Genomic DNA, 144,179 nt, shown 5'->3' with positions numbered 1-144,179 from the left:
GCTGCTTTGGCAATTGGACTGTATGGCGAAGTCCCTCCCCTCCCCCAATCCCGCCTTTCTCAGGCCCTGCCCCCAAAACCTCCCACCGGTGGCAAAGAGGGACCTGGCAACCCTAGCATAGTTCCAACACCGTAGCGTCACTTCCTGGGTCTTAAAGTGACATCCCCGTGTCAGAGTGATATTCTAGGATTCCCTGAAACTCTACAGTTTTACCATAGAGTTTCTGTGGAATCCTAAAGCAATGGTCCAACATGATGACATCACTTCCAGGTTTGCACCAGAACTGACACTGTGGCATTGGAGTGACACCAATTTCCTCCACCAACCCTCCCTACTGCCCTACCAAACAGCGGTAGGGAGTGGAGGCTGCCATGCCAGAGGTCTCTTGCCAGAGTGGGAGGCTTGGCAGACCTTCCTGTTAAGGAGGCAGCGTCTAAGGCCCTGTGCAGGGAGGGAGGGTGTTTATTCCCTGAAGCTAGGCAGTAGCGAGGCTGCTTTTGGAGGGAGCTCATCCCTCACCCCAGGGTGGGGTTGAGGCTGACCTAATGGGGGTTCAGATATTGATATAGAGTTAAGAATCAAGTAAGACAGTCGTGTTAGTGAACTTTATTGTTTTCCATCTGGCTTCTTTTTCCTGGTGTGTACCTGTGTTCTTCGGTCGATTTTGTAACTGGGGTTGCCAACCTCCAGGTTCTAGCTGGAAATCTCCTGCTATTACAACTGATCTCCAGCCGATAGAGATAATTTCACCTGGAGAAAATGGCTGCTTTGGCAATTGGACTCTATGGCATTGAAGTCCCTTCCCAAACCCCGCCCTCCTCAGGCTCCGCCCCAAAAACCTCCTGCCGGTGGTGAAGAGGAACCTGGCAACCCTATTTGTAACAGTTCTCTTATGTAATTAGTGGTTAAAGTATTTAATAAATTAGTCTTTTTGTTTACTATGCCTGGGACCGTCACACCTCATATTTTTAGCCAAACAGCAGGGCATTCCCTGACCAAAGTGGGAGTTGCGTGGAGGGCAGTAGATTGCTCTGAGTCCTCCCCATTCGAGCCCTAGAACCAGAATAGCGGCAATCAGTTTAGGCTTTTGCCTGTTACACAGCTGAAGGGGGCAGGAGAGAAGGAGAGCATGCGCAAGGCTGGAGGGATCCTCAACATACCCTCGTAAGGCCCTGCTCCTTCCCTTTGCACCCATATTGAAATACAAAATAGATAAATGGGGGAATAGAGGAAAAGAGAGAATAACATATTGTGGCTCTTTAAAGAGGAGTACACAGCCCTATTCCTGAACTATTAATTAATACATTGCTATTTATAAATATGTTAAGAAATATGTTGCTTTCTTAACGACATATTTTTCAGGTTGTTTCAAACAAACAAAAAAAATTTCTATGTAAAGCAGAGCAGAGAATGTAGGGTATCCTCACATGACTTCATTTAATATGAACATCCTTGTAGATAAGAAAAGACAGAAGCTGAGAGGAAGATATTGCCGTACATAGAATGTGTGTGAATAATACCGGAGAAATGCACTTGTTTCTAAATAAACCAATAATATATTCACAAGCCTAACAGTATGATTCTCTGCATGTTGACTCAGAAGCAAATCTCACAAAGTCCAATGAGTGTTTCTACTAAATAGTTTTGCATATTGTAGCCTTCTGCATAAAGAGAGTCTGCCTTTGTTCTTATTCTTTTGAAGTGAGTGCACACAAACGTTATAGTTACACAGATCTCTTCACTTTATAGAGGACAAGACCTCTTCTCTGACACCCCTGTACTAGTCAAGTTATGGTCAAATTAGACTAGGAAAATAAAATTGCCAAGACCTCATGTGGGCAAAAGGAAGAAAGAATATTCCTCTTTCCATTGTCAGAGCCTAAGCATGTGAAGAGTTCCAAAACATCTAGGCAGTATCGAAGGATTCCTGTGCACGTTTTGCTTTCTTCTATGAATGGAAGCATTCTGTGTGCACACATGAATGCATGAACACATAAAGCAGTGGCCTTACTACTGATTGCTTGATCTATCAAAGTATTGTCTACTCTGACCAGCAGCAGCTCTCCAAGGCCTCAGGTAGAAATCGTTTGTGTGACCCACTTTCCAGTACTTTTAACTGGGGATGCCAGGGACTAAACCGGGGGCCTTCTGCATACAAAGCAGATGCTCTTCTACTGAACTATAGCCCCCCCCCCCGGCCACATGTTTTTGCTTATAAAAGAGTTTAGTGACGTACCACTCCCAGAGCCAATAAATCAGGGACAGCCTCTGCTGTTATATTTCACTATAAACATTATATATGTTAAATAAATTGATTTTATATCTAATCCAATATGCTGAAACGTCTGTAAAGGAAAACCTAATGTTAGCATCTCCTTCACTGTAAAATGGCAGTGCTATTTAATAGCAAAGCATTCTTTCAGTATCCTTCAGCGTGTGTCATGGTTCTGGCCACTGGAATCCACCCAGTGATTCTGGCCAATGAAAACTATCTGAAACATGTATTTTGAGGATTTGTCCTTCCAGCCTTGAAGCATGATCCTTTCATGTATGGCTAGCAAAAACCATTCTGATTCCACAGTCGCTTATCTATAAGGTAAGAAAGTCCTTTCATTAAGCTCTTATCTATCAATGCCACAGACCTTGTTTAAGCCAGAAGGTTCCACTTACACCTATATAGTAAGCATATCTAAAACTTGCAAGAAAAAGAAGCCACCATATAGCATTACACTTGAATATGAATTATGAATGCATTTATTATTACCCCTTTCCCACCTCCATGTACTTCATTCTGTTCTAGCTTGCTCATCTGGGACCCAGTGCTGCACGCAGCAGCTGTTGCAAAATAGTCCCAGTTCCTTCTGGCCTATTTAATTTGAGCATTTTAGAATGTTTTCTCTGTGCCTTTCTGTGGCACCTTATGAATTGTCTTGCTTTAAAAAAACAAAAAACTTGTTTTGTCCAAAGATGACAGATCTAACTTCAAACACAAGATATCTGATTAAATACACGTAAAGGAAACAGCAGCATTTTTTGCCTGTTAAGGCTGCATTCCTGAAGGTGGGGGGGGGGGGCTGAAGGTCTTCAGGAGCAGGCATGACCCCGCACTGGCATAGGTGCCACCTTGTCATGGAATAAAGTGGTACCTATGCTGGCGAGGGGGCAAACACGCCGGTGCCCGGAAGCCATGACAGTGCGCGGGGCTCCAAAGCTGCTTTACAGGGTGGACCATATGGAATTGTACCTGCTGAGGTCCCTCCCCTCCCCAGTCCTTCCCCTTCCCAGGCCCCTACCACAAAATCTCCAGGTATTTCCGAACCCAGTGCTGTCCAGGACCTAGGCATCGAGTCATATGCAAAATGATTCTGAACTGAATGTTGAACAAAGTAATCTGTTTAATCCAGATAATTTCCAGAGCGGTCTGCATATTATTCATTGTAATGTTATAATATTTTTTAAAATGAACACTAAAATTGAAAGAAAAAAGATACCAAAAAGTTGACATGTTGAGTACTGAATGCCATATGCAGTGTATGCTCATTGTTTATTCATGGTTAAATTTGTGCCATGAATCATGATTTATAAATTAGGTTAAATCATTTTGATTTGTCAGCCAGCCGAAAAAGTAAAGAAAGAATATACTTTTGAACTCTCCTTACAAAGCAAGTTCATTCCTCCTTGTTGCATTTATTTAAAAGACTTCTATCTTGCTTCTCTCATGATCACTGGTACCCAGTGTGGCTTACATCACCGAAAGAAGCTAAAGTCTCCATTCACAAAAACACGATAACATAAAAATAAAAAAAGTAAACCATTATCAAATTTTCACTGATCCACTAACAGAGCACTAGAAAAGCTCCACTTCACAAAACCTCCAGAATCTTTTGGGGCTTGCCTGACACTTACTTTACTTTCTTTTAGGCACCAGGCTAAAACATTCATTTTTACCTAGGCATTTAGCTAAGGGTTTTTTTTATTATTTTTTAAACATTTATGCTGTTTTTGACCCAAGGATCATTTTATTTACTTCAGTTTATGCCTTAATTACCTCATTTTATGCCGTTGTTGCCTTGTATATTTTATGCCTTGTATAGTTTATGCCGTTGTTATGCCCAGGGGCCAGAGGTGGCATGGCAGTGATGTCATGCACCACTGTGGGGCTCTAGCAATTGCAAGAATGTATGATGTCACTTCCAGTTATGCAGCCAGAAGTGATGTGGCATTGCTGAGATGCACTTTTCACCCCACTCCCCAATTTTCTCCCACAGCTGCACTGGGTGGCAGCAGGGGGGCAGAGGCAGAGGGTGAGAGGTCTTCCACTACAGCAGGAGACCTAGTCCCCCTAACAAAGAGCATAGAGAGGCAATGTACATATTTTATAAATAAATAAATAAATAAATAAAACATTAAGCTTCTTGTGTGGAGGGATTTGTTTTGTAGGAAAAAAGAGGGGAATAAGACCCAACCTAAAAACAGAAGCTGAGTACCCGAGGTTGGGTAAAAGGAATACATATATATATATGTATAAATACTGTAAATATAATTTATTGGAAGCGCTATGTAAAGGTTAAAATATTTTAAAAACATTAAAATAGCACAATGGCATTTCCTAAGGTTGACATCTGTAACCACAACCAAACGCGTTTTAGCCTAATGGGCCTTCATCCGTGGTTAATTAAAACCCATGTTAAACCTGCACACATTTACAGAAATAAATACATACATACATATACAAACAGTTCAAACCCAACCAGGCATGTGTATAGGTTGTAAAATCTATTGCCAATTACTCAAACATCTGGTCAGATTGGTTTTAGTTGTAATATTGGTTAGTATATGTCTCTCATATACTATGTGTGCAGGTTAGTAGAGTACACATAGTATATGAGAGACACATATATATATTTTTTTCCTTTTACCCAACCTCGGGTACCCAGCGGGATTTGTTTTGTATACAGGAGCACCAAATCATGTGAGCTCCCATCAGTAATCTGAAGTGGTACACCTTAGTTATAGATTTACTACCTCAGTAGGAATAAGGCTTAAGACCCAGATAGGACTCCTGTAACAACAAAACAAAAGTTTTCACACAATGTTATGCTGATGATGTGGTTAAAGTTGCTCTATTTCTTGTGTCCTCATTTCTCAAAATATCTAGACAGCTTTACAATGTGCTTATTTGTTCCATTTTGTGACTTAACAAAGGATCATCCTAGAAATATGCCCTTCTCCATATTTATGCTGGCTTGGTTATTAATGTAAGCAAATCTACAAAAGTAGTCCCTCTTATCTGCTGGGATATAACCAAACCTAGAATGTTTCCTCATCTCAGTCTTCTGCATCTAATATATCATATATTCTAACTGTGAAGTTTGCCAAATGTTTGGATACTTAAATCTGGTGACTGGAGCTATGAATGGACAAGACAGATCTTTTTACAAAAATGAAAAGGGCCCCAGGTTTGCAGAAAAATCTGAAAACGGAAAAAAAAACCATTTGGGGGGTTTAAAAACCCCAACATATTCAAAGGAGTGCCTGTAGCTTTAAGCAACGGATTCCTTCAGTGGCTGTTGCTAGGCTCCAACAGCATTCCAGGATTCAGTTTCTGTAAGTAAAAGTTAGGGGCAGAGGGCCCTTTCCATGCCTATTATGGCCTTTGAGGGACTAGGACTAGGGTTGCCAGCTGCAGGTTAGAAAATTCCTGGAGATTTTGTGGTGAAGTCTGAGGAGGGAAAGGTTTGGGGAGGGAAGAGGCCTCAGCATACAGTCCACCCTCCAAAGCAACCATTTTCTCCAGGGGGACAGATCTCTGTTGTCTGGAGTTCAGTTTTAATCCTGGGGATCGTCAGGTCCCACCTGGAGATTGGCAACCCTAGGCCTGGCAGCAACCCTTGGGTGACTTGATACCACCTGACTTGCATGACTCAACTAGGCCTGGCTGCTTGCTACTGTTAAACAGCCGCCACCCTATGAAAGACAGTGTGGTGTAGAGGTCAGAGCTCCAGTGCAGGGTCTGTGAGCCCCCAGCTTCATTTTGCTGTGGAAGCTCACTGGGTGATTTTGGGCCCAGATTTTGGGGGTTGAGGAGGGGAGGAACCTCAGAAGGGTATAATGCCATAGACTCCACCCTCCAAAGCAGCCATTTCATGCATTGGAACCTCCAGGTGAGGGCTGGAGACCACGCAGAATTTCAACTGATCTCCAGATGACAGAGATCAGTTCCTCTGGAGGAAATGGCTGCTTTGGGGTCACCCAATAAAACTGATAGCAAGTAGAACAAATGGATCTATTATTCTCAAAATGAATGGGTATCTTCGGTAATTCACTGTTATGGGACATGGTAACTTCCACTATTTAGATCGCTTTTTAAAAGATCATGGAATATAGGTCAATAATTATTATCAGTGATGGTGGCTAACTGGAGCCTCCATATTCAGAAACATGTTCTCTATACCTAGTGCTAGAGACACTCAAAGAGGGATGGCTGTTGCCACTCTTAAAACTAAAAAAATAAGCCCCCATGCAGAGTTCTGAGAATTCAGATGGGAGAAATGTGCATCTAGAGAGTGGCAAATCCAAGGCAAAACCTCCCGTGCATAAATGGCCATTATGTTGTGTGTGCTTGCTCACTTCTGGTGGGAAATGAATGCTGGACTACAGGGATCTTTTTCTGGATCACCAGAATTCTTCTTATGTACAGTTCTATTCAAGGAGTGATATTTCGTTCAACACAGCTTCCAACCCCTTACCTTACCGAGCGCTTCTCTACCTGTTTCTACCTTCCTATTCTTCTTTCCCAGTTTATAATGCCCCAAAGCAACAAATAAATTCCAAACTCTGCAAATCAGAAAAAATAAAAATAAACCATACAAAAGGCATACATTTATGCAAGTTTCCCCATTTTTAAAAAATCCCATTAATCTGAGTTTTCTGATTATAGAATCCAGATAAATTGCTATTTCTCCCAGAAAAGCTAAATGTTAAATATTGTTATAACATTTTGAAATAATTCATACTATATTTAAACTGATTGATGCATCCTTGCATTTCAGAACCTTTCAGAATCATAGTGTCATCTATGTATGGATTTTGTGAATCAGAGCATTCCAGAGCTGCTGCTTTCTGTGAATTTAGAGTTGGGGAAATAGTGTCCCAGTTTCATTCTACAGTCTGGGACATGTAACAGAGAGGCCAATTAATCACTTTTGTTCTCCAAAACATTCTTACCTTATTTTGTCTTTGAACTGACTTACATGCAAAACTGGGTCATAATCATACCTGCAACAGCAGGTGCATCTATTACATCCTTAAATAGCTGTTACACATACCAAAGAGGTAGTCAGAATAAATGGATGGAGGTTTGACAGCCTTCCTGTAGTAGCAAACTGTATTCCCCGTTACAGAGAATGTAATCTGCCGAGGGAAAGGTATTTTCATACAAAAAACAGTTGTGCCTACTAATGTCTTCTGCACAGACTTCCTTACTTGAAGTCTGACAACTTGTTTGCATCCACATCTCAGTATGGAAGCTGGAGCACAAGTTTGTGCAATGAGCATTCAGTAACAAAGCCAAAGCTTGTATCCAAAGTAGGGTTGCCAACCTCCAGGTACTGGCTGGAGATCTCCTGCTATTACAACTGATCTCCAGCCGATAGAGATCAGTTCACCTGGAGAAAATGGCCGCTTTGCCAATTGGACTCTATGGCATTGAAGTCCCTCCCCTCCCCGAACCCTGCCCTCCTCAGGCTCCGCCCCAAAAACCTCCTGCCGGTGGTGAAGAGGGACCTGGCAACCCTAATTAGGGCTGTCGATTCGGTTCGGCCCGAACCGAAAAACAGCCAAATTTCCCCTGATTCGGCGGTTTTTAGTTCGGGACAAACCGAACTCAAAAATGGCGGGAAAACAGGGGAGCCGAATTTAGCGAGTTCGGGAGTTCACAAATAAATTCGGCAAATTTGGGGCGCAGCAGCATAACGTCCGAAAGCAGCATTCTCCCCCGGACAATCGGTGGCCAAGCTGGATCTTCTTCTGGCCAATCAGTCAGGATTGAGTACTGGAGGAATCAGCTGCTGTGCGGCCTGGCTAGGGAGAGAAGAGGAGAGAAATCCTCGTGGGGGGGTGCTTGTGCACATTCGCTCCTTTCCGTGGCTGCAGGGGGCACATTTTTGGGGGTAGAGACCCCAAACTTTCAGCAGAGCCTAAGACGAGCCTTCTTAAGAGACCCCCCAAGTTTTGTAAACATTGGGTCAGGGGGTCCCGAGATATGGGCTCCACCCCTTTCCCCTCCCCCATGTCCATTTCCGTGGCTGCAGGGGGTGCTTTTTTGGGAGTGCAGCCCCCAAACTTTCAGCATAGCTTCAGACGAGTCTTATTAAGAGACCCCCTCAAGTTTTGTAAAGATGAGTTCAGTGGGGGCAGAAATATGGGCTCCCCCTTTTCTCTTTCCGTGTCTGCAGGGGGCGATTTTTTGGGGGTGCAGCCCCCAAACTTTCAGCATAGCTTCACACAAGCCTTCTTAAGAGACCCTAAAAGTTTTGTAAACATTGGGTCAGGGGGTCCCGAGATAAGGGCTTCACCCCTTTTCCCTCCCCCTTTTCCATTTCTGTGGCTGCAGGGGACACTTTTTTGGGGCTGCAGCCCCCAAACTTTCAGCATAGCTTCAGACGAGCCTTCTTAAGAGACCCCCCAAGTTTTGTAAACATTGGGTCAGGGGGTCCCGAGATATGGGCTCCACCCCTTTTCCCTCCCCTCCTTTTCCGTTTCTGTGGCTGCAGGGGACACTTTTTGGGGGTGCAGCCCCCAAACCTTCAGCATAGCTTCAGACGAGCCTTCTTAAGAGACCCCCCAGGTTTTGTAAAGATGGGTTCAGTGGGGGCAGAAATATGGGCTCCCCCCTTTTCTCTTTCCGTGGCTGCAGGGGGTGCATTTTTGGGGGTGCAGCCCCCAAACATTCAGCATAGCTTCAGATGAGCCTTCTTAAGAGACCCCCCAAGTTTTGTAAACATTGGGTCAGGGGGTCCCGAGATATGGGCTTTCCCCTTTTCCCTATTGGGATGAATGGATCACCCGATCCTGTATGCATCTCCAGAGCGGCAAATCCAAGGCAAAATCTCCCGTGCTTAAATAGTATCGTATTGGATTACCCACTTGTCCCAGCCCCTCCTGATGGAACAGAAGATAGCCACAGTAAGACCCCTTTGGGGGCTTTAATCTATAATTTTTCTCCTGTGTGTGGGGGGGGGAGCAGAGTCTGTGTGTGTGTGGGGAGGGAGCAGTTTCTGTGGGTGGGGGGGAAGCCAAAGGGGGCTTTCACCCATTCTGCCTGGGGTGTGTGTTCCCCCTCGAGTCTCTCTCTCCCTGGTTTGAGGGGGGGCTTCAGTTGTGTGTCCTCAGTTTTTCCCTCATTCATAAGATCGGTTAGGTCTATTTTGATTCTTGCTCAAAACTGGTTTTCAAATGGTGACTTAAAGAATGCATTTGCCTGGTCCTGAGTCCGATGCAAAAGGAGAAATTCCACCCCCTCCTGCTCATTATGCATAGCTAGCTGCCTCTGTCCCTTTCCATGGTTTGCAAACTCCCAGGTGTCAGGTGTTGCTTTGCATGGTTGCAAACGTGTTGCTTTGCATGGTTGTGTTGCTTTGCATGGTTGTGTTGCTTTGCAAACTTCTTCGCACCTGTCCCGCCCTTGCTCCCTGCAGCTCAGCTGTTTGTCGGGGCTGGGAGCTTTGTGCATGGGCGGCAAGCTCTGCTCAGAGATGCACATTAAGGGGGGACACCTTTCGGGGCCCATATCTCAGCCCCCCTGACCCAATCTTTACAAAACTTGGGGGGTCTTGCAAGAAGGGTCCTTTGAAGCTCCGCTGAAAGTTTGGGACCTCTACCCCCCCCCAAAATGCCCCCCTGGAAAGGCACAGTTGTGTTTTTAATGGCTTTATTTGGCCGAATTTTTTCCCGAACTTTGAATTTGCGCCGAATTGCATGGACCCGAAGCAGGGGAGTTCAGACTTCAGCATATCCCGAATCCAGACAGGCCGAATCCGGCCGAATCCGAACTATACCGAATTTTTTTAATTGTTTTAATTTAATTTTTTAATTGTTTTAATTTAATTTAATTTAATTTTTTTAATTTTTTTAATTTCAACAGCCCTGTCCAAAACTCTGTGCATAGAGTTCCACTAACACAATACAGCTTTTCCTAACTCACTACAGTCCCTTGTGCCTGCTGAAAATCATTTTGGGGAGGAGGAGGCAAGGGAGACTTTCAGAATGAAATGCAATGTGGATATAACTGAAAACTTGGAGCCCCCCTCCCAAGACTTCTACAAATGGGTGAACCTTTTGTTCATGTTAAGGGCCCCTTGTCAATATGTGTGCAAACTTGTGGTTTCAGAAATCTGGTATCAAGGTGGAAGAGTTTTTAAAAATCACTAAATTACTACCGAGAAAGAACAATAGACTGATACAAATTAACACTGTCCCCAGACCCAACATGAAATGGATTGACTCAATAAAGGAAGCCACAGCTTTCAGTTTGCAAGACCTGAACAAAGCTGTTAATGATAGGGCAAAATGGAGGTTATGAATTCATAGGCTCACCAAAAGTTCGAAGGGACATGATGGAAAATAACACATACACTCAGCTATCATATGTACATATCTGTACATTAGGAGAACAAAGAAGTGGAATGTAAGGCAGGTATTTACAAGCATGATTATTATAATTGGAAATAAGCTCAAAAGTAGGGTTGCCAACATCCAGGTGGCACCTGGAGATCTCCCGCTATTTCAACTGATCTCCAGGAGATCAAGATCAGTTCCCCTGGATAAAATGGCTGCTTTGGAGTGTAGACTCTATGGCATTATACCCTGCTGAGGTCCCTCCCCTTCCAACCCCCCCCAAGTTCCACCCCCAAAATCTCCAAATATTTCCCAGCCTGGAGCTGGCAATCCTACTCAAAAGTCTTCTCTATTCAACTTCTCCATGTAATAGGTGCAGTATGGGCCTGTGGAAAATGTCCACAAACTTTAAGTGGTTTGCATTTTGTTAGCCCAATTATTAATGGTATTTGCCACAAAGAACATATTGTTACTGTTTATGACATTGGCTCTGAGTGACTTTGTTTGCTGAAACTGGGGAAGGGAGCCACTTGTAAAAGGGCTTCTTCAGACGCAGCACCTTCACTGTGGCCATTTGCATGTGGGTTAACTGGGTGGGTTCAATGCTTTTGGGAAGTGTTTTTGTTTTCCTGCATTATGGTATATTTATGGTATATTCCCAGGGTTTCCCCAGCTTTTCTCTGAACTATCTCAAACCTGGCTTGCTCCCAAGTTTTGGGAAAGGTTACTCCATCAATAAAGTAAAGACCACAGAGGGTTCAAAAGCAATTGCTGCATCGTACAATCACGATTGTACAGGCTGATGAAGCTTCAGCAAAACGTGTTTCTGTTATCTGGAGAGCACATACCATGCTATCATTTATCAAGCCTATGATGACCTTCAAGACTCTGATGCAAGGCTCAGTGTTTCTTGTGTTATTTACAAGCTGAGTTCATCGGACACAGCTGAGTGATTTCGGACTATTTTGTGGACTGCTTCCGATTGCTCCTGTTGCACTTTACCTGTTCACCTGCTGGATGTTTCATATTTGTGGCACTTAGTATAGAGTTTCTGTTAGTAGTTTGGTTGTATAGGTATTTGTGTCATTACACGTTTGGTACTGAGCCTTCGTGCTGTTTTTGTTTGTTTGTTTGTTTGTTTAGCCTCCACGTGGTGGCTGGAGATCTCCTGGGATTACAACTGATTTCCAGGCAACAGAGATCAGTTCACCTGGAGAAACTTGCTTTGGCAATTGGACTCTATGGCATTATACCAATTGAAATCCAAAATCTCCCAAACCTCACACTCCTCAGGCTCTACCCCCAAAATCTCAGTATTTCCCAACCCAGAGCTGGCAACCCTACAAGTCAACCATGTACAGTGTATTCTGCATTTATCTCTGTACAGTACATAATAAAGATAGTCCTCTGTGCAAGCACCAGGTCATTACTGACCCATGGGGTGACGTCACATCCTGACGTTTACTAGGCAGAATTTGTTTATGAGGGGGTTTGCAATCAGTTTTAATCTATTAATCCCTATTCACCCACAGTGGCTTTACGTTCTGTACAAAACAGTTATTACAGAGAAATAGAATGATTGATACCAGTGATTATTAACAATAAGAATGATAAATGAAGCATCAGAACTAACTTCATTTGAAATCTAAGGACAACTTATTCTGAATATACATTTAAAAAAAGAACTGAAGAATCTTTAGCAACAAAACATTCTGGCAATCCTATTAAATGCATTATATAGTAACATACTATTCAGCCTCAGAAAATTATTTGTAAAAAGTAAATGTTTACACTGGGGAAATATATGTTCACATATTATTTTAGTTCTTTAATATTGCTTTGTATGTATTGGGGCTTTCTGCTAAAGAACAATAGCAAACTATTACCTATTAATGGAGTCACGCCAGGTCTTATTAAGGATCTGTTGAAGAAAAATAAATAAAGAGAGGCTATTTAGAACACATTGCAAGGAAGAACAACCATTATTAGCAGCACTATCCTAAGTATAGTTGCACCCTTCTAACTCCACTGAAGTCAATCGGCTAAGAAGGGTGTAACTCTGTTTAGGATGGCATTGCAAGAATTAACAGGGCAGGGCAGGGCAGGGCAGTGCAATGGCTGAATAAAAAGATGCCACATAAGAAGTCCAGGATCCACTTGGTAGTTCTTTGCAAAATACCATGGGTCTGCAGGGAACTAAATGGATAAACAACATTAGAAGTCTTGAAATTAATCAGCATAAGCATTAAGCAAGCATGGTTAATTAATTAGCTAGCGTCTGTTTTTATTAATGAAAAACTCTGTGTAAGTGCTTGATATTATTAGGAAGTAGAGAAGCCTATGCATTTCCATTTCAATTAGATCAAGATTCTTGAAAAAAGATGTTGAATGCGGACAAAAGAATTCTATGAACAAAGAGGGAAAGATTGATAGGTAGGGTTGCCAGCCTCCAGGAAGTAGCTGGAGATCTCCTGTATTACAAGTGATCTCCAGCCGATAGAGATAAGTTCACCTGGAGAAAATGGCGGCTTTGGCAATTGGATTGTATGGCATTGAAGTCCCTCCCCTCCCCAAACCCCGTCCTCCTCAGGCTCCACCCCAAAAACCTCCCGCCGGTGGCGAAGAGGGACCTGGCAACCCTATTGATAAATAATATTGTTGCCAAGTCCATAATAAAGCAATTGCTAAGGGGTTGTTTTCAGAGTTTTCTTGTCTGTCTTTATTTGTTTTATATTTGGTTGTATGTTATTTACAGGTTTCATCAACTGCATTTGTTTGCTATTATAGCAAAGGTATGCCATTATTAAAATGCCAAGAAACAGATTATTTGTGTTGCAAACCTTCCAGTTCAGATAACAGGGGTTGACAGAACTCATCATCTAGCAGGTGCTGGTTCAAAATTTGATGAAGTCTCCTTAAACAAAAAGCAACTGTAGTATTTTCATGTAACCAGCTATCACAAGTCCTTGAAGCATAAGAATGCTCACATGCAGTTACTTCCTCCTGCAAATGATGGATGAGACAGCTTAATCATGTGAGTTACAGTACTCTAGCAGCAGATACAATCTGAAGTTTCAGTGTAAAGGGGGGGATATTGTTACATGACCTTAGTCACACCACTGGTATTCTCCCATGTTGCAGTGGTACAGTAATGCCATATGAGGAAGAATTTGCATTATTGATTGGCAAGAACCTTTTGCTGAGCACCTCTTCCAAATAGAAGGCATTTCCCAGTAGAACATTACTGGCGCATTTGCATTACGGGCAAATCGGCTTAGAAGCCGACATGACCCCAAGCTGGCGTAAGTGCCCATTTATCCTGTGATAATGGGCAGATACACCGGCACGGGGGGGGGGGCATTTCTGCTGGTGCCTTGGTGCTGTGGACCTGCATCGGCCTCCACCGCCGGCTCAGCCTCCTGTCGGTGTCCACCTGGCACACGTCCCCATGTCGGCATCTTTGGAGATGTTCCTGGGGTGTTCCCAGGGGCGGAGCTGCCTTTGGACAGCTTCCTAGCCCCTTTCACCCCGGGAACACCCCCTTTTGCAGTGGTGTGGCCACACTACCTTTTCAGGAAGCATAGCCCTGCTTTCCCCATGGGACTTTTTAGCATTATTTTGTTTTTTACCCCCCACACACACACACATCATTTCTTTCCCTCTGTGGCAGCTGGGAAGCCTCTTAGGACGTGTCACGGCTCTGCTGCTCCTGGACACCGTGGAAATAACAACCCCCCCCCCCCCGAAATGATCTGCCCAACTGCATGTGTGCACGCACACACAGATACACTATTTTGTACCTCTTCAGAAAATTCCAGTGCCTAACCTAGTTCACAAGTCACACTCAGCATTAGCAAAGCTGCTAAACCTTGGGAACAAGGGAGTTGTGCAATCCCTGAGATTGTTTTACTAATCTTGGGAACATTTGATTATTTAAATGAACTAAGGCAGAATCCCTTTGCATACCTATAGTGGTGGTGAAAGGTGCCATCAAGTTACAGCTGATTTATGGCTCTGTAGGATTTTCAAGGCAAGAGATGTTCCAAGGTGGTTTGCCATTGCCTGCCTCCCATGGGCTGAGAGAGTTCTAAGAGAACTGTGACTGGCCCAAGGTCACCCAGCAGACTTCATGTGGAAGAGTGGGGAATCAAACTTGGTTCTTCATTTTAGAATCCACCACTCTTAACAACTACACCATGCTGGCTCTCTATGCCTATAGCCAGCCCTTCCAAAGCCCATGTGAGTCTCACCTTAGTGCTAGCCACTGTCAGATGGGGTGAGGTGAGGTTGAGCTCACAAGACCATACAAATGGCTTCTGCTAATTTGGGTACTGATGATAGGGTTGCCAACCTCCAAATATTAGCTGAAGATCTTCTGCTACTACAACTGATCTCCAGCCAATAGAGATCAATTTACCTGGAGAAAATGGCTGCTTTGCCAATTGGACTCTATGGCATTGAAGTCCCTCCCCTCCCCAAACCACGCCCTCCTCAGGCTCTGCCCCAAAAACCTCCCGCCGGTGATGAAGAAGGACCTGGCAACGCTAACTGATGATCATCAGAGTAGGTCAAGCAAATTTGGGGATAACACAGCTCCTTTATTCCCAAGATTTAAGAGCCTCCCACTGGCCCCGCCTCTGAATTATATGCATTCAGCTGAAAGAGGGCATAGAGCCTTACATGCATAATTGCATAGGCCTATACTCACAATTGGTGATGCTGCTCATGATTGCATGGAAGAGCCAATGTGTATGCACTTATATGTGCATACAGTTCTATACACATGTAACAAAGAGTTAATCTTTGAGAGAAGCTCAGAGAAAGAGAGTGGGCAGAGCTAAGGAACTCTCTCTGTTCTGAAGAAAGGAATTGGATTCTGATTTTGGTAACCTGTGCGTTCAGTAGCTGTGAGAGCCAGCGTGGTGTAGTGGTTAAGAGTGGTGGTTTGGAGTGAGTCAGAACCGAGTTTGATTCCCCACTCCTCCACATGAGTGGCGGAGGCTAATCCGGTGAACTGGATTTGTTTCCCCACTCCTACACATGAAGCCAGCTGGGTGACCTTGGGCTAGTCATACTCTCTCAGCCCCACCTACCTCACAGGATGTCTGTTGTGGGGAGCGGAAGGGAAGGTGATTGTAAGACTGTTTGAGTCTTCCTTAAGTGGAAGAGAAAGTCAACATATAAAAACCAACTCTTCTTCTTCTTCGTTTGACTCTGGGAACCTGAGGATTCAGATTTGCTTAAACTGGTGTAAAACAAATCCTGTGGAGTGACAGGCAGAGACTGGGAGGAAAGGGACCCTTTCTCAGATCACTGGAAGGGAATAGGCTCTGGGAAGGAGATATTCCAAATACAGGGTGTTGTTTAGGAGTTACTGCCACAAAAGTGGGGTATATCTACAGTGAGAACAGGAAGAGACATTTGAGGAGAAATCTCCATACTTCTGTGTTTCTCTGGGGAAGTGAGATTGTATGATCTCCAACTCCCTGTTAGCTAGGCAGCAGAGTCTGTATAGAAACATCTATAAGAAGTTCTGGGAGCTGAACTGAAACTGTGAACTTAAGTTAAGAACTGTGCCAACTAAGCCATCTAAGATCTATGCCTTCTCTGAAGTGAAACTTATAAAACAGTGCTGGTTCTATGCTTCTCCTAATCACAGTTTCCCCTCCGAATACATCCCTTGTATAGTGTTTAATAAATCTCTGTTAACTTGAAAAGCCTCTGGTGTCTCATTTCTTCTGAAGTAAAATAAGTAAAAGGGAACTAAGGAGAAAAATTAAAACTCCAAATACACATTCTGGCAGACAAACAAGCAAGCTCTCTCCCCCAGTGTACCCAAGAGGGATCACAATAACACATGTGCAGCTAAACAGTCAGGGGTGGGGCCAGAGGATACTCTATATTTACATGGGTTCAACATATGCATGACTGGATCTCTGAAAATAGTTTCAGAGGGTAGCTGTTTTGGTCTGCAGTAAAACAGATTTGAGTACAGTAGCACCTTAGAGACGAACAAGCACCTTAGAGATGAACAAGACTTCGGAGTATGAACTTTTGAGAATCAAAGCTCCTGAGGGTCTCTAAGGTGCTACTGGGCTCGAATCTAGATGAGTATCTGAAGAAGCTTACTGCCTAACAATAACAGAAAGGCTAATGATCGTCATGCAGCCTGATGCCCTGCAGATTTACTCAGAAGTAGTCCCACTTAGTTCATTTATGTTTTACTTCCAAGTAAATATGCACAGGACTGCAGCAGTTTGCATTCGCTGAAGTGAGTGGTTTTATGGGATGTAGCAACAGACACTCAAGAAAACAGAACCTTAAAAGAACTGAAACCAAAGAGGATAAAGAAGAAGAGATACATTTTACATACAGGGATTTATACTTTAAAATACTCGGTGAATTTTAATGGAGTAAGACAACTGTCACAAAAACCACACGAATGGGTGCACTTTAAAAGCAGGTAGGGGTAAGTGATGTTGAATAATTGAAAGCTATGGATCTCCTTAAAGGAAACACTTGTTAATTTAAAAAAAATGGCAAATTAATATTTAACAGAGCTCAGATTGCAGTTTGGCACTTCTTGGTTACTCCTCTATTAAAGGAACCCTGCAACAACTCAGCCTGCACAGGCATTTTGCTTCCTGTTCCAGAGAGTCATAGTAGGGTTGCTAGCTCTGAGTTGGGAAATATCTGGAGATTTAGGGGATGGAGCCTAGGGTTGCCACCCTCCAGGTACTAACTGGAGATCTCCTGCTATTACAACTGATCTCCAGCCGATAGAGATCAGTTCACCTGGAGAAAATGGCTGCCTTGGCAATTGGACTCTATGGCATTGAAGTCCCTCCCCTCCCCAAACCCCACCCTCCTCAGGCTCCACCCTAAAAACCTCACCGGTGGCGAAGAGGGACCTGACAACCCTAGATGGAGCCTGATGAGGGAGTTGTTTGGGGAGGTGAGGGGAGGGACTATAATGGGGTAGAATGTCATAGAGTCCACCTTGCAAAGCAGCTATTTTCTCCAGGCGAACTGATCTTTGTCACCTGGAGATCAGTTGTAATAGCAGTAGATCTCCAGCCACCACCTGGAATCCACGTTCCTCTGGGCTATCATCTGACATTGGATTCTCCTTCTTGTTGCTTTCAAGACTTTCTCCCAAGCCAGACTTCACTTTTACTTTTCCTACAAGCATGCCTTTTCCAGATACACCTACCCCCAGCCAGTCCCCCAGATGGCTCCTCTGCTAGCGGCCCAACCTCCTTGTCCCTGCAGGGCCCATATTTTTATCAGGTTCTGTCTTTGGAAAGGGGATGGCAGTCTACCCACTGGAGTCTGGCCACCCTAGTCATGAGGGTGCCACACTTGTTGCTTCTCTGCTCAAAGGTTCCCCCCTACCTGTCTAGATTGGGAGGGGTGAAATAATGCATGCACCATTTTTCCCTTCCCGTTTGTTCAGCAACAGAAGGGGGGTGGGCTTTGTGAGTCAGTGCTAGTGTTCTTCAGGTCTCTTGGATCTTCTTCCCACATTTTTCCCCCTGATGGGCTTTGGATACATTTTAGAAAGACATCACTATCTAATAATACAGTTATCTCTATAGTAATCATGAAAACAGCAAAATGGGGTCTTACCACAGTTAAGGCAGGCAGTCTGTCTATATACTGGGCATCCCTAGATATGACTTTGTGAATTAACAAAAAAGGAAAAAGAGATACCCTGCCCCCAGAGTAGGGGTGGTGGCTCAGTGGTAGAACATCTGCTTGGCATGTAGAAGGTCCCAGGTTCAATCTCCACCACCTCCACTTTAAAAAGGATCAGGTACTAGGTCAGTGATGGCGAACCTTTTAGAGACCGAGTGCCCAAACTGCAATCCAAAACCCACTTATTTATTTCAAAGTGCCAACACGGCAATTTAACCTGAATACTGAGGTTTTAGTTTAGAAAAAACAACTTCCCTGGACTCCCAGCTGGGTGGCGGGGAGTCCAGGGAAGGGGGCGGGGCCTTTGAACTGCTCCGCTCTGCCTGCAAAAACTGCATTAGAACAAAAACTGCATTAGAACTAATATAGCTGGGAACCAGACATCCATAGTGGTACCTTCACATTCAGAGGCAGTCTACCAGTTGTGGGAGGGCTGTACTCTCCATTTTTGAGCAAGTCCTGGAGAGACCTAGCAGGCATTTGCTGGAATCAGGAAAGTTTTCAGGGAGGTAAGGAAGGAAGGGGGCTTCTGGGCTGGTGAGCGAGGTGGCAGCCACCTCGCGTGCCAAGGAAAGGGGTTTTTGGTGGGGAAGGGGGCTTCTGGGCCAGCATGAGAGGCAGCTGCAGCCTCGCAAGCTGAGGAAAGGGGCTTCTGGCGGGGGGGGAGAGAATGGGGCTTCTGGGTCGGTGCGCTGCTACCTCGCGCGCCCAGGAAAGGGGTTTTGGAGGGAGAGGGGAAAGGTGGCTGCAGGGCAGCCACCTCAAGCACGCAGGAAAGGGGTTGTTGGCTAAGAAAGGCACGGAGGGAAAGGGGGCTGCAGGGCAGCCGCCTTGCGCGCCCAGGAAAAGGGTTTTTGCCCACGGAAGGCACGGAGGGAGAAAAGGAAGGGGGTTGGAGGGCCACGTGCGCCCCGCAAAGGGGTTTTTGGCCGGGGAGGGGGGAGGGAGAGGGAGAAGGGGGCTGGAGGGCGGCAGCCACCTCGTGCGCCCCGCAAAGGGTTTTTTGGCCGGGGAGGGGAGAGGGAAAGGGGAAAGGCTGGGCGGCAGGGAGTCCAGGGAAGGGGGCGGGGCCTTTGAACTGCTCCGCACTGCCTGAGCAGGTTAAAGCCGGCGGCGGGGAGTCCAGGGAAAGGGGCGGGGGCCCTGTCACCCAGCTGAGCCGCACGTGCCGGCAGAGAGGGCTACGTGTGCCGGAGTCGGCATGCGTGCCATAGGTTCGCCAACACGGTACTAGGTGATGTGAAAGACCTCTCCTTGTGACTCTGGAGAAATGCAGCCAGTCAGACAATACTGACCAATAGTCTGACTCAGTATAAAGCAGTGTCATGTATTCAAATCAAACAGGTGGAATATGTTCCAGGAACTAGGAATGTTGAGAGCAGTTGAGTGAAATGGAGGTGGAGGTGTGGGTGGGGGGTGTGAAGGACAGGGAAGTAAGGAACAGTTTAGCCTAGTCAAGCCCCTGAGACCATATAAAATTTTCAACCTGATTCCCCGTCCCAGAATTCCTCATACAATCTTGAATTTGCAAGTGTTTATTGCAGAAGCTAAAAATAACAGACAAACACAAGAAATAACAGGGAAGGGAGGTTTTGTTGTTGTTGTTAAAAGGAAGTTCTTAGAGTAGGTCTAGATGACATGAGACTTATTTCATCCTTTGTTTTTAAATGTCTAGTGCTCTGATGAACTTCCCTCCGGAGGGACTTCCCTAGGAAGGATGCTGCTCTGGAGAAAGCCCTGCAGCAGAATGCAGTTTGGAGGTTACTCGGGCGCCTGGTCCATAGTCACCCACATACTTATTTAACCAATTAGTTTAAAACATTTCTATCACATCTTATCACTTTGGACTCAAGGCGGCAAACAATTCACCAACTAAGTTCCAAGGATATAAATCACGGTCCAATTAATAAAAATAAAGTAAACAAGTTACCAAGTTAAACGCATTCAGATTTTTAAAAAGCAACAATTAAAGCACCTAAAATCATAAGAACATAAGAAAAGCCCTGCTGGATCAGACCAAGGCCCATCAAGTCCAGCAGTCTGTTCACACAGTGGCTAACCAGCAAACTCACAGCCAAATCTGCTAGAAAAAAAATCACCCTCCATCAAATGCTCTCTAGAAGAAGACTGCCTTAAAGTCCTGCCTTCTCTGACCTGGATGATCCAAGCTAGCGTGATCTCGTCAGACCTCAGAAGTCAAACAGGTTGGCCCTGGTTAGTACTTGGGTGGAAAACCACCTAGAAAGACCAGGGATTCTACACAGAGGCGGGCAATGGCAAACTATCTCTGTTAATCTCTTGTCTTGGCAACCCAATGGGGTAGCCAAATGTTGGTTGCGGCTTTCCCAACCCAGTATTTCCCAACCCAGACCTGGCAACCCTACTTGGAGGCCAATCACTAACCATATTTTGTTCGTCCAGATGGCATCTCAAAAGATGATGATTCCATTCCACACTTTTTAAAAAAATACCTATATCCTTGAATGAATATGTGGAGCCTGAAAATCCAACAATCAAAAATGTGTTTAAAGAGATTTAAGCAAAAACATATAACTAATTACTTTGCAATGAAATTCCACATGTCAGTTCTGAAATATGCATGTTATCCCTAAGCATATAGGGTCATCAAGCAATGGGCAATTAGCTAAGGAAAATGAAAAGTTTTTGTATAGATGGTTATCTATGAAAGGAGACAATGGAAAGAGCCATTTCCTGTTCTGCCAACTTTGTGTAAGTCTGACACCTACTGGTACATGGAAAGAACTAATGGTTACTGAGCAAAACAGTGAAGTAAAATCAGAGCTTCAGTAACGACACTGCTGTAAAATAATATTAATACTTTACGTCATTTTCTGAAATAATTAAACTATCTAAGCAGCTAGTTTGGCAGTTTCCTCTATAAACTAAATAATTTTATGTAATTTACATGACATTATGGCATGGGCAGAATAAGCTTGATAATTGAAAATGTAGCATGAATAGGCCATAAATTCCTTTTTGGTAGCAATTTGAAACCTATGTTCATTGCAACTCTGGGGCAAGAATTTGAAATGGTGGAAAGGGGTATTCTTTGTCTGCAAGGCCAGCATCTGCATGAAGCAAAGTGAGGCAGTCACTTCAAGCAGCAAATCCAGGATGAGGTGCAAATAAATAACATGTCTCTTCTCTTCTTGCAGAATCCCAGTATTTTCCTTGACTCAGATTCAGGCCATCATCATCACCATGGAAAGATTTCTTACAAGGAAGCAGGAAAACTACTGAGGATGATGTTGCTGGTGAAAGCACACTGAATACTTCATCCTTAAGTCTTGACTGCAGGGGAAGGTTCCACTGGGAATATAACTAACAAGTGGGGACCTGCAAGAAACTTGCAGGAACAGCTATTCCATTCTCCTCACCTTTGCTTCCTTCCCTCTCCCCCTCCTTTTCTCAATCTCTCACTCTTTCTTCCTCCTGCCACCTCTTTTCATATTCTCTCTTCTCCTCCATGCCTGTCACGTTCTCTCTCTTTCTGCCCCATCACTCGTTCTCTCTGTTTCTGCCCCCATCACCCTCCTAACCACCCACCTGCTTCCTTCCCCCACAGCAGCAGTAGCGGCAGCAGCTCTCCCAGGAACCCCAATGGATCTCCCAACTACAGAGATCAGTTCCCCTTAGGGTTGCCAGCTCTCCCCGATTCCTGAAGATTTGGGGTGGAGCCTTGGGAGGCTGGGGTTTGGGGAGGGAAGCAACCTCAGCAGGGTATAATGCCATAGACTCCACTCTCCAAAGCATTCATTTTCTCCAGGGGGACACATCTATCCAAATCTAACCAAAGATTTGTCAACTTCAGTATTAGATATATAGATACTAGTTACCCTACTAGGAAGTTAACCAAGGAAAAAGAGACCAAAAATGCATGGTCCCTTAACCCACTTTATTCCCCGTTTCAGCCAGGATCAACTTTACCTGGGCTGGGGGGGAAACTGTACGCATTACCTTGAAAAGCAGGGATGAAACTGTGCCAATCGATCCATGTAAACAGAAAGTGCGGGAGACATGAAGTTCCTGTTTCGTTTGGCACACACCCCAGGCCTCCGGTGATTGGTAATTTCAAATTGATCAATGAGGGCCTTCCCTGCCCCGGGAAACGACCAATCACCGGGGGCGGGGGTGTTGCAAGCTAAACAGGAACTGTGCACGTCTCCCGCACTTTCTGTTTACATGGATGGATTTGCACACAGTTTCGTCCCTGCTTTTCAAGGTAATGTGTACAGTTTCCCCCCAGCCCGGGTCAATTTGATCCTGGCTGAAACGGGGAATAAAGTGGGTTAAGAGACCATGCATTTTTGGCCAGAGTCTTCAAAGATCAGTGCTCCTGACTTGCAAGGAAAGTCAGGGCATCAGTTCAAGGATACTGGGGAAGAAACCTACAAATGCCTCTCCTATGATGGGGAAACTGACAAAACATATTTTAGCATCTGTTGCTCTGCAAATGTAATAGATGCTCCTCTTTTTCAGAGTTATACAAAAAGGACTCAGCAACAGAAGAAGGAATAGAGGAGCATATAAAAAGAATACATACGAGAAATTCACACCTGAACATAGGGATATATTGAATCAAACTATTACCATTCAAGAAATATCACAAGCTATAAAGAAAATGGAAAAAAAAGTCAGTATGTCTAGGAAATTTCTGGAAGAAATAGCTGACCTGATCTCCTTTGTGAAAACTTCACCCAAACATCTTGCTTCATTTGAACATTTTCAACAAGGGGAGTGCCATGGGGCAGTCCCTGAAGAATGGGTCCTCCTCAGAGGAGGAACTCTACCAGGAGAATTCAGCCCCAATGGAGCTGCCTCGGACCTCACGGCCTGAAGTGGGGCCTGATTCAACACAGCCTGGCGAGGAGGCTGACAGCCCTGATGCCGGTGATTCTCCAGAGCAGGCACGAGACTTACAGTCAGAAGTCATGGCAGAACCAACCCCATCCTGCTCAGAGCCTGGGCCCAGTGACCCAGCTGTAAGCCCTCAAGCTACTAAGGCAGCAAAGGCTGACAGGTGGAGGCAGCAGCAGAGAAAGGCACTGGTGGCTAAAAGACATAGTGCCCAGCTGGAAGCCTACAGGTGTGCTGGGACAGCAGCAGAACAGTGAGTCCTTGCAGGAGGAGGACTGACAAGAGAAGTCAGATGCCAGAAAAGCCTCAGCTGAACAGCCCCAGGTTGAGGAAGCAATTCAGTGCATATCTGAGCAACCTGCTGCCTCCCATGCCGAAACAACTCTGTGCCTTTAGACCTTGGACTGGCTGATTGGACCTCTGACTCTCCATGACCCTCGACCTTGGACCGGCTACCTGGACTATGAACTGTAACTCTGATTTGGCAAGAACTGGACTCTGATTTCTGGCTTTGACAAATGGACTTGTTCTTTGGACTCTGCTTTACCCTCTCCCTGCTGTTGCCAACCGCCTGGAACAGTATCTCAGAGACGCTGCAAGTGGAGACCTGAGCATTGGCAGCTAGCCAGCACAGGAAGGAGAACATAAATGTGAAGTAATCCTCCCGCCCCGTGGACTGTTCAGGAAGCTTCCTTGCAGACATTTGGTTCTAATTATAAGGAATTGATGGAGTTCCTTGAGGATTTGTCATCTGAAGAGAGAGGAAATACTGAGGACAAAGCAGATGGATATGTGCAAAACTTGCAGAGATTTCCATCCTTTCTTATGCTGCAGTTATTGCTGTTTGTGTTTAGCTGTTCAGACATGCTAAATATAGCTCTTCAACAAAAACCAACACTACAGTTCTATCAAACAGAACTTCTTTTTCTTTCTGCCGAGGAGAGGGTAAAGTGATTGTGGAACAACTTATAGCTAATGACTTCATCAAGAGAGCACCAATTAGAAAAAATATATTCAGTATTGAATCATCCTAGCAATAGATGTAGAAACTGTATTTTGTCTGATTAGTACTTTGTTGCCCTGACCTGGATGCCCCAAGCTAGCCCAGTCTCATTAGACCTTGGAAGGTAAGCAGGGTCAGTCCTGGTTAGTTTTTGGGTAGGAAGACTACCAAGGAATTCCAGGATTACTATGCAGAGGCGGTCAACGGCAAACCACCTTTGAACGTCTCTTGCCTTGAAAACCCCATAGGGTAACCATAAATTGGGTGTGACTTGACAACACTTGACATCTCATATATAGCACTTTAGTCACCTGTAGTATGTTGATTTTTACACAATAAAGATCATTTTACATAATTTATTTTAGGTGTCTTTTTGAATGTTGATCTATGCCCACCCCCCACCCCGATTCCAGATTTTCTACCTCCTCCATGAAATTGAGAAGTGTATGCCCCTGGTGTGAGCTCCATAAATGCTTCAACTGTATTCAAGGAATTACTGACTGTTTTGTCTCCTTCCCTCCCCTTTGGGGAGAATATCTTGTTGGGGTGGTCTTCAGGCTAGAGGGCCTGATCAACCTTTTCCCTTACTCACCCTAGCCTCAGGCTTATTTGTGCCTAACGGGAATGGCACAAATGAGGGGGAAAGGCACCAGTTGTGAGAGCGGAGTTGCAAAAATTCACACCTTCCTGACTACGCTTCGCTTTCCCCAAACTTGTTTTGGGTACAATCTTCCTAGAAAAATTGTTTCCAATCATGTCTTGAGAAACCCGCAGCAGGGGCAGCTAAAACCCAGAAAGTGGGGGAAAGTACAGCAACACCATGTAGAAGTCCAATTTTTTGTTAAGTTGCCATTTGAGAAAGGATACAAAGCAAAAATTCTGTATTGTAGCTTGAGACCTGGGGGGGTTACCGCATTATGTATTCCCAGCGATGTATTAAGAGTTTGAAAATGTTATAAAAAATACTGTTCGCATTTTCTATTAATTCCCACCAATGTATTAAGAGTTTGAAACTGTTATAAAAAAATACTGTTCGTACTTTGTTTGGCCCCTTTAGCTGTGAAGATGTCTTCCAACTATTTTTTAGCCGTGGCATCCAAAAGCCCTTTTTAAGCGATGTTTTTTATAACATTTTCAAACTCTAAATATATTGCTGGGAATACATAATGTGGTAACCCCCCTGGAGTGGTTTAATCACTACCACTGAATTCCAGCATATTGCTGAAATATCTATACCACCTGATCTATACCACGGACACAGAAGCAAAGTGATAGATGCCCGCTATGTGGCTGTCTTCTTAGAATCAAACAATAATATGCTTAAAGACATAGTTAAAGATATAGTTGAAATGCTGAGGACTTATCAAGGTATTAGAATTTAGGCTGTTCATCAAAATATATGTAGCTGGAACTCTGGGCAGCTTACCACTCTGCACCGGTGTATTTCTGAGCTATGATGGCATAGCACGTGTTCATCTGCCAGGGCATTTTCACTCCACCTGTCAAGATTGTGCTGATAGAAACGTTTATAGGCTGTTCTTGACATGTTGTACCATACCGTATATCCTTTTACTGAGGTTGGCTAATTCTTTCGTGCTTCAAACTGCCTCTTCCTGAATTAGTTTGTTACTTACCCTACTTTGTAGCACTTGTGTTTATTTTCATTGCATGAGAGAGGAGCCAGAACCTCTGACCTCATCATCTGTTATGTATAACTAGAGCATCACACTGGTGATATCAGTCCTCTCTTTGCTGATCTCTTCCATGTTTGCCCCTCCCCTTCTGCTACATTCATCAAATGAGGCAAATTATTTTCTTTCCTTTGCATCTGAGGAAGTGAACTCTGACTCACAAAAGCTCATACTGGAATACATGTTGTTAGTTTTTAAGATGCTATTGGACTTCTGTTTTGTTTTTCTACAATACACTGACACAGCTCCCCCTCTGGAATCATCATCCTCTGAGTCTCCTTTATAAATTGTTGTGAAAACGTTTCTCCAAGTTTCCTGTGTGTGTGTGTGTGTGTGTGTGTGTGTGTGTGTGTGTGTGTGTGTGTAGAGTGCCATCAAGTCACAACCAACTTACTGTGACCCCTTATGGAGTTTTCAAGACAAGAGACTAACAGAGGGGGTTTGCCAGTGCCTTCTTCTGCACAGCAACCCGGGTATTAAGCTTGAACACATGAAGCTGCCTTATACTGAATCAGACTCTTGGTCCATCAAAGTCAGTATTGTCTGCTCAGACCAGCAGTGGCTCTCCAGCATCTCAGGCAGAGGTCTTTCACATCACCTACTTGCCTAGTCCCTTTAACTGGAGATGTGGGGGATTGAACCTGGGACCATCTGCATGCCAAGCAGATGCTCTACCACTGAGCCACAGCTCCTCAGCTTCCTATACATGTGCTAAAATGTAAATCAAAGTGGGGGGGACTCATAGATTTATGCAGGAGATCCGTATTGAAGGATAAGTGGGAAAAATTCACACCTCTGAAAAAGAGTGGAAGACAGAGAAATAATGCAAAAGTGGGCAAAGGTAAATTAAACTTCAGTATTAACTCTTAAATCAGCACTTCTTTGGCACAGCAATTTACCTGATTTAGTGAATGGATACACAGGACTAGGCTGAGTGATTAAGTGCCTCTTTAGAATTGTTTGTGCTGGAAAAACCAATACACCCCTTAAACATTGCATTAGCCAAAGTAAGCTGGGTTCCATTAGAAGAGATTCAGATCCTTGCATAGCAATATAACTTTCTTTGCAAGTTGCACAGGAAGCATCCTGCAGTTCATTTATTCTAACTATCTGGAAGACACTGAATACGTTTAAGTAGGTAGGAAATATTGGTACTTATTTGGGAGCAAAATGTGAGCTCAATAAGTTGCGCTTACAGAGGGACTCCTTAGATGATTAAAAGTAGCTTTCTGCAGCACTCTTGAAGCAAGACAACTGGATCTTATGCAACAAAGAATTAACAGCTATGCTATAAAATGAAAGTCTAGAAAGGACTTGAGTGATTGCTCGGCTTTATAGTTATCCATTTCCTTTCCTTAGCTAATGTCTTTATGTTTTGTGGGCACATTTGACAAGAGTGGGGTTTGAACCGGCTTCTTCCACACTTAAAACCTGCTCTTTAGTCTGCTTGGTTCCCTAAGCATTGGTGGTTGTCTTGGAAACACAGCTTCTGTTCTCTCCTGCATCAAAATGCTGGTGATGAAAGAAATCCCTTTGCATCTCTGGGTCATGTCATGTTAATTCACCGTTCCTTCTGTATGTGAGCCAGACTACTGATTTAGTGCGTTTAGTGCGTACAATTTTTTAAAAAAATCCAATTAAGAGAGTGCTAGGAAGAAATAAAGCTGTCATGTGGGAGGTCCGTTCCTCCAACTTACAACTGTGCCTGGCACGGGAATGTGGGCCATCTGTGTGCACAAAATATTGCGTCCCACAGTCGGCTGCCATGGAAGATGCCTGGTAACACATACCATGATTTCACTTGGCAACAGCTTTCTCCAAACAGTGCCACACAAAATGCCCAGGAAGTGCCATTTAAGCATTCAGGAGCAAGAAGTACAGCTCCGACTAAAATCGCAGAGCCCCAGGTTGCCTGCCTGTGCTGGTGAGGGCGAGAACAAGCTGGAGTCTGTGGGGAGGCTGGCGGCCACTGGAGTGCGGTGAGCCTAGGGCTGCCAGCCAGAGATGGTCTCTCCCGCATCTGTTGGGCGACAGCAGTGAAGCAAACGTGGCATCTCAGCCCGATGCCATGTGCTTCGCCGCATGTTCACCCGGGTGCTGGGTGCTCACTTTGAATGAGCCAATCAGGCTCGAGGCTCCCAGTGGGCGGGCCTCCAGGAAGACGGACCTGGGTGTTTCCGCTCAGGCCCAGCTTCCCTGCACACAAGGAGGCCTCGCCTGTTTGGCCCTCATTCAGCTGGCGATACAAACAGTGCCATACAAAAGCGCCCAGGAAGTGCCATTTAAGCATTCAGGAGCAAGAACCACAGTAAGAAAATTCACAACAAGATTCCATGGCCTATTCTTGGAAGAATGAACTTGGAGAAAGCAGCACGTTTTAATAAGATTTCAACTGGTTATCTAAGGACAAAGTATTATGTAAACTGCACATAATTATTTACAGAATTTACTATCAGAAGTTGTGGTAATAGCTGCTAGTGCGAAAAAGGATTAGATAAATAATGAGTATGGATCTTTCAGTGTCTGTTCACCAAAATAAGTAAATGGAACCTATATGTTCAGGGACAGTATAGCTCTGAATACGAGATGTAAGGTACAAATCATCCTGCTGTGTGTAAAGTGCTTTCAAATCACTGGCGACTTATAGTGACCCCTGCAAGTAGCTTTCAAGGCAAGTGAGAACAGAGGTGGTTTGACATTGCCTTCCTCCGCACAGCCTTCCTCGGTGGTTTCCCATACAAGTACCAACACTGTGGTCTTGTAGACTGTTATAGGCTGAAGAAGCTGTTGGATGCAAAAGCCAGACCCCACTCTGTGGCACAGACCCACCAAGAATGAGGACGACTCAGGTATTTATATTCCAATTCATATTGGCTGAAGAAGCCCTATGGTGAAACGTGATAAAAATACCTAGGATACACGTCCCTACATTATCTACAACCTATGGCATTCATTCCTCCCTCCCTGACACTTTTTTGGGAGGTCATATTTTCAACACACCACACCTAATTTATTGAAGTATATGTGCATGGGTATAGACATGCACTTCCAAAATTTTCAGGATTATTTTATTTTCAGAAAATATATTTAACCTCCCCCACCCCCACAATTCCAGAAGAATTGTACGTATACAGGAAACATGCAATGGGTTGTCTTTTCTGCTGATAAGAAGGGAAAGAAGCCCCCCCCCCCTTTGGCCACCCTAAAAACACTATGCTGGGGATCATGGGAGCTCCATGTACAAAGGACATGTGGAATGGGGGGTGGAGTAAGGAGGAAAATTGGGTGAGGCTGAGCGAAAAAGCTGACTGGATTCAACCCAATTGTTTGTATATGGAGAACAAGGGAGAGAAAATTAAATGGAGCAAAAGTGCTACACTGGAAATGAAGATCTGTCAAATAAAAGACCCCTGATTCATTATCTTTTTTCCTTCTCTCTCAGCGTAGACTTAATATCCATTTCAAAATATAGCCGGCTGTTAATTTTGAATAGAACTTCATGTGTGGATTATATTCAGAATATAATCAAATGCCTTCCGCCGTGAAAATGAAATCAGCTGCAAGATGCAGATTCATATTCTGAGCGTAGAGAATTCAAACTTGAGCTCCAGCTGGCCTGATGAATATAGATACAGACAAGGACATCTGAGTACAGGTTTTTTGTTTTGCCAGAAAAAGAAGAAAAAGGGAGCCATTCCAGTTACGTGCATAGTTACTGGTGCTTTAATCATAGGTGCTGTCATTCAAGAATCTGCTACTGTCTACACTTTCTAAAATAAATAGCACTGTGTGGAATAATTTTCTTTTCACAATATCATGATGAGTTTTCTTTACTCCTTTTAGAGCAGGCTGCCTGTCTCAGACTGACTGATTCTGAGGGGGATATTTTGGGGGGAAATCACAGTGTCTTATTTTTCAAGCTCCTCTAATACTAAAGCTAATATAAAAGGTAAAGGTCCCCTGTGCAAGCACCGGGTCATTCCTGACCCATGGGGTGACGTCACATCCCGACGTTTCCAAGGCAGACTTTGTTTGCGGGGTGGTTTGCCAGTGCCTTCCCCAGTCATCTTACCTCTACCCCCAGCAAGCTGGGTACTCGTTTTACCGACCTCGGAAGGATGGAAGGCTGAGTCAACCTTGAGCCGGCTACCTGAAACCGACGTCCGTTGGGATCGAACTCAGGTCATGAGTAGAGCTTTATGACTGCAGTACTGCAGCTTACCACTCTGCGCCATGGGGCTCAAAGCTAATATAGAACTGAACTAATGATTAATGAATTAACCATGTATTGTGCCCTTGTGAAAGGACGTTCAAAGTCTTCTGACAGGGCCATGTTTTACCTCAGCAGGGATAAATTGTGATACAAAAGGCTTGATCACCATTGTATGATCAGAAAAAAATTAAATACTAGGATGTGTAACAGGAGTAAAATTATCATTCTATCTTGTGTCAGATTTTGCATGGAAAATTTGTCTGGACAGTCTACTCTATTGCCCATTTGTATGCTGGCAGAAAGTAGTACGCGCTTTTATGGCTTAGGCATGCTTTGTTTCTCAATGATATGATTCAGCAAAGGGTTTCTGCACTGTAAGCCAGCCTTGTATTTCTAAAAGCATTATCTTTCTAAACTTGTCAAGCCACTTGTGATGGAGTGCCTGCCTTTACGGCCTGCTTGCACCTATCTTATCCCGAGCAATTTACTTTTCCTCCTTCCTTTAGTCACCTGACGGGCTGAGCAGCAGGGGAAGAAAGCAATGAAATGCTGAGCAGCTTGCAGAGCGTAGCCATGGCTCTGCCTTCTGTCATATTAAAGGTAAAGGTAAAAGTCCCCTGTGCAAGCACCAGGTCATTCCTGACCCATGGGGTGAGGTCACATCCCAACGTTTACTAGGCAGCATATGTTTACGGGGTGGTTTGCCAGTGTCTTCCCCAGTCATCTTCCCTTTACCCCCAGCAAGCTGGGTACTCATTTTACCAACCTCGGAAGGATGGAAGACTGAGTCACCCTTGAGCCGGCTACCTGAAACCGACTTCCGTCAGGATCGAACTCAGGTCGTGAGCAGAGCTTTTGACTGCAGTACTGCAGCTTAACACTCTGCGCCACGGGGCTCCTTATTCTGTCATATTAGGGCTGGCAAAAAAAGAAGTCAGTTTCCGTTCAACCTGAATATTTGAATGAGTCTGTCAGAGAGCAGGGACCGATCAAATTGATCCTTCTTATGGAATTGGCACTACAGTGGAAGGCAGTCTGATTCTATGAGTGGCCTAAGATTACCCTTGTTCATGACACTGGGTCATTTAAATATTCTCCCAGCCATATGCGATCAACTTCTGCATTGCTGGGAGTATGGATAAAGGGCACTTAACAAGACTTGACAATTTAAAATACTTAGGCTCGCTAGTAGGGTTGCCAACTGCCAGGTAGTAGCAGGAGATCTCCTGCTAATTCAACTGATCTTCAGCCGACAGAGACCAGTTCCCCTAGAGAAAATGGCCGCTTTGGCAATTGAACTCTATGGCATTGACGTCCCTCCCCTCCCCAAACCCCGCCCTCTTCAGGCTCTGCTCCCAAAATCTCCCAACGGTTACGAAGAGGGACCTGGCAACCCTACTCGCTAGGGTTATCAGAAATCCTGAAGACATAAATGCCAGCTGGAGCAGCACTATCTGGCAAAGCCATGGGCTTGGTATTCTGGCTAGCAGATGTTAAATCATTGTCTAACCCTGCAGCGCCACTACCCCTTGCAACTCCTTAAGGAGGACACCAGGAAAGTGAAACTGAAAGCAAGGGCTGCTGCAGACATTGGCTTGAGCCCAATAAAGGTTTCTGCAGACAGGAAGGGGAGCAATAGCCCCTGATTCCCTCTCTGTCGCTGCACAGCTTAGAGTTGCCAGCTCCGGGTTGGGAGATTTTGGGGGCGGAGCTGCCTTTTGATGGCCTGGCCAGCCAGAGCAGGCCCCGTTCTTCCATTGGTGCCCTGACATCCCTTCCAGCGTGGCTGTCTTTTCTTCCCGCTGAGCTGGCAGAAGTGCCTGGTGCTGTCTGGGCCCCGTGGGGCTGCTCAGAGGGCCACAGACGTTAATGATGGAGTCTCGCTTCGCTTCTGGCTGTGCACGGCCTGAGGGTCTGTGGAGACCGAAAAGCTTGAGGAGAGGACTTTCCTTGACAACAGTGCCTTCTTCAACAGTCCCTTGTTGTACCTGTTTCAGTCGGTAACACTTCACAGGTTTTCTTACATCCACTCAAAAACAGAGCCATTATAATTTTTTTCCCCTGTAGCTTGAGACACCAGGTGATCAGTGGATGGATTGCCTGAGCAGTTTTTATTGGTAAATAGCAGCCTCCAGTGGCTCCAATTTAAATTGAAGGCTTTAACTGAAGGACTGCAGGGAGGGTCCAACCCTTTTGCTTCAATGTCATTTTCCTGTCTGCAAGAATTCCTTCCATTCCTGGAGCTGTTAACTGTAGGCAAGATATTACTATTTGTAGAATATTTCAGAATTAACTTGCTTGATTTGGGGTGTACCACTAAAACTCCGGGATACTTCAATTTGCCCCAGATTTTGATTGTAAAATAGTTTATAATCCACACTCCATTTGAATGTACCAGAGCAATTTTCATAAATTAATTAAAACAGACTCTTCTTGCAGTTTAGTTATATCTATCTAGTAGAAAACCCACACACTATGCAATCAATGCAAGTCACATTATAACTACATAGTTAACTGCACATTGATTAAAGCCTACAATAATCATGATAGTATATTTGTAAGGATTATTGTGTCTTTAGCAGCCATTTCTTTTGCCTGACAAGGCCAGCAGCCAAAGGTCAACTAAAACCCACTTAATTGCTCATAGCATTAAGAGACAGGGAGAGGAAATGGAAAAATAAGAACACTATTCTGCTAGGTAATGCAATCAGATGCTTTTGATGCCATTTCCAAACAAAGAACCAAAATCCAAGACTTGAGGCTACTGGTCTGCATTTCTGCCATAGGGAAACTGAACTAGTATGGCCTACATAGCATTTGAAATAAAGTTCTTCATTTGAAGGCCCACTTATGATTTACTGAATTCTCACTTTCCTATACGGTTGCCAACCTCCAGGTACTAGCTGGAGATCTGCTATTACAACTGATCTCCAGCTGATAGAGATCAGTTCACCTGGAGAAAATGGCCACTTTGGCAATTGGACTCTGTGGCACTGAAGTCCCCTCCCCACACCTCACCCTCCTCAGGCTCCGCCATCAAAACCTCTCGCCAGTGGCAAAGAGGAACCTGGCAACCCTACTTTCCTATGATGTGTATAGCCTGGGAAGAACAAGGGAGAGGTCCTGTCTAAGATAGTCACTTAGGTTAAATTAAATTGCCATGCACACACACACAAAATCAGTAGGAAGTACCCAGGCACTACACTTTAAACAAAAACCAGCCACTGAGCCAAGGAAATGAGAAGGAAAATTCAAGCTTGGTGGCTGCAGCTAGCAGTGTGCTTCAGGCCTGGTTAGTTGTATTTGTTGCTCTCTCATTACACTTGTAACCTCATCTTTTGGTCTCCAGTACAGTTAGCTTAGACCTCATTTGTCTTTGTGTAAAGCCAATACTTAACAATAAGCCAAATAGGTGATTTATCCATTTGAATCCATATTTGAAATCCTTGTGCTCTTCCTGAAACGTTCCAGCTAGTTTCTTCCTGGCAGTTGCACATAGCTCAGCCTTCTTCCATTTCTCCTTCCTTTGCAAGGAGTATCTCTAAGCAAACTGAGCTTTTGGTTCAGTTGCAGATTCTGCAGTTTTTATTAATATTTTATTGATCTCCTCCACCTTAGAAGTTATAATATTTGTGAACATTCCATTACAATCACAGAAATTTAACCAATAGTTTTTGCCTAGTTTATGAGATGGCCTGGACCCTGAAGTTTTAGTCCTTTGTATCCTCTCCCGACAAGAGCCTTTTCAACCCATGAAAGTAGCAAAGGGAGAAAATCCCATGCTGAGGTTTTCGCAGCATGAATCAATGGGTGATATCAAACCACTAAACAACCGATTTTTATTAGTATAGAAGGATCTACAGATGCAGAACATTAAGCTGTAATGAAGTGACTAGAGTCCTGGGCCATTTAACATCCCCAAATAATGTTCAGTTGGTGGCCTTGGGCAAATCGCTACATTCCAACTAGATATGATGCTGAGAGACTGTTATGGACCTTCCCTGCGTTTTGGGAAACAGCAGCAGCACAGGACCTTAATTTGGACCAGGACTGTGGTGCAGGAAGAGAAGAGGTTTAACTTTTCCCTCCATGTGGTTTCACCAATTGAAACAGCTACCCCTGGCTGACATTCACCCAGGATGGGGGAAATAAAAGAAGGTACCTGTCTTATTCCTAGTGTTACCAGCCTCCTGGAGAATCTTCTTGAATTACGGCGGATCTCCAGACAACACAGATCAGTTCCCTGGGAGAAAATGGATGCATTGGAGAGTGGACTCTATGATTTATACCCTGCAGAAGTCCCTCCCCTCTCCAGCCCCCACCCTCCCCAGGCTCCATTCCCAAAACCTCCAGCATCACTTCTGGTTTCACCCTGACTCTCAGCCTAATACACACAATTATGAAGATGCAATGAAATATCCCCGTGAATGGCATACGGTGCCCCTTGGACAGTGTATTAGCACCGAGCATCTCATTTCAAATGTTGCTGCCTTGGTTTTCTGTTACAAAGTATGAAGCATTATATCTGCCAATGGATGCCAACCTCCAGGTGGGGCCTGGAGTCCTCCCAGAACTGCAACTGATCTCCAGACGACAGGGAGCAGTTCCTCTGGAGGCAATGGCTGTTGGGAGGGTGGAGTCTATGGCATTATACCCTTTTATGGTCCCTCCATTACCCGAATCCCGCCTTCCCCAGGCTCTACCCCAAAATCTCCAGGAATTTCCCCACTCAGAATTGGCAACCCTATATGCTCCCTAACACTACTCAGAACATTCAACACATATTAACTTTTAAAGAAAGATGTCTCACGTCCTTGAAAAGCTACTGAACTACACACTGCTATCCCTTTAGATGTCAGTTGAATGCAAAATTTGATGTATCCAATTTGAGGTATCCATAAATGAGAATTTATTCATTCAACAAATGTTTATTGCATTTTCAGTATAAGCAGGGGGGGGCTAAAGCATTCACTCTCCCTGTGGACATTGCATGGACAAACATCATGAGGTTTTGCTAAAAATAAATCATAACCATATTCAAAAGCATTTGCGATGGACAATAGAAGGACCAGCTTCTTCATATTCATCTTTGCTGATCCACATTTGCTGGAAGGTCGACAGAGAAGCCAATATGGAACCCCCAATCCATACAGAATATTTACGTTCTGGTGGTGCAATCATCTAGAAGTGGTGGAGGAGGGAATATAACACAAGGAAGGAAAGAAATAGATCAGGTGATGACATCTCTCGTTTTTAATTATGCTAAAGACCTCTATTTGACTGCTTCTTTCTTTTACACTTGCTTTGGAATGATAAATAATGCAATATGGCTACTACCTATGGCTGTGTGTCTATAATATCCAAAAGGTTATATTTAAGTAGGTCAAATATGAATCAGAAAATAATACAATCAACTCCACTCTTCTTTGTGACATTTACATGGGAGGGTCTCTATATTTACAATTATTTTTAATGGCTGACTGATATATTGGTTGATTTAAATTTGTAGCCAACAAATAAGTCTAGTGGCAAACTGTAAAAACAAAAAATCTCATACTCCAATCTGTTTATCTCTGGTGGACACCTTGTCCAACTAGGAAGGTTTTTGTAATAATTAGAGGTGTGCTTTGGTACAGGTTTACAAAAGTCAGAGATTTCAAAATGACAGGCACTTCTCTGATAATTCATGGGAAATATCAATAATAATAATAATAATAATAAGTATCCCTAAGAGCCTACTCTTGACTGATCTTAGGAATTACAATGGGATATATGGGAAAAGGTGGCCCTTTGAGGTATACATGAATGCCTTATACTGAATCAGACCCTTGGACCATCAAAGTCAGTATAATCTACTTATACTGGCAGCAGCTCTCCAGTCTTCATATACCCTGCTATTTGATCCTTGTAGCTGGAGATGCAGGAGATTGAACATGGGACCTTCTGCCTGCTAAGCAGATGCTCTACCACTGAGCAGTGGACTAAGGCCATTTAGGGTTTTAAATGGTCAAAATCAGCACCCTAAATTGTGCCCAGAAAACAACAAAATGCCTATGCAGATTGGTATTTGTTTAGGCTAGCAGGATCATGTCCTCCCAATGACACAGTCCTGTTAGAAGAAAGCCCACCACAATATGTACCTGAAGAATGATATGGGCAAGTTAGATGTCATCCAATGTGAGGTGCCCTCATTCCCCAGGTCAGCTGACTGCTGACCATCAATAGTCCAGTCTTGCCTGGATCCAGATATATTCAGTTTGTCCACATTTAGCTCTGAACTATGGTCAGACACCGAGTAAACATAATGACCACTGAATAACTGTAAACTCTTACTAGGATGACAGGAAGAGGTGCAACCAAGTGTCTTTAGCATACTGAGAATACTAATACTACATATATATGAAGGGGAACAGTATGGACCCTGGAAGTGTCCCGCAAAGAAAAGTTCTAAGGAATGACCTATAAGAACAATCATGCTAACTAACAAGTTCCACAATCAAGTGATCTGCTGCAGTTTGTATGATAAGAGGTAGTAAAGACTGCAATAAGATCTAATAATAATATAGACAGGATACCATTTTCCTTATAAAGACCATCAAATCAATGGCTGTCAAGTATCCATAGACAAGGGAATGTTTTTTGGGGTGGGTCAGCAAATATAGTTACAAAACCCTGGGTGCGAGTCCTCACACCTCAGTAATAGTAGCTGCCATCAGCTCCTTTCTCTAATCCAAACAGCCAGAAGCCAAGGGGGAAGCTCCCAACCTTCCTGGGATTAAAGTCAGAAAGTCACCCCTGCAAGGTAGTCCACTTGCAGCGTGAGTTTCACAAATAATTAATCTGGTAGGTGTAGTACTTAGGTCAAGGTACTGGAATTAGATTGAAGCCACCTGAAGTCAAAATCAACACAATATAAAATTAAAGTGATTTATTCAAATTGTGCAAGAATGCCTCTAAAAGGACAGTGAGGCATTTAAAATAACAAAGCTAAAGCAAGAGAACTAGCTACACAGTAAAACACTGGTTGTAAACAACAAGATGTTACCTATCCAGGAATCCACTCTGTCCAGAGTTATGGGCAGACAGCATGTCTGACCCACCTAGCAAGCATGCAAGGTCCAAGAAGTTGGATCACAGCATCATGATTTGGAACCAGGAACACAGCTAAACTGGAAATGCTAAACTTTTATGGCCAAAAGATGCTGAGTTGGCCTGAGATCTTGACCAATCAGATCTTTGGCTGATGATCTCAATTGATTGTATCACCTTGTTACTGGCCAGGTGATCAAAAGGGTCAATGTGTTGGGTTGCCAGGTCAGTGGTTTCAGCGGGCAATTGCCCGCCAATCCACATGGCTGCTCCAGACCAGCGATTGCGCGCGTGCACAGCCATGCTCACATGATTACGTCCCTTCCAGGTTTACCCCCGGAAGCACTGCGTTGCCGCAGCCGCTTTAGCGCTCCAACCCCCACACGATCGCCTTAGCCCCGCCCCCTAAAACCTCCTGCTGATAGAGAGGGGGGACCTGGTAACCCTATCGACATGAGATAAAAGTGGGATGTCTTATCTGCAACTAACTACTCCTGCACTAACTAACTACTGCAACAATCTACTCCTGAACAACCTCCTCACATTCCCACCACTGAACCACATAAGGATGATCAATTGGCTCCCACCCAACACCATAAAAAGAAGAACTCCATGTGGACTCCACCTGAAGGCCGCAACACTACACTGGACATGTATATTGAATGTTTTTGCCGCCGAGCCCAAACTGAAATAATCAACAGAAAACACCACTCAAGATCCAATCTCAGCTGTACAGAGAAGAATGCCATAAGCAGCCTGAGAAACAATCCAACTATTATAATAAAACAAGCTGACAAGGGAGGAGCCATTGTCATAATGGACAAAACTAAATATATACAAGAAGCTGAACGACAGCTCTCAAACACCAGTTTCTACAGGCTGCTATTTACAGACCCCACTCAGGAATACCAGTGAGAACTCAACAAAATCATGAAGAAATTACCAAAACGTATACAGGAACGAATTGATATGGATTCACCTCAGGAACCTCGAGCAGGCACTTTCTACTTCCTGCCTAAGATACATAAACCTGGCAACCCTGGACGCCCCATTGTTTCGAGCATTGGAACCATCACCGTAGGAGTATCAGGATATATGGACTCCCTTCTGAGACCATATGTCATTAATACCCACAGCTATGTCCGAGACACCACAGACTTCCTAAGGAAACTGCAGTCCATCAACTGTCTCCCAGAAAACAGCATTCTAGTCACCATGGATGTGGAGTCTCTATACACCAACATCCCCCATGACGACGGGCTACAAGCCATTAGAAATACCATCCCTGACAACAACACTGCAGATCTGGCTACACAACTCTGCAGATTTGTTCTCACTCACAACTACTTCCGGTTTGGTAAGGACTTATACCTTCAAATCAATGGCACTGCCATGGGCACTCGCATGGCTCCACAATATGCCAACATTTTCATGGCAGATCTAGAACAACGTTTTCTGAACTCATACCCACTGGCACCTCTCCTTTACTTGAGGTTCATTGATGACATTTTCTTTGTCTGGACTCACGGCAAAGAAGCCCTTGAAAGAATTCACCAGGCTTTCAATGACTTCCACCCCACCATCAATCTAACTATGAATTATTCCGAACAAGAAATCAACTTCCTAGACACCACAGTACGGATCCATGGGGGACACACAAGCACCACATTGTACCGGAAACCAACAGATCGGCAAACGTATCTACATGCGTCCAGCCACCACCCCAACCATATCAGACAATCCATTGTCTATAGCCAAGCCCTACGCTATAGTCGCATCTGCTCCAATCCTTCAGACAGAGATACACACTTGAGAGACCTACAGCAAACATTTTTGCAACTACAATATCCTGCAGATATGGTGCGAAAGATGATTGAGAAGGCCAGAATGATACCCAGGCACAACTTACTACAAGATAAGCCCAGAGAGAATGACAACAGAACACCTCTGGTTGTCACTTATAGCTCCCAACTAAAACCAGTCCAACGTATTATTAAGGACCTACAACCAATGCTGGATTGTGACACTTCCCTCGCTGAAGCACTGGGGGGATGTCCCTTTCTTGCTTACAGACAGCCGGCTAACCTAAAACAACTTCTCACCCATGATGATAAACTACTTAACAAGAACTTAGACTCTGACACCAAGGCCTGCAACAAACCAAGGTGCCAACTTTGCCCTCATATAGATTCTAGGAACACCATCTCTGGACCCACCAATGTCAGCCATACTATCTCAGGTTCATATTCCTGCTCATCTTCTAATGTGATTTATGCCATCACATGCCAGCAATGCCCTTCCACAATCTACATTGGACAAACAGGTCAGTCTCTTAGACAAAGATTAAATGGACATAAGTCTGACATCAGAAACCACAGTATTCAAAAACCAGTGGGTGAACATTTCAACCTTCCAGGACATTCTGTTGCAGATTTAAGAGTAGCAGTTCTCTTACAAAGGAATTTTAAAGGGAGATTGGAAAGAGAAACTGCTGAATTACAGTTGATATTCAAACTAAAGTCAATGCATTTACCTGGGCTGAATAAAGACCTTGCATTCATGGCCCATTACCAATGCTGATTTCTCCACACCCATCTCTCCCCTGGACATCACAGACTCTTCTGCATATCACACCTAATCCAATCAAGCCTGCTATTGACATTTACATACTGTTCCTCTACTTAAAGACCGATGGATTCACATTCTAGCTGTATCTGAAGAAGTGAGCTGTGGCTCACGAAAGCTCATACCCTACCAGAAAATATTTTTGTTAGTCTTTAAGGTGCTACTGGACTCTTGCCCTTTTTGACTACTGCAAACAGACTAACACAGCTACCCACTGTGACTTATCTGCAACTAAAACCTCCCATTTCTCTCCCATGTGACAAACCATAATTTCTCTACTAATTAAATGGAATGTGGCACCTCAGTTCTGTGACCTTGATGGCCTAAGAGGGGCAGAAGTTGCTAGCCTCCCAGCATTTGGAGTTCTTATCTCAGTTGCTAAAAGTTACTGCTTGCTGAATTCCAAGGACCAGCACAGTTATCTTCCCAACTTATAAATGTTTGCTGTGTAGGTCCAAAAAGCCTGAACCAGTGAAAGAACAAGAAACTTAAGGGTCTCTGTTTCCTGACAATGACCATCACTTCCTAGAGAGCCTCTCTGTAAAGATCTGTGTCCACAATGTGTTTTTAAAATAGACAGTTCAAGGAAGTTCATTGTGCTTCAGGTTTCAGATTTTGCATTTTAATGTGTGCTCATTATGCTCAGGCCAGAGCATAGTCATGCTCAGCAGATATCATTATTTGACTGCTTATTTTCTTGACAAGATACTACAGTTAGTGTTTACCTAAACATAGGAAATCTTTCTGCAGACACAAATTGCACTAGAAAGCATGTTATCAGTGTCAGGACAGCATCTGTTGCACTTTCCTGCCACTTATCCTGGAAGTGCTGTGTGATGACCCTAAAAAGGTATGTTTTATTTTTCCCCCATAAATTATGAACACCTGCTACTGTAAAATTAATACTAAGCAGCCATTAACCTTGAGACATTTATGCAGTTATATGACAAGGTATTATTGATTCCTTCAGTCAACACAATACACTGAGATGCTATTCACACAGCCCAAATAATGCACTTTCAATCCACTTTCAATGCCCTTTGAATGTGGATTTTACTGTGTGAACTGGAAAAATCCACTTAAATCAGTGTCAGCAATGTTACCTTAATCTTCATAGTGCTTGGAGCCAAAGCTGTAATCTCCTTCTGCATTCGGTCACCAATGCCAGGGTACATGGTTGTTCCACCGGATAGCACATTATTGGCATAAAGATCTTTACGGATGTCTATGTCACATTTCATGATGCTATTGTAAGTTGTTTCGTGGACACCAGCCGACTCCATCCCTGGAAAAAAAACACCAAGGCCGCAGGAATTTAGTAATAAAATGTTTTTAAAGCAAGTCACTTTCCTCCTTTTTTCTTTGATAGAGTTAAAATAGGACAGAAAATGCATACAGGTATAGGGGAAGTGCAGCTGCTGAGAAGCAGGGCATCTGCTTTGCATTAATAAGGTGCCAGATTCCATCTTTGCAATCTCCATGTAAAAAAGAACCACATAGTAGATGACGTAAAACACTTTTGCCTGAAACCCTAGAGAGTTGCTTCCTGTCACAATAGATGATACTGGCCTTGTTAGACCTACGATCTGATTTAGTATATGGAAGCTTTGTGTGTTTATGTATTTCATTCCTTCCTTTAATTCTGCAGAACAGGGAACAATTGTCAATTATACGCTCTAAATATTAACTGGAAAAAAATCTTCTCCAGCAGTATTCTTTCATAGATTGATGCCAATGTTACCAAGAAGTCTAACAGCTACTATTGCAGTAAATGGTTGCAAAGCTTTCTTTTGTCTTCCACAGTGTTAAAAATAGTCTTTAGGCCTACAATCCATATGAAAAAATATAGATTCCAAAACTATGTAAGTACCCTCATTCCAAACATTGACTCTTTCCCAAGAGGCAGGATCACTAGATTAAATGTGGTTTGCCCTGATCAGTGTATCTAATTCTCAGAAACGGCCCCATCTGTAGGTACTGGAGCCATAAACAGACAAGCAGATCTTTGTAGAAACCTGAGAAAAGCTCCGGGTATGCAGAAAAATCTGAAATCTAAAAAAACCCACACATTTGGGGTAACCTCTCAAAAATAATAGAAGCAGCTGCTGTAGCTTTAAGAAATATATGCCCTCTGACATCTCAGTGGCCATTGTGGGGGTTGTTGGGCAATAACAACAACATTGCCAGCCTTCAGACCTTGGTTTACGTCAGAAAAAATTGGGGCTCTGATGAAGTAAATGGCAGGAATGGAAACCAACATGCCTTTTTATATATAAAGTACAAATATTGTCCATATTACTTTTATAGGTAATCTGGGAGAGATTCAGTTTTAAAAGACTGGTGTGCCACCACCCCATATAATTTGACGTTGCTACTTAAGGGGGTGTGTTTTTTACCTTCAAGTTACAGATGACTTATGGCAACCCTGTAGGGTTTTCAAGGCAAGAGAAGTTCAGAGAGGAGTTTTGCCATTGCCTGCCTCTGCGTCTCATTCTTAGTATTCCTTGGAGGTCTCCCATCCAGATTCTTGCCAGAGTTGAGGCTGAGAGTGTGTGACTGGCCCAAGGTCATCCAGCAAGTTTCCATCGCAAAGTGGGGTTTCTCAGATCCTAGTTTGACACCTTAACCACTACACCACCCTGGCTCTCAACTTAAGTTTTAAGTTTAAGTTTTAAGGTGCCATAAATCTCCTTTTTTTGTTTCTGTGGCAATAGAATAACATAGTTCCTTTTTTTGATTTTATAACTTCAAAACAGAAAATTCTCGTGTGCATATGGTCGCTAACTTCTTCGTGGGGCCTGGAGATCTCCAGGAATTACAACTGATCTCCAGACAACAGTTCCCCTAGAGAAGATGGCTGCTTTGGAGGGTGGACTATATGGTATTATACCCTGCTGAGCTCCCTCCTATCCCAAAACCCTATACTCCCCAGGCCTCACTCCCACAATCCGCAAGAATTTCCCAATCCAGAGTTGGCAACCCTACTTGTACAATACTTTAAGAACTTTTTTTTACCATTGTTCAGTTTAGCCAAGTTATACATAAATAACCCATACCTACCTATGAACGATGGCTGAAAGAGAGTCTCAGGGCAGCGAAACCGTTCATTGCCAATAGTGATGACCTGACCATCAGGGAGCTCATAGCTCTTCTCCAGAGAAGAGGAGGACGCGGCAGTAGCCATTTCATTCTCAAAGTCCAGAGCCACATAACAGAGTTTCTCCTTTACGTCTCGCACAATCTCACGCTCCGCTACCAACACAAAAATGTAAGGATAAGACAGTGGAGAGTTTGGGATTGATGGACGTCTCTTACATCCTGCTTTTCCTTCATCATAGTAACAAGCTTCTCCCCAACTGTGGCCACTCTGGCACAATGGTGAAGGAGACCATATGCATGCTATGGCCAGAGGTGGGTGAGCTCTGTCCAAATCTCCTCCATCTTTGTTTCTGCCATCACTTTTCCCCCCACACATGCATTCAATGATTTATAGTCCCTAGAACATCTAATATTAACTGTCAGGCATTCTGTGAACTAAAATTCCCAGATGGCACTTGGAGGAGAGAGGGAATCTGTTACATTCTGGGAATATGGTTTCCAGAATGCCTGATAATTAATGTCAAGGATTCTGGGAACTACAATTCCAAGAATGTACTCAGTGATAGGGAGGAAGTAGCGGAATAAAGAATGATAGGGAAAACACTGCAAGTTTTTTTTCTCCTCCCAGCTTCAGCCGCACCCTACTACCACCACATTACTCCTCATCAACAGGGCTCATAAATTGGAATGGGGCATAAGACTGGAGGGGTAGGGTACTGGCCCAGATCTACCATTTGAGCTAGAGAAAAAATTGGCAACTTAGAAGCTTACCTCATACTTTGAGACTACTGTATGTTGTTTGTAACACTCAAATTAATCACTCAAATAAACACTCAAATTCATCTAAAGTCTTGATGAATAGGGAGCTCCCATATGACCATTAAGTCCAAGGGCAAACATTACCTGACTGCACCAATAAATTCTTCCCATTCAGATCACAGAGCCTACTCCCCCCCCTAAAAAACTGAACAACCCAAAGGAAACGAATGTCTGAAAGAGTCCTGATGTCCCGCTCTCACTCAAGCTTTCTTTCCAAACCTCTATGAAATGAGGTGCATAATATAACATGCTTATAAGCATATTTTATGTCCCTGAGTTCCACTTAAATCACACATTCAGAAGTTTACTGAAAGCACTGAGAAGTAAAGCACAGAGAGCATTCTCCTTGATAGCAAAGGACAGAGTTGCCAACCCCCAGGTTCTAGCTGGAGATCTCCTGCTATTACAACTGATCTCCAGCCGATAGAGATCAGTTCACCTGGAGAAAATGGCCGTTTTGGCCATTGGACTCTATGGCATTGAAGTCCCTCCCTTCCCCAAACCCTGACTTCCTCAGGCTCCACCTCCAAAATCTCCAGGTATTTCCCAACCTGGAGCTGACAACCCTACAAAAGGACCACAATGAAGTCAGATGAATATCCTGTTTAGCTGATGTCAGAGCATCTGACTCTAGAAGGCTGTACAAAATACAAGTGGATGAACCAGTGCGTCCTAATGACAGGAACACAGAAGCTGTGATGACAGAAGCTTCTCCCCAGGGACCCTATAATCTCAGCACCTTCAGCAGGAAATACTGTCCTTTAAAAAAAACATTCTCAACAAAATAATGAGAAGAAACTTGCCTTTTTAAAAATGACATTGGAGTTTTCTGGAACTTGTTGGGATTTTGCACTGGGAGCTACAATCAGTGGTGCAGTCACAACCATAAAATGTAAGAGTATACTTAAGCATAAGTTTCTTGCTGTTACAGAATGCTTGAATCTATAGGCCCATAATGGCCTTATTTTTGCTCTCCAATAAAGTCTACTCCTTAGCCTGCTCCGTCTCTCTTGATGCCACTGGCTGAATTGCTTTGATGTCACAACTGGAAATTGGCCATGTTGGACCAAGCTGGTGCCTGGAATTCTGAAGTTCACAACCAGCTTTTGGAAAAACGCAAAACAAATATTCTGTGCCTGGACTCCATAGGTTTTTGAATGACATCCTATGAGTACATATCACCGGGAGCCTTTTGATCCAAGAGGACAAAGACAGCCCATGAGATAATACCTGAGATAATACAGCAGAATAAAGGTGGTTTTTACAAAGTAAACACAAGGACTATAGCAAGCATGTTGATTACCGGTAGTAACAAAAGAATATCCTCTTTCTGTGAGGATTTTCATAAGGTAGTCAGTAAGGTCTCTGCCAGCCAGATCGAGTCTCATGATTGCATGCGGCAAGGCATAACCTTCGTAGATAGGTACATTGTGTGTGACACCATCTCCAGAATCCAGAACTATTCCTAGGAGAGAGGATGAATGGGAAAGAATTAGCATTGTTCCACAGAGTTCTCACCCTGCCACACCCTTCCAGTCTATCCATCTGCTAAATTAAATACTTTGACAACAAAGGGGTTTGAAAGGAGAGGCTGCAAATGACAATCTCTATTGTCTCCTTTCTAAGAGAAACTCTTCTCTTGCAAGGGGGAAATTGCTGGCCTATACAAAGAAGCAACTGCCTTCTGCAAAAACATGAAAGAGTCAGAAATTGCACAGTATTGTTCTTTTTGAACAGATGCTAATGATAACGATCTTACATTTCTGTAGCCTTTCATCCAAAAGGACCCCAAACAATTGGCAAAGAATCCCAAATACTGATGTACAAACATATAGGTTTTGCCAATAGAGACTTTTCATGGGGTAAAACATAGCAGCTATTCTCCATGCAACTAAACTAGTTGTGAAAAAAGCCCACATACAGCCTTGATGCACAGGTCATCTGAAGTCATGGTGGTTGGAATGCAGCTACAGTAAAGATGGCAAAAATGTGAGTTTTAAGACAGTGATTCCCAATTAGAGGGAAGGGGACCCCAGCAGGACCATGAACTTATTGCAAAGGGTCTGTGAAAAAGACTTTCCTCTTTTCCATTCACTAATATTTGAATAGGTTGAATTTGCTGTATCGAACACCTGGAGTTCCTTTCCTAGAGTAATTAATGGTATATTTAATATATGCTACGTTTTCTAAAAGGAACTTCCCTTTCCTGCCTAGTTGAGAAAGGGCATGATCTTCACCCATTAAACAAACTGACCAGACAAGGATCACATATCATGTTCCATCCATAAAATGTAGATTGTGGATTTGTGCAATCTCGATTTGCCTCAGAATAGGGTTGCCAACCTCCAGGTATTGAAGGAGAAAAAAGACACCTCTGTACTATTATCAGGAGGATGAGAAAACCAGTACAGGAGCAATGCTGCTAACAATGCCAATATATTATAGCTACATATACACTTTACAGTATGTGGTAATGAAACCACCAACAACACATACATTCAATACAACAGTAGATGTACAAAATTTCCACAGCTCATTTGAATTCCATCTTGTAAGTATCAAATAAGTCCTTTAAAGTAATTATCTTAGTCTTTTCACAAAACAGATGCTGCAAGATGAACAGTCAAGGAGAATACGATCGTTTCGGAGCACAAGGGCTCAGTTCTTCATCAGTTCTTCAAAAGATGCAATGCATGCAATCCTATATCAACATCCATGATATCAGGTTTCAAAGAATAACCTTTTCCAGAATAAAGTGCATAATACTTCCCCAGAGGGGTAAGATGCTGAGTTCCTTCCACTCCTGGTAAAGACTCCCTTTTATTATTAGCATTTTAAAAGAGAAATAACCTTTAAAACCATGCTTTTTTGTTTTAAAATACTAACAACAAAGCAGGGATCCCTGTTTCAAATAACAAAAGAGTGGAGGTTGCATAGTTAAACGCCCTCTTTCTTACCTGCAAGACCCTGAGTCAAATTGAGGCTGCACATGCCTGAAATTTGCATTGTATAGATGGAACAAGTTGCATGATCATTGGCCATTAGTTTTAGTAAGCCTTATTCCCTGTGAATGACTACCTTTCACTCTCATTGCCTATTGTAACTTATTCTCTCCTTGTCTAAAAAGAGATCCACTTACCAGCCTATCAAAATGCAGAACTTCAGTTCTCCTGAAACGTAGTTTGGCTCACTGTTAACTTAGTGAACAGGAAGAAGGAGAACTATGAGAATGCTAGCATTACTTGAAGCTCTCTAGGAAGTCAGCCAACATGGACAAAATATAGTTCAGGCTTTGAGGCCTGCTTAGATCAACCATTCCTGGAAGGATCACTCCTGTACCCAACCAAAAAACAACCCTTAAAAAAACAATGCTACCAACATTCCAGTATTTAAATAGGAGAAAAAGGACACCTAAACTTTCTGACTATGAGACACACCTATTCAATACTTTGATAGAATGGGCAAAAATATTAAGATACAGTTTCATAGACATGTAGGGTTGCCAACTTGCAGGTGGTAGATGGAGATCTCCCACCTCCCACCTCCCATCTTCCAGGTGACAAAGATCAGTTCACCTGGAGAAAATCGCTACTCTGGAAGGTGGACTCTATGGCATTATACCCCATTTAAGTCCCTCCCTTCCCTAAACTCCACCCTCCTTAGGCTCCACCCCCAAAATCTCCAGATATTTCCCAACCTGTATCTGGCAACCCTATAGACATGACCAAAGCTCAGTGCAGATAAGCAGAAGGCGAAGCCTCAGTTTTAGATTCAAAAAGTCAAAGATATGTATTATAAAAGGCAAACAGGATATCTACATAGAATTTTGTAATCAGGCAGAAAGCTTGTAAAATGACAAAAATAGGATAAAAACAGAATAATGCAAACATGTTAACCCTGTACAGGGCCAGCTGTGTCTCTCTTATGTTCTTATTAGAGAAGCTACTACATGAGAAACTGGAGGATGCATGTATATGCTTCTTCTATGTCTGTCCTCTCTCAGGCCTAGACCGAGGTCTAGCAAGAGAGGGCACAGACCAATATGGCATCAAGGCTGTGTTCACGTCCACTTTCTTGCCCAACTCCTTCAATCCATACTGTAATAGGGCTTGAGCCACTCATATCCTTTAATATTGTACATGCAAAAAAATCCAGATAGAATTATTTCCGACATTCATGAATGGTTGGAAACCGTGTGGTCTGACAGTTATCCTGGTGCCCCACTGTCCATGTTCACTCACTACCGAATATTTCCCCACCACCTACACCTGTTCTAAAAAGGAGAATTTATCTGCATTTAAAACAGAGGTGCTTTCTCGTATAAGGGCTGCAATTTGGCAAGGACAACTCCTTGGGTGAAGACCACACCCCCATTTAATTTCATTCCTAAGGGGCAGAGCAGGGGTGGGGAACATCAGGCCCGGGGGCCGTTTAAGGCCCGCGAAATCATTTGGTCTGGCCCTTCATGGGTCCTGGCAGATCTCTATCTCAGAAGGATCTAAGACTGGCGATCCGCCTCCTCCCGTGGACAAGAATAGCCTCTATTCAAGGCAGATGTGAGTTTGTTTTGCCGAGGAAAGGAACTTTTTTCCCCCTTGCAGAAGAGTCGTTAGCTATGGAGCTGCTAGGACCGCCCAAGAAACTGTGTTAACCCTTTCCCACCCAGGCCATGGAGAAACGTATTCCCTCTGTATTACAACAGGACTGGGGGCGGAAGTGGCGACAATGGAGGGGTTTAAGGGGGCAGGGCCAGAATGCACGGGGGGGGGGAGTTCTTAGCCAGTGTGTCCTCATTTCATCCCTGCAGGCGGAGGTAGCAGGAGCCGGCTGTAGAATCTGTCCCCGACCATGCAGAGCAGGAGCAACTCCGGCGTGCGGCTGGACGGCTATGCCCAGCTGGTGCAACAGACCATCTTGTGCCACCAGGTGGGTGAGTGCACCACCGGTTGGATGCCTGCCTGCTTGCCCATGTGGGGGGGGTCATCTAGGGCAGCTGCCTGCTTGGGGCTTGGTTGGCTAATTTTTAAGCTGATAATTTTGTATGGCCCGCGAATGCTGTTATAAATATCTAAATGGCCCTTGGTGGAAAAAAAGGTTCCCCACCCCTGGGGTAGAGGAAGGAGATTGACACCTGAAAATATGACTTCTACCAAAACCTGTGAAAACAAAGAACTACAAATTTGAATTGCTGGCAGGAGGGCGTACACCAGGTACAAGAACTAAGTGAAAATGTAAAGAATTAAAGGCTTCTGTTCCTGGTCAACTTGACTCCAAACTTTTAAAGTAAACATTTGGCAACTCTAAGTTGGGCTGCCCTGCCCTGGATGGCCCAGGCTAGCCTGATCTCGTCAGATCTCAGAAGCTAAGCAGGGTCAGCCCTGGTTAGTATTTGGATGGGAGACCACCAAGGAACGCCAGGGTTGCTGTGCAGAGGAAGGCACTGGCAAACCACCTCTGTTAGTCTCTTGCCATGAAAACCCCAAAAGGGGTCGCCATAAGTCGGCTATGACTTGACGGCACTTCACACACACACACACGTTGGGCTGGTGGTGAAGCAAGGCCTACTAGTAATAGAGAAATATCACCCACTTGCCCAGATTGTTTCAGGACAACCACTAGAAACACCAAATGTCGGGGTCAAGGCCAGGTGGGCTCACAACCCCACAAGGTTTTCTTCTATTTTCTTCCTTTCCCTTCATCATTAATCTGTCATTCCAGGCATCTTCCCATCCCTTTCCTCTACTCCCTGAACTCCTTATTTTATTTGCCTATTGGTGCAGAACAAAATCCCTTAACGTGGATTTGTTACCCTTTAACTAATCTGTCATACACTCAGAGCACATTAAGATTTGTGCACCCTTCCAATGCTTACATAAGTATTGCCACATAGTGAGTTTTCTGCAGGCATTTGAGACAAGTATTTTATTTAGGTCAGACTCAGTAGTAAATAACAGGAAGATTTAAATGTGATCAGAAATATAGGTTGTTTAAATACTTTTAGGCATGCAAGTGAAGTTATTCTTATCTTGGGGCGCTAACAACTACTTCAGACACATTCCTTAAAGTATACAAGAATTTTCCTTAAATGTGTCCCTTCTCTGTGTCAGTAACTGACCAGTACTCATAACTCTGGCATTCTGATGTGGGGGAGGGTGGGACAGAACTCTACGGATCAATAGTTTGATTTGGTGCACCAATCTATCTGCAGGTAGCTAATGGAGATTAGATTCCTCCTTAGTTTCTCTAAAGCGAAAAATTCTGAAAGTATCTTGAGGTGGGGGAAAGGATATTTCAGGCACAAAAGAAGTCTCCCGGTATGAAACTGATCTGGTAGGGTCTTGTAAGAAAACAATGAGTTATTTTCCCATCAAAACCTTGGGAAAAACATTACTCAATTAATTAGACACCATATATTATATACGTGTAAGAGTGGGGAGGGAGTTATGTTAAATTAATACACTAACAAAAAATTGTAATAAATACACCAAGAAAAACTTACCAGTAGTTCGGCCAGATGCATACAGAGAGAGAACAGCCTGAATGGCTACATACATTGCTGGAACATTGAATGTTTCAAACATGATCTGTATGTAAGAAGGTGAGGATCTTAATATCTCTAAGCAGAAGCTGCCCATGAAAAGAAAATGCTGCAGTGCTTTTATTTCCTGACTGCAGGTACACAACAGATGAACTATTGTCCCAACAGTATTATATCTTTAATTTCAATTGTGAAAACACCTATAATTTCCAAAAGAAATAATCTTTAATCTTTCAACATTAGAATGTTAAGGGGATTCATTCTAGGTGTGGATGGACAGGTAGCTGTCAGACAGACCTTGAACCCAGTTGTCTGAATCTGTCAACATTTCATTTACAACTTTACGCTAAAGAGATGCCTCTGAAATCATACAGGGTATTGCAAAAGCCCCATCTTGTGTGGAATCTGGAAATCAGTGTTTAACCATGTAAAATGCCAATTCCTCCTGTTGGTCTGCTGTATTGCCTGGGAGTCAGCCTGGGAAGCACATGTGATACAGAGCTGGATCCAATGGTGTCCTTTCATAGGTAGAAGTCATGTCTGGGTTTTCTGCCAGTGCTGTTCAAGCCATCATCCCTCCTGTTTCATCACCATCAGCTCCCCATTGAACCAGGGAGATTGCTTGGCTCTGTTCGGGGGGAGAGGGTGTTTAGGGGCAATAGTATCAACAACCCAAGTCATCTCCCCTTTCCAGAGAGTGGTCAGAGCCTCAACAGAATTGTATACAATGAGCTTGAAACCACCAGCATTTATCAGACTCCCTGATAAAGAAATGAAATCAAAGGCTACACATTTTTCTGAAGTCTCCAATTCACACCTCAAGCAGATTGGGCAAGTTAATTCACTTCATTTACACAATTTATTTAAATAGTGGGACATGGAATTTGATTTTTGTTTTTAATGCAGAATTTTGGACTTGCAGCCTAGTGGTTCTGTGCATTTATTTGATCTTTGACAGTGTCTTTGTTAGGTTGTATTTGACAGAAACCTGACTCGGCCCAACTATGTCTATGCAGATATGGCCACTAAATTTGTTTATTTATGGTCTCATAGAAATAAGCAGTTCACTGGTAAATTATTCTCTAAGGCAGTGGTCGGCAAACTCATTAGTCAACAGAGCCAAATATCAACAGTACAACGATTGAGATTTCTTTTGAGAGCCGCCTAACAGGCCTGCGCGTGCATGATAGCCCACCGACCCTCATTAAAATAAAGGGTTTTTATAAAATAAATATTTGTTCACATTGTACCTATGTTCCTTCTGTTGATTTGGAATTACCTACTGGTGTCAGAATACTGGCTGGGCAGATTTTGAAGAAATTGTTTTGGTAGCAGCATTCCTGGGTAATATCAGAAGTACATGATAAATTTAGTAAAGCCCATCCAAGGAAATAAGGCATCACCGCCCGCCCCCCAGTGGTGGGCATTGGCAGGCGGTTGGCTTGAAAGGTCCAATGAGAGGAGAGATTCGGGGACCCCCCCAATTGCACTCCGGGAGGGATTCCCCTCCGCGTGCCCCACTGCTGCCGCCTTCCCCTCCTTCCTGGGCCGGCTGGGCGAGGCGGCGGGAGCACACGGGGCGCGCAGCCCGTTCCGGCCCAGCGTGAGGCGGAGCCTGCCTCTCCCCCCCCCCCTTGCAGCAGCAGCCTGGGCATCCGGCCGCTGCCTCTCCCTGCCGCCTCTGATCCCTCCCCGCCGGAGAGAGAGAGAGAGAGAGAAAGGAGGGGAGGCCGGGGGTGGGGGAGCTGCCTCCCGCTCGCCTGCTGGCTCCTCCCTCCTGGGGCGCTCTGGAGCCCGGCTGGAGCGCGGCGCCTCTGCCTGGCTGGGCGCGGGGATGCAGAGAGCCGCACTCAACGGGCCAAAGAGCCACATGCGGCTCGAGAGCCACGGTTTGCTGACCACTGCTCTAAGTAAAAGTGAGTGACTAGTGTATCATCATCTCTCTGCTTCTGAAAGGCAATAGTCCTTTTACAAATTAATTGCTTATTAGGAATTCTTAACTATGAAACTGAAATTGCTGCTTGGGAAAATTCATGCAGTTTGCTTCTCTGGATGGGAAAGCACTGGAAGGGAAAAGCAATATTTCTGAACATAGATGGTGAGGGACTTTGGCAAGAAAAGGGCAAATAATGATCCATTTTCCTGAGGACACTCCTCACAGAGAACTAGCCACTCCTTGATTTTTAGTATCCATTTGTACTTTTACCTTCTCAAGTGCTTCTGAGTGGAACGTAAGATCACACTGCCTGCTTTGTCTTTAATTAGTATCTCCACCATACAACCATACTGGACTACAGTATTCTCCCTAACTTAGATTTTATCCATTTGGATCCAGCACAAAATTTCCATTTGTGCTAGAGCTTTAGCACAAGCAGAAATGAAAGAAAGCCATGGTTGCCATTTGCACTTAATCAAACTTATTGCATCCCCACTTGCCTTTCCACTTGCACAAGACCATGTGCTACCAATTTCTGGGCACTATACTATACAGCCCTGGTTAGTACTTGGATGGGAGACCACCAAGGAAGTCTAGTGTTGCTATGCAGCGTCAGGCAATGGGAAACCATTTGTGTTCGTCTCTTGCCTTGAAACCTCGATGGGGTGGCCATAAGTCATCTGCGACTTAACAGCGTTTTCCTCCACCGCCATAATATATAGGAAGGAAGTATGTAGGTGTTGCACAAAACCTTGCGCAAGTGGAACGGCTTGTGCATTCCTACACCACCCAAGCCAGTGTCCTGTAGACTATATAGTGTCTCATCCCTGAAAGAGAACACATATCCAGGCAAGGCTTCAGAAAGGTAAATACACTTCACAAGGAGGTTACAGAGAAACATAGAACACTGTTGTGCAAAGAACTTCCTGAAAAATTCAGGATAGCATCCTCACATAGCCTAACAATTGTGCACTAATGCTACATGACAATGTTACCATTTCTATCACTGGGGAAACTTTTGTTTCCTTGTACATAAGGAAAACAGCACAACCTTGGGGGGGCGGGGCGGAAATAACAACATCCAAACCAATTACCTGAGTCATTTTTTCTCGGTTAGCCTTGGGGTTTAAAGGAGCTTCAGTCAGAAGCACAGGATGCTCTTCTGGAGCAACACGAAGTTCATTGTAGAAAGAATGATGCCAGATCTAAAAAGGGACACATTCAGATGGTTCAGGCAGTGTTTGCAGGTTATACTTGGGTGTTAAGCAACAAATTTTTGAATAATATTATTGCGAATTTATAGTAAATCATTCTACCTCATGGGTTTGGCCTAAAGCGGCATGCTCCTTAGGGACCTAGAGCCTATGGTAGGGAAAGAATGGTATTGTTTCTTAATAATTGTAGAAAGCTCCAAGAGGGTGGTGGTCTTAAGTGTTGGGCTTGGAAGAGGTGACCCCCCGCCATCCCAAGGGGCAGATGCATATCTGTCTATGAAGAAACAGCAGATTCTGGAAGAGGCAGAGAGAGACACACACACAAACAGACACTGCTGAGAGTTGGCTGAAGTATCCTTGGGTGCTGGATCAATCTCTCTGGAATCTGATGTGGGGTAGCAGATCCGCTGTCCTGTAGGAGTGTCTCTTTGCCTTAATTTGTGCTTGAGGTACATAATACGTATAATACAGAGGTTAAGTACAGCATATGTATTAACATGACGCATTAAACGAAAACAAAAATTACATAATATGAGCCTATTTTCAGCAACAGACCATATAAACTATACGCAATGGTATAGGCCACAATCCCCAACCCTCCACCCCGGGCCTTTCTCTAAGCCACATCATTGCAGTGCAGCCCTACTCCCTGAGCAAAAAGCCCTCTTGAATAATTCAGATTTGTATAACTTGTGGAAAGCCAGGAGAGTGGGTGCCTTCCTGACTTCATCTGGCAGACCATTCCACAAGGCAGGGTCCACAACGCAGAATGCACTTCTATGGGCGGTTGTTGATTTTTCTCATCTGAAGAGTCGTTTCTAGTGGTCTGTCCTCCAAAGGTAGGGTTGCCCACCTCTAGGTACTAGCTGGAGATCTCCTGCTATTACAACTGATCTCCAGCCGATAGAGATCAGGTCACCTGGAGAAAAATGGCCGCTTTGGCAATTGGACTCGATGGCATTGAAATCCCTCCCTTCCCTAAATCCCACTCTCCTCAGGCTCTGCCTCCAAAATCTCCAGGTACTTCCCAACCCGGAGCTGACCTATCCTCTGAAACTTCCCAAAACTCAGAAAATGGGGACCACACAATAATATTAACAAATGCACATATACACATTGAGTGGTAAAAACATCATATATAGATAAGTTCCTGAACACTTCCAGAAATCACTCCTCTCCAATATTAATATTGATTTAATGTGTGAAAGGGGAGCTACTACACCCATGCATACTTATGCATAGATTGTTTCTAGTTTCCATTGCTATCATGAGCCAACTTCTACTGAGTCTGACTATTGGTCTGTCTATCCCAAGACTCTTCACTCTGACTGGCAGCTTCTTTCTCGGAGAGAACAGTCTTTCTCATATCCTGGTGAGGCACTGTCAGAACAGACAGTACTGACCTTAATAGGCCAGACATTCAAGAAGGGCTCATCAGTTGGTTTGCCAACCTCCAGGTGGTGGCTGGAGATCTCCCGCTATTACAACTGATCCTCAGGCTACAGAGATAAGTTCACCTGAAGGAAGGAGCTACTTTGGAAGGTAGACTCTATGGCATTATACCCCACTGAAGCCCCCCCCCCCCAAAACCACCCTCCTCAGGCTCCACCCACAAAATCTCCAGGCATTTTCCAAATCAGAGCTGGTCACCCTACTCATCAGTATCATTCTCGTGGAATCACAACCTCAGACTTCATGTGGGGGACAGAACATTGCATTCCCCCTATACCTGGAAAGTTAGCAGGCTAGAAACTTTTGTTTGATACTATTTTTTCTTCTTCTGTCTGCAGGGAGATTTTGATAAGGCTGCTATTAAATAAGCAATCCTTCACTTGCATTCTGACGTGGTACAATCAGATGACTTCATTAAGGGATTTTCTCATCAGAGCCTTTGAGATTTTATAAGGGTAGGAAATCTGTCACAGGAATTGCATTGCAAACGTAATCAAGGGGATTCAGTTCCCAGGAAAAAAAACCTTTAAGACCTCTGCAGCTGTCCTTTCTTCTGTTTTATGCATGCCAAGAATGTTTTATGAATGCCAAAGACAGCCACAGCCTTCTCAAATGCTTAAAATTAAAATGTAACTAAACAGCCCTGATCATGGTTTCCTTTTTTTATGCTGTTCCCAAGAAATTAGCATAAGTATTAAATCACTGGAAGAAGATGATGCCCCACACCCATGTTTTCCCCATTTTACACTACATGCTCAGAAACTGTAAATACATTAACATGTACATGCTGCCCTAAATAACTATTCACAGCAAAATGGAGCAGCCTAGATTTGAATATTGTGAACTGAAGCATGTGAGCCAGAGAATGCTTCAATTCATTGCCCGTGCATTCTGTTTCTCACAGCTCGGTATCTACGGGGCCCAGGGCAATAAAGAAATATGCATATTTGCAGAAATGGAAACACAACAATACATGTGGCCTGCACCTCGGGGCCAGATGAATGAAGGTGGAATTATTCCTTTCACAACTGATACTCAGTGCCTCTTTCCCAATTTCTGGGGTTATCTATTTGCCTGGCCATGAAAAGGCAGTTTGTCAGTGTCTCTGCACTGCAAGAAGAGAAGGTTATATTCAGTGAGGGGGGGGGATGTCATAGGAGGAGCAGAAAAGGGTTTGTGGATAATTGGAAAACTGGTATGGAGTGAAAGACTGTTTCTCCAGTACACCTTGGATGTCTTTGAGGGTTCCTTTGTGACACCGCCCTCGACATTTTCCTCTAAAATGTCAGTCATAATTGCATCCTTATCCTCTTAAAGGGATTTTTATTCATCTCCTCAGATCCATTGCCACACTATCAAGCACAATCACTACTTGCAATATATTTTCTAGTTGTGTTCTCAGATCTCCTTGTTCCTTTCATATTTATCTAAATTGGATCATCCCCTCTCCGGTTCTTTTTCTGTTGCCTGTTGTTCCCTGTTTAGATGTGGCTTCCTTTCTCCAAGTCACCACCATTTATTCAAATTAGCTATTCTGTTGTTATCATTTTAGTCTTGATTTATGCTTTTTTAAAATTGAATGTTTTGTTTTTTTATTAACTGCTTTGAGTTGTGGGAAAGTGCTACAAAACATTTTCAATACCAATACTTATGGGTTTTATTTGCCTGCCACTGCCAATATATTTGGTGCCTTACTAAATAACATAAACAAAAATACAGATCCCTGCCCTGAGGCACTTAACCTCTGAATTTTGACAGAAGGTAGTAGACCAAAGGGTGGGTGGCACTGGAAAATAGAGGCAAGAGTATTAGGGGAAGTCTCTGAACAAATACAGTTCTATTTACTTAGGCTTTGTTTCTGCAGGATGAGGTTGAAATGGTTAACACTTTGATGGGAAAGATAGGCTTTGAGCAGCCCTAGAAAGAATAAGAGAGTTGATCCCCTGTGACAGTGGTTCTCAACCTTTTTTGCTCCATTCCCCCTTTTCACCATTGTTCAGAATATAATTCCCCCCTTCCCAAGATAGTCTAACTACAAAAAAAAAAAAAAAAAAAAAAAAAACCTATAATTTTACAGATTGTACATAATCTTCAAGACATCACACTTTGCTGAATAGTGGTCCCAATTCTTCCCTGGAACCCTAAAATCCCCCCCCCAGGGGGAAATTCCCCTTTGTTGAGAACCCATGCCCTATGATCTATAACCCTGATTTGAAGGGGAGGGCTCATATTTGGCAGTAAAAGCACACTGGAGATCTGTTGACGCTATTGATTGCAATGGGCTTGGGACATTGTAACTATACTTAGGACTACAGAGTTTAAGAACATAAGAAGAGCCATGCTGTATCCGACCCAAGGCCCATCAAGTCCAGCAATCTGTTCACACAGTGGCCAAACAGCTACCTCTAGGAAACCCACAAACAGGAAGACTGCAAACGGAACCTACCACCCCAAGGTCTCTTTCTTGGTCTCTTGGGTCAGCCCACTACAGAGAGCAAAGTTAGCTGAGCAAAGGGACTGATAATGGGCAAGAGGTGGAGCACATCCTAATTGCCACTTCAGAGTTAAATAAATGGGTTGAAAGCTGGCAGTCTTTTGACTCGCTTAGTAGTACAGACAAGTCTTCAAGAAAACTCATTGAAGAATGTGCTACAAATGCAGCTTTAACAACATATCTGCATTAATTAAAAGAGAGAATGATGTTTGGGGATAATGAGGGAATGACTGAAATTCTGTTGGAAGAATAGGCCAGGATTCCACAAAGCAGAAAAATGAAGAACAGAAAGTAAAGTAAGCTAAAGCTATGCTTCCACCTAGAGGATGAAGAGTGCAGGGTTTTTTCTCCCTCTAAAGAAAACTTAAGCAAAGGAAATCTATTTTTCAGTTAACAATATCACAATTGTTAATTTCATGGTATGATTAAAAAAGGTAAAGGTCCCCTGTGCAAGCACCGGGTCATTCCTGACCCATGGGGTGATATCACATCCTGACGTTTACTAAGCAGACTTTGTTTACAGGGTGGTTTGCCAGTGCCTTCCCCAGTCATCTTCCCTTTACCCCCAGCAAGCTGGGTACTCATTTTACTGACCTCAGAAGGATGGAAGGCTGAGTCAACCTTGAGCCGCTACCTGAAACTGACTCCCGTTGGGATCGAACTCAGGTAGTGAGCAGAGCTTGCACTGCAGTACTGTAGCTTACCACCCTGTGCCACGGGGCTCCTTATCAATATCATAATTTCATGGTATGATTAAGACGATTTAATTATGGGTTTTTAAGGAGCAGGCATTGCTATATAGTAGTGTATCTGCTTTGCATGCAGAAAATCCCACATTCAGTCTATATCCAAAGGTAGTATCAGGTAGAAGCTATTGTGAAAGACCTCTACTATATGCCTTGGAGAGCTGTTGCCAGCCACAGTAGACAATAGTAACATTGACAGATGAATGGTCTGACTTAGTATAGAGCAGTTTGATTATATTATTCATTATATGTCTATATATGTGCATAAAACCAATCTACTAGAAAGTAGAAAGAGCCCCATGGCGCAGAGTGGTAAGCTGCAGTACTGCAGTCAAAAGCTCTGCTCACAACCTGACTTTGATCCTGACAGAAGTCAGTTTCAGGTAGCCGGCTCAAGGTTGACTCAGCCTTCCATCCTTCCGAGGTCGGTAAAATGAGTACCCAGCTTGCTGGGGGTAAAGGGAAGATGACTGGGGAAGGCACTGGCAAACCATCCCGCAAACAAAGTCTGCCTAGAAAACGTCGGGATGCGACGTCTCCCCATGGGTCAGGAATGACCCGGTGCTTGCACAGGGGACCTTTACCTTTACTAGAAAGTTTACACCTTTTGCTTTGTAAGTAGAAAATGCATACCAAAGAAGGCCAAAATCTCATTTTCTTGTAATAAAGATGGGTTCTAGGGACAAGAAAGGAGAATGGGTGGAGATATATTCTCAAGCCTATGAGAATTTCTTCCTTATATCACAGGTCTTTGTGCTGGTTCTCAGAGCACAAAGTACTCTGAGTGCTCTCAGAGAGTACAACTGCAGTTGTACTCAAACCATTCAAGGATTTAATAGTTCTGAACTAAATTTAGAAACTATGACAAGACCATGATATCTATGAAGCCCTGGCCAAACCAGTGATCTATAGGATAAAAAGCCAGACCACCAAAGAAAAGTCTTGTATGACAATAATCTGGAGCAGGCAATGTCATAGAGTCATGTTGTATAGTCTGACTCCTACAAAATGATTTGGAAAGGGTTGTTCATTGGCCTAACCAACAGGAGGACTTCACATGTTGCTATTACACACCGCAGGCCTGGTATGGAGAGAGTGGACAGGGAGAAGGTTTTCTCCCTCTCTCATAATACTGGAACACAGGGTCATCTGCTGAAGCTGGAGGGTGAGAGATTCAAACCAGATAAAAGGAAGTATTTCTTCACAGTTAAAATTGTGGAACTCCCTGCCCCAGGATGTGGTGATGGCTGCCAACTAAGAAGTCTTTAAGAGGGGAGTGGACATGTTCATGAAGGTGAGGGCTATCCATGACTACTAGTCAAAATGAATGATGCATACCTATTCTCTCCAGTATCAGAGGAGCATGCCTACTACATTAGGTGCTTTGGAACCCTGACAGGATGGTGCTGCTGCAGTCGTTTTGTTTGTGGGCTTCCTAGAGGCACCCGGTTGGCCACTGTGTGAATGGACTGCTGGACTTGATGGACCTTGGTCTGATCCAGCATGCCTTTTCTTATGTTTTTATGCCTACTGTGCCTGACTCTCAGAACTTTTTTTCTTATGTACTATTTGTTCTTAAGGCTGTTTACTGTACAGCAGGGCAATTGCTTCTGTGTGGTGAAATCCCACACTGCAGGGCAGCACATGTGAATAGTGCAATTGCATGGAGTCAGCACTATGCCAGTCAGAAAAGGAGAGTTTGATGTTATGGAAAAGACCCAAGCATTCAGCCCCACCCATGGGCATAGTATTCATACATGCTTCCGTGCACTGTGGGACTGCATCATGCAGAAGTGGCTCCCATACAACTAGGTAGGCATGGTAAAGGAGTCCTTGAATGCCCCCACTGGTGGAGCTTTGGGACCTCATTGACCAGATATATTATCCACCATTTTCAAAAAGTAAAATATATATATGGATGGTTAATGATACCAATGAACAAAGGGATAAAATTCACTCACCTTTTCCATGTCATCCCAGTTCGTGATAATCCCATGCTCAATGGGATACTTCAGGGTGAGGATCCCTCTTTTACTCTGAGCTTCATCCCCAATGTAGCTATCTTTTTGGCCCATCCCTACCATAACACCCTGGAAAATTGAGTAATCAAAGGAAAAGCATCAGCTTCAGTATCATAACACTGTGTACAAATGTTTACCAGGAGGGGCTGCCGTTGTCATCTCTTGGGAGTGGTGGTATTTGAGTGTGTATGTATGGAATCAAACAAGGAGAGAAATGCAGTTTTTATAGGATATTTCTAGTTATGGGTGACATTTTCATAAGATAACTTTAATTGCTTTATTATGCATGATCATTTAGTTTTCATCCTGCTGAAATGACTATAAATCAAAACAGGTGCAAAATGCTTTTCACTGCATATTTCAAATGCTATTTTAGAAGTTTTTCTGAAGTTTTAATGTCATCTTAACTTTACTAACTGTGAAGCTTTGTTTAGTGTTAGAAATATGAAGGAGAAGAAGAGTTGGTTTTTATATGTCCACTTTCTCTGCCACTTAAGGAAGAAACAAACCGGCTTACAATCACCTTCCCTTCCCCACAACAGACACCCTGTGAGGTAGGTGGGGCTGAGAGAACTGTGACTAGCCCAAGGTCACTCCACTCATGTGGAGGAGTGGGGAAACAAATCCAGTTCAACAGATTAGTCTCCACCGCTTATGTGGAGGAGTGGGGAATCAAACCTGGTTCTCCAGATCAGAATCCACCACTCCAAACCACCACTCTTAACCACTACACCACTCTGGTGTGATGGACAAAGTGAAGCACTTTTAAGTTCCATTGACTTCATAAAAGAGAATTAAGCATCTTACTCTCCCAGGTAAATTAGTGATACTTAAAACTGTATAGCTACGGATGCATTATCCTATATGTTTGAAAACTTTCTCAGTTCGGCAAAATGCATGTGTTCGATCCTGGCTGAATCCTGGCTGAAACAGGGAATAAAGGAGGCTAAAGCGACCATGCGTTTTCGCCCATAGTCTCTCTCCTTTTCCTGCTTCCTTTTCTCCTTCTAGGGTTGCCAAACTCCAGTTGGGGCCTAGAGATCTCCTGGATTCACAACAGTTCTCCCAGCTACAGAGATCAGTTCCCTAGGGTTGCATGCTCAAGGTCTGGGGAGGGAAGCGACCTCAACAGGGTATCAGCCATTTTATCCAGAGGAACTGGTCTCTGTCATGTGGAGAGCAGCTGTAATTCCAGGTGATCTCTAGCCTCCACCTGGAGGTTGGCAACCCTAGTTCCCCTGGAGGAAATGGCTGCTTTGAAGCGTGGAGTCTATGGCATTAGACTCTCTCCCTTCTCAAGCCCAACCCTCCCCAGGGTCCACCCACCAAATATCTAGGTATTTCCTAACCTGGAGCTGGTAATCCTATCTCCTTCCCACCCAACTGCCAACCTCCCATTATCTGCCCCTCTGTCTTAAGCTTTCCCCCCCCCAGAAGCCTCTATCAAGGAAAACTGTGGCCCAGTTGTGCAGTGCTAGCCACTGGGCCAGGCCTCCTTGGGTGATAGGAAACCGTCAAGGACTTGGGGGGTAGCACCTCACTTTCCCCTCTATCTTCTTCCCCACACTATTTCCTCTTTCCCTCCCCCACCAACCTCCATATCTTCTCTCCTTCCCCTGCCTCATTCTCTCCTCAGCCATTCACAAATCTACCTTTTATCAATCTCCCATCTTCAGCTATATTTATTATTTATTTATTTCATTTTTTACCCCACCTTTCTCCACCGTGGGGACCAAAGCAGCTTACATTATTTTCCTCTCTATTTTACCCACACAAAATCCTTGTGAGGTAAGTTAGGCTGAAAGTATGTGACTTCGGTTGTGTTGGGAACTCACTATCCATACAGCAATAGCTGTTAAGGTCAACATATTTATAAAAACTGACCTGGTGTCGAGGTCGTCCAACAATGGATGGAAATACAGCCCGTGGAGCATCATCTCCAGCGAATCCTGCTTTACAAAGCCCAGAGCCATTATCACAAACAAGAGCTGTGGTTTCATCCTCATCACACATGGTTTCTCAAAGGGATAGGCTATAGAAAGAACAACAGAGGAAAGGTTGGTTCCAACTTTACTGCAACAGGGCCCCCATAATCTCCATCCACTATATTAACAGGAAAGTCTTTCTTTGATCCAATACACCACTACAGTACTCTGAAGGTTTCAAATTAAGTATTTTTTATATTTAGCATTCTAGGCTTCCTTTGCCCCCTCCCCTTATGCTGTTACCAACCTAAACTGGGGACCCTGACTGTTCCTCTAGGCCCCCCATGGCCCAGTCCTCTTGAGAAGAGTGCCATTTGCTTAATTGTATACTCTGATCAATAACTGGAAACCAGATTTTAAATGTTTAAGGCTTATTTATTGTAAGGCTTATTTATTGTATAAACACGGTTTTATTGTATCATATTGTATTGTTTTAATTATATTAGCTTCCCCAAGCCTGGCCTCGGCCAGGAAAGAGGTTAGAATACAAATTAATGAATTAATTACCATTGTAAGGCTACAGCAATGCATCTGAGACTGAATTTTTTTTCTTACTTCATGGTATACTGAAGCAGGTCAGTGCGTTTCAGATGACTATACTCTTAGAATCGACCACTTCCTGATAAGTGGTATGTTATCGTATTCAGTTAGTCACCCACTAAGCAGGACTGAACTACTTTACTCATATAAAAATGAGTCTTATTTATTGAATTGCTTCAATGTAATTTAATGTATATATGGGTATATGCAAGTATTACAAAGTCTTAAAATTCAGTAACAATGTATACTATGAAGCAAGCAAGTTCTACATACTATTCAGTTTTAAAATCCAATACTTATAATATACAGTTAAAAGTCTGATTTAGTTCAAAAATTCTGATTCACAATATCTAAAATAATATACCGTATTTAAATCCATACATACCCAATAGCCAATGTTCTGAGACCCTCTGAGAGAGGTCTGAGATTCTAGCCCTTCTGTGCCTTTATTTATACTGTTTAAGTCACCTTCAATGGGCTTGAACCTTGAGCTTGAGCAGGATACAGTTGTACTGCACATGCTCTGTGGCTTCCCTTTAGACTTCCATATAAGGACTTCCCCTTCCACCAGGCTATTTTGCTAAACTTTAAACAGTCAGTTTTGAGTGATGTTATCGCTCTATATTTTTAATTTTACCATCATTCTCATCTCCTGGAAAATACGAATAAAATGGACCTATTTGTAAGTTTCTACCATCATTTTATCATATTAAAACCCAATATGTTACAGTACATTAGTCAGCAAAATACAAGGTTGTAGGACAGGCGTTTGTGAAGGTGATGTCCTTTTAGTACAGGAATACAAGTGGAATTCCTGCATGACACTTCAAGGATAGAATGCTAACAGTATTCTAGGTCCTTCAAGGGTAAAGGACAAGCATTGGGCTCGGTGATATTTAAGTCTTTCAAGGATAAGGTGCAAACAGTGTTCTGGCTTGTCACATTTGTCCTTGGCCAAGAATGCTCAGGCTTGTAGCTTTTTTAATGGGCTTTTATGAGCTGTTAGTGTTTTACATTGAACAATTCTGCACATGTACAACATTAATACAGTAGTTTAAATGCCCTAATATGTCAAAGCCTGTAACAATGCAAACTTTGATCCAGGATAAATATGGATAACCAATTATCAAGTGGTTATTATCTATGGTGTGCTTGCCACCACTTCTGCATCTACTAACCTGAGAGGCAAACTTGATGTGTACAGCAGAGCCAGCATAAACTCATTGGTCAATGTAGCTCAGCATTGTTCCTCCTGACTGGATATAGACAAGTTTTTCCATCCTGTTACCTGAGGCCCTTTAATTGGAGATTTAATCTGGGATCTTGTGCATGTAAAGCATGTGTTTAGCCATTGAGATAAGGACCTCCCAATCAGAAACTATTAAAAGTAGGGTTGCCAACTGCCAGGTAGTTACAACCAAACAAACAGTAGTAGGCTACAAAAAGCAAACGCAACAAAGATGTAATGATACACAAGTCAAGGGACTATAAATGGCTGGGAGCTTTACATGCGATTTATGAGTTGTATTTTCAAGCCTTTATGGTAAGAATTTCAATTACATTATAATATATGCATTGTTTGTAGTCCTGTTATTGAGGTTTAATACTTTTATTGTAATCACACTTATAATCAGGCTGATGAAGCTACTTATTAGTAGCCAAAACGCTGGAGAATATCCGGAGCCGCGTTTCCATTGTGTTCTCCGCCTGAAATGAAATTGACCAGCAACAAGCCAAGCTAATTATATGAACAGTTTGCTCTCAAAAACTTGTGAATTATAGCATTTCTGGCTGTTAGCTGTGTATCATATTTGTACTTGTTCAACTTTTCAGTTGTTCCTTGTCGCTTTGTAACCCTTGTTACTTAGCTTTGTTTGCAACTTAGTGGTCTTGTTACAGTTGCAATACATTTATAGTCCCTTGACTTGTGTATCATTACATCTTTGTTGCATTTGCTTTTTGTAGCCTACTACTTTTACAGTATCAGTGAGTTGTTTATCTAACTGCCAGGTAGTAGCAGGAGATCTCCTGCTAATTCAACTGATCTCCAGCCGTTAGAGATCAGATCACCTTGAGAAAAATGGCCGCGGTAGCAATTGAAGTCTATGGCATTGAAGTCCCTCCCCTTCCGAAACCCTGCCCTCCTCAGGCTCTGCCCCAATTAACCCTAATTAAAAGTGGGCGTTCTTGCCTTTCCATGAGACAACACAGATGACCACCTTATGTTGCCCTGACCTGGATGGCCCAGGCTAGCCTAACCTTGTCAAATCTCAGACGTTAAACAGGATTAGCCCTGGTTAGTATTTGGATGGGAGACCACCAAGGAAGTCCAGGGTTGCTATGCAGAGAAGGCAATGGCAAACCACCTCTGAATATCTCTTGCCTTGAAAACCCTACAGGGTCCCCATAAATCAGCTACAACTTAATGGCCCTTCCCACCACCACCTTATGTTACATAGCACCATGGTAAATGATCAGTTGTATTCACCATTCTATTATGCAAACAATGGAGGAAATACTGAATACCATTTTAAAGAACCATTTCCCTCTAGAAATCTCTCCATTACTCAATGATATAAACAAGCTTAGGTGGAAATGTCTAAAAATAGATCCTCTCTGGAAAGCTTCAATGAAGTGTTGGTTAATGTTTAGAAATGGCAGCTACTCCTGTCAAGTACCCACTTTCAAGAACAACTCTATATTTGTGTACTATGAATTGCCTATCACTGGGTCTTTCTGGGAAATGAAATAAGATTTATCTTCTCCATTGGCCTCAAACAACTTGTGCATGTGACTTTTGTTTGAGATCCTGAAATATCAGTTTTAAGGGCTAGTTGCTTCCTTCCACATATGGAAGTACAGATGGGCCACAATGTGTGGGCAGAAAGTAATTGATAAATACCATATAAATGAAAGGAGCAACTACTCCAACACAGAACAATCAGCACATGCATAAATAGGGTTGCAGGTCCCTCTTCACCCCCGGCGGGAGGTTTTTGGGGCAGAGCCTGAGGAGGGCAGGGTTTGGGGAGGGGAGGGACTTCAATGCCATTTGCCAAAGCGGCTATTACCTGGAGGTTGGCAACCCTATGCATAAATCAGCATATAACTTTCAACATAATGATTTTTTTCAATTAAAATTATTCACATGATCATCTGTGAATTATGTAGTGATGGAACATCAAGTGTTGTCAATGCAAGAGCAAATCAGGCCTCCTTTGATTGTTTGAGAATTTGCAACTTTCTTCAGGCAAAGGCGGTACATTTTGCTTATCAGTATCTGTGCTGAATTTTTTGTAGCACGAGAACATGCCAGAACACTATTAATGCTGGTGTGCTTAGTTATAGAAAGAATCGTTTTACAAGCCTTCTGCACAGGTTTATTAAAATAATTAACAAAAAGCAGGGGGTCTACAAGGACTTTTGGGGGGTATCACATTTCCCCCTCATACACAATTTTTTCTTTCCTTCCCCAGAAAGCCTCCACAGCCTCTCCCCTTGTCTTGCTTCCTTCTCTCCTTCATATCCAGCAGTCAACCTATCTTATCTGCCCCCATCTTCAACTGCCCCCCCCCGAAAGCCTCTACCTGGGAAAACTATGACCCAGTTGTGTGGTGCCGGCCTCTGGGCCAGGCCCATTTGTGTGGTAAGAACTTGGGGGGGGGGGGCACTTCACTTTCCTCTTCCCCTTCCCTATGCTATTTCCTCCAGGCAACCCTCATATGAACGTAAGAAGAGCCCTGCTGGATGAGACCAGTGGTCCATCTAGTGCAGCATCCTGGTCCCAGCTCTCTGTGGTGGTGGCAGCCACCACCATTTTGACAATAAAGAGCAAAGAATGCTTTAAAAATTTTAAAATGCGCAGACAATGCTTTTTTCAAAATCGGGGGGATTTAAACTCTGTTTTAAAAAAAAATCATGTTTTTCTGCAGACCTAAGGGGTCCCCTAAGTCTGCAAAAACATGTTTGGAGTGAGTGTGCCCCCTATCTGCAGTTTTAAGTATCTGCAAGCAGGGGATACAGGTGGGAATTAGATATATATAAATGTGGGGGCCCATGAGACTTGCGGGGTGGGGGGAGGAATACGATCCTTCCCTTACCTGCTGAGCCCTGACTTGACTTTCTTCCAATCTCTTCCTGTCAGATACTGGCGTGGCTTCAGGCCTCTGCCGCTGCCTCCAGTCCCGGCTGCGGCAGATGCAGTGTCCAGGAGCTCCTCCGGGCCTGGAGTAGCCCTTGGGCTCCACTGCCACCATGGCTGGTCCCGGAATGACTCCAGGATACCACCACTGCTGCTGCTGCTGCCGGCACCAGGACACAGCCTCCAGGACTCCTCTCTCGCTGTACTTCCAGGACACAGGAAGTAACCTTTGAGGGGATTTAACCCCCCTCCAATGTTCCCTTTTTAATTTCAGATGTTTTTTGCAAACCTGGTGTGTGTGTGGGGGTGGGGGCAAAGTTTGAAGAAGTATCTGTTTTCATTCTGTGACCCTGATCCATGGATTTAGGTATCTGCAGATGGGGCCACACTTCAGTCTTAGAAAATACAAGTGGGAACCTGCGATATGCGTGGGGGGGATCCCTTCCCCCTCTTAGCTTTCTCCCTCTACCAACAGTGATGCTGCTAGGCTCACTGTGGCTCCCAGCCACCCCTGCACCCAATAGCAATGCTGCTCCTGGCATGGCTCCTGGCCACCCACCACCACCAATGGTGAGGCTGCCAGGACCACCATGGCTTCTGGCCACGACACTGTCAGGTCCACCACAGCTTCTGACCACCCCACCACTATGGCCGACAATGCATGGAGGAGGTGTTATGCGCGTTGTCTGTGCATGTGCAGACAACACTCTCAATTGGGGGGGGAATTAAAATCCCGATGTATTTTTTTAAGGTTTCCGATTCTTCTGCAAACCGGGAGGGTCTCCCAAGCTTGCTGGAAAATCTGTTTAGTGTAAGAGTGGTCCCAATCTGCATATTTAGATATCTGCAGATGGGAGCCACACTTCACTATTAGATAGATGATGATACCACTCTTTATATTTCTCATATATTTTCATAAGATGCCCAGATTACTATCAGTGAGAACTGGGCTGCTGCATCAAACCAAATAAATTCCAACTAGTTCTAGTATTGTTTCCGGCGAAAATGAAAGTATCAGGACTTTGTTTTCATATATTTTTTTGTGTGTACAACAATCTCAGAGTGAAACACCCTTTAAAGTTCCCCTCTGTAAAGTTGCCAGTTCAGTCCACATAAAGTGTTTTTTTTTTAATGAGTTAGTGGCAGCAGAAAACAAAAGAACATGGTAGTAAGTTTCATTGAAATTTGATTAAGAAACTAGCCAATCAGACACAACTGGACTTGATTAAGAAACTAGCCAATCAGACACAATCAGACAGTATCAGAATTATATATATGAAATAGAGAGTAGGAAGGAGCCCTTATTTTCATAAAATAAACCTTTAGTAGATGGTAAATGGGAGGGAAGGCAGCATGGTATAGTCCCATCTTCTCAGATCTCAGCAGCCAAGAGGAGTTGGTAATTGGAAGGCAGACCACCAAGGAAGGCAATGGCAAACCACCTCAGCATCTCACTTGCCCCAGAAGCCCCTTGCTGGGGTTGCCATAAGTTGGTTGTGACTTTACAGCACATGCATAAGCATTAATTAAAAAATTATAGCAAAGAAATCTGGTCTGAATAGTATGTACATAATCCCTCTAAACTTGCAGAAAATGCTTTGACTATAGTGAATTCTAGACCATCCTAGGTAGTTGTCATTGAAAAAGTTTTATCTATTGTTTAATACAGAACACATAGAAACAAATACTATAATCACATTCTAATCATATTGCTATTAAGGATGCAAAACTTCTCCCCAATTATACATACAAACGCTAGTTTAAACCTAAATCCCATTGATTTCAGTGAGAACTGGCTTCAGTTTGCACATTACAACATGCAGCATAAAGCTAATGTACAAGTGCTCTTGCTTCTCTATTTTTTGCTCTATATTGTCACATCCTGGGTGACAACAAGCACTTCTACCCCAGTGGAAGGATGGAGTTCATCAGTTCTCAGCAGCTAGATGCACAGATTCTCTTTCTTGATATAATACTGTTCAGTGAGAAGTGGAAGACTTAACACAGTTGTACATCGGATTTCTGTTTCTTGGTGTCGATGCTCAGAGGTATCCTCAAGTGAGCTTTACACTTGCTGTTACTGTTATGTCACCACTCTGTGAACCTTTCATAGGCACAGTGTTTATAACTAAACACAGGCATTTAGTGTATATTTCTGGTAATAAGCTAAAAGTAACACTTTATTTAAAAAAAACAACAGCTGGGAAGTTACCAATTAGACCACAGATCCAAATTAAACTGAAATTTGGATATGCTACTTCATTTGGCCATCCTGAGTTATCAGAAAAAACAACAATCTGTGACTTCAGAGAGAACCAAGAACTTTCCAGAAATCAAGCTTTGTTCCATTAGAAATCAAACTGAAAACATCTCAGGGTAATACTTACCCCAAAGACCAGGAGATGCCCTCTTGGAACAAGTGAAATGATCTCACCTTCTATTACATTTATATCTGCTCGTGGAATGGTGTTCACAGAATACCTTAGCCTGCCATACCATTTTTGGAAACATTTTTTTCAGCTTGCACTTATCAAAGCAACAGCTTCAATGGCTGGATAAATTAGGGCAGAATTTCTGACATCCTTGGATGCTTTCCCAGTTGGAGTTGCTCACTGTGTAATTGGGATTCCCCTCCGCTCCACCCTACCCTTCACACCTCCCTCTTCTCTTTCCCCTTTTTTCCAACTAAGAGGTAGGCTGACTGATTACTATGCTCACTGTCAGCTCCAGATTAAAGTCCTTACCTACTTAACTAAAAATAGCTCTGTTCATATTTAATAGGTACCAATTCCAAAAGGAGACATTACCATGCGTAGTACTGCTGTTTGAAATGTTCATATAGTTATCAGGCTTCTGTAACAGGGAGACAGAAAATAGCTACCTTATCTTAAGATTGTGTGACTCAGTTCCTGAAAATGGGGACTGAATCAGAACCTAGTTACCTATGAGGTGGCAATTACAGCTGGGTCTGTACACAAGATTACCTAAATTCCATCTTATTACATGCAGATCTATACACTAGATTACCTGATATATATATGGAATTTAGGTATATATAAAATATATATATTTTAATCTGGTTATCCCAAACAGCAGAAAATATACCGTGCATCTTTGCAAGCATTGTGTTACCCTGGAACAGCAAACTGAAGGAAAGCTAATTCTGCATGCTTCTTTCTCAGTGCCAGCTTCTGATAACAAGATCTGTGTATAAACATGCTTGATCTCTGACCAGCTGTTAGGGTAACCAATGCATTAAAAATCATCCTGTTGTGGCAAACAATGTGTATCTGTATTTCCAGAGATTGTACTAGGAGTGTCCCTATTGTGATCAATATATATATTTCAATACAGATAAGAGAAAGGAGTTATGTAATGTTGAAATCATATGCATTCTCAATTTGACAATGCTATATATTTTGGCAGAAGATAAATACTTCTGTAAGAAAAAACTAACGCACACAGCAAAGTAATGAAAAGGACACAACATCACACTGTCTTTTAGTATTGTGTTCACAGGATGTTCTCTCTGATCTTTGGACTGGAAAGCCTAAGAAAATATCAGGCCCATATTAGATGAAGTTATATTTGAATTAATGAAAGTACATGCACGCATGACATTTAAAAACATTTCTGTGTAATACATTTCGAGTCCAGTAGAACTTTATAAGGCCATCAAAATATTCTAGGGTATAATAGGTTTTCGTGAATCAAAGCTCACTTTATCAGATACAAAATACCAGTCTGGAAAGCTGATACCCTGGTCTTTAAGGTGCTACTGGACTCCCAATTTTGTTCTGCTACTACAGACTAACATGGCTACCTACTTGAAACTATCTCTGAGCAATAAATGTTTTCCTTTGCCAACTCTAAGAAGGGCCTCAGTTTAAAATGGAAATAATCTAGAGTCATGTTTTTCAACATGAGAGGCAGGTCTCTGTAATTGCTGTAATTCCTTCCTTTGTAAATTAAGGCAGAATGCGTAGAGAAATGGCATACGTTTATTGTGACTGTAAAAGGGGTCCAGTGCCCAGTTGCTCTACGCCTGCCATTTTCCCATGGTTTCAGTTCACACACTGAACATTTAATGTGACGGTGCAATTTTCACATGTGTTTTTAAAATGATAAATTATGTTATGAAAGAAACTGGACCCCACCTGAATTTACAATAGTAAACAAAGTGGAGTATGATGATGGGCCAGCTGCCAGGAACTAGGGTTGCCAGGTCCCTTTTCGCCACCAGCGGCAGGTTTTTGGGGAGGAGCCTGAGGAGGGGAGGGCTTGGGGAGTAAAGGGACTTCAATGTCATAGAGTCCAATGGCTGAAGAGGCCATTTTCTCCAGGTGAACTGATCTCTATCGGCTGGAGATCAGTTGTAATAGCAGGAGCTCTCCACCCACCACCTGGAGGTTGGCAACCCTACCAGGAACTCAAACACAGGCTCCCGACATACACAACTAGGAGGAGGTACGTGTTTCTCAGGTGATTAGTATGGGATAATCCCAGAATTGTGGGCTTCAGGGAGTCACATAGCAAGAGGTCCACTTACAGGAAAGCAAAAATGCTTTGAATAAAGAGTTCCTTACTGATTATGTAGCCAATCAACCTTCCAAAATCGGCCCATTGTGTCTATTTGTGTCACCTTTTACACATTCTCACTGTATCTTTGTGGATCTTGAGATGTTCAGGAAAAAGACATACATATAAATATTTTAAACAGATAATTTTTGTATCAACCAATCACATACAGACGAAGATAAATGTTCAAGCAAAGATAAGAGAAAGCTATTAATTTCTTAAGATTTTATTTAAAGTTAAGAAACTCATGATGACTCCAGCTTTTTCCCCTGTATTGCACTCTGTAAGCTTCTTGTTATAATCAAGAAGACAAGACATCGAAGAGATGAGTTTTTTTTTCAAATTTATAATTCAACTCTGCTAAAATAAAATTTATATAGAAAAGATATCATTTACAGCCCATTCAGCAGTATTCACTCATTATATATCCTCAAAGAATATGAAACACCCCAATTGCAGCATGTACTTAGTAGTGTGTTTTGATAAGACAGTATCTTTTTCTTTAGCAAATATAATATTCCATTGTTAAACAGCAATTCAACTCAACTTTGGATAAACTGTGATGTACATTTAAAACTTCTTCTTAAGTAAGAAGTTGAAGAGCCACACACTATATTGAGAATATTTACAACTGTGTTTCAGTGCATAGCATAACAGCAGCTTGTGAAAAGTCCATTTTCTCACCATTATTGGCACACCATTATTGAGAAGGAAAATAATTCACCTAGAAAGTTCAGTGCATTTACAAGACGCCTGTTAGACAGAGGAAAACAAGAAGATGTAGTATCACCAAGTAACTAAGAAAGAGATAGCGGGATTTTGCTCTGGAGGTCAGCATCTTGGAGCAGTAAAGACTTCGGCCCCGAATCCATCTCCGGAAAGAAAGGGCCCCTCCTTTCACCTGTTCAAAAAAGTAGTGCAAAGTCTTATAATGGAGTTGGGAGTTTGTATATAGTTTCCAACTGGATTCAGGATGGACAAAAGGAAGTTCTTCTCTACACGAGTGATTAAAATGTGGAATTTGCTCCCAGAGGATGTAGTTATGGCCATAAGCACAGCCTTAAAAGGGGATTAGACAGATTCATGGAGGACAGGTCTAGCCATGATGACTAAAGGGAACCTCCATGTTCAGTGGAAGTAAGCCTCTGAATAACAGTGCCAGGAGGAAACATCAGGGGAGGGTCTTGGCCTCCATGCCCTGTTGTTGGACCTCCTGAGGAACTGGTTGGCCACTAAGTGAGACAGGATGCTGGACTAAATGGACCACTGGTCTGATCCAGGAGGGTTCTTCTTGTGTTCTTAAGTGCACCAGAATTACCCTCAAATTACAGATGGCTTGCATAAGTCCACAAAGTGAGTTCATGGTAGAGAGAGTTGGGCAGTTTGATCCAGACTAAATTTTCCACTGATGGAATTTCTGCCAATTCCCCCTTCCTGTTGCAAACAGCCAATCGGACCCTCATGCCATTCCCTGGGTTCCCATCCCACGGGTGTGGCATTTCAGGGAGATCAATGAACTTCAGAGGAAGAGGGAGACACCGCAAAGTTCTGTTTCACTGATGGAAAGACCTTCCATTGGCAGAAAACTGGGGACCTCCTGGATTAGAGCTGATTTGTCTCTGCCAACATGCAAACATTTGTATGTGATCAATGGGCCAGCCAAACAACAAGTCAGCAATTAACTGAGGAGGCCTTCAATAGCTTGTACCCAATAACCTTGCTTGTTGACTAGACTGAATTCTACTTAGGTTACCAATAGTGCTAAATCAGTGGCTATTGTTAAGTTACCTACTTAACACAAACACAATGCTGGATTCATCCCACCAATCAGCAATCTGATAGCACTACAGTTACTGACATCAGCAGAGAACTGGTTCTAAACACTCTGCTGTCGACTAATTCAGCCACTGGAAACTGAATTACTAATCACCAATTTATCAGGATAGAATCTACTGTCTCAGCAAGATTCTTAAAATAAAAAAAAAGACTTCCAGATATTTGTTAAAACTGACCCACAATTAATGTAATGGAGGTAGTTTCTCAGGTTTATTCTGGGGATTTATAAACTTACCTTTCGTACTACAACATGTTCACTGCTGTTGATGATCAGAGCATCCCTTTCCTCATCAGACTCCATCTGAATGGCATATTCTCTAGGTAAGGGCCTATAACTATCCATTTCAAGCCTTTAAAAGGGAATTGAAAAACACAAAAGCAATATAAGAATCCATGTTCCTACAAGCTACCTCTTATCTGTCTACGGAGATCTTTCTGGATATCAGACAACTTGCCCTTATCAAATGAATCAGTTTCCATAACGGAGTCAGATTCTGTAGCTTTTTATTTTATTACAATCTCTGAGTATTATGTATTCTTTCTAACAGTGACAGTGCAGTCTTGTCTTGGTTACCTAACACCTGTAACTAATGATGAAAACTATGTAAACCTGGTCAGGGGCCTCCTAATGACAAGATCAGAAATTGCAGACAAGCTTTCTTTAAAGGTGTCTTGGCCACAGCTACCTACGTTCCCCTGAAACAAGCAGCCACAGGAGAATTCAGGTATTCTAGAGCATAATTCCAGCTAGGTAAGAAAACAAAGAAGTCCAACAAAGCCTGTCACAAGTACTCCACGTGAACTAATCGTGTCCCTTTAACCATGATCTTAAATTTTCTGCCAGCATTCAGGGGTTCATGACAGATGAATAAGGTAAAGAATTCCATTCAGTAAGTAAAAGGAAAGGGGAAACCCCCCTGAAAACTACCTCAGTACACCCTAATGCAACTGGGGGGGCATTGATTTTTGTGTACTCAAAATAAAATAGAAATCACACATTTAGAACTTCCATCTAATCCACAGAAATGGATTTCTGTATTCAATACGGACAGCTACAAATATCAAGACATTCCACTGAGGAGCAGTGAGGTGTTGCAACAAATAATCCAAGGAGTCTTAGGTAGTTGCTCCACTTACCTAAGTGTTTCCCTTCTAGGTCAGCCTGAGAGATCTTTTCAAATATAGCTACCTTTTAAGTTGGTCCTCAGAGAGCCCAAGGTACTCTTCTGCAGCTTGTCGCCTATTCCTCTCTTCTGAGAGCGTTTCCATGAGTTGTGATACGGTTTGCTGCACTGAATTACGTTGCAACTCCACCTCTGCAAGCCTAGAGCAAAACCAGATTATAACTGAACTCAAAGCAAAGCAAAACTGTATCAACCTCCTCACTCAAGCTAAAAATTAATCAAGGTAGATAAAATTTAAATATGCACGATAAGTTCTCCCCAAAGCTTAACATATTGAGAGAAGTGTGCTACATTTTATGTCACGGGCAACACCAAAAATGGACTGTAAACAAACAATCCTGACCTCTTCCTGAGTTCCATATTGTCTATTTCAACAAGGACAGCAGCTTTCTCTTGAGGAGCTCCTGGGGGAACTTCTGCTTGAGCTTCACCCTAAAAACAGCAAATATCAATATGCTTCTTAAGAGAAAATGTTCACTAACAATATTGATTAAGGTAAAGGTCCCCTGTGCAAGCACCGGGTCATTCCTGACCCATGGGGTGACGTCACAGCCCGACGTTTCCTAGGCAGGCTTTGTTTACGGGGTGGTTTGCCAGTGCCTTCCCCAGTCATCTTCCCTTTACCCCCAGCAAGCTGGGTACTCATTTTACTGACCTCGAAAGGATGGAAGGCTGAGTCAACCTTGAGCCGGCTACCTGAAACCAACTTCTGTTGGGATCGAACTCAGGTAGTGAGCAGACCTTGGACTGCAGTACTGCAGCTTACCACTCTGTGCCACAATATTGATTACCTAGTAGAATTAACTTGTCTTACACTACATACATACACACACACACTCACTCCAGCTGTTTTTGTTAAATTTAAAAAGTTATGTACAGGGTTTTGCAGCTCCTCTACCCCTTAGAAAAAGCCACACCTTCTCAGAGCTATCTGACCATGTGCAAAGTTCTGCCTAGAATCTTCATGTCTTGTGCATCAATCTGGTGAGCTGGGAGAGATTCGGCGGATCTTCAGAAACTGATTCGGGCCTGGCTTTGTACCAAGGAGGGCTCCCCATGAAGAGTGCCTCACGAACAATAATAACCAAGTAATTATCTGTGCTTTCTTACCTCAACAGTACCCTGAACAGAAATTTGTGCTTGATATTCCCTTTCGAGCTGCAAGTAACGATTCTGCAGATCAGTGTAACGGAGTTGGTTATCTCGCAAAGTCTGGGACACCATTTTCACTTGGGCAGACAATACAGCATTTTCTTCGGCTGACTGCATTACCTGCAACAATTCGGCTTGGGTAAACACCACCATGCAACTGCTGTTCCAAAGAAGGTTACTTGATTATTCACTAGCAAGTTTGTGCATCAGCCTCACTATGAAGTTGAAATTCTGCTAAGCAAGCATTTGTGAATATGCAGGTTTCCTTTGTATTGCTTACGAAGCTTCCAAAAGTCAAGCAGTGATACAGAGAGCTCCCTGAAGCACACTGTATGTGACCCTTTTAACTGTTAATTTTGAAAAGCCATACCCTCTGTTGTTTTAGGAACTGTCCCAAGTATAGAAGGCATTTTCTCCTGTAGCAAAGAAAGACACTGATGGACATGCAGAGTTAATTAAAGTGACCATGATTTACCATGGTTGCACGTTGCAATCCAGCAGGGCGGCGGCTCCAAGGGATAAGGGGCTTTGCAGGGGTGAGTGTTGCCTCTCTCATGGGCTAGTGTTCCTGCCTACCCTGCCCAGCTTTGCAGCCTATCGCTGCGCTGGGGGCGGGTGAAGAAATCAGCTGGCATCGGGGGTCAAAACTCCCAGAATATTGAGTGGCAGAGCCAGCAATTGGCATGGGAGTGTGGAAACAGGAAGGGAAGGTGGATGGCCATAGTACTACCTCCCTAGTATTTGGGAGATAAGGAACAGAGGGCACAGGAGTGGAACAGGAAGTGTATACTAAGCTAGTGCAGGTCTGACTAACCGGATCGTCTGAGGCCTGAACCTTCAAACAGACCCCCCATTTCCAAGCTGTTATAATATCAGTCTGTCATACACTAAAAAAAGGCTGAAACCATCAGAACTAGATTTGTTTTTTATTACGTGAATATTGTTATGATGCCAAATTCTTTGACACTTCATAAGATTTTACACTTACGAGGAAAACCTGTAGACAAGCAGAATATATGCCTCTGTGATGTAGCTGTACAATTTTAGAGTACTACTCATCTAGAAATCGCGGCTTCTGTACCTTTGAATTGATTTGTTGGAATTGCATCTCTCTCTGGTGCAGCTCTTGAAGGCAACGCTGGAGCTCACTCTGAAGCCGATTTCTCTCAGTCAAGAGACGGTTCATTTGTTCAGGGATCTCTCCACTTCCAACAAGAGCAACAGTTTCTAATCCCTTAGACAAAGCCAAAAAACAACCACAACAACTATTGAATCTGGCAATACTGTGTAGGCATTCAATATTTCCAGCGCCGTGTTATTCTAAAGACAATTTTTTCTAATACTTAGTTTCATCCTGGGTAACAAACAAGGGACCTTAATACAGAGTGTTCACAGTACAGCAGTGCTCATTATTTGCCCTCCCAACAGAGCATGGACAGAACAGTAGAGGCTACTCATGCAGATGGAGTTTAAAAATGCTGAAATTCCACTCACTGGCGGGTCAGGAAGAGCATGAAGAAACAGAATTCAGTTTCCTCCACCACTCACTGGATAGGTGAATATTTTTAAAGTTAACTTTGCATGCCCAACCTTGGGCGCTGGATGGGAGTGAAAAGCCTGCTGTAATAACAGCCCAATCCTGAAGGAGGGGGGTGGATACATGGCAGCCGGGAAGTGGCGCAGCCGCGCTGCCTTTTCCGAGGCTTCCCGGCCACCATGGAGGAAGAAAAAGCCTTTAAAAACATAAAAATAGAGGAAAAAGACGGCGCAGCCCCACTGCTGCTCAAGGGGGTGTTCCCGGGGCAAAAGGGCTGTAGAAGCTGCCTAAAGGCAGCTCAACCCCCAGGAAAGCCCCCCCACCCACACACACACACACACTGTTGCAGGCTTCTCCTTCCAGGAAAGCCCGGCTGGTGTGGCTGCACTGTTGGTGGGGGCTGGAGGCGCCCAGACACCGGTGTGTTTGCCCCCGTGCCCGCATAAGTGCCACCTTATTCCATGATAAGGTGGCACCACCGCTGGTGCAGGGCCATGCTGGCTCCTAAGGAGCTTCGCCCCCACCCCACCCCAGGAATGGGCTCAAAGATACGCAGGACTCATTTGCAGAGGTGGTTCCCTATCCAAACGAAGTTATGCATGTGGAAACCTGTTTCTACCTTCTTAGTGCTCCTGACTGAATTTGGGTATTTATGTGGGACCTAAATTAGAAACGGCTCATTTTATTTATTTAAAGTATTTATATTCTACCTTTCTGTTAAAAAAGAGAAAAAACTCTAAGATGGCTTGCAACCATCATGACTGCAGTGAGAAAACTGCAGATGATGAAGGGAACAGCTCTCCCGTTTTTCAAAAAAGGAATCTTTTTTTGCATACCTTAAAGTCAGTTTTCATCTACCCCTTTCTTATATAACCAAATACAAGGTTACATATATTTTATTATTTGTTTTTACTCTATCAGCGTATTTTCCCCGATTACAATAGATCCCCTGACAAAGCCACAGGCAAAATGCGTCAGGATCAGGAAGTAGCAATAAGGGATTTATTCGACACCTTCTTTTATTCTGCTGGCTGCTGCTGGTGTGGTCCTGGCTTCTTCAGAATAGGTTAACAGATGAGCTGCCATATTTTGTACCAGCTGCAGTTTCTGGATCTTCAAGGGCAACCTCATGCAGACCATGTTTCAGTAATCTTGCCTCCAGGTTATTGAAGCACTATTGGCATGGCCAGATCAGACATTTGCAAATTTGGGGCCAGCGTCCTAATCAGATGTAGCTGGGAGAAGTATGGTGTTTTTTTGCTGTCATGGACCCTTGTTTCTCTAACAGGGAACCAGGTTCCAGCAAGACTCCTCCGCTCTTAAAAGAGTTGTTCAGCAAAAGTGGCATACCACCAATGATAAGAACAATCTCATTTAAAGCACCGGCTCTTCCTGCCAATATCAACCCATGCCTTCAACTTCAGTTTGTTATACTACATACATAAATGAGACAGATTAAAAATTAGCCAGTTAAAGATTGAGAACTCTATTCAAAGAATCATTTGACTTCGGCTTGACTCTCAAAGCAGACAGATCTTGATGGGTAACTATGTTAGCATGTCTCTAGCAGTAGAAAAGAGCAAGAGTCCAGTAGCACCTTAAAGACTAACAAAATTTATAGCAGGGCATGAGCTTTTGTGAGACACAGCTCACTGAAAAAGTGAGCTGTGACTCACAAAAGCTCACACCTTGCCAGAAATTTTGTTAGTCTTTAAGGTGCTACTGGACTCTTGCTCTCAAAACTGATATTAATGTTAAATTTGAAATATAAAATGTTACCTATATTGGAAATGTTTAAAAGTTATTAGAGCAGTTTTCAGTTGCTTGCTTTACCTTGGTTGAATGAACGATGCCAATAGATCCAGATCCCTGAGATGCCATTTCACAACGCGCTCTCTGCAGTTCTGCAATCTGTCTTTCTTTCTCTTCAACCGTTGCCTGGAACTGATTTTGACGTGCATGAGATTCTGCCAGCAGAAGATTTTTTTCCCTCCTGTATATAAAGTTTTTTTCCAAATTACCAGAGTTTTACTGATAAAATTACTGAGTTTTACAGGTGTTATACTGCAATGTCCAGCTCATCAAAATAACAATAAATCAATTACAATGCAGCTCTATACATAAGGAAATGCACAGCACTGGGCTGTAGCGGAACCGGTGAGATGCAAGAAATACACACTTTTTCTGTTTATATGAGTAAAGGAGAAGCTTTTCATTTTCTATTCCAGATTACATTCCTAAACTGGATAAGTCTTTACACCAGGTACAGCAGAAAGTACAGATTAAGAACGCCAGGATTACCTGATCTCTCGCTTCAGTACTTTTGTCTTATTCATGGTGCTATTACAGCAGTGGTGGTAAACCACTGTCCTGCTGAGGCTATTCCCTTTCCACTCCTCACCCCATGAGATACTTTATACCAGGGGACCCAACCTTTTTGAGCCGGCAGGCACCTTGGGAACTCCTTGCTGGGCAAAAGTCCCACCTGGCCTCGCCCACTTTCTAAAAAACACTTAGCGGGCACCAGAAAAGGTGTTGGCGGGTGCCATTGGGTATCCTGCCTTATACTTTCCAGAATATAAAAGTTTTAATATAGATCAACACCAAACTTCCAATGAACCCCATAAACCAACCATTATGTGACTTACAAAAAACAAGCTCCCATCTACACATAAGAAGATGGATACACTCACAATGTTTTTTTTACTGCCCATATTGAAATGCTTTACCGTAATTCAATTAATTCTTTCTGGTGTGATGCTCTTTCTTTCTCAGCTTCTTCTTGAAAAACTTTTGTCTGGTTCAAGTCTCTCTCAAGGTCATACACTTTGGATTTTAGATCTGCTATCTCAGCTGTTGCAAGACCAGCTCCTTCTTTAGCCTACAGGAGGAGAAACAGATTAAGAAAACAAAGATGAAAGGGCTTGTCTCTACATAGTTTTGTAAACTGACAGTTCAATAGTAAATAGTTTTCAAACATAATGTTTGAAGTTGCAGGCTAAGTAACTTCAGGTGAGATCTGCTTGGACCATCCAAAAAGGCTATGATGGGCTCATGGGACCTGCTTGTCCAAAAGTAGTGCGATAAGGAGGAGAACTGGGTTAGATTGAGTGCAAACATTGGCTGGATCCAACTCTTTGTTTCGATTTAAAGACAGTTACTTAGTGTGCAGCTTCAAACATTAAATTTCCTTAATTAAAAAAAACAACCCTTATTACTATTGCAAGACAACACATCTCTTAAAACTTACCAGTCTCTCCCTATCCATCTGAAGAGTCTCCAAATTATTTTTAAGAGAACTAATCTCATTTATGTAGTTAGAAGGTACGGAACTTGAGCTCATGCCCTGTTTCGCTTCGTGAACTATTCTCAGCTTATCGAATTCCAGCAGAAGTCTGTCTCTATCATCTTGAAGACTGGCCATAGCCTTGGAAAAGGCATCCATCTGCAAGCTATAATTCTCACACTCAGACGAAAGCCTGTTAACTTCAAGACGCTGAGTATTTAATGTCTTGCACAGGTTCTCGATTTCCCCGGTGAACTGTTCAAGAGTGGTGCTGCTCTTAGCTTCTTCTGATTCCTGACTTAAAAGGCCGTTTTCTTTGAGCAAACTAAAAACATTCAATTTGATGCCTTTGAGCTCCCTTTCAAGTCTGTCTGCTCTGCTTTTTTCAGACCGGACTTCAGAAATATATTTGCTTTGAAGCACTCTGAAGTCCTCAATTAACCGATCCCTGTCACCTTGGAGAGCCGTCATAGCTTTTCCAAAAGACTCTATTTGAGACCTCAGTTCTTTATTCTGACCCTGAACTTCCAATATCCTCTTTTCGGCCAATCCATTCTCTAGTGAACCAGCTTCACGTTCTAAAGATGAAACAGTCACATAACGCCTGTCTTCTGGACCGACTGCATTTTTACCAGTTCCTTCCTGAAATACCTGCAATGGTTTCTCGAGTGTTTCTTCAAGCTGTGGACTGATTATGTGTCCTCTCTTCTGATGAAGTCTATCACCTTCCTGAGGTGGAAATTTCTCTCTGGATTCAGAAGCCAATCTCTCTTTATTTATTGTTGCTATGAGAATTTCTAAGTCATGAGCTTTTGCTGTTAACTTCTCATTTTCTAGCCGTAGAGATTCTATGATCTCCTCCTGCACTTCCACCGTCAGCTTTGTTTCTTTCATTTTTTTCTGAAGCTCAAATTTTTCCTGTTCAAGACTCTTAATGCTTTCCAGTTTTTGTGTAAGTAACTCTTTCAACTGGTGATCTTTCAGAGATAACACCTGATTCAGATCTTCCCTATATTTCATGAGTTGTGCCATTAGCATCGCATTTTCAGAATGAAGATCATCTATTTGATTCAGGAGCTTCCTTAATTCTTTTTTCAGGGCTTGGTTTTCATTCACACTGTCAGCTACAAGGCTCTCTTTCTCACTTAAGGCTCTCTTTCTCTCTCGCTCTGAATCTTTCAACTTAGAAAGAAGAGAATCTCGATTATACTGAAGAGATGACATGGACTTTTTAAAGGCATCAATTTCATCGACCATCTCAGCCCTGTCTTGAACTGCTTTGTCAGCTTTCATCTGAACAATTTTCAGCTCATTCTGTAGCCTCTGACAAATTTCATCAGATTGTTTTTTGGCTATTTGCAGAATCTTTAACTGCTGTTCATACTCAGTGACCTGCTGTCTGTTCTGAGTTTGTATTTGAGCAAGATAGCCAGAAATGTCTGTGTCCTTGGAGGAAATGAGAAGAGAAATTTCTGTATCTTTCTTATTCAGCATGGCCTTTATTTGTTCACAAATGGAAACTTGTTTTTCCAACTCAGCTTGGAGCTCACTTTTTTCCAAAAGAAGCTGTTGTACTTGCTGTTCTTTTTGTGTCAAATTACTTTTCAGTGCTTCCATCTCTTTTTCTATGATATTATTGTTTTTTATGAGATCGTTAAGATATTTTTTCTCCTTTAGCAGTTCCTGAAGAGAATCTTCTTTTGACTGGACAGCCATTTCCAGTTCACGCTGCCTGTTCTGAAGAGTGGCATTTTCTTCCTTCATTCTGGAAAGTTCATTGAAATAGTGGGTTTCTACTGAGGCCTCGGTCCCACTCTTAGGTTCTTCTAGCATAGAACATTTGTACTCCAGTTCTTGAACCTGAAAAACCTTTGCTTTTATTCCTTCTTGTAACAATGCTATTGTTTTATTGCTGGCCTCTATTTGTCGTTGCTTATTTTCAATAGCTTCTTTGAACTGTAATTCCCATGCTTTCATTTCACCAATGACTCTGTCCCGGTCATTTTGAAGAGAAGACATACACTTAGCAAAAGCAGCTAACCTAGCTAAGGCATCATTTAGCTTAGCCTGAAGATTCTTGTTCTGAGAGTCCTTCAGGCCAAGCTCTTCTTGCAGCTTATGGTGTTCACCAAGGATTCGCTCTTTCTCTTGTTGAAGGGCATTGTATTTTTCTTCTGTGCTTAAAGATTCTTTTTGACAAGTTGCTTTTAGCTGCTGAAGACCAGTCTCCAATTGTCTGTCATACTCCTTCTTTTGATTTAATATTTGGTTCTCTTTCTTTTTCAGTTCTTTTTTATGATGTATGTTTTCAGCGGCTAGCAGCTCTGTTTCAGCCCTAGACTCCTCAAGCAACATTTTCTGTGAAGAGAGCTTTTCGGTTAGCATCTGTATCTCTACATTTGATCTGGAAAGTTTTTCTGCTGTATTGTTTAAATCTTTCTCAAACGTTTCACTTTTAGATTGTTGATGTTTCACAGTTTTTTCCAAGTCTAGAATAATCTCCTGGTATTTAATTGAATCTTTTTGCAACTGGTTGATCTCTTGTTGTTTTTCTTTTAAAAGTTCTTGCAATTCTTTGGTTTTGTTCTTTGTCCCATTATTGCCTCTCTGGGCAGATTTCACTTTTTCTTCAAATACTTTGACCAAATGCAGATGCTGTTCTTCTTTTTCTCTAATCACACTGCTTTTCTCCACTTTTAAATCTTCCAACTGCTGCACCAGCAAGCTGTTTTGTACCTGTGTTGCTTTCAGTTGGTCTGTTGTCTCATCTAGTTTTTTGATGTGATTGAGTAACTCTGTCTCCAAATATTCTCTCTCATTTTTCACTTTGTAAGAAATTTCTTGAACATTTTCCAATTCTTCCTGTAACAGACATTTGTCATCTTCTAGTATCTTAATTCTCTCACCCAGGCTTATTATGTCCTGATTAAGCCTCTTGCCATCATTTTCTAACTTTGATAAAGATATTTCTTTTTGGTAAAGCAATTCCTCCAAATCCTTTAACCTCTCTGAAATAAATTTGTTCTCTTGTTTTAAGATCAGTACACCTTTCTCCTTTTCTGATACCCCTTCAATTAACAAGTGGATGTGTTTTAATAATGACTCTCTCTCACTGAGTGTATCACTGAACGCAGACTGCACATCAAGCTTGTCCAATTCCAGCAGTGTTTGGAGATCCTTCAGAGCAGATTTTGTCCGATTAAAATCCTTACAAAGAATCTCATTTTCATTTTGAGTTCTCTCTAATGTTTGCTTTAAGGCCTCGGACATTTCTTTTAATTCCTTATTTTCCTCTGTTATTTGCTTGTTCTCAGCAGCCTTTTCTTGATATGCTTCCAAACACAACTGATGCTCAGATGCCAATCTTTCTGATTCAGTCTGCAGCTCATCAATTCTCTTCTGTTTAGATTCAACAAGCTGTTTTAGTTGGTCATTGACGTGAGCATTTTCATCAGTTGCTTTTCGAAGCAGCTTCTCAAGTTGCTCTTTTTCAGATTCGGCATCACTTGCTCGGTGAAGAGCATCTTGCTTTTCTTTTCTTGTAACATCAATCACTTGTCTCATTTCTGCTATTTTACTACTAATATTCTCATAAGCCTGCAGCAAAGACTCATATTCCTGTTTCAATTCACTGTGTTTTGCTTTCCAACCTGTCAATTCAACTGTCTGAGAATCTTTTAAAGAATCCATCTGAAAAGAAAAAGCTTCCTTCTCTTGGACTATAGTCTCCATGGTAGACTTAAGGCTTTCACATGCAGCGCTCAAATTTTCATTTTCAACTAACAATCTAGCATTTTCTGTCACAACAGTTTCATTTTCTTTATACAGTGAAGAAGTAGCAGTCATGTCTTGCTTTTCTTGCACCAGATTTTCAAGGGCATGAACTTTATTAACCAATTCTTTGTTTTTTGTCATTAGCAAGTCCACTTCATCTTTTAGTATTTTATTTTCTTTCAGAGCTTCTTTACGTGATATTAAAGCAGCTTGGAGTTTTCTTTGGAGACGTTCCCGGTTTTTTTCTTCAGGAGAACACTTCTGCTCTTGGGGTTGATGGTCATCTCCATTTTTAGGTTTTCCTATCAGTTCCTGGGAGACATCTAGTGATTTACATGGGATGTCTTTTTCTTGAACTCTATTCTGCATCTGATTACCTGAATGCAAGAACACAGTTTCCATGTTATTTCCTCCTCTACTTTCCAGACATACTTCCACATTTTTGCCTTCATTAGAAAATGGTAAAAACTTCTCACGCAGCCGATTTAGTTCCATTAATAATTTTTTGTTTTCTTCGCTGCTGTGCCTTAACTCTTCTTTTATGCTTAGTAATTCTGTATTTGATTTTTCCAAATTGCTGATATAGTCTTCTCTTTCTTGTCTCATTTTCTCAAATACCATTTTGAAATGATTTGCTTCTTCCTGACTTTCCTGTAAATTTTGCTGCAACTGAGAAACTTCTTTCATTATTTCCTTTCCATGACCAAATTTGCCTTTGAGCTCTTTAAGAGAATGATGTAAATATTGGATCTCTTCACTCTTCTCTGCAATATGCGTGTTGGCTTGTTGAATGTCATGTTTCAAGCTTTCAATTTCTTCCTTACTGTCCAGGTGATCATCACTTTTTTTAAGGAGAGTATCCTTTTCATTATTCATACTTTCAATCACAATTTTCTTAACTTCCATCAATTCATTTTCATGTGTTTTCTGTTGTTGCTGAAGCTGACCTCTCTCAGTTGGTATACTGTTTTTGTTTTCTTCATAATTCTGTTTAGGATGTTCAATAGTGTTCTTCAGATTTACTGTATTCTCTAAATTCCTCTCACATTCCAATGGCTTCTCTTTTAATTCTTCCCGAAACTCTTTGTTTTCTTCCATAAGTCTGGTGTACTTACTGTGGAGTTCTGCTAGCTCAGCCTCTTCAACTGCAGCATGATCCTTCACTGACCCCTGTGTTTTATGTTCCACATTTTCACTGCAGTGAAGAACTGCAACCATCTCTTTCTTCAAAGAGCATAAAAGCAACAAATTGGAGTCAAGTTCTTTACACTTCGTCTGATGAATCTCTTGGAGTGCATTATGTTCTTTTTTTAACAGCTCAAAGTCTTTCGTTTGTTGATCAAAATCTGCTAGCAGCTTAGCATGCTCCTCCTTTGCTTTCTGCATTTTGCTAGTGCTCTCCTTACGGGAAACAAGTAACGCCTGAAGTTTCTTTTGCAGGATTTTCTTCTCCCTCTGCAACTGGTTAACTTGATTATTTTCAGCAGGGAGATGTGTGGTGTCAGTACAAGAGCCTTCTGCATTTAAGGTGTCTTCTGCCTCATTTGTTTCCTTAAATGGTTCTTCTCTCTTTGCTAGTTCAACTTTGAGACTTTCTATAGTTAAGATAAGCTGAGAACATTCCATTTCATACATTTTCTTTTTCTCATTGAATACAGACTGCAACTGGTCAACCAGAGCATCTTTCTCCTGTAGAGATATCACATTCTTATCAAACATGCTTTTCTGTTCAGCAATGACATCTTTGAGTTCTGTAACATTCTTCTGGAGCTGCTCCGAAAGTACTGCCTTAGCAGCCAACATTTCACTTATGTCTTTTATCTTGGCATCTTTCCCTATCAATTGTTCTTGTAGGACTTCAAGTTGGGCTTCAAGATCTTTATTTTGAACTTCGGCACATTTACTCTGCTTCATTAATTCATCAATTTGACCCAGTAAATCTTTTGTTTTTTTACCTTCCCTTTCTATATCTTCTCGCCCATTCTCCTCAAGCTTACCAATCTTCTGAATTAAGTCCTTCCTTATTATTAAAGCTGCTTGAAGTTTCTTTTTCAAATTCTCTTTTTCCTGAAGTAATTTTTCCAGGGTAAAATTTAACTGCTCCTTCTCACTCATTAAGTTTTTAATTTCAGCATCTTTGTTGGCAAGCACCAACTGAGTGAGTTCAAGTTCTTTCTTACATTCATCAAGCTGTTGCGATAAAGTATCTCTCTCTTTGATACTGTTCTTCTGAGTGACTTCTAGTTGCTGCAATTGGGAATGAAGTGTATTTTTCTCGTCAGAAAATTTTACCATTTCATTAGACATGGATTCCATGACCTGAGTAACTGAACAATCCTTCTCTTTTAACTGCTGGCTTAGCGAAGAAATTAAATCTTTTTGCTGGTCAGCTTGTGAAGTTAAATTTTCTATAATCTGGTTTTTGTGTTCTGCTTCTTCTAAAAGTTTTGTCACTGTTTGACGTTCAGTATTTATTACCCTCTGAGCATTTTCAAGTTCTTTTTCTGATTTAACTATCTTTTCCTGAAGAAAAATAACCTCCTTCTTCATGTCTGTTAAGGTAGTTTCACTTTCTTCACAGACAGACTGCTGCTTACATAATGCCTCCTTGGCAGTACTCAGTTCGGTTAACAGATGTTCAATCTCAGATTGGTGAGCATCTTTAACCTTCTCAAAGTCAATCTGCATCAGTTCTTTCTCTTGCCTCAGGGACTGCATGCTTTCCAGCTGATTATTTAACTCATGTATTTCCTTGGTTCTGTCTAAAAGGGTCTTCTGCAGTACCACTGCTTCACTTTCTTCACTGAGAATTCTAGCTATCAGAGTAGAGAATTTCTCCAGTGGAGTCTTACTTTCGGTTATTTGCTGATCAGCAATACTATCACCGTCTTTGATGAAGTACCTACTACTTGATAACATGGACAGGAGTTCAGACAGCTCTTTTTTAATAAAGTCCTGTTCTTGGAGCACAGATTGAATCTGATCATTCTTTGATTTTAGTTCCCTTTCTAAATTGCTCAGTTGTTCAAGATTAATTGCATTTTGCTGAGTTGCCCTATCAAGTTCTCCTACCCAACTGTTTTCTGACTCATGGAGACTTTGTTCTAGTTTTTCAACCTTAAACTTTAATTCACCAGCTTCTTCACCCTTCAGACTAACCTGAATCTGCAATTGTTCTTTCTCATTCTTCAGCTGCAAAGTAATGGCATCTTTGTCTTCTAATTTTTCTTGTAATTCTTCTAGTTTTTTTGATTTCTCCTGCAACTGTTTCTCCAATATAACCAGGTCTTTGTTTTCTATACTCAGTTTATCAATGTTCTCCTGTAAAAGAGTTTTATCCTTAATTAAAGAGTTCACCTGTTGTTGCAATTTTTCTATTGAAAGTGTGTGGTCGTGGCATTCTTGAGAGGATTTAGAATGTAGAATGCTGAGCTCAGAATTTAAGTACTCAATCTGCTTAGCCTGTTCAGTGCATTTTTCCTGTATAACCTGAAGAGCTACATCTCTTTGTTGTACAGTTAACTTCCAGAGTTCCACCTCTTCCAATGCTTTCTGGTATTCTGATTTTGCAGAATCTAAATCGATTGTCAAAGAGTCCATTTTTTTCTGGCTAAGTGCAATACTTTCATCTCTCCCTTGTGACAGATTTTTTAAGCAAGTGGCATTCTTTTCCAATTCTTCTCTAAGCAACTCGATCTCATTAGTAAGAGCATGAACATTGCTTTCTGCTAGGTGCACACTGACATCTTTCTGATCTAAAGAATTAAGCAATCCGGCAATAAACTCTTCTTTTTTACTCAGAGCAGCACTAAGGTCATTTTTTTGTTCATACTGAGAAGCGAACTTGTCTTGCAAAGATAAGAAGGCATTTTCTTTTTCTTGTGCTAGTTCTTTTAACTTTTGGATTTCCTGAGTGAGTTCATTAAGTTGACTGTGCAGCTGAGAAATCAGCTGTATTTTTTCCTCCTTTACATAGAGTTCCTCTCTTATTTTATTAATTAGACTGGTATTATCTAAAAGAGAAAATTTTCCCATCAGTGTCTCGTTAATATCATTTATTAATTTTTTCTGATCACTTATTTCTTTTTTTAGGTTCAAGTTCAGCTCCTCTGAATCTGTAGCTTGCTTCCTCAAAGTCTCACATTCAATGTGTGTGTCTTGAAGTTCAGTCTTTAATTTACTGTTAAGCAATGAAGAATTATTTAAGACCAATTCCTTTTCAAAAATGTTTGCTTTCAATTGTTCTATTTCAGAGGTCAATGACTCTACCAGTTTCTGGTGCATACAGGAAGACTCAGAGATACGCACTTGCAAATTAATACATTCTTCTTCCTTCTGTTTTAAGAAGTCATCTTTCTGTAAAATTGACTTATTTAATTCTTCTGCCTTTTCCATCATAGCTTTAAGCTGGCTTTGAAGATCAGAAATTATTTCCATATTCTCAGACAGTTGAACTCTAAGCAGAGCAGCCTCCTCAGATTTATCTTTAAACAATTTTAATTCTTGTTCTTGCTTTTTAAATTCACCTTCTTTGCCTTGCATTTCTTGCCTAAGCTGATGAGCTTCGCAACCTAGAACCTGGACCTGACTTTGCAAATCTGAAATCATCTGCAAATACTGGTTTTCTCCTGCACTCTTCTTCTCTTTCATCTGCTGAATAAGAGCATCCTTCTGAGAAAGGAGAGCCTCTTTGTCCTGAAAACTACTTTTTAATGTTTTTGTTTCAGTGACCAGAGTATCAATTTGGCCCTTCAAGGCTAAAATACTACTGCCTTGCTGTGACAATTGTGCATTTACGGCAGCTGTTTCCTCACATTTTTTCATTAAGGAAGCATTGACAGTTTCAATATCTGTTTTAAATTTTTCATTCTCCAATTTCAGCATATGAGCTTCGTGCTTCACAGAGATAATTTCATTCTGATGCAGTGTCAACTGATGCTGAAGAGCATCACATTCGCTTGATTTTGTACTGCAAATAGCCAAAACACTGTCCTTTTCACCTTTCAAAACATCTACTTCTTTGCCTAATAATGCTAGTTGATGATCTAATGCCGCACACTCTTCAGTTTTCTGGGAAACCTGCCTGCAAAGATTTTCCAACTCCAGTCCTTGAGACTGCAGAGCAGAATCTTTTTCTTCAACCTGCTGAGACAACAGCATGCCATCACCCTGAAGCCTTTCTATTTGCTTCTCTAACGCTGACGTGTTGACTTGCTTTTCTTCTATTTGCTTAGCTAAGGCATCATTAAGCATAGTCTTTTCTTCTAGAGATTTGCATTTGACTTTTAGGTCCATTTCTATGCCTTGTACATGTTTCTCCAACAACAACAACCTTCCTTCTTCCTGCCTCAGCTGCTGAACCATTTTGTTATACTCTGACTCTTTCTGACTTAGCATTACTTCTCTCTCCAGCTCTCTGTCTCTAGCACCCTTCAGCTGACTGCTGTATGACTTAATTTCTTCTTCTAACTGCTTTGTCATTTCCCTGCTTTTAGACAGCTGATCAGCCAACGCACCACACTCATTCTCTTTCTCCAGCAACCTCTCAGCAACTGAATTTTCTTTTTGCTTGATAAGGCCCGAGAGTTCTTCCACCTTGTTCCTTAAAGCCTCTTTCTCACAGCTGACCTCTGAAAGCCTTTTTTGGAATTCCAGAGCACTGGCAGACATCTTGCCCTCCGTCTCTGCCATGGACTGAGCACGTCTCAACAGTTCACATTCTTTAACATCTAATAATTTTGACAGACTTTCATTCTCACTGATGAGCTGTTGCTTTTCCTTCTCCATGGTATGCACCTCATTTCTAAGACCTTCGTTAGCTTTCAGTTGATCCACGAAATCTTTTTCTTTCTGCTCAAGAACTGCTTGCAACTGCTTATTGGTCAGGGTGTTGTTTTCTATTTCTGATTTCAGGTTATTAATTATTTCCTGGTTCTTCTGTAACTCACTATTAAGTTCTTTCCGCTGTATTTCTTTGGCATCCAGTTCCCCAGCTAAGTTAAGCTTTTCCTTTTCCTTCTGCTTTTCTAAACCTTTAATCGTATCTTGTAATGAAATTATGAACTCTGATTTTTCTTCTAAAGACTTCTTGGTGAGTTCTAGATGCTCAGTATGTTCAGCAAGCTGTCTGGATAAATTAGCCAATTCTTCCTCTTTCTTAGCATTTTCTAAAACTAGTTGATTATATAAATCCTTCACGGATTTCAGTTCATTCACAAAACTTTGTTCTTTGTTCTCACTCTCTTCCAGCAAACTACGGAGTTTTTCCTTTGCAGAAATGTGTTTGTCAAGTTGGGATTTGAGATAATCTGTTTCCTCCCTATATTTTCTCTCAGCTTCTTGCAGCTTTTCAGCTGATTTACTTACTTGTTCTTTAAGCAATTTAATTTGCGACTCACACTCCATGAGCTTGCTGTTATAGGTTACATCTCGGGTCTTGATGTCAGAATGAAGATTTTTAATTGTTTTGCTGGTCTCTTGGATTTGCCTAACAAGCTCTTCATTTTCTTTGATTTTAGCCACGTTCTCAACTTTCACCTTTGTCAACTCTGATTCTATTGTATTAAACTGTTCGGAAAGTGCTGAAATTTTTGTGCTTGTGTCTTTCATGTCTGCTGTTTGTACATCTTTCAACAACTGGGCTTCCCTTTCAGCTCTGGTTCGTGCTTCTTCCATCTCTCGTACTTCATCCTCTTTGCACTGGATCTGGAGTTTCAGAATATTAATCTGTTCAGAGTATTCAGTCATACTAGAAGAAAGAGCAGAAATTTCTTTGTCTTTCTCAAGTAAAACTTCTTTCAGATTGTCAATTTCTCTTTCACGTCTCTGGAGATCTTGAATGAGTTGAGATCTTTCATCTAAATGGCTTGTATTCAATCTGTCAAGTTCTTCATTTGTCTGCTCAAGATCGAGCTGTATTGTCTCCATGGCAGCATCCTGCTTCAAGGTCTAAACACAAAAATAAATAATGCTTATGAGTGTCTACAAAAAATTTAAACAATTCAACAACTGTCACTAGGATCCCACCAGAATTTTTGTTTCCTTTTCAGCAACTGTTTATGCCCAATGTTGTATCACATTCTGCTTCTCAAAGTCACTTAAGATTTAAAATCAATTTGCAATGAGGCATATTGGCTTGCTGTTCAAGAAAAAAAGGGCCTCAAGTCCTATTGGGCACACTTAACTTTTATTATTACTATTATTATTTATTTGATCTATAACCTGCTCTCTTCCCAGCCAAAACCGGGCTCAGAGCAGCTTCTTTATGAATCTCTGTCTGTAGCTATAACAACAAAGGAGAGATATTGTCATTTTAATGCACTACATAAAAAAAGGTAAAGGTTCCCTGTGCAAGCACCGGGTCATTCCTGACCCATGGGATGACGTCACATCCCAACGTTTACTAGGCAGACTTTGTTTATGGGGTGGTTTGCCAATGCCTTCCCCAGTCATCTTCCCTTTACCCCCAGCAAGCTGGGTACTCATTTTACTGACCTCAGAAGGATGGAAGACTGAGTCAACCTTGAGCCGGCTACCTGAAACCAACTTCCGTTGGGATCGAACTCAGGTCGTGAGCAGAGCTTGGACTGCAGTACTGCAGCTTACCACTCTGTGCCACGGGGCTCCTAACATACAAGCAGGCAATTACACTTAAAACATACATACATTAATTCGATTTTTGTACCTTTTCTTTCAAGGCAGCCATTTTCTCTGTTAAGTCGTTGATAACCACTTTCTGTTCTGTGCATTCTATTTCGTAAGTACTGCACTTCTTCAAGTTATTTTCCAGCTAGGTTCAGAAAAACAATGTTTACCAATTTATGTAATTACAAGTGGGAACCTACAAGGACTTGCAGGAGACATTTCACTTTCCCCTCCCTCACTATTTCCTCTTCCCCTTTCCTGAAAGCCCCTTTTCCTGCTTCCTTAGGGTTGCCAACTCCAGATCAGAAAATTCCTGGAGATTTGGGGGTGGAGCTTGGGAGGTTAGGTTTGCTGAGGGAAGCAACCTCAGCAGGATATAATGCCATAGAGTCCATTCTCCAAAGCAACCATTTTCTCCAGGGAAACTGATCTCTGTCATCTGGTCAGCAGTTGTAATTCCGGGTGATCGCCAGCCCCCACGTGGAGGTTCAGTGAAAAAACTATCCTATAACTATCTAACTACACAGTGCAACAACAATACGTCTAAACACACTGAAGCTTCATATTTACTGAAGGAACCCTTGTTGGTCCATAAAAGGTCTTAGACTGAAGAAGCCTCACAGTGAAATTTGATAAAATACCTGGGATACACGTTTCTTTGCCTGCATCATCTTGAGGATATTATCCCACTGCCCCGGCAAAGAGGAGTCCATTGTGGCTACCAGCACGTTCAGTGCCTACCTTTTCGGGACTGTGCTATTGAATAGAACCTGAAGCATACCCCGCCTATGGGTTTCGTTGCGACATAAAGAACACAGAGGAGTTTTTCCAACCATTCTGCAGAATTGTGTTCTGTTTCCATTTTCTGTATTTATGTCCCGTATGTCCTGCCTGCCTCGGACATCAGAAGGGGTGTGACTCTTGTTGCACTTTGTATTGTAACGTTGTGTTTATACGTATTGTTGTTGTACTGTGTAGTTAAGAGTTATAGGATGGTTTTTTCACTGATGTTGTATGAATTGCACTGGGTTATATCATTGTTAATATAAAGCTAAATTTGGGCTATGTGCTGTCTTTTTTTACGAGTAATACTCATTACAGCATAGGGGTTGTTTGTATTCAGCCCATGTGGAGGTTGGCAACCCTAATTCCCATGGAAGAAATGGCTGCTTTGGAGGGTGGACTTGTCAAGAGAGAATCCATCTTGAAGGAATTTTCCAGCTTATTGATTTTCCCCTGACTCTTTGCAGGTGCTACATACCGTCCCACATTGAATCCTATTTCTAAGAACGAGTTCCCAGGCCAGCTAAATTAGCTTGTGAGGCTCCGTTGTGAATCAAGTATGGGAGGGAAAACTCACCCTCATCCTGGAAAATTCCATAGATACAGTCCCATGAATGGTTGAAATGATCAGGAGGCTATGGTCGTTTTTTTGTTTTTTCCTTTACCTTTCCCCTCACCCCTCCTTGCTGCCAGGAAGATACTTGTATTATTCTCTGGAAACTATTTGCCTTAAGAACCAACTGCATGGTTTTAGGACTCCAGTAAGTAAGATAGCTGCCCTGACCTGGATGGCCCAGGCTAGCCTGATCTCGTTAGATCTCAGAAGCTAAGCAGGGTCAGCCCTGGTTAGTATTTGGATGGGAGACCACCAAGGAATACCAGGTTGCTGTGCAGAGGAATGCACTGGCAAACCACCTCTGTTAGTCTCTTGCCGTGGAAACCCAAAAAAAGGGGTCGCCATAAGTCGGCTGCGACTTGACAGCACTTTACACACACACACACACAAGTAAGATAATCAGCTTTTTTATTTTGTGCATTCTACTGCTATTGAACTGTATGTCTTGTTTTTAACATCTTTCTTAACTCTCTTCATTTGACTTTATGGTGCGTGTTCCTCAAGGAGTTACTGGTACCAAACCCAGGTAAGCTTGGATGAATTACACCACAACAGGGCCAGCAGTGACAGAAGTCTATGCCATTATACACTTCTGAGGTTCCTCTTCTTTTCAAAACCCACCCTCCCCAGGCTTCCTCAAATCTCCAGGTATTTCCTAACCAAGAGATGGTAACCCTATTCTCCTTCCCACCCAACAACCAACCTACTTTTATCTGCCCCTCTCTCTTAAGCTTCATATTTCCTCTATCTCTTCTCCTGATAAGCCCCATATCCTCTCCCCTTCCCTGCCTCTTTCTCTCCTTCTCAGCCATTCACCAACCTACCTCCCATCTTCAGCTATATTTAGTATTTACTTATTTCATCGATACCTCATATTTCTCCAGTGGGGACCAAAGCAGCTTAACTATTCTTCTCTTTATCTACACATCAACCCTGTGAGGTAAATTAGGGTGAAAGTATGTGACTGGCCCAAAATCACCCTGTGAGGTTCCACAGCAAGATGGGGATCTGAACATTCGGTCTCTCAGACCCTACTCTGAACCTCTAACCGCTACACCACATGGGCTTTCATAGGGTAGTTGTTGTTGAACAACTACAAGCAGCCAGGCCTAGTTGAGTCATGGAAGTTGGGTGGTATCAAGTCACCCAGAGGTTGCTTCCCGGCCTAGTGTTGCCAATCTCCAGGCGGGACCTGGAGATTACAACTGCACTCCAGATGACAGAGAACTGTCCCCCTGGAGAAAATAACTGCTTTAGAGGGTAGACTCTATGACATTGTATTCAGCTGGGGTCTCGCTGAATACAAACACTTCCCCCTTCAGACTCCACCACAAAATCCCCAGGAATTTCCCAGCCTGGAGCTGGCAACCCTAGTCCAGCATGGCCCCAAAGTGCCCTCCCTCAAAGGCCAAAATCAGTCAGGAAAGGACTTTGCCCCCTCCCCTTTGCTTTTACTGACAGAACCAAACCTTGGAATGCTGTGGTTGCCTAGCAACAGCTAATAAGGGAATCCATTGCTTAAAGCTACAGGCAGTTCATCATTTTGGGGTTTTTAAAACGCCCTATGAATTTTATTTAAAGATTTCACATTTTTCTCCAAACTTGGGGCTCTTTTCAGGTTTGTAGAAGATCTGTCTTGCCCATTCACAACTCCAGTCACCGGATTTAAGTATCCAAAGATTTTCCCAACTTTGCTTTTAGCATATAGATGATGAAAAAAGGCAAAGTAGACACTGCACCATAATGTTGATCTTTATGAAACTCTTACTCAAACACATTCCCTTCATGATTAATCATGAAACTTTACTTAAAGTGTTCCAAAATATTAAGGCCTGCTTAAATGGACCCTTCCTTTTTCTGGTAAATTGCAGCTATATTTTTATACCATAATTTCTTAACTGAGAAGACACCGCAGCATATTTACATGTATTTGTTCAGGTTACCTAACAAAATCTGAACCTACCTCCCAGTTAAGAGGGATTTATTTGTGCTGTGTACCGGAATTTAAGTCTAATAATAAAAGCAAGGGTCTGTTTTCAACCCAATACAGCAAGGACTTTGACTTAAAACAACACAATAAATTACAACTCTGAAAAATGTATGCAGGTAACCCAATTGGTGAAAATTATATTGATTACCTGTGGTTAATAGCCAGTTGCTTATTATTAGATTTACATTCTAGTACACAGCAAGAACAAATCCTTCTTGACAGGGAAGGAGGTGCAAGATCACAATTCAGGGCTACAATCAGACTCACTTACAAAGAAGTCAGTTTAGTGGTGCATATTTCTCAATAAACATGCTTTGAACTGCACAATGAAACATGTACATTATCCACACTAATGAAGACATCCTTAAAGGGCTGATTCAGCTCTCGCGGAAGCTGCTATGGCTTGCCTCGTATCAGTTTTAGCACTAAACCATGGTTAGGTGATACATGAACAAACCTGGAACAAGAGAGTTTGTGTACTCTGCTGTTCCCCCTTCCACCACCAAACATATACATCATCTTGGCTAACAATGAAACTCTGTTAAAATTCCCAAAATTCCCTATGTGTTTCGCCAAGAGGCTTCCTCGGGGGAATTTGTTAGTCTTGTATTATTTTTGGAAAATCACTGCAAGTGATAAAAATAATACAAGGGCATTTTAACTGAATAATAACATATATTTTTACCTTATTTTGCACAACTGGCCTTGACCTTATTTTTTTATCTCTTGTGACTGGTGCAGCCCTTTTATTTCTCCTTGACAATGAAACTCACCTTTTGTTCCATCTGCAAAAGTTTTTCGCTTAGTTCCTTGTTTAGAACTTCTTTCTCTTGAAGGGCATTTCTCAGGTCTTCTGCGCGTTCAGCCTTTTCTGCTGCCATCGAAAGCTTTTGTTCCTTCTCCCCGAGCAAAGTTTCAAGCAAACCATTTCTTTCATTTAATCTGTCAATAAAACACATTTCTGGACTTAGCAAACTCTGGCCTGCATCCAACCATGTGGGCATGAAACAAACACGGAGCTTTCCTGAGTCTCTTTCCATTCTGGCATCCCCTTCTAACACCTGGAAAGATCATGCCTATAGGTACAGGACCTGTAGGCGGCAACAGCTGTGTGTGTCTGTTCACTGCAATGAGGAAGGGGGAAAAAGGTAAAGTAACTTGCTATTCTCTCTTCTTACAATGGAGATGTACTTGGAGAAGACACAGGAGTGATTTCACACTTCACCCTAGCCTCCCTGCAGCATCGTGACCTACATGGCTGTTTCTCTGTTCAGGTCCTACAACACCAGGAATTATCTTTCCAGGAATCAGTAGAGGTTCCCAAAACAGACAGGAACATGGGTGGGGGGAATCAGCACACAAGGCTGGATACAGATCTCAATGATAAGCATCTTTAGAAGAGACAGCTCTTTACCTAACAACAAAACAAAATAAATATGAAAAAAATTCACCTGTAATCCACTAATGATATTAAATTAGTAATCTACCATCAAAAAATTTAGATATGTACTCCTCCCTCTCCAATTATTTGCTGTCGATTTAAGCATCCTTAATCTGGGTGATTTTGTATGTGTGTGTGTTTTATACTTTACCCTTTAAGTTGTTCATTCAAACTGGAAATGAGAACTTGGTGTTTCTCTGCATCACGTGCTTGCTGGTTACGCAGCTGTGTAAACTGAGACTGCAAACGGTCATTTTCATTCTGCAAGGATATGATGTCAATGGCGTAAATTGACAAAAACAGCTGAGTTGCTTTTAATTTATTTGAGTTAGAATCTATCATTGCAACTTATTCAATACGATCCAGAAAAACAACACCAAGGATTATTTTCCCTAGTACAAAAACAGTTCAGATGCATTTTGAGAGTTTTCTCCCATGGTGAACATCATGAGATTATCAGAACTGACAGATGCTATATCATCTTCATACAGAAGCACACCATGCACACATACTGTGTGGGAGCAGCTTACTTTTCACATGAGGCATCTAAAAGCAGAAGAAGCTTAGAAAATGACTGAAATGTGATGCCAAACACAATTTTTATCTGAAATTCCCCCAATTCTGTTTGAATTCCTGGCACTTTGTTATGCCCTGCCCCCATCAAAAATCACTCAATGAGCAGGAACTAGGTGTGAAATCAGTGGCAAAATGTGATGCCAGGGGAAGCAAGCAAGCTCCACTGACACAGTCCATTATGCAAGCTGAACATGTTAGTCTACCCAGCTTCACAGCACTACTGCACAAGGTTAAATTGCAAACCAACAGCAACCATAAGTAGAGTAAACTCATACAAAGTTACCATCAAGTGCTGGGTAGATCAGACAACATAATAAATCTCACTTCTAAGAAAAATAAGCTATCGTTTGAAAATGGGCAGGACACACCTGTACAGCCCTCAATAGCTGCCCTTCTTCCTCTACACCAAATGCCACCTGTATTGAAAGGCTTTGTTACAACTCAGATAACACATTGAAATACTGCCAGCTGCTGTGGCTTGAGAAAAATTATGTAAATGGCGTATCATCACACATGCATTTTTAGTATATTAGTAACAGACTTCGGTCTACAGTCAAAATGTTTAAATGATTGTACCCTGTTTACAAGAAGCTTAGAAATCCTAACACTGCATGCTGTACTTGTTTGAGGTGAAGCCTTGTGAAAATTTATGGGCGTGTTTTGGTGCTTCGACGCATTAACCATACTCTTTCCAAGTTCACATGGCACAGTAGGAGACATTCTAAGGATTTTAATTTTCTATAACTTGATTGTACTAATTTCTCTTTTAAAGAAGTATAAGCCATAACCACACTACATTCACACCTAGAGCTGATTACTAAACGGCAATATTGAGTAGCTGCTTAGTAGAAGATCTTCACTATCTTATTTTGTCTCCTCTTGCAATCTTTAGAATGAATGAATTTACCTTCCACTGTTCATATGCCTATCCACCATCTAACACCATTTTGACTTTAGCTGTCTGTGCCAAACTGTTCTTTTGCAACACTCAACTACGTGAAAAAATATTAATTTTGGGTAGATGTCTTCATCCCATCTAGTAAATATATTAACTTGAAAGCATTTTTAAAAAATGTTATGCAATATTATTTAGACAATTAAACTTTAGTAAACAAAGCTAATACAGATTTGTGCACTACATAGATCCAATAATACCAAACACTGTTAAAATAAAAATTTTGCTGTTACAAAAGTGAAAATGCTGTTATTTTGGAATATCTTCCTTTAAAGCAACAACAACAACAAACTATAACATTCTACAGTACCTCCAGTTCCATACCTGTAGAGCTTCCATTCTGCCTTGGAGCTGCAGTCTATCTTCCAAGCCCCGACAACGTTCCTCCAAGAATAGAATTTGTTCTTGCAACTGATTTCTTTCCAATTCCAACTCTTCGACTACTGTCCGTAAACCTATTTCATTCAAATTACGCATTTTTTATTTGGGCTGTTGATTTATTAAGGAAATTTTAGCTGCTTAACTGAATTACTTAACTGCAGAAGCTCTTGAACTATGGGTTGGAACCCAAAAGTTGGTCGCAGTTCTCTTGTACATGAATCTCAAACTATGAGGGTAAACTGGGAGAGGAAGCTCCAGGAGTCTCAACAGCAAATTTGGGTTTGCCTCTACATAATTTGCAAAACAGCCATGAAATACAGTCTGTTGCTCAGTATTCTATGTGAGGGTCATATGAATAATGCTTATATATAATGACAACAGGTGGCTCAAAAGGAGCCATGTTAGAAGTTACATTTCCTCCTGTGTAGGACAGAAGGGGAAATGTTCTTCTAAGAAGCTGTGGTTTTGGAAGCACTTGTATTTAAAAAATTATATTAAAAACTGCTGTCTGATTAATCACAGGAATTTTTGTAATGACTTGAAAACCTTTTAGCCCTTAAGAAGAAAATTTGCAAAAACTGTCCGTCTTAATTTTAAAAAGAAATATTTCATCTTCTATTCTGCCCTTTATTACAAGAGCCACAAATGTTTTACCCATTTTTGAATCTGGGATTTCAGTAAGATACTGGAGGAGAAAGGATAATATGAAGAATTCTGTGAAATATGCCCACTTTCAAAGTTGCTTACAATTCAACTTTATTAATGAATTCCTGAAAAAGTCTTTTAATTTCATTAATAGCGGCTGTGCACCAGAAATGTATAGTTTTTCATAAAACGATTGTTCTTGCAATAAAGTCTGGTCTGTACCTTAAATATGTGTATCTTAACAGACAAACATAACACCAAAAACAACAGCAGAGAAGAATGTTTGGTTGTGGAAGAAGATACTGGAGGCACTTTCACAACAGGATTTGTAACATAAAATAACAATTATCTTACCATGAATGACAATAACTTTTATTCAGACACGAGAGTCCGAAGTGTTAAACAACTGAATTCTAGTTTTGAACCAAAACTAGACAGTTCATCCAGCACGCACATGCTTCAAAACAAAACAAAAAGGCAAGCCAACAAAAAAATTCAACATAGATAACAAACACAAACACAACATGGTTTGTTAGTTGAATTTAAAAAATGAAAATAAGACAAAACAGATGCTTGTGCATGCTTTAATAAACTGTCTAGTGGTTGCCACACCTGTACTAGGGGAAGTGTACTCTGGCCACCAACCTCCCATATTTTCTCCTTCAGCTGAATCAGTGCTATCCAAGGTGATATTCAGATCTTCATAGCACTGTTTCCCATCGAAGCCATAATGTTCCTATATGTGAGAGGGGGGAAAAATAGCCCATAAAATACACATTGTAACAAAGGACCAAACATCACATTATTTTGAAACTCTCCTTAGTTTAACGAGCCAAACACTTCGTACCACTGGAACTAAATTGCTCATATCTATATTCAGCGCCCCTCGCGCACGCACATTACGACACGGCATATACCTATGAGGCTGTTTAACACCACCAATGAAAATGTGCATTCTTAAAGTCACCCTGACATACCTGAGGTTTCCTGCTGGGCTGAATACTCTTTCTTCTCTCCGGCTGCAGCCTGCCAATCCCTTGACCTCTAGCCAGTTCCTCCTCCAGCTCCTGCTGCCCTGAGACTATGGCTGGATCAGAGCAGCCAGGAAAGAACCAGTCATCCTCAATCAGTTTTGTGCCACAGGAAAGCAATCACAAATTCAGACAAACATTTTGAGCACATTCGCAAATGGGGTCAGTGATACAGACAGAGGATTGTGGTAAGAATAAAAGTTATAGAAGCACTCCATATCATCATTCACTTTGTGGTTTCCCCCTCTTACAGATCATATAGGAGAAATGTTCATGTTATTCTTTAAAAAGAAGCCATATAAGGGATAAACCTCTTGGGCAAAAATTTCCAAACAAAAAAATTATGAGACTGACAAATAGGGCAGCCACTTACATAACCATATTAAACCTAAATTGAAAGCTCACTACAGGTGATATGTATGTTAAACACATCCCTTAATATTATTCAGGTTAGCTTACATTTGTATGGACATGAAGCAAGTCTTGCTTGCCTTTTTAATACTACAGAGAGTTATTATTACATGTACTATGAGGAAGTCACAAGTCTGCATCGTGTATTCCAAAATGAATCAAGCCACATCATTGGTCAGACTCATTTGTTAACAACAATAAATCAAAAAAAATTCAGAAAACGGTAACTTTAATTCATACACCGAGAGACATGTTCTTTTTAATTTTAAGGACATTCCCATCTGTTTTGTGAACCACAAAGCACGAATATGTGACACGTTTCATGTAAAGCAGACAAAAGTCAGCATGAAGAAATGAAGGCAAAGTTGGCTCCATACTTTACATGTTGCTAAATCAGTAAATAACTCAATGGTGACTGTTCATTGTGCCCAAATAAATAATCTTTATTTAAAAAAAAAGAAAAAAGGATAACACCAAATTAAAGAAGTAAAAACTTAATTTTTCCATTTCTCAACTATTGACCATTACTCAGTTTTGGTTAAAAAAAGAGAGGCCAGATTCAGTTAACTAATTTATTAGTTGTCTTTTACATTTTGGGTTGGATCCAAATGCATCCTTGCATAAGTGGTGGACACTTATGCTATGGAAAAGGGGGGGTTGCAATTTTTTCATTAGGGTTCTCTGACCATTAGAAATAGCTTTTGGGGTGCCATAGGAGGTTGCAAAAGGGCAGAGGGAAGTGGGAAAGTTCAATTTTGAGAACAGTTTTGCTCCCAGTTTCTCTGGATTCCATCTACTGATTTTAAGTAGATATGACACACACATTTGAAAATGTGCATTTCATAGAGACTTGGCCATGAGTCCCGCTGAGTGTACAGGAAGGGGCAAACCTGAATTCATTGCTGTATAATATGTGAAATGAGGCCACAGTAATAGTTTCTTTAGGGACTGTGAAATAATCTTTTGTCTAGATTTGTCAACTGAAAAAATGAACTTGTTTTCTCACATAATAAAATAACTGGTATAAAGTTTCCTCCAATAATTAAACTGCAGGATTTTAACTAATTACTTTTAATTGCCATTTCTCGAATTAATCAGCCTCAATCAGCATTTCTCTATGAGCACACAAAACATAGCTTTTTTGTTTCCCCCCAAGGCTGTGTGAAAGCATCTGAAGCAGGTGCTGAAACAACTGTGCATGTGCATGCTGTGCAGGTGCATGAAACAACTGTACATGCTGTCACATTCTCATGTACTTGTGAATGCCCAGATATGCTTCCCCCGACGCAAAGGGAGTTTATTGAACACATGGTTCATATGAAGACACATAAAACAGTAATATGAAACCAGCAACACCAGTATTAATTTCAGCCACAGACTCATCCAGGGCCACGCTGTGGCTGCAGGGGGCGGAGCCAGGCCATCTTCAACTGTGGCAACTGACAGCAGCCTCACTGCGGTGGGAGGGAACCTTCTGGGCGGGGGCCCAGCAGCCTTCCCAGAGAGCCAGCCAATTGCTGGCAGCATGGAATCTTCCGGGGGACAGGGGCTGGAGCAAACCTGAGAAGAGCGGTTTTCTTTCTGGTCCGCTCATCCCCTTTTGCCACCCAGACATCTTCAGGCAGGCTGCTCTGTACAGGGTGGATGGGGACAGGACTTGTGGCTCCATGGGATTCGTGATCCCCTGCTTTCTTGGTTGCAGCTGCAGGAGCTTTGGTGGGAGCCAGGCGGTATCCATCCAGCTCTTGTGGGAGTTTTAGGCATTGGGCCAGATCCACTTGGAGGAGGCTGCGCCTGAGTTCTCGCTTACCCCCAGGTGAGGACCCCCTTAAGGGGTCTTGGAGGTCGAGTCGTGCAGTGGCATGCCCAGCTCAAGGGCAGTTGCCCAGTTCCACTCCTTGGTGGCAAGGGTACCACGCAGAGGCTTACATCCATGTGGGTCCACTGGTTTGCCATTCCAGGTTTACCCCCAGCACACGTGTTGGGGAAGGGTTCCATTGGTCAACAGGCAGGTGGCCCGATGCCTGGATCTGTGCCCTGTGCCACACCAGTGTTCTATCGGCAGTAATCAATAAAGATGTGGCCATATCACTCCCTCTGGCTCTCAGCGTGCTTCTGACCCTAACCCTTTCCCCCTCTCGGCCACCTCCCCTTGACCTTAGGACTGCAATAAAATGATTTGTAGATGGGTGAAGTCTATGAGTGCTTCATAGTACCCACAGAACTCTGCAGCAGATTCACTTAATGAGATCCAGACACCTGTTTGTGAAGAGGGCTCACTCCTATTTATGGCAGGCAACATTTTCTACTTTCTACAGTGTTTTCTACTGCTGTAGCTCACAAAAGAAAAGGGTAGACTCTCATTTGCAGGGTTTCACTGATAGATCACAGCCATTGACATAAATATGCCAATAAATTCCAGCTGCAACCACCACCTTACCATAACAAATTCTTTATGAAGCCCTGTTTACTTCTGATATTTGATACTAGTGCACTTTTAATCTTGGATTCTTTTTGAACAATAAAAAATTATTGGATTTTAGTTCTCTGCCGATGTTTATACGCTAGAATGTTGTTTCAGCATCTGTAAATCAGCTACATTCACACAACCTAGATGAACAAAACAGCTGATCTCATTGGAAACCTAAGTGAGTTAAGTGTACATATTGTGAGCAGTGATCCCTCTTGTGATCTTCAGCTTTCTGAAAGCAATGATTGCCTAGCTTTAACTCTCCCACTGAAATAAACGGGCCTTAATTGTGAAAAAATTCACAGGATTGTATCCTGGGTTTTTGCATTAGACTTAGATCATCATTTACACCAGTATAATGTCTATTCATAGTACCCACATTGGAGGACATTGATTCATAGGGTCGCCATGAGTCGGAAGCAACTTGACGGCACTTAACACACACACAATGTCTATTAGTGAACCTTGAAGAGGGATTTAAACAAATGAATGTCATTACAGGGCCAGGTCCTAAAACAACAGCTTGACTTGTTCTTAAAAAGAATTTGACAAAAAAATGACTGCTGCATTTACAGTTTGAAGGCTCTTTAGAACTATTTAGCCAAATATTTATTCAAGTTTCTGTAAAAATTTACTTTTCTAGACAAAGTACGTAGGAATAATCTATATTTTAACACTGAAAGTATGATTTCTCTTCTACTGTATAGTTGCTTGATAAATATGGAGTCAGCTATTAGTACAAAAGAGAATGAAGAAAGAGGATTGTGTTAATACAATAAAGAGCAGGAATTGCAAAAGGGAAGAAAACAGAATTTAAAAACAGCATTTGTTATGTATGCTTCTAACAAAATAAACACACAGCACCACAAGCAGCTCTTATAACATACTACTGGCAATTTCCCACACAAATTGGTTTACAGAGGAAAATCAGCAACAGTATTTTATAGGCTGTTGTGGCTGCAGAATCCTGCATGCACAAAACTGATGGGAAACTATGTTCTCAGTGGCTGACCAAATCGCAGTGTAGGTTAGGAGTGGAGGGGGAAGGGACATCAAATGCTCATCAGGTTTAACCATGAATGGGGGAAAAAACAAACAGAAAGGTCATGCTTAACCCAAGGAAAAAATGCAAATTAAATACTAAGTGGATACACAGTAAATTCAAAATGTGACTATATTAATGCATTAGGGCTGAAAGGCAACAAGGACAATTTCGGTCCCCAAATTCTTAGCTTTACCTTTCATCTACATACGGGCAAAGGACTAATCAGTAGTATATACACCTACTCTTCCCATGACTCGAGTGGCCCTCTTACTAAGAAGAGAAATAGTATCAGTTTAGGGCTCCCAGATCCTTTTAAGGGGCATGAAAGGTCTACAAAGGACTAAAGAAAAGGGTCAAGAAATGTGGCTATAAACTGGCCTCATAAATTATGTTTTTTCAGTGTCCCTGTGGATAATATCAGCCCTTGCTTAGATTTAGTGCTTTCAATGTTAAATATTAATCAATATTTTAAAATATAAATTTGAATTAGTTCATTTTTAAATCTACCTGGTTAACAGAAAAAACTAAAAGAGAAACTCCAGAATGCTCCTGACTGTTGCTGGGCAACTTTTCCTGTTCCACTGTCGTCACTTGTCCTATGCTGCAGTTTTTCTAAACATTAATTCAGTTTCCATATGTATGACCAGTCTAGCATTTCAAACATGGTCACATTTCAAGCTAATGTTTCTTTCCTTTGAGACATGCTCCTATCATAGAGCCCTTTACAGAATGTCAAATAATGATCCTGCTTGTGAGCATTTAATTTAAAAAAGCAGCTAAATGTTTTTTTAATGTATACCAGTCGACATTCCCCTATGTATTTCTAATGCCAGCACATTAAATCCTAGGGGTCAGATGGCAGTGTCCTTAACGCACTGCTTCCTGTGCAGCACCTGCATAGTGCAGCTGTGCTATCCAGTAGATTTAAGATGAGCTTGAGCAGAGAAGGGCCTGCCAAAGACCCTCTTGCACTACATCCTCAGGAAAGGTAAAGTTGTTCTGAACCTCCTGTACACAACTCTAGCAAAAACTGAGGAAATGTCACCACTTTTTGATGGCAGTGCAAACAGAACTAACAGCTCTGTCCCAACTACTCTGCTTCAGAAGCCATTTTTATCTGCAGGGGTAGAAAACACTAGAGCAAAAGCTAACTTTTAGGACTAAGAAATTAGGCAAATACTACAGCCAGATGCTGCCCAATGCCCTGCTGTACCAAATACAACTTGCATGACAGAGATGCAACCTTTCCATGAAACTTTGGAGCTGCACACACAACTTACACACTTTCGATATTTGCCACACTAACAAAAAGAGGTAGTGACAATGCAAATGCACCAACTCACCTTCTCTTTCCTCTTCAATTTGTGCCATTCTGAGAGCCATAGCGGATTTCTCTTCTCTGTTTTGACTGTGCACATCCTCAGACTCAGGAACAAGCTCTTGCCATTCCAAAAGCTGACTCTGTAGTTCATCCACACTGCCTGATTCACTAGCCTGCAGCCAATGAAGTTGAGACAAGGAATTAATACAGTCAGCTCAACAGAGCTTTTTACAAGCCAAATAACCTGATACAAGTTTTCTTATACACACCCAATTAGTGAAACAAATATCAAGTTCTAGAATTGGGAAACTATAATTATACGTTTACACTGTGACTATATATTTTGTTGACCACAGATATGTGAAAAATAATAGCACTGAATTGTTTCAAGTCTACTAATGATGGTACTATTGTGGTGGATGAATATGGCTCAGTCGGTTCCATATAACCATCACGGTTTTAAAATCTCCACTTACAAACCACTGGCTTCATCCATTTGTAATGAATACGATAGCTGCCTAATTGCTTTTAAAAGTGGAAAGAATAGGAAATGGCTAAGGGAACGCACAAGATTCTAGAATGTGAGATCCAGAGAACTTTAAGTCAACGGGAATGGAATAGTTTACTACAATGGGGTTTCTTCTCACATACAAGGCGAACACACCCCTAAATCTAACAAACAAACAGAAAGAGAATAACTGTAGGAACCTCTGAAGACAACACAGGTACCAATAGAGATATCATAACTAATAGTAATTTTCAAGATTTTCAGCACAGCAAATTTTAAATACTTACCAGTGCTGCCCACCATTAAATAGAAACAATTTCTACTACTAAAAAATTATGTTATCCAAAACAGCAGCAGACCTGTGAAGCTGCCCTCTTTGTCACTTGTTCAAGGTCAGCTTGCAATTTTCGCTGCTGTTCTTCATAAACCTCCAGCTTAGTCAGCAATTCTTCTGTAAAAGCAATTCACTGTATTAACGGCTAGCACCAACAGTTTACCAGAGTATAGTCATATACTATAAATTCAAACAGTGATCACAGATACATTTAATGTCCACTAGACTAGCAACTTGGGCACTAGGAAATTAACAACTATTACATTTTATTACAAATTATCCACCTAGATTTATCCACATCGCAAGAAATCCTCTCAGCATGGTTCCCACATTACTGGTTGTTTCCCCTGATGCCATGGTGTCAAGAAAGAATCCATCTTGAAAGAATTTTCCAGCCTAAGTTTGTTCTCTGCAGGTTAAGGTCAGCTTTTCTCTATAAGTACAGCTAGAGAGAAGAACCCTTTATCCCTTTTCCACCCTACCCCTCCCTGCAGCCATGAACACATTTGTATTATGCTCTGGAAACTCTTTGCCTTAACCAACTGCACTGTGTTATGACTTTAGTAAGTAAGATAGCTAGTTAGGTTTAATATTTTTTTGTGCATTCCACTGCCACTGAACTATATGCCTTGTTTTTAATATCTTTCTTAAATGTCTTCAACTAAGCCTTCTTTTGCTCAGGGAGTTACTGGTACCAAACCCAGGAGAACTTCATTACAATGCTGCAGCAAAACAGGGCCAGCCTTGACACATGAGTCCCTTAAAACCTGTGCGCATGAAAGCTGGACACCTTTTGCTGAGTAATCACCACCCTGCAAGCAAATTTCTAAAGTTGAGGGAGTCTAAACATTAGTCTTACATGTGAACCTCTTGCTGGTGAGTCTCTGGACAGCAGTCCTTAAGTATCTTTACAGACTAGACTGGAACTCTAAATTGTGGTACAGGTTAAGTATCCCTTATCCGGACATCCAATATCTGGACTGATCCAAAAACCAGACGTTTTGAGCTGGCATGTAGGCATTACTCACAGACCCTCAGCAGTGTCATTGATAGTTCAATGTACACAACATTATTAAAAATATTATTTGAAATTACATTCAGGCTATATGTATAAAGTATATATATAAAACATAAATCAATTTCGTGTTTAGACTTGGGTCCCATTCCCAAGATATATGCAAAATTTCCAAATATTCCAAAATATGGACAAATCCGAAATATGGACCACTTGTGGTCCCAAGCAGTCCGGATAAGGGATACTCAACCTGTAAAATGAATGGAACTTTCATCCATGTGTGGATCAAACTACCACCTCCTGTGGTGGACCTCCAATGCTGCTCCTAGGGGGTCCCCTGTCCCCCAGAAGCAACATTTTGAGAGGCATTTTCAGGTTGCAGGAGGAGGAGGTTGGTGAGGAAGCTGCATTACACAGGCAGAAATCCTTCCATCAGCTGTAATTTTCGGTGGGATCCAAGCCATCAAAGTGAAGCCCAGAACATTTGTTTCTTCATGATCTTAGCATCCACCATCCGTTCAAAATCCAAAAGGAAAAGAAAATCTTTTTTGCTATTCACCATTTTGAGTTTTAAGTTCAGCAAATGCTTGTAGTGTAGATTGTAGTTCTTCCTTTTCCCTTTCTAATTCTGAAATTTGGTTGCATAAAGCGGTTACATCATTATTCTTGGAAGTAACCTATAACAAAAGGAAAATTCAAACAATTCATTACACTGTGTCGGTTGAACAAAGAAGCTGAATTCCACATTCATCTTACAATGTATTTGACACCATTAAGACATTCTGGAGTAGCACACACAGTTTCTAAAATACAGTGGGGCACAAAGCTTTCAACCCAATCATCCTAAATATTTCAATAATCCAACCATTTATACTGCACATGTGGTCACGTACACCTTCTCCTTGCAGTTTGCAGGATCCAAACCATTTCTTTTTACCTTGGAATTTAAGTGGGTATTTTTGGCACCGTTTTAGCTCTTCTAAATCTTCACCTAAATCATAACCAGAAACTTATGCATAGTGGTACATTTTTTAAAGCTTTACATACATTTTTTAGCTCGTCTTCAAGCTGCCTGATCCTGGATTTAGACCAAGCTTTCATCTTGAGGAACTTAGCTTCAGATTTGCTGGCCTCTTCCGATTTAAGTCTTGCTTCAGCTTAAACAAACAACAACCTCAGTCATCACTCATAATGACAATAACAGAAGTTCTATTATAAAATATAACTCGATCTGTTGACATACCAATATATGAGTTTTAAAGATAAAATTATTGAGGAATGTCAGATAGTCCACATTAAGAATTACTAAGAGGCAGCTAAGACATAGTACAGGAGTACGGGTAATTTCTGTACTTGCCCTGCCCTGGATGGCCCAGGATAGCCTGATCTTGGCAGATTTCAGAAGATAAGCCCTGGTTAGTTTTTGGATGGGAGACCAGTAAGTCTGGGGTCGGTACGCAGAGGCAATCCACTTCTGTTAGTCTCTTGCCTTGAAAACCCTAAGGGATCGCCATAAGTTGGCTGTGATTTGATGGCACTTTTTGTCACCACCACATTAATCCACATGGCAGCATGCCAAAATGAGAGTCAAGACTGCACATCCTCCCTGCCTGTAATTACAGCCAAACTCAATTAAGAGAACATGAAAGATGTTTACACAGGGCAAGGGCCTAAGCGCAACTTACTCCTGCATCCCACCGGATGAATAACATACAGGCCCCCAGATTCTGCACAAACTGGCCATAAAGGTGCATCTCAGCACTCTCTAAGATAAACAATGCTACTAGACTCACAGAAGCTGATTCAAAGCAAGATCAAATGTGTACTGTATGTGCTAATCAAACAACTGTAAAAGCTACTGTAATTCAACAGGATACCTTCTAGTTGTTCCAGCTTCTGCTTTATTACAGAATCTGAATAAATAGATTGTTCCAAATTACTCTGTCCATGGGTACTTAATTTGGCTGCTTGTTTCTGAAGCTGAAGCAGGGCTTGGTCTTTTTCTTGCAGCTCAGTTTCATGCTTCTCTCGGATTGCCTGCAGGTCAGAATTGTGTTTCTCTTTGATTTTTTTCATTTCTCCCTCATGTTTCTCCATCATGTCTCTCAGCTGGGCTCTCATTACGTGTTTTTCAGCATCCAGTTTGGACTGGAGGTTATCTTTCTCTGACTGAAGACGTATCAGGGTTTCATTAAATTCCTGGATCAAAACAATGATATTTCAAATAAATAGAGGATTACAGCTGAACATTAAGACGACAAAAATAATGCCACAAAGACAAATAAGAGGGTTCTAGAACAAGGCTGAACTCTCCCTAGAAGCTCAAGTGACTAAACTGAGGCTATCGTACTTTAGTCACAATACGAGAAGACAAGACTCACTGGAAAAGACAATAATGCTGAGAAAAGTTAAAGGCAGCAGGAAAACAGGAAGACCCAACATGAGATGGGTTGATTCAATAAAGGAAGCCATGGCCCTGTCTGCCAGACCTCAACAAGGCTGTTAACAATAGGACGTTTTGGTGGTCATTAATCAATAGAGTCCCCACAAGTCGGAAGTGACTTGATGGGACTTAGCACACACACAAACACTTTGAAATGTACTGCTGATGTTTCACCCAGTGCTATTCCACCTGCTTCACCCTCTGCTTACTAATCCCCATCAGAGATCTCTCTCTCTGATTAATTTAACCATTTCATAGTTTTGTCCTTAAAATGAGCTCTCTTCCCCCTCATAAAATGTTGGTCTATTTTATTGTTCAGAAGGTACCGGTAATGATCATCTTCAAAAGATCTATCCAATCTGCTAAATATATAATGCATGTTGATTTAGCAGCCGTGTGAATTCTAGCCAGGATCCAAAATACAGAAAAACAACAACCCTGAAGCATACCCCAACAAGGCTTTAATAATGTATTTCTTGAAACTGTGTCCCACTCATGTTATAACTTAATGTTCAACTGCCATATTTTTATTATAGCAGCTGACATCCTGACCATATACAAAGCTTAGGTCCTATCCTGTACTGACATAAGGAGGGGGTGCGAGGTGGCCAATTACTGTGCCTCCCACTGCTTGTTTCTATTCCTACTAATTTCCTGGCCTTTTCTTTCCTGTATTTTTAATCCTGCTTATTCTAATACTTTAAATCAAAAAGAAATTTACAAACTGAAAAATATAAAGCTCCCAGAAGAGGTGCAAGTTAGTTGTAACGTGTACACACACAAACAACATTCCAGACAACTAAAGAATCCTAGCTTAAAATAACCGAAGAAATATCCACCTAGGCATACCGTAAAAGACCTGCCCGTCCTTAAGACTGCGAGATGAGGGGGTTTCCTTCACCCTAGTCTTCCACCTCCCTTGTGACCCTCCTCCCTTCAGCCTGAGCTAATATTTCTCCTTGGACGATATCTCTTTGCCTTATGAACCATCTGGCCTCACTGGCTGCACCCCCTCTGGAACTCCCATGAGAACTGAGCAGCTTCTGTGGGCAGTTGCCACCGCCCCTGCAACTCAGCTGTGACTCATGCTTATTTTCCCATCTCAGCTTAAGGCTACCTCCCAGCTGATGGGTAGGCAATGGGCCATCAAAGGGCAAGTCACTGCCAACCAGTGGCCTGAAGACATTGCCCATGTTGAGTGGGTACCAGTGATGGCTCCTTGGAGACCCCTGGAGTTGGGGAACCCCAACGCATTCTGTAGCAGCTTATATAAGAACAGTAATAATCTAGCTGTAAGAAATCTGTCCTTATACACTGTTCCTTACTTTCACTTGCTCGTCCTTGCCATCCAGTTCTTGTTGCAGCATGACTATCACCTGTGTCCGTCCTAGCATGACTTCCTCCTTCTCATGCAGCTTCTGTTTCAAGGCCTTCAGTAACTGTTAAGGATAAAACATTTTCATTTTATAGAAGTAGACACAAGATTCCCATTATTCTATACCTAGTTGCCATAAAACAACAACCCTGCCCAGTGGCGCAGAGTGGTAAGCTGCAGTACTGCAGTCCAAGCTCTGCTCACGACCTGAGTTCAATCCCGATGGAAGTCAGTTTCAGGTAGCCAGCTCAAGGTGGACTCAGCCTTCCATCCTTCTGAGGTTGGTAAAATGAGTACCCAGCTTGCTGGGGGTAAAGGGAAGATGACTGGGGAAGGCACTGGCAAGCCACCCCGTAAACAAAGTCTGCCTAGGAAATGTCGGGATGTGACGTCACCCCATGGTTCAGGAATGACCTGGTGCTTGCACAGGGGACCTTTACCTTTAGTTGCCATAGGTTGGAAGCAACTTGACAGCACTTCACACACACAAACATCGCTGTCACATTTCACTCTCACAAAACTAAATACCAAGGTTCACATTTCTAGGACCTATGATGCAACTCAGCCAATAGTTCTTCAGTGTCTTCCTATGCCCCTGCCATAGGAAGCTGGACTGGTGGCAACCTGAGAAAGGGCCTTCTCGGTCAGGGAGCCAAAACTTTGGAACTGCCTCCCCAAGAATATCCAGAGGAGGGCAACAAAGATGGTGAGAGGTCTGGAGAGCAAGTCCTATGAGGAAAGGTTGAAGGAGCTGGGTTTAGCCTGAAGAGGAGAAGACTGAGAGGGGATATGATAACCATCGTCAAGTACTTGAAGGGTTGTCATATAGAAGAGGGTGCCGAGTTGTTTTCTGTTGCCCAAGAAGGTCGGACCAGAAGCAACGGGTTGAAATTAAATCAAAAGAATTTCCGTCTAGACATTAGGAAGAATTTTTTAACAGTTAGAGCAGTTCCTCAGTGGAACAGGCTTCCTCGGGAGGTGGTACGCTCTCCTTCCCTGGAGTTTTTTAAGAAGAGGTTAGATGGCCATCTGTCAGCAATGCTGATTCTGTGATCTTAGGCAGATGATGAGAGGGAGGGCATCTTGGCCATCTTTTGGTCACTGGGGGTGTGGGGGGGTAGTCGTAAATTTCCTGCATTGTGCAGGGGGTTGGACTTGATGACCCTGGTGGTCCCTTCCAACTCTATGATTCTTCTATGATCTGTCTTCCTCTATCATCGTTTTCCACCAGTGGGCAAAGATTTCGTTTTGTTTGGCATTGTTCCACTAACTGTTGTTGGCCCTCCTCCCTGGTTGTATTGATATGTGCATTGATAAGTTCTACTGAGATGTTTAACTATTCTATATACATGTATATTTTAACTGCGGTTTAAATGACTTGATGTTTTAATGTTGGAATGTTGTAATATTTTGATTCTGCCTCGGGGAACCTATGTGGGTGGAAAGGCGTAGATATGTTTTAAATAAATAAATAAATATTTAACCCATAGTGGGAAAGGTAACTCTCTGTATCAGACTTCTCCCCCACTTGGTGCTAATTGCGGGAACTGTTTCAGTTGTAAAAGAGGCTACGCATCTTCCCCAGCAACAACTCTTGCCTGATCTTCAAAGCCAATACTAATTATCTTTAAAAAAACAAAGCAAACAAAAAAACAATAACACAGAAAACTCTAATCCTGGATTTTGTGTGTGTTTCATTTAGTTTGGCCCTACGGCTGTTGGTATATCTGAGACAATATGCAGGAATGTACATTGGAGATTGCAAGAGAACATAATTATCTCTGGGTACAGCCTAATGGACAAATCAAACCGATGTTGTAGCAGGAAAAGGTACATTAGATGCTTTAACTAGGACGTCAGGAAGCAAACTGATGGCTTCATATGATAGTTTCATACACTCTGTGTCTTAATTACAGTGTACTTTTCCTTACCTGTTCTAAATCAGCGCTAGCATCAGATTTGGCAGCCAATTTAAACAGTTCCTGCTCATGTTTCTGAGCTAGTTCCATCAGCTCTTTTTCTTTTTCCTGGATAATGTTTTGAAACATACGGATCTAAAAAAATGAAATAATAAATCTCTATAAAACTGACTCAAACAAAGTAACACCATTAAAGTGCCATGCCAATGATCAAACGTGCTTGTAAGTCAGCATTTAAAAGCTAAGATTTTTCCCTTGTACAAATCTATGGTGAGACCACACTTGGAATACTGTGTACAGTTCTGGTCACCTCACCTAAAAAAGGATATTACAGAGCTTGAGAAGATGCAGAAAAGAGCAACCAAAATGATTAGGGGACTAGAGCAACTGTCCTATGGGGAGCGGTTAAGACGCTTAGGGCTGTTTAGCTTGGAAAGAAGGCGGCTGAGGGGAGACATGATAGAGGTCTATAAAATTATGCATGGTTTGGAGAGAGTGGACAGGGAGAAGTTTTTCTCCCTCTCCCATAATACTAGAACACGGGGTCATCTGCTAAAGCTGGAGGGTGAGAGATTCAAAACAGATAAAAGGAAGTATTTTTTCACACAACGCATGGTTAAATTGTTGAACTCCCTGCCCCAGGATGTGGTGATGGCTGCCAGCTTGGAGGGCTTTAAGAGGGGAGTGGACATATTCATGGAGGAGAGGGGTATTTATGGCTATTAGTTAGAATGGATACTAGTCATGCTGCATACCTATTCTCTCTAGCATCAGAGGAGCATGCCTATTATTTTGGGTGTGGTGGAACACAGGCAGGATGGTGCTGCTGCACTCATCTTGTTTGTGGCTTCCTGGAGGCACCTGGTTGGCCACTGTGTGAACAGACTGCTGGACTTGATGGGCCTTGGTCTGATCCAGCAGGGCCTTGTTATGTTCTTATGAACTGTACCAATGAACTTCATTGAACTAATTTTGGTTGGAAACAAGTTGGGTATTCCATATTACAAGTATAATCTATTTTAATAATGCCCACCAGAAACCATTCAGATGCCCCCTTAAAATATGTCTGTTTGTGTTGCCTGTCTGTAGGCATCAGGCTGGCAGACACAAATGGTTATCTCTTTATTTAGGGGGGGGGGAATTATGGTGCCTCCCCAGGGAACTTCCTGAAGAGTGTTACAAAATAAAACACAATAAAGGCATGAAACATTAAAAACTGCTAATTAAAAAATTAGAATTGAAACTCAGCCAGAGCATAAAAAAACAGATAATTGAGCAATGGAAAATAAATAACAGTCTTCAAACTAACACATACTACAAATGCGGTGTTAACAGATTAATTAATAACCAGGTTAAACAGAAATGTTTTGGCCTGGCACCTAGAAGAGCATAATGCAGGCACTGGGTGAGCCTCAAAGCAGATAGTATTTCATAGGCAGGGTGCCACTACAGAAAAACCCTGATATCCACCCATACGGAATGCAGGGCTTCTGAGGCAGAACTTAAATGGCAGGCTGGATAATATGGGGGAAGGAAAGTCCTTTAAGCACTCTGAACCCAAAGCCATGTAGGGCTTTAGAGCACTTTGAACTGTCCCTGGAAACAACTGGGAAGCCTCTTTCGGCATCAGATACAATTTCTGTATTCCGCCTCTGATTGCTGCAGGTTGGACCACCTGAAGTTTCCGTTCCAAGGCCACTGATGGCTTATAAGAACAACTTTAAGAAAAGCAATCTATCTTCCTTAGAGTACTATTGTAAAAAAAAAAACACCAATGCCTGGTAAGGCACATTTTTTCAAAGTCCCTCCTCACAACTAAAAACTCTGCCCGCTAACCTGTTCAGGCATGGCCCCAGGGTGAGGATAGGGGGCTTAAGGAGTCAGGGAAAGGGCTTACAGGTCAGTCTGATTCAGGGCTGACATAAGCCATATCTCCAAGCTGGCAATGGCAAGAAGCCGGAACACTGTCCTAAGCTATTCCTCCTCCTCAGGTCCCCAACATACCCAGCAGTCGGGCGAAGGCTTCTGTTGACAGCCAACAGACTGAAAGCAACATTCAAGCATCCCTGTACATGCACTGCCTAAACTCACAAAATCAATAAATAGCCGGTATTGTGTAGTGGTTAAGGTACAGGGATAGTTTCATAAGGTAGCCATGTTGGTGTGCAGTAGAATAGCTAGACTGGAATCCAGTAGAACCTTAGAGACCAACAAGATTTTTGGGGTATAAGCTTTTGAGAGTCAAAGGTCCCTTTGTCAGGCTCTTCCTCAAAGAATCTGGGGAAAAGAAGCAGGGATTTCTCCTCCTTCATAAGTCCTCATAGATTCCCTCTTCTTTTTACTGAACACCCACTTACATTTTGAGTATACATGGCTTCTCTTTCCCGGAAGTGCTCTTTCTCTTTGTTTTGAAGAATTTTCAGACTTTCATTCTGTTCTTGGAGAAGGCTACATCTTTCTTCACTGTCTCCAACTTTCTTTGTCAGGTTCAGAACTAGAATTTCCATACTCTGCAGTGAGGCCTCCTTTGTGGAAAGCTGATTCTTCAAAGACCAAGAAAAGACAATTAACAAAGCAGTATGAAAATCATGCAACTGGGATTAACAGCAGACACAGCTAAATTCTGATCAAGCTTACTGAAAAGGCTGCAACAGAGATTTGATAATGTTGATTGTGAGAGTAGAAATTGTAGTGGGAATTTGATAATACTGGTAGCAATTAAAGGCTTGTGGTTTTGTATACATTATTCAGTATATTCAGAAACATGCCACATCTGCAGCTAAGCACCTTGAGATGATAGGTAAGATCAGACTTATGCATATATATGTTTATAGTTCAAAAGTATACCTTTAATTCATTGTTATGGATGAGTACTTCTTTGGCATCATTAGCTGATCCACCATATAACTGTAAATCAATTATATAGGCCTCTTTTTCAGCCAATTTCTTCTGCTGCTCAGCAAGCATGGCATCCATTTCAGCCCCTCGCAGTCGCGCAGCATCCAATTCAGCAACCTAGAAACAAAATCATGACGTTTTCAGAAATATTTTGCTACCATCTGTTTAGTTAATAGTTGGTCCCCTTCTCTATCACACTGAAAACTCTTTTTGCTCATGTTTGCCGTTGCTCCTTCCATTTGTCATCCCATAAAGCATCATGTTTCATTTTCAGGTTTCTCCCAACTTCAGTGAACTAAAAGGGCTGAATGGCTCCACCTGATGGTTGTTTCTATTACTTTCATGAGATATTCAGTCTTACTAACAAAGCCACCACCTACTGCTATCTCTTCAGAAAGCTTTCAAAAATGGTCAGTTAACAAAAAAGACAGATGCCCCTACTATGTCCTTAGTACTGAACCCACTAATATCAAGCTTATGGAAGATTCAATTCTGCGATGAGTGAGATTGGTGCCGATGGCTTCACAAAACCCACTTTTCCCACTACAATTTCTATTCCCACAATCAACATTATTAATATTCCATAGCCAGTAAAAATATTCACAGACGAAACCTTATCTCAAATAGCTAAAAAGGCTAGGGTTGTAATCCTACTTATGTTTCTTGGGACTAGGTGCCATAAACTTAGTGGGACATTTCCAGAAAATTGCACCTAAGACTGGGCTTCATTGCTTCAGGTCTATGTGCTGTTTTCATGGGAGCGGATTCCACTAAACTCTGTAGAACTTACTTCTAAATAAACTTGCTTAGGACTGGGCAGTAAATCACAAACCTTCATTCCCACATGCTATTGCAGTGAAGATGTTCAGAGAATTTTTTTTAACGTGTGGATGAAAATGAGAGAAATATGGACTCCTTCTCATCCTACTCCACTCCATTTCTAATAAAACTGAAAATGATAGCTTTGCAATTTGAAAGGATCTGTGCAAGCTTCGAAGTTCAACCTCAGTATGCAACCCCTGACACATATGTCAAAGAGCAGCCCATCAGACCATTTTGCTTACACTGGCTGGCACTCTGTCAACTGAGGAGGAGGAGGAGGAAGAGGCGGAAAAGGAATGGGTTTTTATACCCCGCTTTTTCTCTACCTTTAAGACGTCTCAAAGCGGTTTACAGTCACAATCCCTTTCTCTCCATGGTGAGCCCCAAAGCACCGGCAGTAGTAGAGAAGGCAACAAGAAGTTTATGGCCTTCACTGCCTCCTGGACAGATGTAGATGCAAGGACTTAGCTTGCTCCCAGTATGTCTGACCAAGTACAATCTTCATCTTTCCCCTTTTGTTTGCTTGCGCACCACCATCTTTACAAGCAAACTTACATTTTTCAACACAGGCCAAAAAGGTTGCCTACCCCTGCTTTGAAGTAATGCCTGCCACAACCACCTTCTTGGTCCTTGGACCCCTTCTGCCAAGAGTCCAGCAGCAACAGTAAAAAGCTTTTACTTTCAAGCCCCCTCCCCACTTAGGGAGTCCCTTATCCAGTAGAAGCTGTCACCATCAAAATAATCCCCCCTTCTGACTTCCCTGGCTCTCTTGAACATCAGGAGTGTGTGTGAGAGATAAAGAGAGAGAGAAACAAAGAGAAAGAGGGAAGGAGGGAGGGAGGAAGGCAGGCAGGCAGGCAGGCAGGCAGGCAGGGAGACTTGTGGACTATTTCCCCACCCCTTGCCTCCTTCTGCATCCATCAAAGCTGTCCACATTCACTGCTTAGGCACCTGGTCAGTATCAAGCACAGCTGCCTGCTGATATGGGTGAGATTCTTGGTAGTCAGTTTACACTCAAAGATTGTGAATAAAATGAACTTTTAATAACTACAAAGCACAGATAACTGTGAACAATCAGCAGGCAGACCAGTTAGGCAGAATCTACAAAGCTGATTGTGTACTTAGTTGTCTCAACACTGTTGGCTTAGGAATGAGTTCAGAATGGCACATCCTGACATGCCCTGACAAGGCTCACATTAGATATCAGTGTTTTGACTCAAATTTCATAGCCAGTCTAACATATAGATTCTCCGGCAGTCTGAGGAGTTTCCTTTCCATCCAACAGTTTTGGGGTGCAGTCTTAAAGTTTACACTCCAGGCCTGCTGTAGACCAGTCGCTTCAAAAGTTTGGATAAGAAGATTCAATCACCAAGCTAGGAAATTGAAACTGATCTACCTTGGCATCTCTGACTATGTGACCAAAGGATGGGAAGAACAAAGGACTCAATTCCCTTCCGTTAGCTCACAGATCACCGTAGACTTGTCTTTTTTTCCTTCCTGGGATGTAACGTAAGTATTTTCATTGGCATTGTCCACAGATATGTGTGTGTGTGTTATTCTAAGAGCAAATAGTATCCTCCCACAACAATGCCAATGCTAATTAAAATGATTACTTGCTTTTCCTGTACCTTTTCCTGAAGTTCTTCATCTTTTTGAGTATTCTGGGTTTCTAATTCTTCAATTTTCTTTTTAAGTACCAATATTTTTCCACGACTTGCAGCAGCATTATGCTGATCACCATCTCTACCACCCTAAAAATGTAAATCTGAAAGTTTAGCTTCTGATAAAACAAATGATTTGTGTTAGTGCTAGAAAACAACAAATTTTTCAATCAACACATGTTTCAGAGTTTTCAGTACATTAGGAATTAAAGACATTTTATTCAATGGGGCTTATTCCCAGAAAAATGTTCTGAGGATTGCATTTCAACTCACCCAACCAGGCAATAAAAAAGTTGACCTGTGAAATCTAAATTAAGTATTAATAAAAACAATTTTAAATAGAGGATTGCAAGAGAGAGAGGACCATGAGGAGGGAGGTTCGGGCCTCTCTCCAGCCCATCTTCTTCCCTGCTCCATCTCTGCCTTTACTGCCTCCATTCCAGATCTGCTTCCCCCTCATCTGCTCACTCCCCCCCCCAATCTTCATGGCTGTCCTGCCCCTCTCTCGCCCACTCACGCCCTTCTCACGTTCTCTCTGTATAGCTTCCCACTACCCTTTGAAGCTTGATTTTCCACACCCTCAACCTTTTCCAGTCCATTCTCCTTCTCTCCACCCCACCTCCATTTTCTCTTCTCTACCCCGCTTTCAGACGAAAAATGACAATCAAAATGGCAACCAAAATAAGCAAATGCATATGAGTGGGCTATTATATCTAAACATGGGGCACACAATCACAAAGGCAGAACCACGCTGCAAGCAAACACACTCTGGCGGTGTGATTTCTCCACAACATTGTCCACTACTGAAAAGACAACTCACAACTTAATAAGCAACTTGCCTCTTCAACAGCAATAACAAAAGCAGCAAGCAAACCATTGTGTGGGAAGCACAGATGTATGTTCCATCAACACAAACACACATATAATTAAGGTCAAAATTTTGACATTTGATGGAGCCTGAAATTTAAAAATTAAAACTCACTCGTTTTTGTTCAGGTTTTCCTTCTTCTGTTCCAGCTCCTGATAACTGCTTCCTAAGTTCCTCTAACTGTGAATTTAACGATGTTACTTTGGCTTTGTTTTGCAGCTTTAATTTGGAAATATTGGCTTCAAAGGCTTCTTTTTCTTCCTAAAGATTATTAAGAGCTTGGTTTTAACTGAAAATGCAATCTGCACATACGATTTAATTGCAGCTATTACAGACAGATCAAGACATAACTATGTGTGTGTGGGGGGAGGAACCCAATACTAGGCTAGTTTTTGCACTAAAAGAACCTCAGCTCCAAGACAGGTGGCATCAGGCCCAACATTGCATCAGAGTCACCAATTTGGAAAAGGGTAATTTTAAACCTGGGCTTATAACAGCATCTGTTCTCACTTGGGAAACATTTGCATTTTGAGTGACAACCAAATCTGGCAATTTATGGAAAGTTAAAATAAAATAAAAGGGAGATGCACCTGCTAATTATTATCACTGTTTGAGAATCCAGTTTGAAATAAGTTGTTAAGCTAGAATTTAGGAAAGAAGTTCACTGCACAGATATTTTTTAAATACATTTTCACCGCCTTGATATATACAAATACCTTTAACTGTTGCTTATTATTGCGTAGCTCATTATCCTTTTCTTTGACAAGTTCCTTGAGCTGCACCACCAGCTGTTTAGTTTGGGCCAGCTGTTCAGTCAAATCGGCCACTGACATGCTTGCTGCTTTGGAAGTCCCATGGGCCTAAAAGACATCGGAGTGAATTTATCAGCAGCAAGAAAGGTGCAAGACAAGCTCATATAATTTTAGAATGTAACTTTTTTTTTTATACTTCAATATCCACAAGAGAGCTGTGGAGAAATATTTACAGAATCTTTAGCGGAAATAGCAGATCCTATTAGGTGCTTGGAATGGACCCCTACACATATGCGAAAGCTAATGAAATACTTTTCAGCATATTGAGCCACTGCCCTAAATAATGTATGCTTTAAAACTAAAATCTAAATACTTGCACATTTTTGCCTTATGCAAATGAGCAACATTCTAGAGGTTACACATAACATTATTTCTGTGTTGCCTGATCTGATCCCTACAAGCAAGCATGCAGCAGTCAGAGTTGTGCATGTAGTTTTAAGGAAGCTGAAACCCTGTGAATCTTCTGGCTGTATGTCACATGCACACACACATATGCTCACTCTTATGTTTGAGGTTTCTTTAAAAGGCTATCATGCACAGCCCTGAATATTGGATCAGTTTTTTAAAAATTCCAAAAGATGCACAGTGAAACAGATGTGAAGTTAACTGAACACCAAATTAGACTCGGAACAGTAAGTCATCAAACATTTGAGATGTCACAGTCTCTAAAATCAATAAAATTATCATTTGTAAAGCTGAAGATATATAAATTGTAATTCACAATTCTATACAATGTAAACAAAGTCAAAGCATTTTTTTTTACTTACTCCAGATGTTGGGGCTGAATCATCACCACTGCCCCATTTCCACATAGTTTAAGATGGTCTGTGGAAGAGTATAAGGAATTTTATTACAAGCTATATTTATTTCAGGCATTTTAAACTACATTTTAAAACAAACTTATTTACAATACGGCAATAAAACAAACAATTTAACATCTGTGAAACAGCAAAACCTAAAAACCAAAGACAAACAAACTAAACGTAAGAACCCTGCTGGATCAGACCAACAATCCATATCCCACAGTGCCCAACCAGATACCCCACGAGGAGGAGGAGGAGAGCTGGGTTTTATACCCAGCTTTGCTCTACCGTGAGGAGTCTCAAAGCGGCTTATAATTGGCTTCCCTTCCCCCCAACAGGCACCTCATGAGGTAGGTGGAGCTGAGAGAGTTCAGAGACGACTGTGACTGGCCCAAGGTCACCCAATAGGCTTCATGTGGAGTGGGAAATCAAACCCAGTTCTCCAGATCAGAGACCTCCGCTCATGTGGTGAATCAAACCCAGTTTTCCAGATTAGAGTCTACCACTCTTAACCACTACACCATGCTGGCAAGGGTATGGGGCCAGGCCTCCCACGCTGTTGCCCCCAGCAACTGGTATGCAGCAGGCATTACCTCTGAACATGAAGGTTCCATTTAGCCTTCTAATAGCAGAAGGAGATAGCTTGGATCCTATGCAGTCCAAGCAGAACTGAACAAATGGTAACTTCGCCTTTCACCCTGTTCTTCTGCGGTAGTCCATGCCTCCAAAAGCTACGCTCCAAGAGCCAGTGGACTCCCCAAAAAAACCCTATGTGGAGGGGCTGCAGTGAGAGTAGGGAACTGTCAAAGAATCAGCCTCTCACTCTTCCATGACAAAAGTGCCTACCATAAGTGGAAAGGGAGCTTAGGGACCAAGCAGCAAAGTTAAAATCACTGTGAACAGTATCATCCATCAGAGCTTTTAAGAACTGAAAACGTTTTATGATCCACCAAAATAACAGTAGCAGATTTCCTTAGAAAATGTGTTCCCAAGTGAGTGCTATTACTAAAAAGAATCTACCCCATGTCGTGGCCTTCCTTAGATATGCAAAGAATAGGACTTGGGGTAGAGCGTCACAAAATGAACTAACAAAGAGCCAGCATTCCCTAAAGTATGCAGACTGATCAAAAGTTTAAAGGTCAATACCAGTTTCAGATGAGTAGCTGTGATGGTCTGCAGAAGAAGAGTAAAATTTGAAACCAGTAGCACCTTAAAAAGCAACAAGATTTCCAAGGTCTAAGCTTTTGCTCTGACCTGAATGGCCCAGGCTAGTCTGATCTGAGAAGCTAAGCAGAATCGGCCGTGGTTAGTACTTGGATGGGAAACCACCAAGGAAGTCCAAGGTTGCTATGAAGAAACAGGCAATCGCAAACCACCACTGTTCATCTCTTGCCTTGAAAACCCCACAGGGTCGCCTTAAGTCAACTGCAGCTTGATGGCGTTTTCCACCAAGTTTTCAAGAGTCAAAGCACCCTCTGTGAGATACTGGTCGAAAGGTCGAAACCAGAAGCCCTCAGTTGTGCCTGGAAGTAAGACTGTCCAGAAGCCATGACTGGTGAAAAATGCTGCAGCCAGAATTTTGACTCAGTGGTTCAATGAACTCTTGCTCATAACAACCCTCAGAATGAACCAACCATGATATTCTGAAATAAACAGATTCTGCAGAGTAGACAGAGATTAGGAGCCTACAATCTGGAGCATTACTGCACCTCCCCAAATTATAATTCTTGATTCAAGCATTGAAGAATCTAAGAATTAGGAACAGACTCATAGCTTATATTTGATTATTTTTAATGCTTTTCTCTTGTGCCACAGAACCCCTGTTTTGTAATATGTATAGAATTAACCAAGGAAGTTGAGTTTTGGAGATTATCCCTTTAGCTGTCAGCTCAGAAACAGAACACGTGCTACCAGTGTAACATCCCAGCTTCAATCCTTGGTAGCTTGTTTTTTTAAAAAAATCACAAAATAGCACAGCCACTGGAAAAAAAATGTTGGGTGGAAAACCAGGTATAAAAATCTGGGTTTCCACTGAATACCTATACAAGAGCAGAGTAGTGGTGAGCAAGTGTACCTTTCCTCCACCCGCCACATTCACCCTGTAATCCTCTCCTTCAGATTGCTTTTCTGCCAGTTTTTTTTTTGGGGGGGTGGGGTGGGGTCGATGCATCAAGAGAAAACTAGAGGTGTAGCAAGTGAAGAGAGGCAGGTATGGAAGAATTCAGCACACTCCTTCCACTAACTGTTTCAGCTCTGATAACAGAAGCCAGCTGTACTGGCCCATGTAATATCCCATCTCTTCCACTCTCCAAAGAAAAGTTTCAACAAGTCTAATTTCCCCCCCCCCCCAAAAAAAAATAAGGTGGCAAAAAATAGCAAGACACTTCATGCTTGCAGGGCGCAACATGTTGGGAAGGGGAAAGCAAAGTAGCTAGCATTGTATTTGGAAGCAAATAAGAATGGAATGAAGGGGAGCACAAGCCAACCTCAGCAAGGCAAAAAATGCATACTGTTTTTGTACATACACCTCATGTACCCTTATACCTAGATTCTAAATGAAATCACATGGAATTAAGTCCCATTGTCTTCAGTTGGGATTACCTTCTCACAATGAGCCTAATCTAGCAAGGCCTATTAAAGACTGTGAACAGATTTATATGAGTTCAGCAGGGCTTCTACTTTTCATTTGCAAGTAGCAGCTCCCTCACGTTTCACACTAAACTCCTTCAGAAACAGCACTGGAGAGCCAGCGTGGTGGAGTGGTTAAGAGCGATGGTTTGGAGCGTGGACTGTGATCTGGAGAACCGGGTGCAGTGGACGCTAATCTGGTGAACTGCATTTGTTTCCCCACTCCTACACATGAAGCCAGCTGGGTGACCTTGGGCTGGTCATACTCTCTCCGCCTCACCTACCTCACAGGGTGTCTGTTGTGGGCAGGGGGAGGTGATTGTAAGCCGGTTTGATTCTTCCTTAAGTGGTAGAGAAAGTCGGCATATAAAAACCAACTCTTCTTCTACTACTACTTAAAAAGGAAAATTAAAAGCCCCACAGAGCTTGACACACTCAGTTCTGGACTGCAGTGTCTTCTACTAAACTGTCTGTAGCCAAACAACTTGTGTATGTTTTAGTGGATATGTTAAATATAAGTTAGCAGACTGAGTAGCCCTGACTAGCTCTATCCCGTCAAAGACTGGAACCTAAGCAGAGTTGGCCAAGTTTAGTAATTAGATGGGAGACCACCAAGGAAGACTGGGGTTGCTATGTGGAGGAAGACAATGGCAAACAACCTCTGCTCATTTGTTGCCTTGAAAAGCCCATGGTCCTGGGGTAGCCGTGAGTTGGTTGCAACTTGATGGCACACCATTAATATTTAATTTTCAGGACTGACAAGTGTTACGACACAAGCTGAACAACACAGCAAGAAACTCTCGGAACACCCAGTGTAATTATATTTCTTTTAGGAGAAGAAGCTTTTAAATTAACCAAAAGTGGACAGGTGCTCTAGACTTTTTATTTGATTTTATGTCACTCTTTTCCAAAAAGCTGAGGGAAGCTTGCAACATATTTTCTCCCCCGTCCCCCAGCTGATCCTCACAACTAGCCCATGAGATAGACCAGTGATCTTTAATGTGAGACCTACCAGCGTGTTCCCTAGCTCCCACTTCCTTCTTCTTCAAAGCATCTCTCCCCAAAATCCTTACTGGAGCAGAAAGTGCTTCAGAAGAGGACAGAAAGAGCAACTTTATTTCTTTAGGCATGTTTTCTACATACACAACACATGGCAGAATAGACTCGTGTGTGGCCATCGCACACTCACAGCCAGTCCCAGAACCTGTGACAATGTAGACACATATTTGATGCTTGCACACATTCCTATACTGAAGTGCTACTGTTACAAGAAAGTCATCATATTTAAAGCAACACAAAGCATGTTAACACAACACATAAGGCTGCAGAGAGCTACACTCTTTTCAAAGCAAATTTTATCTCCACATTCTAGGCTCAGCGCATATATATTCAGGTAAATAAATAATTTTAGTTGGTTATTCATAGCCACTAGAATAATTTTGCTCCTATCATCACACATGCATTCAACACATCCCCAATTTTGCTAGGCCCTGTATGGATATTAATTTTATTTTAAACAGTTGTATATACAAAAGCACAGTCCAATTAATACACGGCATTACCCACAGCACTAGGTATTTTTCTTACATGTTGCATATTCATAGCTTTCCAAACAGAGTTACTTTTCCTTGACAGTAGACAGCACTGAACTCGATGGTAATTACTTGTGATAGGAACAAGACAGGAACACAAGTTCCATAAGTATCCAGCTAAAGACAAATTCTGACATATCAAAAAGAAAGAAGTTTTGAAAATGAAGAACCAAGGTTGGTACTTGCAGACAGAATAAAGAAAAGACAGGATAATCATAGAATCATAGTTGGAAGGGACCTCCCAAGTCATCTAGTCCAACTCACTGCACAATGCAGGAAATTCACAACTATCTCCCCCCACACCCCCAGTGACCCCTCCTCCATGCCCAGAAGATGGGGGGGACCCTCCAGTATCCCTGGCCAATCTTGCCTGGATTGAAATTACCTCTTGACCCCAAAGTGGTGATTAGCATCTTCCTGCTTTCCCTCTCATGACCTGCCAAAATTCACAGAATCAGCATTCCTGCCAGATGGCCATATAGCCTTGCTTAAATTTGGCATGTTGGTTTTTGAAGCAATTAAAATTAAAAGTTCATGATTTAAAGACTTTTACTTTTGATTTCCTAATAGTTTCTTGTCATTAGTTTTTTTAAAAATCTTTCTACTACTGTTGAAGGTATACAGCTCAAGCACAGAAACAGTTTTTCCCACCTCATGTCACATCCACAGTTAACTCAATGGATTATTATACAGATGCTTCAATTTCCAGAAAACTGACAAGATTGACAGCATTTGATTAACCAAAGAAAAGTGGAGAGGACTGATTTTAGGAAAAGAATGCACGAGCACAGAGATGTATTTTTAATTTTTGTTCCTTTTTGTGCATCTCATATTCCTTTGCAGATTGCTGGGAATAAAGCCTTAGAACTATTTATAATACTCAAGTCTATGCATGCCATTTAAAAGCAAGAATCCACAGATGGGCCTTGCTTCACTGTGACCTCCATAATCTACAAAGCAACTGTCTCCCAACTATAAATCCCTCTTTAAAACTCATCTGCTTCAACAGTGAAAGAAACAAAAAGAATGAAGGACATCTGCTGTTATTCTCTCTATCTGAACGACTGAGATTGTACCTTATATGGATTTGCTTTGATTCCTGTGCATTTTTTAAAAAGCCAAAGTTTACGTTATATTCTTTTCCCAAAGCAAATTATACCTGCATACTGGTTCGTAAACATTCATTTACATGAAGGAACCACTTCGCTCCAGTTTCTCTTTTACATGCGGAGGCAAAGTACACGTAACCATGTTTATGAAAAAATTCTTAAGGGACTCTAGTCACACAAAAACAATTATTCTTGCGGACCAAACCCAGACTCTCATACCCTGTTCCTCTTCCCCATTGTTCTGAACTAGGACATGGGACAAAACTGCCTGGATTTCAGCCTGGATGGTTGAACACATGAAGCTGCCTTATACTGAATCAGACCCTTAGTCCATCAAAGTCAGAATTGTCTACTCAGACCGGCAGCGGCTCTCCAGGGTCTCAGGCAGAGGTCTTTCACATCACCTACTTGCCTAGTCCCTTTAACTGGAGATGCCGGGGATTGAACCTGGGAACTTCTGCATGCCAAGAAGATGCTCTATCACTGAGCCACGACCCCTTCCCTGGTTTCCACCTCTTTCCCAGTAACAAGGTTGCCCAAATGTGTAATGCAAATGAAAGTCCCAAATTAGCCTTCTCCCTACCCCCAGCACTAGCTACAACTGCTGTCAGAGACAGGCCCCTGCATGGCATGGCAAGCAATCCTAAACAGTTCCCAAGGAGTCAGCCCCACTGAGCACAGTGGTCCTTACTACTGTGTAGGCATGCCGATGATCCCACTGCCACTGGTTCGTCTACTTCCCAAGCCTTATAATTTGCGACGGAGCAGTCTTATTCCACAGATCCTTGAGTGACAGCTGGCTGGCAATCCTCGCTTGGGATGATTGCCCACCAGCGCACTGGCCCCGTCCAAATAAACACAGATGTGCCCTGATGGTTCGAGTGCACTCTTTCCCCACAGAGCTGGACCAGGCACGGGCTAGAGAAACGAAGACCTCTACGCAAGTGCCCATCTCAGCGGGACTCTCCGCGGAGGCCTCGGCTCCGAAACGGCAAAAGGCTGGCGGAGATAGGGTTGCCAGCTCTGGGTTGGGAAATACCTGGAGATTTTGGGGGCGGAGCCTGAGGAAGGCGGGGTTTGGGGGGGAGACTTCAATGCCATAGAGTCCAATTGCCAAAGCGGCCATTTTCTCCAGGGGAACTGACCTCTATCGGCTGGAGATCAGTTGCAATAGCAGGAGATCTCCAGCCACCACCTGGAGGTTATCAATAAACAACAGCATGTGGCTCTGAAATTACAAGTAACTCAAATACAATGATATAAGATGCTACAATCTTCATTCATATAATACTCATCAATGAATCAAAACATTTTATAGTCATAAACATTCATAAACAGAAAACAAAGCGTCCCGATAGGAATTAAATGTTCATTCCAAGTTCCAAAGGAATTAAAGTGCATTCCTGAATGAAAACAACAATTCTAGGTCTGACCAGACCGTTCCAACATAAACAAAATAAACAATATATATAAAAAATTCTTAGTAAGAAGTTCCCCACGACAAAAATCCTCTCCAGGGGAAGAAGCAAAAAATGAATAAATAATGCAGATGTCAGAAAATAATAAGACGACACTTCCAGATAAGCGGTCGCTTCGCCTGGTCGGCTTCTTCAGTTGTACTTCATATGAATTGATTTCTTTTATGAAGTTGGGCAAATTGTCTCTGTTAAAAATTCATGTAACCCTTTAAATCACTGGTTCCCAACCGGGGGTCCGTGGACCTCCAGGGGTCCGCGAGAACTAAATTAAGGTCCGCGAAACAAAGTTATAAACCCATAATAAATTAATATTTTCAATTAAAAGTTCTCTACTATAAAAATACATTCAAATATTATTCTAAGTTTAATGTTTAACTAACAGTGATGATTAAAGTTTATTTTCAAATTCTCGGAATTTTTATTTTGAACCTTGGGGTCCCTGCACCGAACAAAAAAGTCCTAGTGGTCCCTGGTCAAAAAAAGGTTGGGAACCACTGCTTTAAATGACGTATATTGGCAACCCTAGGCGGGGACGGGTCGAGGCCTAGGTGCCCCTTTTAAGGGGCGGTGCTTAAAGCAGGTAACACTTCCGGTTTGGACAATGGGCGACCTCCCCTGCCTGCCTCTCTGAAGGAAGCCGGGGGAGCGGGTGAGGGGCGGCCGCCGCCTCCCTTCACTTACCTGCCCGGACAGGGCGCCTGGCCCCGCTCAGCCCTCAGGGAGAGGGGCCGGGGGAGGGACTCCTGCGCGGAGGCCGCTCCCTACAGGCCGCGTCTGCGGCTCTTCCTCGGCCCGGTCCAGGCAGCCCATAGGCCCGCCGGGACCGTCATCCCGACCTCAGCGACGCGGCTGCCGGAGCGGAGGTGCGCCGCGGCGACGGCGAGCGACGCAGGCCCCGCGCACGTCGGCGCGCGCGCAACCCCGAGCGGAGCCAATGGCGAGCGAGTGGAGCAGCTGGGCCCGCCCCCTTCTCTCTTCTCCTGCTGCTTGTGCAGCCGCACGTTTCCACCCACCTGCGGAACGAGCGGCCCCTGGTGGCCCTGAGGGCTCATTGCAACCCGGGGGCGGAGGTGGGTCTCCCGGTTTGCTTTCTGAGCATACAACCTTGGGGCTGTTTCCCGCAGGACGGCGTGGGGAATTGGAAGAGGGGTGGTGGAAACGGGGTCGACTTTTTATTCTCTCTTATCTGGAGAACCGGGTTGGATCCCCCGGTTCTCCACAGGAAGCCAGCTGGGTGACCTTGGGCTAGTCACACTCTCTCAGCCCCATCTACCTCACAAGGTATCTGTTGTGGGAAAGGGGAAAGGATTGTAAGCCGGGTTGGTTCTTCCTTAAGTGGTAGAGATTTCATTGTATATCACATGCACACACACATATGCGTAGGGGAAGTTAATACTTCCTTTAATTTTTTCTTGACTATATATAAATACTTTTTATTGGTTCCTATTTGTTCTTAGTTTTATTGAGTACTTTAATGGTTATCAATAGCACCATTTTGAGAATAATTTTTGATTTAATCCCTTTCTTATACCTTTTATTAATTTTATGTTAAGCATTGATTTAATGATGTTAGATAGGATAAGAGTATGTCAATTAAAATAGTAAAGGGATTAGCCCCGTTAGCAAAAGTTTATACAATTTATTTTTAGGCGGGAGAGGGGGAAGTCAATTTATGGTTAATTCAGAAATTTTGAGTGTGTGTTTTTTTTAGTATTATTAGTATTGGATATTGTTTTATATGTTAACATGTCAAATTAAGAAAATAAAAAAATATTATTAAAAAAAAGTGGTAGAGATTTGTCGGCCTATAAAAACCGCCTCTTCTTTTTGCAAAGCCTGTCCCGGCGGTTGCGGCCGAGGCAACCGAGGGTTAGGGTCCGTATCGTGGCACAAGGCTCTGTGCGTTGCATGTTGAACTATGAGAAAACAACATTCCCAGCCACAAACAAGAGCAAGGGCAAGCTGTTCTTCAGTGAACTGAAATTCATAACCATAACCCCCAGGCAGAGAGGGCAGCAGAACCGCCTCTCCTACAGGAAGAGTGGGCCAGGTAGGAGAAGATACCCCACTCTTGTCTATGGCTGTTGCAGCACTAGGTGTTCCCAGCAATGTATTAAGAGTTTGAAAATGTTATAAAAAACATCGCTTTAAAAGGGTTTTTGGATGCCACGGCTAAAAAATGGTTGGAAGACGTCTTCACAGCTAAAGGGGCCAAACAAAGTGCGAACAGTATTTTTAATAACATTTTCAAACTCTTAATACATCACTGGGAATACCTAGTGCGGTAACAGCCGTAGTGCTTCTCAATGCAAAACTACGGCACCCAGCTGTCTAACTTTTATGAAGAGCGTCCGTGGGAGTGAGTGATTTGGAAGGAGACCGGGGTGCTGGGCAAGGGGTTAACACACCCGCGCCCCCTTCCAATGTTCAATGCCCCCTTTCCCCTTCTGGGAAAGAGCGTCTTTAAGAGAACATTTTACATCAGTACAAGGCCGCAGGGGAAGAATTACTCCTCCCTGTTCTAGACGAGCCCTGTGGTCCCGTCCTGACCCCAAATGCCCCCTCCCCTTCTTCTATTCAGAAAGGTTAAACTTTAAAGGTTTTCTATTCGCAAAGGTTTGGGCCTCAGATAGGGTTACCAACTGCCAAGTAGTAGCAGGAGATCTGCTAATTCGACTGATCTCCAGCTGATAGAGATCAGATCATCTGGAGAAAAATGTCAATTGAACTCTATGGCATTGAAGCCCCTCCCCAAACCCCGCCCTCCTTAGGCTCCACCCCAAAAATCTCTCTCCAGTGGCGAAGAGGGACCTGGCAACCCTAGCCTCAGAGCAGGTAAGCCTGGTTAATGTGTCTACAAGAACAAAGATGTCTGTACAATAAAGAGAATGGTGTATAAACAATACCTCAAGAATTTAGAACTGTTATATTAAAATAATTGTACATTATATTTTTAGGGCTTGGGTTTCTCAGTATTCAGGATAGGACCATGCATGTGCAAACTTCCGTCCTCAAAAAATAAAAACTAGAGTTTCTGATGCAAAAGTCTATTAATTCAGGCATCAGTCAAATTACATTTGACAATACCAAAAATATACACTTCTATATTCTACGGGAATTATTATTTTGTATAGGATAACCACTTTTCTTTCATTTTGCTTGCGCTATTCTGAGTTGGGAAAGGTGACAGGAAGACTGTACAATATTGCTGTGTGTGTGTGCCATCAAGTCACAGCTGACTTATGGCCACCCCATAGGGTTTTCAAGGTGAGACGTTTGGCGGTGTTATGCCATCGCCAGCCACCCATGGGATGAGAGAGTTCTGAGAGAACTGACTGACCCAAGGTCACCCAGCAGGCTTCATGTGGACTAGTGGGGAATCAAACCCAGTTCTTCAGATTAGCGCCCACCACTCTTAACCACTACACCACGCTGGCTCTCACACTGCCATGCATAGGTAAATTAACAGTGTTGCTTCTTTAAATTAGAGGCGCTCAACAATTTGGAGTTAAATTGGAGGGGCTCAACAATTTGAAAATTTTGGCTCTTTATAGTATTATCTGGAGTTGGGCTGGTGCATATGAGTTCAATTATGTATAAAATTATATAAGCATTTATATATAACATTATAAATCTTGAAGGGTGCTGTTATTGGATAAGGAATGTCCCAACACCAGGCTCTCTTCTGCAGGTGTTGGGGATTTTTTTATAGCATTACCACTAGAGGTCCTCTCAACCTACTAAAAGCCATCTTTAAGGAATAATGAGACAAAGCTCATTTCCCCCCCACAAAAAAAAATTAAGTATCACAAAGAGTAGTGTTCAAAGGAAGGCTCATGTAAGAGGTCTGACATATGCATCCTCCCCTCCATTTTCAGAACAACCTAAGACACACAATCTGTTTACCTCCCATAAATGTATCTTTTTTTTACTAGCCACACTGAGAGAAAGGAAGGGAGAATGATTTCTAAAACGCGAATGACTCTGCTCAAGCTTTGGTTACGGCCACTCAAAGAAAACCATCCTGTGCACACTGAGCAGTGCTCTTCATTTGCCCCATGTGTCCGAGTAACTAGAAACAGGTTCCAGAACTGAGCACTGGTGAGCCCCATACAAGGCAAGCCTAAGGAGTGATCTGGGGATAGCAGTAGCAGCGTATGTTTATGAACTTCAGTTCTCTGCAGAACAGCTCTTATGTTTGTGGTTGGGAATATTGTCTTCTCATAGTTCAACATGCACACTGCTCGGCCATTACTGTTGGATACATGGCTATACAATACTTTGCACTCTTCTTTCTCCAAGTAGTGAGAAATTCAGCATACGCAATTACGAGCAGAAGTTCTTTTGGAAGACAGCACTGGAGATTTGGGCTCCGTTTATTTACAATTTCATGAGTTTAGCAGGCATGGTAGAAGCAAACACTAGCATACAGTGACCCTCCAGAAATGAAAGCAGAGCTGAGTCTGTGCACAGCGGAATTCTGTAGTTTGGCTGCTTGAGCAGTAAGTGCAAACTTAGGCTTGTTATTTAGAAAAGAAATAGAAGTTCTTTATTGTGAGAACTCCCTATTAGATAGGAAACACAGACTTCTAGCTAGCTATCCAAGCTAGGATAGAGAGAGATTGTAGAACACATGTCCAGCCCTCATGGTGGACAAAGAGAGAGTGAGAAGGAGAGTGCCCAGAAGGAAGGAACCTCCAAGTGTAGCATTCTGGGTAACAAAGGAACAGCAAAAGGAGTGGACAAAGGAAAGGTCAGGGAGCATCCTGGCTAGTGCATGCGCCACTGTCCAACATGTAGCCCCTCACGCCACACCTACAGAAGCTGCGGGTAAGCAGCGGTGGCATCTCAACGACCACACCTGGAGCCAACAGCAGCTGGCTCCAACACACACGAGTGGCACACCCCCTCCCTCCCCCGGGCACTCCTTCCCCCAGCTCTGTGCCTGCTGGCTGGCTTCCTCAATCTAATTAGGGCAAAGTAGGAAGTAGGCAACACTAAAATGCATCTAATTCATATTTAACACTGCACCTTCTTAGATTAAAGTTTGGTGGGGAGGGGGAATTAGCACATTCATTTTAAACACCTATTTTATGCCATTTTCTTTGCATGTCTCCATATCCATGAGATAAACAGTTACAGGGGACAGAAAGTGACATCATAATCTGAAGACTTTGCATTAGAGGGACATATATACCTAAGCTCTTGGCTTTCATTTTAGTGAAAATAGAGGGAGGGGTCTGAAGGATAGTTGTAGAGGAACCCTCCGGATAACCAGCTCCCAGTACGAGCAAAAAAAAGAAACAGGAGCAACAATTTAAAAAACAGATGGGCTTCTTCCAGATGTCAAGGCAACCCAAGTGTTCCTTGTCTTTGAAAGAGCCCCAAAGATGGCCATTTCCACACAAGTTATCTGCCTGGGGTTCATTGCCGTTGGGGTGGGTTTTATTTATTTGTTTATTGGGATATTTCTATGCTGCCGCTTCAAAGTCCTATTCGAGATGGCTTACAATTAAAACAATGTCACAACGTTAAAAACAAGCCATTAGACAGTATCAAAACAGTCCATAAAACAGAGACAGACCATTAAAAACCTGGTGAGATAAAACCATTAATTAAAAAACTGAGTAAAAAGATGTATTGGCATCTAGAAGAAAATAACGTATGCACCAGGCAACCCCCAAGAGGAAGGGTATTCTGGAAGTGAGGTGCCACCACAGAAAACACCGTCTTTTGTTCCTGCTTTGTCATAGCACCATAGGATATTTGTGCACCTGCCCGAGGTTCCCTCGCTTTTTTCCAATCTTTCTCAAACCTGCTTTGCTGCGAAGTTTTGGGAATGATTGTGGTAAACCCGAGATGGCTGCTATGTGGGTGGGACAGTTCATGTTCCAGAAAAAAATGGAACAGGTTTAGGCTAAAGCTGTCAAGTCCTTATCAGGACCTCCTGGAAATTCTAATGTGGATGATGGCACTCACCACACTCCACACAAAGGTCTGAACTGCTTTCAGGGCTAATAAGACAATAGCCTTAGAAGTATAAATGGTCTGACGTGCCACAGTTCCTCCTACTGCTTTGCATAGGAATTACATTATATTAACAGTATAAAAGAGCAAGAGTCCAGAACCACCTTAAAGATTAACAAAATTTCTGGCAGGGTATGAGCTTTCGTGAGCCACAGCTCACTTCTTCAGAAGATGTGAGCTGTGGCTCATGAAAGCTCATACCCTGCCAGAAATTGTGTTAGTCTTTAAGGTGCTTCTGGACTCTTGCTCTTTTCTTCTGCTAGTGACAGACTAACACAGCTACCCATCATGATCTTCATTATATTAAAAGAGTTGCCAGGGCTCACTCCTAGCTAGAAGCTGCCAGAATCAGGATGGCCTTCCACCTAATCTTACTGAGGTTACTCAGAAGAAAAATGCTCTTGAGAAATAGGAACATGGTATTCCATTATATGTGCTGAGAAGAGTGGTCCTGGCTCTGTCATTGTGGGCCTCATTCCGCAACCAAGGGAGGGGGTGCTTGTCTGACATGGAGAAATGTAGTGGGATGCACTTTTCAGGCTGACCACCTGGATAACTATTACATGAGAAGGAGTAGGGGGAACAAGCTCACCTTTTCTGTGCACCCCCTTACTACCCACTCTGATTATCAGCCCTTTAAGAACTAACAGTAGCATCTGTTGGACAGAGAAAAAGGGCTCTGGAAAGGTCTGAGCTAGCCATGCAGCCAGCAACAGTGTTTACAAATTACACCTCATAATAAACATTTGCATGAACATGAACCTGTTTTCTGTACAGCTTTAATGCTTAAGCTCCACCCAGTGAGTCTATTTGCCAAATTATATTGTTCTACTTCTAGAAATAGTTCTGCAACTGAGCGATTCTTGTTAGTCCTGTTTGAACAAGCTCTTCTTGTCTAGATAGCATTGCTAACAGCTGAAGTATTTGCAAGGAGGCGTAACCCTCTCTTTCACATGAGTGTTCATCCTTTCCAAAAGTTCACAAGATAAGTTATTTTCCAGTCTTGTGTTACAGAACTAATCATTGTATGACAGCAAGAATAATCTACAGAACAAATCACATTCAGCGGGGGCGGGGGAATGGGTGAAGAAAACCAGCTTTTTTAGGAAGCAGGATATTTTTGTACTTCTCTTGTCTATTTGGGTACGAAAGACTGGAAAATAATTTTTTATCTTGTGGCATCTTGGAAAGGATGGCAGTCATGGCGAGCAGAGGGTTAAATTTGTTTGCTAGTATAGTAGTCCAGCTGCATAAAAGTTTACTCAAACCAGACATTTCCAGAAATCTCTCAGCGGCAGAACTGAGTTGATAGTAAGACCCTCTGAGTTTAGCATAGGGTTGCCAGGTTCCTCTGCGACTAGTTTTTGGGGCGAAGCTTGAGGAGGACGGGGTTTGGGGAGGGGAGGGACCTCAATGCCATAGAGTCCAATTGCCAAAGCGGCCATTTTCTCTAGGCGAACTGATCTCTATTGGCTGGAAATCAGTTGTAATAGCAGGAGATCTCCAGCTAGTACCTGGAGCTGGCAACCCTAGTTTAGCAGGATGTACTAGAAAGCATGTGTAGGAGGATTACAGCCTTTCCATGCAATCATGAAAGGGGGGCGAATGGCCATAAGAGCTTGTGTGACCCATATACCGATGTCTGTGCCATTTGCGCTGTGCAAACTGGCATGGACACCGGCGTAGGATGAGTTATGCCGACCTCCCTGGACTGCAGTGGCAGTGCAGGTCTTGGATGCTGGCATGGCCTCCCACCGGCATTTCCCCAGCATATCTCTGCGCACCAGCATCCTAGGAGGTGTTCCTGCAGCGTTCCCTGGGTCGGGGCTGCCATTAGGCAGCATCCTAACCTCTTTTGCCTCGGGAACTCCCCGATTTTTTTATTTGAAGTGCCTTTCATTTTCTTTTTTCCAACCGGGAAGCCTCTCTGGAGGCAATGCGCCTGCGCCACTCTCAGCCGCTGCCTAACTGCCCCCGTTTCAGGAATGGACTGCCCACTTCGAAGGACATTCACATGGCAAGAGGAGTAATAAGAGAGCTGACTGAATTTGAAAAGGTGATAACGCAGCAAAAAGAACATTTATTAGGATGAATTTACAAGCTATTGTTTTAATCTAACACAGAAACTGAACAAGTTAAAACTTGTATGGTTAGATGGATGCAAAACTTTGAGGAAGAAATATCTCTTCAGCAGTGGGAAATTTTTTGGACAAAAAACATTTTTTTAAATAAAACATTTTTTAGATAAAACATTTACAGCCAGCCAAACATTAAGAGAAAATTGGTGTAAGATGTTTTATCGGTGTATATTACTCCAAAGAATATCGAGAAGATGGACAAGAACTATAAAGGAAAATGTTGGAAAAGTAAAGAGATGGACAGTACTTTTTATCATATGTGGTGGGCATGCAAAAAAGACAAATGCCGCAAGGTGCAATCCTTTCCCCTATGTTGCTTAACATCTATATGCGCCCTCTTGCCCAGCTTGTCAGAAGCTTCGGGCTGGGGTGTCATCAGTATGCTGATGACACCCAACTTTATCTATTGATGGACGGTCATCCAGACTCCGCCCCAGACGTACTGGCTAGGTACTTGGATGCAATGACTGAATGGTTGGCTCAACTGGGGCTGCTTGGAGGTGGGGTGCCGACTCCCAGCTCTTGGCAGCGTGCAGTTGACACCTACGCCCATGGTCACGAGCCTGGGTGTGACCTTCGATGTCTCCTTGTCAATGGAGGCATAGGTCACAGCTGTGGCCCAGACGGCTTTTTACCATCTCCGCCGGGCCCGGCAGTTGGTGCACTACCTCTCCCGCCCCAACTTAGCTACGGTGATCCATGCGACAGTCACCTCCAGGCTAGATTGCTGTAGTTCACTTTACGTAGGGCTGCCCTTGAGGCTGGCCCCGGAAGCTCCAGCTGGTACAAAATGCCGTGGCGAGGCTTCTTACGGTGACCTCATCGCAGGCACATGTTATGCCAGTGCTCTACCAGTTGCACTGGCTCTAGCTGGAGTATGGGATCAGATTCAAGGTGCTGGTTATGACCTTTAAAGCTTTACATGGTCTGGGACTTTCATATCTGCAGGACCGCCTCTCCTGGTATGTTCCCCAGAGAACTCTGCGAACATCAAATGCCAACCTTCTGGTGATCCCCAGCCCGCAGAGTGTCTGGCTGGCCTCGACCAGGGCCAGGGCTTTTTCTGCCCTAGCCCCTGCCTGGTGGAATGAGACCAAGACCTATGGGACCTTGGAGAGTTCCACAGGGCCTGCAAGACAGAGTTATTCCACCAGGCTTACGGTTAAGGCCAGCTATGGTTCCTTTTTCTACAAATGCTGGCCTCCCCAACCCTCCACTACTATTTTCCCCCTTTTATCACCTATGGAGGCCTATCCAGCCCCTGTGCTAGGCCAGGTCATCTCGGGTTACTACCGGCTACTGGTCTTGAGAGCAGGCTGTTAGTAGTTCGGGAATGAAGAATCCCGGGGCGGGGGAGGTCCAGCCAGAAGCTGGAAACCAAGATAAAGTCGGCGTGCAGAGGCAAAGTCAAAAGTCCGGTCCACAGGGTCAGAAGTCCGTTTATCAATGTCTAGTAGCGTCAGCAATAAAAGTCAGAGATCCTTTTGCAACAATTGCTTTCGCAACATCTGTCTGTTCCAAGCATGGTTTTAAGCTGTTTCTCTTTGCCTTAGTTCTCATCCTCAGACAACTCACAGTCTTGGAGCCGTCTTCTTAATGCCTGTAGGCGCGCACTTCTCCTTTTACTTTGCAACTCCATTCTCCCTTTTTGCCTGTGCTGTTGAGTGGCTTCAAGTGAGCTGGGTGGGTCCTGCTTCTGTGGAGTTACAGCTGCATCTGGTTGTGCCGAAGGAGGTGATTCTGTGTTTACTTCCAAATCCTCAGCAGGGCTGGTGTTTAGAATCATAGAATCATAGAGTTGGAAGGGACCACCAGGGCCATCAAGTCCAACCCCCTGCACAATGCAGGAAATTCACAACTACCTCCCCGCCACACACACACCCCTAGTGACCAGAAGATGGCCAAGATGCCCTCCCTCTCATCATCTGCCTAAGGTCACAGAATCAGCATTGCTGACATCTAACCTCTTCTTAAAAATCTCCAGGGAAGGAGAGCTTACCACCTCCCGAGGAAGCCTGTTCCACTGGGGGGGGGGGTCACGGGAAGGAATGGGTCAACTTCTCACCTAATCTCTACTTTTTTGGTCTCCTTTGAAATCCGTGCTGTTGCCACAGACCGACTTACAAAGAGACAAGGCAAGGGGCCAATTTGTGATTTCTAAATGACAACTATCCCGACGTCCGGTTGTTTCCCCAGAGACATTCAAGATGAGGCATTTGCATCAAAATGCTCCGGCGGCAAGTTCTGACTTCCGCAATCGCTGAGGAGGCCCTGTGGGTGCTTTACCCAATGGCTGGCGCTTTACAACCTGCTGATAAGCATCTGCTTGTGAATTACCACTGTATATGTATATAAATGTGCACATTCCACAGATTTGCATTACTTATTTTTTTCAAAGTTTTTGGTGTTTTGCTCTTCTCACGGCAGCAATTGTCTTGGGGGGGGGGTTACACAGTAAAGATGAGCTGACCGGGTCGCCGTGGCCTCAGCAGAAATTGTTCATTATTTCAACTCCCCCAACGTAAACCTGGCACCATAAGGCTTGAGAAAAACAAACCGCAGAGATGGAGAGGGGAATTAACTTTATTGAGCTTTGAAGCGAAACATACAGAAGTAGGAGAAGCATTTGTTGAAAGACCGTGGATATGTCAAAATTCGCAAGGTGGGTGGTGGTTGGGATTTGAGAAGTGCAGGCTAAACACTATCAGAATACACTGATGCTTACAGACAGATGTGCAGCAACAACACCAGGTCAGCGTATTAGGACCCAGCCACCAGCCCCCAGAGCTCCCCCCAACTCCTGTTCCCAAGAGGACACGTGCAGCGCGCACTGCGCGCCTGCTCCGGGGGGGGGGGCATCGTTACAACTGGTAGCCATGGATATATACCCCTCTACCCAATGATCATGCCCACTCCCCTCTTCAAGCCTTTGCGTCCAACTCCAGAAGTCATTCTGCAATGAGTTTGGGGTTTTTTTTCCCCTTTGCCAGTCCAAGTTATCTGTGTCACTCTCCTCCAACACCACCACATTCCAAAGAAAAGGGCACTTTCTATGCTACAGCCAGCTATTCCTGCATTCCAGTCATGAGAAACTGCATTCATGAATTCCTTCAAGAGCCTTGGGGGGGGGGGGGTCAACCGACCGGAAGCGACTGGACTGAAGATCTCCTTTTGTGTCCCCGCTAAAACCAGCCCAAGTGTTCCTTTTTCAGACAGAAAGCAGCACCGTGCCAGAACCACCTGTGGTTTCTCATTCGTGAGGCGTGCTGCAGTGCCATTATTCAAGGAATACCACCCTGCCTGGTGCAAGCCATCTTGCTGAGGGGTGGCAGAAGCCTTCTGCAGACCTTTAATGCATCCACAAAAATAGCCAGGCGTTGCAGAAAGAAAGAGTAAAATTTCCATGAAACTAACTCTGCGCCACGGGGCAGAATCACTGCATTGGGGGATGGCCTGTGGCAAATCTGCCCACCTCCCTGGAAAAGCCTGTCTAGATGCCAGTTGCCAGATAAAAGATGTGTGTGTGTGTGGGGGGGAAATATGCGGTAAAAGAATGTGCTAGGAGGGCCAGGGAGGTTGTGTGCATGTGATTTTCTACCTCATTCTCAAAATGGCCATCCAGGAAAGCTAGCTGCATTTCCCCTTCCCTGTCACAAGATGAAATTCTAGCAAAGGCCTGCCAAATTCCTGACCTGCTGACTTCTATTTTTCGCATTTCTCAGCCCGGCTGGCTTCTTTAAAGGGCAATCCTATCCTGAAATGCAGGAAATATCCTCTCTGGGCCAAGAGTCCAGGAGGGCCTACTCAACTCCCCCCCCCCCCCCGCAACCACTATGGAACCTAGTAACAGTTCAAATGTTAAAAATGGACACTCACTGTTTTCTTTCCACCCGCCCCCCAGAGGCACCCAGAGGTGTACAGGCTTTGCATCTGAAGCATAGAGTAGCATGTACACCTAGGAATTAAGTGGCATTTAATTTGCATCCATTAAAAAAAGGCACTAGGCAGAATTCAACCACTGATAAATCTAATTTATTACTCTCTTTTTTTTCTCTCTCTCCTTCCCAAGCAAGTAACCACTATAAGGCCACTTATGCATGGGAGGTTTTGCCTTGGATTTGCTGCTCTCTAGATGCACATTTTCCCCTATCTGAATTATAAAAACTCTGCAAGGGGGGCTTATTATTATTTAGTTTTGAGAATTTGGATGGGGAAAATGTGCATCTAGAGAGCGGCAAATCCAGAGCAAAAAAACTTCTCATGGGCTATTTATGCCTGGGAGGTTTTGCCTTGGATTTGCCGCTCTCTAGATGCACATTTTCCCCCATCCAAATTCTCAGAACTCTGCATGGGAGGCTTATTTTTTGAGTTTTGAGCATTCGGATGGGAGGGGAAATGTGCATCTAAAGCGTGGCAAATCCAAGGCAAAACTTCCCAGGCACGAACGGCCTTGCACAAATATAAATATGAATAAAGAGCCTCTCCCACCCATCTTTCTCCCTGTGCCCAGACGCTCTGTCTCTGTGTCCATGTATGCCTGGGAGGTTTTGCTTTGGATTTGCCACTGTTTAGATGCACCTTTCCCCCATCAAAATTCTCAAAACTCAACAATAACCCCCACCCCCCCGTGCAGAGTTTTGAGAATTCAAATGGGGAAAAGGTGCATCTAGAAAGCAGCAAATCCAAGGGAAAACTTCTCCTGCATAAATGGCCTAAATATGAATAAAGAGCCTCTCCCATCAACATTTTCCCCAGCGCCCAGGAGCTCTGTGTGTGTGTGAATGAAAAGGACAAAAACAGTCTTCTTGTCCAGGCTCCCGGGCTGTTTCTGTTTTCATAGAAACCGATTCGGCGTGCCTAGAAAATAACCCAAAGCAGAGAGGGCCAGAGCATTAAAAAAAAAAAAAAGACACTCTCCGGAATTTTTACACACATCTTCTGCTCGGGAAAGCTGCCCTGCTTCTCCAAGCTGCTGGCCCATGAAGGAAGGAAGGAAAAGGGCAGGGAGGAATGCGATCGGGGCGGTGACTGTGGCGGGTCTTCCTCACCTCAAACGGGTGAAAGACCCGAGGGAGGAAACCGATGAGCGCCTGCAGGAGATCGCCTGCTATGAGAACCGATCTCTAGCCGATGGAGACTCGGGAAGGCATGAAAGGAAGGAAATGAGAAGTCCCATCCCAAACACCCCTGAGAGACTACCTGGTGCAGTTGGTCGTGGTAGAGGCATTTTTTTAGGCTATTGCCCGAGATGTTATTATGCGCCACACTTCTCTTGTAATCTTGCCGCAGAGCTTTGGATTTCGTACGGCACACAAGGGCAGAGCATGATGGCCCCTCCACGCCATCTCTACTGCTATCCTCTCAAACACTTCGATGTTCCAATGCGAAGTGTGCAGAGCCCGCTGCATTCTATGCTCGCCCCATATTGAGAGTAAATCGAGCATTTCTCGCTCCCTCCATGACACACCACGGACACCCGTCGATTTTTGGCTCCCAGCCATCGCTACAAAACACAGCTTATTTAGGAAAGCAGAGCCCTCTGGCCTACAAGGTAATAAAATGAATGGGTCAGCCTCTTCCAACACAAGCCACATTCATGGCTGCGAGCCGCAAATCCCCTCCGCAATTGGCCAACTGGGGACATGTGACCTGGCCGCTTGAAGCGATTGGCTGGTATCCGCCAGCAATCAAGCGGGACTTTTGAAACAAAGGAAATAAATTACAATAATCACCCGACGGTGAGCAATCCCGATGCTGTGGAACGCAGTCAGAAGACTGAGTAAGGAAGCGACACCTGCTGGCCGCCACACAAATTGCTGCAAAAGGGGCGGTGTTTTCAACCAAGCACAAAACTCCCCCAGCCAATCGCCATTCTTGGGGGAGGAGAAAGTAGCCGTCACGGGCAGGGGTAAGCGAACCGAAGCAAATAATTCTTCATGGAGCTTGGAGCCAAAAACAGTGCTGCAACAGGAAAGTATGGCGCAAAATGGGTTTGGCTTGACGTGGTGATAAAGCGGCTTTTGTTGTTCAAATCGGATCAGTCATGAATAATTAAAATTTTGCACCGACACAAACCAGATGCTAAACCGCTGCAAAGCTCCGTGAAAATTCCCCCTGAGAAAAAGTAGGAATTGAGGAGTTCTGCCCTCTCTTCATCTCCTGTTACAATTTCACTTTCCGGTCCACACAATGGGCTTATCTTGTCCATGTTCTTACTCTTACTCTGTACATAGGAAAAGAACCCTTTTTTGTTGCGTTTAGCATCTCTTGCTAGCCTAAGTTCATACTGAGCTTTAGCTTTCCTAACACTCTCCCTACAAGCACTAGTTATTTGTTTATATTCCTCTTTGGTTATAAGGCCCTCCTTCCACCCATTAATGGCCGCAGGCTGGAACAGGTAACCCAATATAAATATCTCGGAACGTCAATCCAGGCATCTGGCTCCAAGTTGGCCCATAATACCCATGTAGCCAATTTGGGGGAAAGATCAGCTTGATTAATAATCAATTTCCTCCGGACCAAAGGGGCACATTACATTCCAGCAGCACTTAAACTTTATCAGGCGAAAACCGTAACACAAATACTATATGGAACACAACTCGATTCTTCACCCTCTTCTTTTACGCCCATTGAGCGTGTGCAATCCAAGTTCCTTACAGATGCCCTACAATTGCTAAGATGTGTTCCAGGAGAACCAGGAAAGAAGCAACCCTCACAAAACCGAATCTCATGGGTTTAGTTTATTTCCCTTTGCTCGAGTGCTTGACTATTTTGTGTTTTACTGTTGATCTTGCATGTTTTGGTCTTGTGTTTTCGTTCTTTACAAAGCTTGTCACCTCATCCCTTTCACTGTCTAAAGGTTTATGATACTGGTTATTGTATGTTTATGAATAAAGCCACCCAGCATGCACTGCACAGTCACTGCCAGTGCTTGCTTCTATTAATTCAATATATGCACACAGGCTCCCTTCCCATTCCATGCCAATCAATCACGGAAGGCAGAGTGGGACTCTGCGCTGACATTTATATCCAGGGCTCCCCTTTTGCCAACCTCTCCAGTCAAACCTGGATGCCCAAACAAGATATCTGACAACTGATCCAACTGCTGCCGCCTCAGTCACTCCCGCTGAGGAGGGGGGGTGATCCCCCATATGTTTTCCCGATGTAATAAAGATTGCAAGGGACTGCCCCTTGAGTCACTGTGTATCGTTTATACCTAGAATCCATGTTCATCTTAGTGATAATATATATATATATATATATATATATATATATATATATATATATATATATATATATATATATATATATATATATATATATATATATATATATATATATAAGCATTATTGTGTCACAACCATTGAGATTTAATCACGTCCGAGTTTAAAACCACTGGAGGAAGTAACCAATCAAGCATATGACCCTAGTTTTAAGTAACTAGAGCCACGCACTATTTAGGTGTTCTTTAAGGTTTATTTATTAACACAAAGCAAACTGCAAACATTTTCCTCCAATTTTTTTAATTGTGTGTGTTTTATAATCAAAAGAAGATTGGCCGTATAAGCTACAGAAAAGAAAAAGGTTTTAACCAAAGGAATTTTATTCCTCTGCGCCATTGTATTATAACCATCATGCTTTGCCAACATATGTAAAATAAGCTCCCACCCCCTAGGATTGACTTTCCCATATCAAACTCTGATGGAGGCAAGGGAAGCAGGAAGAGCCAAAAGTGAAAGTGCGAAAGGCACAGCCCAAGCAACCTCGCTCGAGATGGAAGGAACCAACTCCAGTCGAAGAACCACAAAGCTTTTTGTAACTTTGCCCTTACACTGAGCCTTTTAACAGCCATGGACTCGGGGGGGGGGGGAGATGGTTTTCCTTTTCTTAAGGCATCTTAGCGGAATACCAGCGGGTTGTCTAGTTTTTTTTCCACTGCTTCAACTTTTAAGGTGTACAAAGTATTTTTTTCTCCAACAGGCAATCTTGCCCAAGGTTTTCTTCTTTGTGCACTATTTATGCCTCACATATTTGATCATTGTCTGTGTGTGTGTGTGTGTGTATATAACTGATTTTAGTCTCATAGTTTAGAAATGTAAATCAAGTTTAGCATTTGACATTTTGTTTTATTTGATGCTTATTTGTAGAATTGCGCCTGCTGCACTGAGCCATTCAATGTAGCTGTCTTGAAATCTGCTTGCAAATTTAAGAGTACATCTACCCCTTTAGGACGTACTGAGTTCAATGGGCTGTCCCTTTTTAATCTGGCATGGTTTTTTTTAGCGTAGTAATGT

The 144,179-nt window shown here is 42.6% G+C and overlaps 2 protein-coding genes across 7 annotated transcripts; both read right to left on the bottom strand.

The window, feature by feature from the left end:
* Positions 1-35,137: 35,137 nt before the first annotated feature.
* Positions 35,138-62,146, bottom strand: LOC130479082 (actin, aortic smooth muscle). 6 transcript variants are annotated; one of them, XM_056851399.1, is made up of 9 exons: positions 62,018-62,116; positions 60,194-60,202; positions 60,074-60,109; positions 53,301-53,411; positions 50,232-50,316; positions 45,036-45,197; positions 42,875-43,066; positions 40,918-41,099; positions 35,138-35,281 (listed from the first exon to the last, which is right to left on the bottom strand). In XM_056851399.1, the coding sequence occupies exons 2-9, from the start codon at positions 60,194-60,196 to the stop codon at positions 35,138-35,140; spliced, it is 915 nt and encodes a 304-aa protein (XP_056707377.1). In that variant the 5' UTR covers positions 60,197-60,202; positions 62,018-62,116. The 6 variants fall into 6 exon arrangements, with proteins under 6 accessions (XP_056707377.1, XP_056707372.1, XP_056707376.1 ...); XM_056851394.1 differs by having other exon boundaries at positions 60,074-60,202; positions 62,018-62,146; XM_056851398.1 differs by lacking the exon at positions 60,194-60,202 and having other exon boundaries at positions 60,074-60,189; positions 62,014-62,116.
* Positions 62,147-71,627: 9,481 nt separating this feature from the next.
* LOC130479268 (golgin subfamily B member 1-like) lies at positions 71,628-120,986 on the bottom strand. The gene is made up of 28 exons (XM_056851643.1): positions 120,878-120,986; positions 120,015-120,158; positions 119,413-119,559; positions 118,398-118,520; positions 115,897-116,064; positions 115,407-115,592; positions 113,062-113,184; positions 111,081-111,194; positions 109,190-109,511; positions 108,360-108,469; positions 107,872-107,989; positions 106,323-106,414; positions 105,477-105,628; positions 100,155-100,308; positions 99,790-99,913; positions 98,476-98,606; positions 96,772-96,881; positions 95,953-96,121; positions 91,831-91,935; positions 80,337-91,094; positions 79,816-79,967; positions 78,920-79,079; positions 76,631-76,783; positions 75,508-75,669; positions 74,741-74,829; positions 74,403-74,537; positions 73,449-73,563; positions 71,628-72,278 (listed from the first exon to the last, which is right to left on the bottom strand). The coding sequence occupies exons 1-28, from the start codon at positions 120,920-120,922 to the stop codon at positions 72,120-72,122; spliced, it is 14,520 nt and encodes a 4,839-aa protein (XP_056707621.1). The 5' UTR covers positions 120,923-120,986; the 3' UTR covers positions 71,628-72,119.
* Between the last annotated feature and the right edge of the window lie 23,193 nt (positions 120,987-144,179).

This window comes from Euleptes europaea, chromosome 6 (genome assembly GCF_029931775.1).
Source record: "Euleptes europaea isolate rEulEur1 chromosome 6, rEulEur1.hap1, whole genome shotgun sequence".
Classification (NCBI taxonomy): Eukaryota; Metazoa; Chordata; class Lepidosauria; order Squamata; family Sphaerodactylidae; genus Euleptes; species Euleptes europaea.
The sequence above is the reverse complement of the archived record's forward strand: the minus strand, read 5'-3'. Positions and strand labels throughout refer to the sequence as shown.

Coding starts and splice junctions, on each gene's coding strand:
- LOC130479268 (XM_056851643.1), bottom strand. CDS start 120,922: ATGTGGAAATGGGGCAGTGGTGATGATTCAGCCCCAACATCTGGA. Junction 111,195..113,061: donor CTAGCGCTGATTTAGAACAG/GTAAGGAAAAGT, acceptor TATCCTTAACAG/TTACTGAAGGCCTTGAAACA. Junction 100,309..105,476: donor ATTGAAGAGGAAAGAGAAGG/TGAGTTGGTGCA, acceptor CTGTGGCACAAA/ACTGATTGAGGATGACTGGT.
- LOC130479082 (XM_056851394.1), bottom strand. CDS start 62,146: ATGTGTGATGAGGATGAAACCACAGCTCTTGTTTGTGATAATGGCTCT. Junction 53,412..60,073: donor ACTGGGATGACATGGAAAAG/GTGAGTGAATTT, acceptor GTCCCTTTTTAG/ATCTGGCATCATTCTTTCTA. Junction 45,198..50,231: donor TGCATCTGGCCGAACTACTG/GTAAGTTTTTCT, acceptor CCTCTCTCCTAG/GAATAGTTCTGGATTCTGGA.